The 138,219-nt window shown below is 50.6% G+C and overlaps 7 protein-coding genes and 1 non-coding gene across 10 annotated transcripts in view; 4 read left to right on the forward strand and 4 right to left on the reverse strand.

The window, feature by feature from the left end:
* Positions 1-9,912: 9,912 nt before the first annotated feature.
* TRNAR-UCG (transfer RNA arginine (anticodon UCG)) lies at positions 9,913-9,985 on the reverse strand. Its single transcript has one exon. It is a non-coding gene; the product is annotated as a tRNA-Arg (tRNA).
* Positions 9,986-10,088: 103 nt separating this feature from the next.
* Positions 10,089-22,664, forward strand: POLG (DNA polymerase gamma, catalytic subunit). Its single transcript, XM_063169854.1, has 23 exons — positions 10,089-10,156; positions 11,134-11,742; positions 12,545-12,740; positions 13,103-13,270; positions 13,512-13,658; positions 14,156-14,235; positions 14,432-14,614; positions 14,699-14,865; positions 15,067-15,190; positions 15,265-15,489; positions 15,614-15,728; positions 15,912-15,983; positions 16,076-16,195; positions 16,376-16,536; positions 16,638-16,691; positions 16,778-16,895; positions 17,645-17,780; positions 17,868-18,114; positions 18,585-18,707; positions 19,001-19,172; positions 19,427-19,635; positions 20,647-20,804; positions 21,879-22,664. The coding sequence occupies exons 2-23, from the start codon at positions 11,162-11,164 to the stop codon at positions 21,938-21,940; spliced, it is 3,618 nt and encodes a 1,205-aa protein (XP_063025924.1). The 5' UTR covers positions 10,089-10,156; positions 11,134-11,161; the 3' UTR covers positions 21,941-22,664.
* Positions 21,454-45,639, reverse strand: FANCI (FA complementation group I). Its single transcript, XM_063169853.1, has 37 exons — positions 45,556-45,639; positions 45,402-45,474; positions 44,728-44,858; positions 44,171-44,327; positions 44,035-44,092; positions 43,564-43,605; positions 43,187-43,310; positions 42,181-42,266; positions 41,883-42,015; positions 41,579-41,671; positions 40,947-41,083; positions 39,985-40,165; positions 39,315-39,402; positions 38,042-38,172; positions 37,321-37,391; positions 36,309-36,423; positions 35,799-35,921; positions 34,640-34,708; positions 33,487-33,588; positions 32,494-32,676; positions 32,278-32,399; positions 31,722-31,886; positions 31,292-31,471; positions 29,862-30,025; positions 29,386-29,462; positions 28,831-28,947; positions 28,085-28,136; positions 27,405-27,532; positions 27,212-27,280; positions 26,999-27,086; positions 26,509-26,693; positions 25,827-25,883; positions 25,684-25,743; positions 24,845-24,931; positions 23,704-23,799; positions 23,070-23,195; positions 21,454-22,360 (listed from the first exon to the last, which is right to left on the reverse strand). Exons 1-37 carry the CDS (start codon positions 45,637-45,639, stop codon positions 22,295-22,297), a joined length of 4,020 nt encoding a protein of 1,339 aa, XP_063025923.1. The 3' UTR covers positions 21,454-22,294.
* Positions 45,640-48,115: 2,476 nt separating this feature from the next.
* Positions 48,116-54,615, forward strand: RLBP1 (retinaldehyde binding protein 1). The gene is made up of 8 exons (XM_063169220.1): positions 48,116-48,242; positions 49,043-49,086; positions 49,311-49,439; positions 50,289-50,490; positions 51,998-52,176; positions 53,150-53,308; positions 53,928-54,038; positions 54,148-54,615. Exons 2-8 carry the CDS (start codon positions 49,075-49,077, stop codon positions 54,304-54,306), a joined length of 951 nt encoding a protein of 316 aa, XP_063025290.1. The 5' UTR covers positions 48,116-48,242; positions 49,043-49,074; the 3' UTR covers positions 54,307-54,615.
* Positions 54,616-56,541: 1,926 nt separating this feature from the next.
* ABHD2 (abhydrolase domain containing 2, acylglycerol lipase) lies at positions 56,542-93,326 on the reverse strand. Its single transcript, XM_063169855.1, has 11 exons — positions 93,254-93,326; positions 83,564-83,644; positions 82,585-82,785; positions 74,274-74,449; positions 73,197-73,364; positions 70,224-70,407; positions 66,637-66,729; positions 64,874-64,984; positions 63,603-63,672; positions 62,799-62,883; positions 56,542-61,904 (listed from the first exon to the last, which is right to left on the reverse strand). Exons 3-11 carry the CDS (start codon positions 82,776-82,778, stop codon positions 61,708-61,710), a joined length of 1,278 nt encoding a protein of 425 aa, XP_063025925.1. The 5' UTR covers positions 82,779-82,785; positions 83,564-83,644; positions 93,254-93,326; the 3' UTR covers positions 56,542-61,707.
* Positions 93,327-106,419: 13,093 nt separating this feature from the next.
* On the forward strand, positions 106,420-117,750 carry MFGE8 (milk fat globule EGF and factor V/VIII domain containing). 2 transcript variants are annotated; one of them, XM_063169857.1, is made up of 10 exons: positions 106,420-106,566; positions 109,990-110,115; positions 110,339-110,464; positions 110,971-111,084; positions 111,495-111,676; positions 112,064-112,219; positions 113,091-113,235; positions 114,064-114,266; positions 115,543-115,698; positions 116,367-117,750. In XM_063169857.1, exons 1-10 carry the CDS (start codon positions 106,494-106,496, stop codon positions 116,508-116,510), a joined length of 1,425 nt encoding a protein of 474 aa, XP_063025927.1. In that variant the 5' UTR covers positions 106,420-106,493; the 3' UTR covers positions 116,511-117,750. The 2 variants fall into 2 exon arrangements, with proteins under 2 accessions (XP_063025927.1, XP_063025928.1); XM_063169858.1 differs by having other exon boundaries at positions 114,082-114,266.
* Positions 117,751-121,817: 4,067 nt separating this feature from the next.
* On the forward strand, positions 121,818-126,919 carry HAPLN3 (hyaluronan and proteoglycan link protein 3). Of its 2 annotated transcripts, none has more exons than XM_063169860.1 (5): positions 121,818-121,889; positions 123,374-123,520; positions 123,758-124,138; positions 125,226-125,528; positions 125,958-126,919. In XM_063169860.1, exons 2-5 carry the CDS (start codon positions 123,394-123,396, stop codon positions 126,236-126,238), a joined length of 1,092 nt encoding a protein of 363 aa, XP_063025930.1. In that variant the 5' UTR covers positions 121,818-121,889; positions 123,374-123,393; the 3' UTR covers positions 126,239-126,919. The 2 variants fall into 2 exon arrangements, with proteins under 2 accessions (XP_063025930.1, XP_063025929.1); XM_063169859.1 differs by lacking the exon at positions 121,818-121,889 and adding an exon at positions 122,313-122,509.
* Positions 126,920-128,118: 1,199 nt separating this feature from the next.
* Positions 128,119-138,219, reverse strand: part of ACAN (aggrecan) — a 28,034-nt gene continuing 17,933 nt past the window's right edge. Inside the window, exons 12-17 of the mRNA XM_063169221.1 lie at positions 134,433-134,546; positions 131,646-131,804; positions 131,242-131,324; positions 130,799-130,943; positions 129,609-129,791; positions 128,119-128,204 (exon numbers count right to left, since the gene is read on the reverse strand). Coding sequence (XP_063025291.1) covers positions 128,119-128,204; positions 129,609-129,791; positions 130,799-130,943; positions 131,242-131,324; positions 131,646-131,804; positions 134,433-134,546 — 770 coding nt within the window. The remainder of the gene's footprint in view (positions 128,205-129,608; positions 129,792-130,798; positions 130,944-131,241; positions 131,325-131,645; positions 131,805-134,432; positions 134,547-138,219) is intronic.

Raw genomic sequence — 138,219 nt, forward strand, 5'->3', positions numbered from 1 at the left:
CCCTTTCCCCTCTCTTCCTTTTCCCTCTCCCCATCCTCTCTGCTCTTCACTCTCTCCCTTTCCCTGGCCTTTCCTTTCTCCCCACCTTTTCCCTTTCCATCCATTTTCTTTTCGTATTCCCTACTCCTTCTCCCATTTTTCCCTCTCCTCAGTGTTCCATGCGCCCCCCCATGCAGCGAACCTCTCTCGCACCTTCTCCTCCCCCGGCAATGCCCTTCCCGTCCGGCCTCCGCACCTGGGGGCAGCCCGAAAGGCAGAACCCTTTCTCTACAGCCAGACTCGGAGCCCCCCGTCCCGAAACGTTCCCCGGGACGCACCCGTGATCCCCCACAGATCCTCTCTGCTCCCCATTTCCCCGCACTTTTTATTATTTCCCCTCCAGATTCTGCTATTTCCTGCACAGATTCTGAACGCGATGTGCGTGTAGCGGCGAATCCGGCACATACAAATAATAATAGCAACAATAATCAGACTAAAATGCCAGGAGATAAATATGATTATCTGGGGTGCTTAACTGACCTACTCTTTACTAAAAAACATATTTAAAAATAAAAAAATAAAAATTGTAATCCCTCGCCGCTTCTGAACATCGCCTTTCTTTAAATCCCAGACGAGGGTAAATGTGACCTGCTACAAAACGAAGCGATCTCGGCGGGAGCAGCCGCGGCAGAGCGCTGCCTGCCGGTCCCGCCGCCTCCGGCTCCCGGCGAGCTCCGCTCGGATTATTTATTTCTCCCTCTCTTCGCCCTCCCCCTCTCCGCCATCCCCTTAAAAAAAAAATTTAAAAATTAAATAAATAAAATCTACGAGCTCAATCAGGCTAAAAGCTAAAGGACGAGGGCTGCCAGCCCTTTGCGAGCCGGCGCTGCTCCCGGCGCCCAGGCGAGCCCGGCCAGCGCTGCTTGGCTCCCGGGAGCTGCCCGTTCCCTCCCGCCTCCTGCCTAACGAGAAACGGGCCCGCCTGGGCTCTGGCCGCCCCGACGGGGCTGGGCAAGATGGGGAGAAATATTTTCTCCGTCCCCAGCCCCTCGGTGCCTTCCCCGCGGCCCGGAGCCGCTCGGGAGGGGACTTGCCCGGCGTTTATTTCAATCTATCCTAGAGGCATGGGGGAAAAAAATTGCCATGAATAGGATCTCCTTAATTTTACGGCCTTGGATTTTCTCCTAATTTATGGGTTTCGCTGTTAGGGTGGTCGCTGCCAGAATGCTGGCGGCTGGGGCGGGGGATGTCGCCCACCCGCCCCGCTGCCTCGGAGGGCAGCCCGGGCTTGCGGGGACAGTGGCACCGAGCGGGCACCACCAAGGGCTCTCCTGGCCCGGGCACCGGCCTCGCTGTACCCGCTTTAACGGGGGAGGCCTCGTTACTCACCGCGGGGAGAAGCTTGGGGCGCCGCCGGCAGCTTCCCCCGCTCCCGGGGCCGTTTCGGCGGCGATGCGGCCCCGCTCCGGCCCCGCTGTCCCTGCGGCAGCGGCGAGGGGGCCCAGGCGGGCACAGCCAGCCCAGCTAAGGCTCAGCTGTGCCCGGCTGTGCCGCCGTGCGAGATGTGCAGCCCGCCGTGCCGAGCCCCCGGGCCGCCGTGCCGCTCAGCCGAGGATGCTGCGGGTAAAACGCCGCACCTCGCCGGGCTTCCCGGGGCTGGAGACGAGATCCCCTCTCTCTGTGCCGGTCAAAGGAGGTGATTTTCTTGGCAGGAATATATGTGATATTATTTGTCTTCCCTGCTCCTTTTCGGCAGTGTTTTGCTCTGGTCGGAGCTCTCGCCTTGACCCTCTCTCTCCGTGTAGGCAGAGCCCCAGTACGTGGGAGAGAATACCATGCGCTCGGGGTATTTTTGTTTGGTTTTAGGCTTGGATATTGTGGGATTTTTTTTTTTTTTAATTCTGGTTATTTTGGAGGGTTATTTTTGTGGCGGGCAGGGGTGGTTTGGGCTCTCTTTTTGGCGCAATTTGAGCAGGATGCGTACAAAATGGCTCCTTGGCACGGCGCAAAGCACCGCCGAGAAGCCTGGGGACGGACCGGCGGGGCTGCTCTGGCTCCGATGGCATCACCCGGAGCCAGCTCGCGTCCTCCTGCCCTGCCCACGGGGCTCTCCTCCATGTGCACCAGAGAAAAGCCCCCACGGCGGCGGGCGGCCCGACGGGACGGGGAGGTGCCGGGCTCTGGCCATGGTGCTGCACCGGCCCCGGCCCTGCGGACAGGACGGCCCCGCCGGCCGCTCCCTCCTCGGCTGACCCCGGCGCCAGGCCAGGCGGCCCCGCTGGCCGCACCTCGGAAGAGCCCGGTCAGCAGGCCGGCCCTGAATTATTTAACGTGATCGCCCGGGAACGAGTCCGCTGCCTTCCCCTCTTCTACGTCCTGCACGTCTGACGTCACTTTTCTTTAATTAGGAGAAGTTATTTTTAGCCAACCTGGAGTAACCCCCCCACGCCTCTCAGCCTCGAGCTGCAACTCCTAATTGGTTTTTTTTGGGGGTGGTTTTTCTTTTCTTTTTTTTTTTTTCTCTTTCTTTCTTTTGGGGCGGGGGGGGGGGTTGGGTTTGATTCTCCCCTCACCATCGGGGCTTGGCAAAGAAGCGGCAGCTCCCGACGGGCGTGAAGGAAACGCGTGGCTTTGTTTAGTAATTAAAAGCCGCCTCTGAGCAAACCCCGGCGCCGAAAAGGGAAAGCGGCTGCGTCTCACCCCCGGCTCCTCTTTTCTCTCCGGCCGTCGGGGCCGGGACCCAGGTGGGGACCGGTCCGGAGCCTCCTCGCTCGGCGGGGCGAGGTGCTGCCCGTCCGGGGCCGGGGGTGGAGGCACGTCGGAGGGATCCGGCCAGGTGCAGACTCTCAGGCCACCTGCACTGCTATGATTCGGGTTTCCTTAAGGCTGAGGCCTAAAATGCGTTTCACTTCCAGGATGATACAGGGGAAATAAAAAAAACGAAACAAAACAAAACACAAAAGCCAAACAACAATCCCCGAGGAATTAAGCAGTCGCGGGAAGGCAGGGAGCAGAAAGGAAGAATGAATGGGGGAAAAATAGAAAATTTAAAAATGGAAAATGATGGTAAAAAAGGAAAGAAAAATAAAATTATAATAAACAAGGATGAAATAAAATAAAAATGCTTTTTTCCCCTTTTCTTCTTTTTTTTCTGTTTTTTTTTTTTCTTTTTTTTTTCTTTTTTTTTTCTTTTTTTTTTCTTTTTTTTTTTTTTTTTTTTTTTTTTAGCAAAGGAAATGCATACAGCAAATGAAAAATGAAAAAAATCCACCAGCACCAGAAGCCGGTGGCAGATCAGGGCACAAGCAGCGGTAGCCCCGTTGCTGCTCCTCAGGGGTAAATCCGAGCAGGGGAGCGGGATGCCCTGACGTCCATCCCCTCATCCCTAAAATCAGGCCCTGCAGCAGCACCCGCTGCACCGGGAGGATGAACTTCCTCGGGAGCTCGGGATTTCTCCCGCGGCCTAAAGCCTGGCTGTCCCGGGAGGCTCGGCCTCATCCGGGCGTTTTGACTGGTGCCGCTTCTCCCACCGGCGAGAGCGGAGGTTTGGGGGAACCCCGGCACCCCCGGCAGCGCTCGGCCCCAGCTGCCCCCGTCCCGTCGGGGCTCAGCCCGCCCCGGGCCCCTCTCCCGAGCTGCAGCGTGCCGGGCATCCAAGGAGAAGCTGCCGGAGCGAACGGCTCCCCGGCAGCAGAAGGCGCGGGGTGTTTCCCACTCGTGCCCCGCCGAGGGTGAGCCGGGGCCGGGCAGCGGCGCGGGGCGGTCGCTGTCCCGCCTGGTGCCGGCACCTGCAGGAGCCCAACTTCCCGCCGGGGACCGGCCCGAGTTCGCATCCCCCCTTCCTCTCTCCCTGCCTCCCTCCTCCCCTCCGGCAGCCGCCGTGTGCCCCCGGAGGACGCTGTCCCCCCGCGCCTCCCGCCTCCCGGGGCCGCCCCGCCGAGGCGGCGATGCCCGGCCGCGACACTCACTCTGCTGCCGTGCGGAGGGCAGGACGGTGGTCCCGGGAGAAGCGGGCGGCGGGGCCATTCCCCTCCCCGGGGCGGGCGGAGGGGCGGGCAGGGCTGCCCCCGGCCGAGCGGCGGCTCCCGCAGCCCCCAGCCCCGGGCGCGGACCGGCGGGGGCGGCGGAGGCGGCTCTGCCCCGGCTCCGTGCGTCTTCCCGGCTGCTGCCGGTGCCGGCTCTGGTCGCTGGCCGGGAGCTGCCGCCGCCGGCAGGCTCTGCCCGCACTGACGTCAGCCCGGCAGCCGCCTATTCACTCCAACCATGGCGGAGAGGAGGAGGAGGAGGGAGAGGGGGAGGGGAGGAGGCGGTGGGAGGGAGGGAGGGGGAGAGGAGGAGGACGGGAGGAAGGCGGCGGTGGCGGCGGGGGCTGGTGGCTGGCAGGCTCCGCCGAGCAGAAAGCGCAGCCCCTCCGCCTCACCCCTTAATTACCCCCCGAGGATGGGGCTGCGCGGGGGAGGGGGGCCCGCACCCCCCTTTCCCCCCGGAGAGCCCCGCTGCCTCCCGTTCCCCCGGGGCCGCCGTCGCTCACCTGGCCGCCCCACCGGGCGCCCCGCTCTTCCCCCGGCCCCGGGGAGCGCTTCTCCGGGGAGACGGCGGGGCGAGCTCCCCCCGCACCCCGACACCCGAGCCCCCTCTTGGCGGTGCCCCCCAGCCCTTGAGCAACGGGCCCGGTGCCGGCGGGCAGCGAAAGGGCTCAGGCCGCCCCTAAACCTCCCCTGGCCCGGGCAGCTCCCACCGCCCCCCGGCCGCCTTCCCGGCCCCGCACCGCTGTCCAAATGCTGAAAGGACCCGAGACTGCTCGGTCCGGCTCGGCTTGGCACGGCACAGCGCGGCTCGGCACGGCACGGCAAGGCACGGCAAGGCACGGCAAGGCACGGCCCGCCTGCGGGGCACAGGCTGCCCCCGGGCCGAGTCCCCGGCCCTGGCAAAGGGTCCCTCCTGTAGCCGTGCCGTGCCGTGCCGTGCCCGGCCGTGCCTTCCCCGACGGACAGGCCGAGCCCGCAGCCCGGGTGGCCCCGACAGCCGCAGCGCGGGGCTCGGTGGGCACAGCGAGCTGGGATGGGGCGCGGGCACCGCGCTGCTCTCCCCTCGCTCTCTGCCTTCCCTCTCGCCTTTACAGCATCACACACATCCTGCACCGCCTGCAGCCTCTGCTGCAAGGCTCAAAAAGCCCTCCCCAAAAACCCACAACCCCCCCACACGCCCCAGTCCCTCCTGGCACACCTTTGCTCCGCTTTCGACCTCTCCTCTTCCTTCCTGCGTTTAACCTGGCTCCTAATTTTTATCTCCGATTCACTCCACCGATGCCCCGGAGCGGCTCTGGGGAGTCTCTCGCCGCCCCGATGAACACACAGGGATCCCCAGACAGGTTTTCTATGTAGGAAAAAATAAACCGATCGAGCCCGAGAGATCTGCAACAGCCGAACACGCCGCCTCGCCTTTACATTCGTGTTTTTAAATTCCCCCGTTATTTTCCTTTTTTGCATCTGCGAGTTGCCATGAAAGGAAATACAACCCCAAATGCCACCGCCAGCAGAAATCGGAGCTCGTTGCCAAATTCCGTAGTATTTTATTTTAAAAGCAATTAACACCATAAAAAAAAAAAAAAGAAAGAAAGAAAGAAAGAAAGAAATCGCGTCTTCTCCTCTTCCCGGGGAGTGTAAGAAATCCTTTTGCTCACCCAGAGTCGAAAACCTAATGGCATTGTCGTTAAACACGAAAAGGAGAATATTAAGAAATTGCAACACTCCCTCCCGAGCGCTCCCCCTCTCCCAGTTTATTTGCCCTAATAATTAATTCACAAGAGCTTAACTTCGGTGTAACCCCGGCGGTCTTTTCATTAAAAAATCCCCGCGTTTCCTATTGAATTAGCTCTGCTCCATTGTCGCTGAAATGAAGACGCCAAACCAACTTTTACCCTGAGCATTTTCTCACCAGCCCAAAGAAAAGTCTCTCTCCTTTTTCTTTTCTCTGTTTTTTTTTCTTTCTTTTTTTTTTTTTTTCCTCTTCTTCTTCTCTCTCTCTCTCTCTTTTTTTTTTTTTTTTTTTTTTTTTTTTTTTTTTTTTTTTTTTTTTTTAATTCAAGCACCCAGGCGATGGACGTGTCCTGCAATTTAACTACTTTCAAATTCTTTGTTCGGGTCCCACCGGGGCTCTATTGTCACCCTATTGAGAGAGCTTATTGCCAAGTCAAGCCTGAGCGAATTGAGACACGCACGGGAGGAGCCCCGGGGGCTGGGAGCGGGATCCGTGGGGCTGCTCGGCCCGGGGGGACCCCGGCCCAGCCCCGAGGGAGCGGGCACGGAGCGGGGCAGGCGCTGCCGCAGCCCCGGGCCGGGAACACCGGCACCGATTCCACGGGAGCCGCAGCTTCCAAAGCAGCCCCGGCCCCGCAGAGCGCGGTGCTCGTGGTGGGGCAGCCCCGGGAAGGGGCTCCCCCCGGGATCGGGCTGCTCTGAACCCTCAAAGCATCCCCGCAGCAGCGCCCTGGCTCAGGTACCACCGCTGCGGGCACGACAGGCACTTACCTCGGATGCCCGCGGTGCCGCCAGCTTCCCTCCTCCGCTGGTTCTCCCTTAATCCCGAAAAGGAGGGTCCTCCTCTGCTGTCATCCCACCCCCGACCCCTCCAGCTCGGAGCCGGCTCCCGCCTGTCTCCTGTCGCCCTCTTCAGCGCTCACTTTGGGAGCTCCGGGGCTCGCTTCCCGAGCAGGGAAAGAGCGGGATGTTGGGGTGCTTTGCTTTTCTCTTTTCCTTCCCTCTCCCCCGACTCCTCCCCAGCCTGAAAAAGGGGTTGCGAGCTGGAATAGGGGGGTACGAGCTTCACGGAAGGGTTATTTCAGGAGAAAAAGAAGCTGAAAGAGCAGTGCTGGGCACGGATTCCCACGTAAGCCCGTACGTCACCTATAAAAATTGCCCGTTTCTCCCGTTTCTTGGCTCCGGGGGGGCAGCTGAGACATCTCTACCTGTGGAGGGAGGGGGTGCAGCACCGTTTAAACCCGCACCCCGTTAAAAACCTCCTGCTCTACCCGGGAGGGGAAAGCAGAACCGCGGGATGCTGGAAAGCAGGGGCTGCCTCTCTGCATCATCACCCGCTGCCCCGTGGTGATGTTTGGCCTCCCCCTACTCCCCCAAAACACCCATCTGGAGCCCGTCTCAGCCTCTCGGTGCCGGGGAGAGAAGAGATTTAGGGGATCCCAGGGCGATGGCACGGGAGGGCCGCGGCGGGGACAGGGGGACACTGCGGCCATCGCTTCCCCTCCTCGCCGCCGTCCCCTCTTGTGACCAGCGGCGTCTCCGCCGTGTCCCGGGGGAAGAGGAAGCCCTTGACCCCTGGCCCCAGGGGCAACGGGGTTAAACAAAGTCCCACCGCCCCATTATCCGACAGACAGCTTTGAGCTCCCGGCGGGGAGCGGGGTCTCCGAGAAGCTGGCGAGAAGTCACAGCTCCCACCGCCGGTACCGGACCCCGACGGGGCGCACCTGGGATGGGGATGCTTCTCTGCATGACAGACAGACAGAAATAAAACCAAAAAACCTAGAGAATGAAAAAAATTATTAAAAAATAAAAAAGACGATGCACACCCCATTCCGAATTATGCATTGCAGCCAGCTCTGCTGAAACGGCGGATTTTTGAGGTTATTTCGGGTTGTTCACAGTGGTGATTTTTTTTTTTTTTTTTTTTTTTTTTTTTTTTTTTTTTAGTGGTGCCGTGCCTTGCCGAAGCTTCGTGCCCGCACTCAGGTGAGGCACAGGCAGCCCCGGCCCGGTCCTGCCTGCAGACAAGGCAGCGGAGCTCGTTGTCATCATCCCTCCCCAGAGCTCTGCCGCGAGAAACATTTAGAGAATTTATTTTTGCTATTTACGCTTTGGAGAGAGGAGAATTTTTTTTTTTTTTTTTAATGGGGCAGGTTTGGAATTTTTAGAATTTGATTTTTTGCGAACACTATGAAAAGAAGGAGATAAAAGATGCCAAATAAGAGAAATCGGCGTTAACACAATGCAGCGGAGGGGAGAACAAGTGCACCCAGGTCCTTTCCTAGAGCCATCCGGGAGCCGGGGGTTCCTAAACCGTTCTTCCCTTCACTCCAGGGCACTCATGGCTCCTCCATCCCGGCCAGAGCACCCGCAGTGTTGGAGCATCTCTCCGAGCATCTCCGCCGAGCTCCGGCAGAAGGAGCCGGGAGCCCGGAGCCGCTGCGGGGGTGGCCGGGGACAGGCAGCGCCTGTGGCTCCCGGCGGGCTCCGGCACAGCGGGTGCCTCAGGCAAAGCTGGGTGAAACCGCAGCACAACCCCACATCGAACCTCAGGCTGGGGGGCTGCAGGGACTTTGGGGGGCACCAAGGGGCTGTGGAACGCGTTCCGAGCCGCAGAGCCTGCACGGCGCCCTGAGTGCGGGTTCCTCACATCCCGCACCGCTCCCACGCTGGCTCTGCCTTCTCGGAGAGCGGAGGGCAGCGGGGGCTCCTCACCTGCATCCCCCCGAGCCTGCACCCCCCAGGGATGAGGAAGGCGATGAGGGGCTGGAGTGGGTGATGAGGAGCGCCCGGGCTGTGGAGTTCCGCAGGGGCCGGGAGGGCCGAACGGGAGTCCCGGTGCCCGCTGGCCCTGCCGGTGCCGCACGGGGACTGGGACGGGACCCGGGCGATGTCCGCGCCCCGACGGCCCCGGGGGGCTCGGCCCGGCCCGGCCCGGCCCGTCCCGCAGGAGCGGGGCCGCAGCGCCACCTGGCGGCTCGGCACGGCCCGGCCCGGCACGGCTCGGCACGGCTCGGCACGGCCCGGCCCGGCACGGCTCGGTACGGCACGGCACGGCTCGGTACGGCACGGCAATGTCAGCGCTCTCAGGGCTGTGCCGGGAGCCACCGTCCCGGCCACAACAGCTCCTGCGGCGTCCACGGAGCCTGCACACACCTGTCCGCACCGCGGCACCTCCTGTTTCCTTTCCTTGTGAATCCACATCCATCCCTTCCATCCCGTCCCTTCCATCCCATCCCATTCCTGGCACCCTGAATCCCCCACACCCTGCACCCACCTGTCCCGCAGCTGGCATCCCATTCGCTGCACCTGGGACCTTCCCCTGCACCCTGCATCCCATTCCTAGCACCCTACATCCACAGCTTGCACTTCACATCCTAGCGCCCTAATTCCCAGCACGCTGCATCCCCTGCACTGTGCTCCACATCCCATTCCCTGCACCTGTGGCCTTTCCCCTGCATCCTACATGTCCTCCCCTGCACCCCACATCCATATTCTGCACCCCACAGTCCATTCTTTGCGCCCTACATTTCATCCTGCGCCCTACATCCCATTCCTTGCACCCTGTATGCCCTGCCTTCCATTCCTGCATCTATGGCCTTTTCTCTCCCTGCATCCTATTCCTCGGACCCAACACCATTCCCAGCACCCTACATCTTACTCCTTCCACCTGCGTCCTTTTCCCTGCACCCTACATCCATTTCTTGCACTCTACATTCCATTCCCTGCACCTTACATCCATTCCTTGCGCCCCACATCCCATTCTCGTCCCCCGACATCCATTCCTTGCGCCCCACATCCCATTCTCATCCCCCTACATCTATTCCTTGCACTCAGCATCCCATTTCTTCCACCCTACACCTTCTTCCTGCTCCTCACAGCCCATTATCCCACACCCTGGGCTCATGTTCAGCTCTCCACCCACTGCTCCATCCCCAACCTATCTGTGGGATTTGGGGTTTTTAGGGTGTCAAGCGCGGTGCGCGCTGGCCCCGCCACCCTGTGTACCAACCTGCTCGCACTCAGCCGCTTCCCGCGCCCCGCCTCCTTCTTCCGGCCGGTTAAACTCACGCAAAAGGGGCACCGGGAGTGCGCTGAACCCAGTACCGGGACCGCGCAGCCCCGGCACGGGCAGGAGGAGCAAAACAATAAGCACTCTACAGTGCTGTCGGCGCGACCGCGGCAGGACTCGAACCTGCAATCTTCTGATCCGAAGTCAGACGCCTTATCCATTAGGCCACGCGGCCACCTCCACTCCCGCCTCCCCGCGTGCCTTACTCAGGGAATTCCGGCGGGCCGTACCACGCGCGGAGGGGGGCGGGACGGGACGGGACGTCACGGCGGCCGGAAGCTCCCCCGGGCGCCCCGGTTTGGATCTGCCCGGCGGCCCAGGCCCCGGTGGCGCTTGCGGGGAGCAGGTGGGGACGGGGGGGATTTGGGGGGGAAACAGCTGTATGGGGGGGAACAGCTGTATGGGGGGGAACAGCTGTATGGGGGGGAACAGCTGTATGGGGGGAGACAGCTGTATGGGGGGGAACAGCTGTATGGGGGGAGACAGCTGTATGGGGGCACGGCTCTATGGGGGAAATATCGGTATGAGCGAACATTTGTACGGCATGCACGGCTGGGTGGGGGAAACATCTGGATGGGGCACGGCTGTACGGGGCAAAACATCTGTATGGAGCACGGCTGTATGGGGGAAACTATCTGCATGGGGAAACGTCTGGTTGGGGGCACGGCTGTATGGTGGGCACAGCTTTATGGGGGAAAACACCTGTATGGGGTAAAACAGCTAAATGAGAGAAAACATCTGTATGGGGACACAGCGATGTGAGAGAAAATGTCTGTATGGGGGCACAGCGATGTAGGGGGAAAGGCTGTATAGGGGTACAGCTGTATAGGGGACATGGCTGTATGGGGGCGCAGTTCTATGGGGGACACGGCTGTAGGGGGCACAGCTATATGGGGGGAAGGCTGTATAGGGATGCAGCTATATAGGGGACATGGCTGTATGGGGGCACAGTTCTATGGGGCACACGGCCGTAGGGGGCACAGCTATATGGAACACGGCTGCATGGGAACACAGCTGTATGGGGGGAAGGCTGTATGGGGGCACAGCTATATAGGGGAAAGGCTGTATAGGGGTGCAGCTATATGGGGGACATGGCTGTATGGAGACACAGCTATATGGCAGACATGGCTCTGTGTGGGAGACACAGCTATGTGGGAGACACGGTTGTATGGGGGCACAGCTCTTTGGGGGACACGGCTGTATGGGGACACAGCTATATGGGGGGAAGGCTGTATGGGGGCGCAGCTGTACAGAGGAGCGTGTGACAGTGTGTGCACGGCAGTGATCAGTGCTGAGCTCACCGTTTGCCTTTCCCCCCTGCAGCTCCAGCTCCCCTCATCCCAGAGGGACGATGAGGCGCGTGTCCTGGGTGCGCTCGGTGCGGGGCTGCAGCCCCCAGCCCCGGCACTGCCCCTCCAGCTCCTCGGCCAGCCGCCCCCTGCCAGAGGAGCCCGGCCAGGAGCCATCCACGGGCCAGCGGCGCATGAACCCCCTCAACATCCAGATGCTGTCCAGGAGCCTCCACGAGCAGATCTTCCGCGGCGCCCGGGCGCGCTACTCGGCGGAGGAGGTGCGGCGCAGCGTGCGGCACCTGCAGCAGCACGGGCTGTGGGGCAGGGAGACCTCCACGCTGCCCGACGTGGAGCTGCGCCTGCCCCGCATGTACGGCCGCGACATCGACGAGCACTTCAGGCTGCTGGCGCAGAAGCAGAGCCTGCCCTACCTGGAGGCGGCCGAGGAGCTGCTGCGCTGCCAGCTGCCCCCGCTGCCCCAGCGCTGGGCCTGGCGCCTGGGCTGGACCCGCTACGGCCCCCAGGGCCAGGCGGAGCCCGTGGAGTTCCCCGAGGAGCGGGCGCTGGTGCTGGACGTGGAGGTGTGCGTGGCCGAGGGGCACTGCCCCACGCTGGCCGTGGCGGTGTCCCCGCACGCATGGTGAGATGCGGTGACAGCAGCGGGGCTGGGGACGCAGCAGGGCTGGAGGGGATGGTTGTGAGGGGATGGGGATGGTCCTGAGTGGAGCCTCTTCCTGCAGTCCGTGCTGGCTGGCAGGGAAGGCACAACAAAGCCCCAGAGAGTGGCTCTGGGATGTGGAGTGTGTGTCCTGCTTAGCTAGAACAGCTCTTGTGACAGTGTTTGCAGGGGTCTGAGGATGAGAGAAGAGATGAGGATCTGACTCCGTGTTTCAGAAGGATTGATTTATTATTTTATGATACATATTATATTAAAACTATACTAAAAGAAAAGAAGAAAGGGTTTCATCAGAAGGCTGGCTGAGAATAGAGAAGGAAAGAATGATAACAAAGTCTTGTGTGTCAGACAGAGAGTCCGAGCCAGCTGATTGTGATTGGCCATTAATTAGAAACAACCACATGAGACCAATCACAGATGCACCTGTTGCATTCCACAGCAGCAGATAATCATTGTTTACATTTTGTTCCTGAGGCCTCTCAGCTTCTCAGGAGGAAAAACCCTAAGGAAAGGGTTTTTCATAAAAGATGTCTGTGGCAGATGGGGATGGTCCTGAGTGGAGCCTCTTCCTGCATCCACTGCTGGCTTGCAGGGAAGACACAGCAAAGCCCCACAGCATGGCTCTGGGATGTGGGGTGTGTGTCCTGCTTAGCTAGAACAGCTCTCCCTTGGGTTGTCTCCTCCCTTGCGCAGGTGGGTCCTGCTCAGCCCCCCATGGCACTGTGGCTGCTCTGTGACAGCCACAGGTGCCACCTGTGCCCCGCAGGTACTCGTGGTGCAGCCGGCGGCTGCTGGAGCAGCGTTACTCCTGGTCCAGCCACCTCACCCTGGCCGACCTCATTCCCATGGAGAGCCCAGCAGGTGCCAGCTGTGCCAGCAAACAGGACTGGACGGAGAGAGTGGTGGTGGGGCACAACGTGGCCTTCGACCGGGCGTTCATCAAGGAGCAGTATCTCATCCAGGTAATCCACTGAGCCTTGCCTTTGTTCTGGCAGCTGCAATTTCTTACCGAGATGATACTTTGCTTTGGCTCTTGAGGGTTATTTTGGCAGATGCTGTTCTGCACAGGTACCTCAAGTTTGTGCTCACTTTGTCCTGCAGAACAGGTTTGGGGCTGGATCCCTTTAGAAGAAGATATTCTTGCACCCTATAGGGCTGCTGGAGGCTGCAGGGGCAGCAGCCTTTGAGGAACTGACAGCCTGCACCGGGGATGCTTTTGGCTCTCAAAAGGGGAGTGTGGGAGGCAAAAGCAGCTTAAGCAGAGGACTTGTAGCTCCTCCAGCATATCCCAAACCCTCTCTTTTGTCCCCCTGTGCTGTCCCAGGGCTCCAAGATGCGTTTCCTGGACACCATGAGCATGCACATGGCCATCTCGGGGCTGACGGGCTTCCAGCGCAGCCTCTGGATGGCTGCCAAGCAGGGCAAGAGGAGGGGGCTGCAGCAGGTCAAGGAGCACATGAAGAAAACACGCAGCAAGGCCGAGGGGCCGGCGGTGAGTGAGGGGAGCTGAGCTGCTGGCAGTGCTGTGGGTGCCAGGGGACCCTGTGCTCCTGTGCCAGGGCTGTGTGCTGCTGTTGTGGCAGAGAGGAGCAGCTCCGCTGAGTGAAGCTCTCCCAGCGCGTTTCAGATAAGGTGGCCTTGGTCATAGCTGGAGCAGAGGCTTCCTGTACTCCTCCTGATCTTGGCTGCAGCTGGCTGTCCTCCCACGCTGTGTGACCCCCCTGTTGTCACAGGTCACCTCGTGGGACTGGGTGCACGTGGGCAGCATCAACAACCTGGCGGACGTGCACGCGCTCTACGTCGGGGGGGAGCCCCTGGAGAAGGAGGCACGGGAGCTCTTTGTCAAGGGCACCATGGCTGACATCAGGAGCAACTTCCAGGTGCAGGAGGCCATCCTAATGACAGGCAGCAGGAGCTGCAGAGGGGAGCAGGGTGGTCGTGGCTGCTGGGGTAGTTTCCATTTTGTGGAGTAGTTTCCATATTGCTGGGGTAGTTTCCATTTTGCTGGGGTAGTTTCCATGCTGGGGTAGTTTCCATTTTGCTGGGGTAGTTTCCATGCTGGGGTAGTTTCCATGCTGGGATAGTTTCCATGCTGGTGTAGTTTCCATGCTGGGGTAGTTTCCATGCTGGTGTAGTTTCCATGCTGGGGTAGTTTCCATATTGCTGGGGCAGTTTCCATTTTGCTGGGGTAGTTTCCATTTTGCTGGGGCAGTTTCCATTTTGCTGGGGCAGTTTCCATTTTGCTGCCCTTCCTTGCTGCCCTGGGTGTGCGTGGGGCTGTGCCCTGCTCTGTGCTCCTGCAGCCCCCGTGCCTTGCCCTGTGCTGGCCCAGGGGTGGCTGCTTTGCGTGCCCTCACCTGCTGCTGTCCCTCCCCAGGACCTGGTGTCATACTGTGCCCGTGATGTCCAGGCCACCCATGAGGTGTTCCAAGAGCAGCTGCCGCTGTTTATGGAGAGGTGAGAGCTCCAGCTTCTGGCTGGTGTTGGCCAAGGGGCTGTGGGCTTGGTGGGCACTGGGGAGGGGAAGAGCATCGAGGGTTCTGTGAGGCTGGGAAGCTCTAGATGAAGACACATTCATGTCTGTTGTAGTCTGGTGCTTCCAGGGCCTGTCCCCTCTGGCAGATTTCTAATTCCTTGCTGCTTTGGGGTCCAGGTGCCCCCACCCTGTCACGTTTGCAGGGATGCTGGAGATGGGAGTGTCCTACCTGCCAATCAATGGGAACTGGAACAGGTACCTGGATGATGCTCAGGGTATTTATGAGGAGCTGCAGAAGGAGATGAAGAAGTCCCTGATGAACCTGGCCAACGATGCCTGTCAGCTGCTGCACGAGCACAGGTACCCTGGGCTGGTCCATGTGGGGCTGTGGGTGGCTGTGAGGGACAGGAGCAAGGCTGTGGTGTGACAATGGTGTGTCACCAGGTACAAGGATGACCCTTGGCTCTGGGATCTCGAGTGGGACACACAGGAGTTTAAGCAAAAGAAGAATCCAGGGAAGAAGAAGAAGAAGAAGAAAGGTCAGGATGGGAACAGCCAAGTCTCCCCAGCAGTGATGGAAGCAGAAGAGTCAGCCCAGGAGTGGCAGGAGGGTGAGCACAGGGGATACCTGGGCGTGAGGGATGCTCCAGGGCTGCCTTCCCAGGGGTGGACAAGGTTTGCTGCTGCAGGGTGAATCATTGCTGGCCTATTCCCATGCTGCTGCATGTGGTGGGGCATAGTTTGGTGTCCCTGTCCCCAGAAGGGTGGCACAGAGGGTGCCCTGTGCAAGCCAGTTCTCCTTGCCCCAGCAGACCCTGGTCCCCCCAGTGAGGAAGAGGAGCTGAAAGTCTCTGCCAGCCAGCTCTGCCTGGAGCGCCTGAAGGAGACGGTCACACTGCAGCCCAAGAGACTCCAGCACCTGCCAGGCCACCCGGGGTGAGTTGGGCACCCTGTGTGTCCCCAGGGCTGTCCCTGCGCTTTCTGACCCGCCCTGCTGCTCCCGTGCCCAGCTGGTACCGCAAGCTGTGCCCGCGGCTGGAGGAGGAGGGCTGGGTGCCTGGGCCCAGCCTCATCAGCCTGCAGATGAGGGTCACCCCGAAGCTGATGCGCCTGGCCTGGGATGGATTCCCCCTCCACTACTCAGAGAAGCATGGCTGGGGATACCTGGTGCCAGGACGGCAGGACAATTTGCCAGCAGCCCCTGGAGAGAGCGAGGGCCCCTCCTGCCCACACAGGTGAGAGGGATGGGATGGAGTGCTGGGCTGGGAGCTGCCCCAAAGGGGCATCTGGGATCTCCCTGGCACTCTGCCCAGGTGCTGCCCTTTGTGGGTGCATCAGCCCTGCCCTCTCCTCTGCCAGGGTGATTGAGAGCCTGTACAGGCAGCACTGCCTGGAGAAGGGCAAGGAGCAGCCCCCGGGGCTGGAGGCGGCTGTGGAGGATGAGGTGATGGACAGCAGCACGATCTGGCAGAAGGTGAAGGAAGGGATGGAGGGTTCCTGGTGGGAGGGAGGTGTGGGGCTGTGCTTCCTCCTGTGTGCATGCAGAAAGCAGCCCTGTGTGCAGCTCCAGGGGCTGCAAGTAAGAAATTCCCTTTAATAAGGGTTGCTGGAGGATTGGTGTTTGATCTGGCTCCCCCACGGTCCCTCTCTGCTGCAGATGGAGGAGCTGAGCCGGATTGAGGTGGATCCAGAGGAGAAAATGAGCAAAGCAGACCAGAGCCTGGTGCTGGTAAGGGAGGTTTCCTGTGGAATGGGGTGGTGGATTGGTCTCTCTTTCCTTGGTTTCCCCCTCCTGGCATTGCCTGACTTTGCTGGTCGCAGGAGGAGATGGAAGAGCTGAGGTGTGCAGAGAAGAAGAGCAAACCCTCGTTCCACCATGGTAATGGTCCCTACAACGATGTCAACATCCCTGGGTGCTGGTTCTTCAAGCTGCCTCACAAGGCAAGTTGGGGCTCCTGAGGTTCTTCCTGTCCCCACCGTGCTGCTGGGACCCACATGATCTCATCCCATGGGATTGGGTGGGGGAAATCCGTCTCTGTAGCTGGGACAGGGGGATGCACAGAGCTTTGCTGATGGGGAGTGGAGGCTTGCTGAGCCCTGACACCTCTTTTGCTGCTAAAGGATGGGAATGATAACAACGTGGGAAGCCCTTTTGCCAAGGATTTCCTGCCCCAGATGGAGGACGGCACCCTGCGGGCTGCTGTGGGCCGCACCCACGGGACAAGAGCCCTCGAGATTAACAAAATGATCTCATTTTGGAGGAATGCTCACAAGAGGATCAGGTGAGCAGCTGCTTTCATGGTCACACCGCTGTGGGTGGAGGCAGGGGTGTTTGTGTGGATGCACAGGGGCTCAGCTTCTCACCTGCCATGTGTCCCCTCAGTTCCCAGATGGTGGTGTGGCTGAAGAAGGGGGAGCTGCCTCGTGTGGTGACCAGGTACAGTACCCAAATCTGGACTGTTCCCTTTACCCTGAACCAGGAGGGCTCTTGCAGGGTGATGCTCATCCTTACCTCTGTCCCAGGCATCCTGACTACAACGAGGAGGAGAGTTATGGGGCCATCCTGCCGCAGGTGGTGACTGCAGGCACTGTCACCCGCCGGGCCGTGGAGCCCACCTGGCTGACAGCCAGCAACGCCCGGGTATGGCCATGCTTGGATCCTTGTGGGGGTGATTTGGGGCCCCCTCTGTGTTTTGGACTGATGGGAGGTGCTTGGGTTGGATATGGATGCTGGGATTTGGGGTAGCAGGGCCAGAGCACATCTTCTTGCTGATGTGTTTTCATGTGGGAGAAGGGAAGGAGTTGGCAGGGGCTCTGGAGCTTCAGGATGTGGTGAAAGTGGAACAAAACACCAGCATACCAATTTCTGTCTTTTCTCAAGCTCCCCTTCTTCTCTGCTGGGGTAATCAAATGGGTGATACTCCACATGAGTTAAACCTGGTTTTTACATTGAGAGCGAAACTTAGGGGTGTAGGGGAATAGAATATAAGGAAATAAAGATAGTGTAGAACGTAATCTTACCCCTAAGGAGCTGCAGCTGGGCCAGTTATCAAAGATTAGGAACAGGCCTGACTTTAACAGGCCACAGCTGTAACCAATGAGAAGAAGATGCTATCAAAGAGTGGGTTGGCTAGTTGAGAGGGGAACTGGAGTCAGTTGGCTGCTTTGTGAAGAAGAAAGTCAGTGCTCTGAGGAGCTGCCCACAAGAAACAACAAGAAGGTGTGAAACTTTTGTGATAAGGAGACAGCAGTATGGAACCCCTGCAATAAAGATGACAATATAGGAGCACAGGGAGTGCTGTGCCAGCACTCTGTGGCTGTGGGAGGAAGGCTGCTCTTGTGCCACGGAGAAGGAGAGGGGCTTGCTGACCTGGCCGTCGTGTCCTGCAGGCCGACAGGGTGGGCAGTGAGCTGAAGGCCATGGTGCAGGTGCCCCCTGGCTACGCGCTGGTGGGAGCAGACGTGGATTCCCAGGAGCTGTGGATCGCGGCGGTGCTGGGCGAGGCGCAGTTCGCCGGCATGCACGGTGAGCCGGGGCTCTGCCGGGCAGGGGCTGATCCCTGATCCTCATCCTGATCCCACTGGGCGTCCACCCTCTCCTCCCCTCCCTCAGGCTGCACAGCCTTCGGCTGGATGACCCTGCAGGGCAAGAAGAGCGACGGCACAGACCTGCACAGCAAAACAGCCGCCACGGTGGGCATCAGCCGGGAGCACGCCAAGGTCTTCAACTACGGGCGCATCTACGGGGCGGGGCAGCCCTTCGCCGAGCGGCTGCTGATGCAGTTCAACCACCGGCTCACGCCGCAGCAGGCGCGGGACAAGGCCCAGCAGATGTACGCCGTCACCAAGGGCATCCGCAGGTGGGTGCAGCCTGGGCAGGGCTGGGGGTGCTGCTCCAGCCAGAGGAGCTGGGTTACTCGCTCTCCCCTGCAGGTTTCTGTCACAGACATCTTTTTTGAAAAATCCTTTCCTTGGGATTTTGCCTCCTGGGAAGCTGAGAGGCCTCAGGAACAAAATGTAAACATTGATTATCTGCTGCTGTGGAATGCAACAGGTGGATCTTTGATTGGCCCATGTTGGCTGTTTCTAATTAATGGCCAATCACAGTCAGCTGGCTTGGACAGAGAGCCGGAGCCACAAGCCTTTGTTATTCATTCCTTCTTTCTCTATTCTTAGCTAGCCTTCTGATGAAATCCTTTCTTCTATTCCTTTAGTATAGTTTTAATATAATATATGTCATAAAATAATAAATCAAGCCTTCTGCAACATGGAGTCAGATCCTCCCTCAGTCTCTTCCCTCATCCAAAACCCCCTGTGAATGCCATCACAGGTTTCATCTCTCTGAGGAGGGGGAGTGGCTGGTGACCAAGCTGGACCTGGCTGTGGACAGGGCAGAGGATGGATCGGTGTCGGCCCAGGATGTCCAGCGGCTCCAGAGAGAAGCCATGAAAGGGTGAGATGGTCTGACCCTGCATGGCTCTGTGGCATCAGGATGTGAGGGGGAGAGGGCTGCAGCCTGATGGGCAGAGAGGAGACGTGGGGCTGGATTGTCCTGGTCCACCCTTCATGCTCCTCCACGGCCAAGGAGGTTTGATTTGAGGGCTGTCAGCCTCACCCACTTTCCCATTGAACAGTTAGCAGAGTCTCATCCTGCTGCCCCAAACCAGGAGGGAGTGTTTGAGGGTCTCAAATGGGGACCTGCAGCCCCCTCCCACTCTTCCAGCAAACCTCCCCTCTGCCCCACAGGTCCCGGTGGGAGAAGAAGTGGAATGTGGTGGAGCAAAGAGTGTGGGCTGGAGGCACTGAGTCGGAGATGTTCAACAAGCTGGAAAGCATTGCCTTATCCCCCTCCCCACAGACCCCAGTGCTGGGCTGCCACATCAGCAGGGCCCTGGAGCCTGCCATGGTCAAGGGGGAGGTAAGGATGCAGCTCTGGGATGCTGAGATTTTGGCTTTGCTTATATATTCTGAAATAGGTGGCTGTTGTTAAGCCCCTCTCAGATTGCTGGAGGCCCAGTAGGCTCTTGTAGCCATTCAGGAAACCCATTGTGCCTTTATCTCCGTGCCACCAAGAAAACCCAGCCACCCTGAGTTTAACAGATTTCTCCCGTGTACAGGTGCCATGCCCTTGACTGCAGTGCTCTCTTACTGTGCATCTCTTTCCTTCCCCAGTTTGTGACCAGCAGGGTGAACTGGGTGGTGCAGAGCTCAGCTGTGGACTACCTGCACCTCATGCTGGTTGCCATGAAGTGGCTGTTTGAGGAGTTTGACATCAACGGGCGCTTCTGCATCAGCATCCACGACGAGGTGCGGTACCTGGTGCAGCACCAGGATCGCTACCGGGCCGCCCTGGCGCTGCAGATCACCAACCTCCTCACAAGGTGAGCTCTGATGGCTCTGCTGCCTCCTGGGCAGCAGCAGCTGTGACTCCAGAGTGGGACAGGCAAGCCCCAGGGGCTGGGCTTGGCTTTGCCTGCAGCAAGCTGGTGCAGAGCAGTTTTTTCCTGCTCAGGGCAAGCTAGCAGCACTGGAGGCTGCAGTTCCTTCATGCTATAAATGGACCTCAGCTTTGATTTTCAGGGATAATGTGCTGACAAAAGGGTTTTTTTATCATGAGCTTTTGGCCCTGCAGGGATGGGGCCAGTCACTGGCTGTGCTGGGATGCAAGTGCATCACTTCATACTCCCTTTGGGTCTGCAGCTGTCACATGGCAGCAGCCTTTGGGCTTGGTTGAGGAGCTGGGAGCCTGAAACTGTCCCATCCCTCATCTCCTGCTGCCTTCAGGGGACAGCAAGGGGCATGGCTCATCTCTGCTGTGAGCACCAGTGCTGTCCCTCCTCCCACAACATGGGGTGTTCCTGCTGCTTCCCTGCCCCACACAGAACTAAGCTCAGCCTAGAAACTCCTGACCTCCAAGGGCTCCTATTGATCCAGCTCTGTCCCAACCAGCTTTGCCAAATCCCCCTCCCAGCACCGTGGGGTGTTTGGTTACACAGGAGCTGGCCAAGGTGAGCTGTTGCTCCTGTGTGGAGGCAGGAATGACACAAACAGCCTTTCTGCAGCCACAGCAGGGCAGGCACCCTGACGTTCCTGCCTTTGTGCTGGCTCCTGTGAGCACAGGGCTTCCTGCTGGGAAAATCCTGCATCTGCTCTGCCTGCCAGGGAGGATTAGCCAGCAGTGAGGGGCTAGATTCTTCCCTTTTCTTGAGGAGGCTCCATTCCTTCCAAGGAGGCACCATTGCTGTTCCTCCCTTGCTCACTATAGCAATTCCTGACCCTCCTGCTATCCAGGGCTTGGAAAGCTCCTTGTCCCCCCCATGCTGAGTGAGAATACCCTGTGAGGGGTGGCTGGCCAGGTTGGTAAATGTGGCTGATGCTTTCTTGCTCTGCAGGTGCATGTTTGCCTACAAACTGGGCCTCCAGGACCTGCCACAGTCAGTGGCTTTCTTCAGTGCAGTGGACATTGACCAGTGCTTAAGGAAAGAGGTGACCATGAACTGTGTGACACCATCAAATCCCATGGGGATGGAGAAGTATGGCATCCCTCAAGGTGAGCAATGGTCCCTGGAATCTCCTCTCCACCTGCAAGCTGCCCCATGGAATCTCCTCTGCATGAGCCTTCCCAGCTTAAGCAGAGCACTTGGCCTGAGCAGTCATTCCCTGAGGCACCTCATGAGCCCCTTGGTTCCTGGCACATCCTCTGACCTACAGGGCAGCCACTGTGCTGGAACCTGCCCCTCCTTCCTCAGTTCTCAAGTGGTCATGCTGCTGCTTTCCAAATATTTGTGAGTGATGAGCCAGGCCTGGCTCTGTTCTCCCACACTTTGTTTGCTTTGTGCCCCTTGGAGGAGCCCTCCTGGCACTTTTAACACAAACCAAATTTAATTTCTTCTTCTCTGAAAGGAAGCACCTCAGCAACCTTGTTTTATCAATTTTGCCCTGCAGACCCAAAATCTTTCATTCCTTTCCCTCCTTCCCTGCTTTGCCAAGCACTATTCTGGTGTTGCTGGGTGCTTCCTCAGCAGGCCCAAGGCCTCAAGCCACCCCTGTCTGCTCTCAGTGTAGCCCTCCAATTGCTGCAAGCAAACATTTAACTCGTGGTTGGGAAAGCAGCTCCTCCTCACTGTGCAGCAGCTCTTCCCCACATAAGGGAAGAACCTGCCCTCACGTTTGTTCTCTCAGTCACTGCACACATCAGATGCTCTGCCCTTAAATAACCTTTAATAGGACTCTTACAGGCAAAGGGTGCTTTCAGAAACAGGATTTGTGCTCTGTAGGCAAAATGGGGACTTTTCACCAAGAACAAGGCAAATTCAACAAGTGCATCACAATCAGGGTCAGCAAAAACATAACAGCAACACCAGCCTGGGCAGAGGAAGCTGTGGCCTCTGGCTGCTCAGGAGATGCACACAGCAGCTTCAGCTCCAAGGCACAACAGCTCATGTTCCCAGCTCCCTACTGGTGCTGGTTTCTGCATTCTCACCACCACCCAAAACATAAGTTTGAGTAAATTTAGGGCGTTCTGTGCTAGGTGCTCTGAACTAAAGCAGATCCCAACCATTGCTCTCTTGCATTGCACAGTCTGAGTGTACTGCAGGGAACTGACTGTCCCCTTGTCTTCCAGGGGAAGCACTGGATATATATCAGATAATTGAAATAACCAAAGGTTCGCTGGAGAAGCAGTGATGACTCCAGAGGGCCAGGACAATTGTCCAGACTGCGTGCCAAAGCCTCCCTGTCCTTTCAGAAGCAGATCTCTTGGCAGGGACTGACTGATCCCAGCTGCTCCCTTTCCCTTTTGCTGTAAGAAGGGATATTCCTGGGGAAGATTCAAATAGCAGAGGCACTTCTGATGGCAGCAGCCAGCTGTGAAACCTGAGACAGGGGCCAGAGTTGCTCCTGTGGACACAAAGGAAGAAGGCAGAAGCATCTGGCAAGAGAAGCAATAAGCCATCATCTCCATATCTGCAGCCTCTGAGACCAAGGAGAGTCCACCATGGAATGGGCACTGTGAGTGGAGGCAGTGGCAGCAACTCCAGTTTATTTTTTTCTCTGTCTCTTCTTTTTGGGTTCCTGGTTCTCATCTGTCTGCTCTGCTGTGCTGCTCTGGAGAGGGGAGGGAGAGAGCAGAAGTAGAGTGTGGTTGTTTTTGTGTGAATAGTCTAAGGAATGGTTACCTAGAGCAAGAAGCCAGCTGTGCAGAACAGGATTTAACTTTTTTTTCTCACTAGCAAAATGACCTGAATATGGGATTCCTGTCAGCCACTGAGACTTTCCCCATGGGCCACCCCCTCCTAACTTCATGCTGGAACTTAGACCACGGGCTACCAGTGGCACAGGACTGGGTTTTGGCTTGTTGAAACACTCAGGAAAATATGGACAGAAGCACCAATAAAAACCTGGACAATCAGCAGAGTAACCTGTTTATTTTTCTTAGCCAGCATGTTGCACTGCCTTCACCAGCACTACGTTGTAGAGGTGGGTCTGAGGAGGATGATGCCTTGTAGAATCTGCCCTGACAGGTCTTAATATACAAAACCAGTTTGCATTGTGCTGCAAAGGTCTGATTCTGGCTAACAGTTGCACTTCCCCTAGACCAGGAACACAGAGCTGGTGCATGAAAATAAAGGCTGCTAGAGGCAGCGGGCTGGGCTGTAGTGGGTGTTCTGAGAGAAGCTGTTCGCTCCTTCCTATCAGCTTAGTATTAGAGTGAGATCTAACCCAGGGAAGACAAGCTGTTCTGCACAACTCACAAATACAGCTGGCTTCTAAAGAGGAGGAAACTCTCAGTAAAAGCAGCTGGATGAACTCTGACCTGCTCGTTGTGGGGCTCGTTCTCAGCGTCCTCGGAGTTGCGCTCCTGCAGGGCGCTGTCCAGCACGGAGGCGTTGATGCGGAAATCCCGGGAGGTGCTCAGCTTCATGTACTGCATCAGGTTCACCTGCAGCAACCATGGGGAAGCATTCAGCCAGGAGCCTCTGAAGTTTAGTTTCCTACCCTGCCTAGTCCTTTGCACAGCACTGGGACAGAGTCCATCACAGAGTCCATAATAATGCAGGATTGAAGCACAAGGAGGGTGCAAAAGCTCCTGCCCCTGTGCAGTCCAGGGGCCCATTTACATTCTCCTAAAAGCCAAGTGATTGCCAGCTACTCTCACTCTCGTGTAGGGCCTTGTGGTACATTTCATGACAAAGACTAGGGGAGACTGGCATGAGTTGTGCATGGTTCTGCTCCACCTGGAACCACAGATGTGGGCTGATGGTGGCACGGGCTGGTATCAATGTGTCAACAATTCAGCAGTGTTGGGCCAGGAGCATGGGCAAAGGCTGAAAGGTTCCTACACCTTCCTAATTTGAGCATTAACAGAGACTTTAACAACAGCCTTCCACCATGCCATTGATCCCACTGTTCACCAGGTTCAGGTTGCAGATGTCTCTGCTTTACTTTACCTTTGACTTCTTGGAGAGATGGATAAGGAACTTCTCATATTGCTCAATTGCAAAAATCAGGTTTGGGATTGGCTTGGTCTCCCGAAGCACCTTGGCCTGAAAGGTGAGAGGAGTGAGATGGGTCAGATTTGGAAGGGCACAATGGCACTGTAGCATGACATGAACACCAGAACATTCTCAATTTAGAAAAGAGTCTTCAGTAGCCTTGCTCTGTACCAGTCCTGCCCCACCCTGCAAGCCTTGCCAGCTTTGTCACTAGCTTTAAATTGACTCCCAGGATGGTTCTGCAGTGAGGCTCTCCTGTGCATTGTTTTGTGCTCTGCCTGCAGTCCACAGCCCTGACATCCCTGTCAGCACCTCCTCTGCTCCAGCTCTCCCAAGGCACCACAAGCATGAGCCATCCAAGCAAGGAGGACCCTGATGTTTCACCACATTGTTATCCTGCTTATTCACCAGCACTGGTGTTTGTTCCCCATGGTGACAGAGTGGTGAAGGACATGCAGCATTTCTGCCCATTTCCATACACTCAGGGAAATGCTAGGAAGATCATACTTGTGGCTTTTTTAAACCCTTAACATCACAGGAATGTCTGGGACAGCTGACGAGACGGAGGAAATGCTGTCTGGGAGCACAAACAAAGGACATCAAGGACCAGGAACCTGCCAGCCTGCTCACTTGCTCCCAAACAAATAATCCAGTCATTTTCAACTGCTTTACTTTAGTGGAATCCATGCCTTCCTTCATCTTTAAATGTACTGATAAAATTAAGAAACACTTAAAGAGGATGCAACATCAGTTCCAATAAATTAGCCCATATCTCTAATTTCATAGCTTACCCCAAATGGTGAAAATACCAGACAAGGCAGACTATCCAGATTGACCTTTGTTTCATGTCTATGGGATTTAAGCTGCATTTAGTGAAGATGGCTTTTTTGTTGTGGTTTTTGTTTTGTTTTGTTTTTGTTGTTGTTGTATTTTGTTTGTTTGTGCTTTTTTAGACTTTTCTCTAAATTACAGTATATTAAATTTCATTTTACTTAAAGGTCCAAATGACAAATTGTCTGGTGATCTGTAAGAAGTCACCAGGTACCACAAACCTCGAGGATCCTGCCTATGTTCTCATGGAGTGAGTCAGTCTTACCATTACTGTGGAGACTGCAGCAGCTTCATCCTCTTTCTTCTTCCTTTTCTTCTCTTCTACAAAGCTTAAGCTCTCACTGTGGATGTTCTGAAGGAGAATGCCAAAAGATGTGTCATTAGAGGGTAAGCAGGAAAGAAAGGCTAGCCAAGAAAGGCCAGAGAAGTCCTTGCTCTAGCCAGCTAATAGCATTACCAGCTAGGTAACAGAAAGGTAGCAATATAAGGGTAGAATTAGGTGTGATCTCAAAAAAAACCAAAAAAACAACAAAAAAAAAAACCCCCAAAAAAAAAACCTCACCCCAAAACCAAGAAAGAAACTTATTTTGTAATTTATACAATCAGAAATATGCATGCATGAGAAATCTCCAGCAGTGATAGCTCTGCACACCATGACACCTTCCCCAATATGTTGTAAAATTCCTGTGGTCCTCACATAAGTACCCAGGTCCTCTCCAGGCAGATAAATCCCAGCTCCAGCACTGCAGTCTTTGGCACCCACATTACTTCACACCGTGATGACTGCAGTGTTGTTGACCTTTATTTGCCATTGTGGTTAACAGCAGTATTAATCTCATCCAAAAAGCCCCACATGAACAGAGGGGGAAAAAAAACCCAGCTAAAGCCCAGCTCCTTCCCCGCTCAAGCAGAAATCAGCATGTTCAGTCCCAATGGTGCTGAAATGTCTTCTGCTATATTTGACAAAGTAAAGCTTGAACTGTAAGAAACTCAGGTCATGTCAAGAAGATTAATAATCCCCAAGAGTGCCTGTGTACTGAAGCTGATACACCACTCAGCATCAGACAGACTGCCTGTGATTCTGCCAGTTAATTCAGGCCTCACCTGTACGTAAGTAATGAATGAGTAACACTGTGGGGTCAGATGGGAGCCTGAGAGCTTCACCTGCAAAGGAGCAGACAGAGAGGCTGCTGTTACTCCTAACTCAAGGCAATGAGCCATTTCCCCAGGAATTTGCTCACACTCACCAGCTTTTCCAGTCTTCCTGGGATGGTAGTTGAGCTGCTGCGGCAAGCCTGGATATACTGCAAGGAAAAGAGGAGTTTCTTCTACGTGTGCTGTTCCCATCCTGTGTCCAGCTGCAGCTCAAAGCAGCTCACACAATGGCACAGTGGGGAGGGCAGGATTTGCACAGATATCCTCCCCAGTGGCTGGTTATATCCCAAATGGCATGTCTGCATTCCAGAGCTGTGAGAGGAGAGCTCTGGGGCAGACACCACCTCATGGAGCTCAAAGGAGCTCCACAGGCCTGTGGAGTTTCATGGCCCAGTTCTCCCAGGTCCTGCTTCAGGGAATGGGAATGAGAGGCAAGGGCAGGGCTGGTGAGCACTGTGAAAACACTGAGTGCCCTTCATTGTGCACAGTTGTGCAGAGGAACCCACACTGGAAACAGCAACTCCAAGCCATGCAAAGCCAAATTCAGCTGGAGAGAAGCTTTCCTTTTATCTCCACTGGTACAACTATCACTGCTCAGAAAGGGCATGAAATTGAGGGCATGAAAGCCAGCAGAACAAGGGCTCAACTCCTTCAAGAGATCAACAGGCCAGTCCTGAGCACAGCTGCTGCCAGGGGTCACTGTGAGCTTGCTGCAGCAGATGGGGAGAAGGATTTTAGCTCAGAGGCAGCCCACTGTCAGCAGAGCACACTCACATGTTTGATGAGGGAGGTGAGAATTGTGTATGTCTTGCTGAGGCTTCTCAGCAGTGTGTCCACACAGCTCCCTGCTGGGAGTGCAGTCTGCACCAGCTCATGATAGACTGTCAGAAGAGTTCCCAGCTGCAGAATTACACCTTTCTCCAGAGCCTGAGTTTGGTTTGATGCCTGAGAGGGGTCTTCTACAAGAAAGAGATCAATATCTGGTGAATATATATCCAATGAATCCAGTTGTGCAGGTGGGAGGCACAAAAGTCCATCTTTGGGTCTGATGCATAAAGCCCCAGTGGGGCAAGGGGAAAATAAGCACTGGAGACATTTTATGACAACACCCTTTTCTTACTTTGTTCATGTGGAACCAGCTCAAGGCAGACTTTAACCTGACCTCAGATGATGCTATCTCAAAATCCTCAAATATCTTTTTGCTCTCTGTCTTTACCTGTTTTTGACAAAGCTGTAACAGTAAGAACTGGACCACTTTCATTACCTGATGTGTCTGACCCCAGACTGGTGAGTTTCTTGATAAGCCAATCCACCTCTTCAAGGACCTTATCCACCTGACCCAGAACCAGCAGCTGAGACAGAAACCAATAACAAAACAGATTTTTGGAGGAGTTTGGCGCAACAGGAACCTGCAAGCTGCTCCAAGCACAGTAGCCCTGGACTCTGCAGGTGTCACACACAGGCTGTTCTGACTCACACAGACAGTGGGGGCTGCAGTCTTGGCATTCACTACGGCAAAATGGCACCGACCCTCCACTTCTATGTCCTGGGCAGAGGAGAGAAAACAAATCCTGGTAAGATTTCAACTGCTGTCACACAGTTTGCACCAGAGATGCAGTCAGTTCTGACAGCACTATGTGAGGAAGAGCTCAGCTGCTCCTGCATCATACCTGATCTATATCTCCCAGGCAGGCGTGGATGTCTTGTGCAAGCTCCCGCAGGAGACCAACCGGGCTCTTGTAGAGAACATGGACACTGAAGAGCAGAGACAGCAAACCCTTGCAGCAGGAAATATCCTCTGTGGGGAAGAGAAAGTGACACAGTGCCAGGTGCAGAGCTTGCCTAGCTACTTAGGAACATCAGACACCCAGTGAGGGAAAGTCTTAGATTCAGTATGGATTCAGCAGTAGGTGAAAATCCTACCAAATAACCTCAGCTACAAAAGCAAGGTTTAAAACATCAGGCATCCCTTGCAATAGTGCAAGGTGAACTATGGCCCACTGGAGCTGTTGAGTGATAGGAAAATGGTGACCAAAAGCACTGAGGAAGTGCAATACAAACCCTGGCAAGAGTAATGTCTTTCCAGAGTATAAATCCCAATTTAAGCCTAAATAACAAGGCAGAAAAGTCAAGTATGTGAGTCGTTTCCTTTCCTTCAGAAATGCTAATAGTTTTAGAGATAGAGCTCCCTCTCTAAAACTTGTACTTATATCACAATGTTGTGGCAATCTGCCACAGAATGGGACCTGAATGTATCTTGACAAAGAGGTAAAACCAGGACAGAGCATGTAAGGGTCTAATGTCAGACCTGACACATCACATCTAAACATGCTCCTCAAAGCTTACTTACCAAGAGCATTTTCTTTGCAAACTTTGACTGTCCAAGTCAGGAACTGAAGGAACTAAGGAGGAGAAAAGATACCATGACTTTGAAACAGAATTCAAAACTAGTACTAGTAAAACAAATCCAAGACAATGAATCATAGCAGAGGAAGATGAGTAGGGAACCCAGCTGTGCCCTGTGAAGTTCCGCAAGGGACACTTAGCCCACTAACAAGTCAAAAACTGAGACCCAGGACAGGGTAATGGCTATACATCCCCTTGGACAGAGTAACAGCTCCATTTAATTTAAGGTAAATGATGACTCCAGACTTCTGGCACACTTAGTGCAGTTCCTAGCTTGTAAAATTGGGGCACTTTAGAAAATGACTCCTTGCATGGAAGGAATTAGGCACTCAGCCAGTTTGGACTGGACACAAGTCTGCTGGCCTTTTTTGCCTCTACTCCCATGTGGAGGCCACACCACAACTAGGCTATGTTAGGAGTCCCTGCTCAGGCAAACAAATCATTCAGGTGCCCAAAGGCAGGATCAGAATGTGCAGGAGTGGGATGGCAAAACAACTTCCTCTGAAGTGTCCTTGGGTGTGTGACAGGAGAGCCCTTCACAGTGTAACAGGACTGTCCCTTTGACCTGGTGTGGTCTGTGGGAGGAGGCAGGGACACATGCCAGAGCCCACAGATGCCAACCCCATCTGATAATCTCTTCCCACACCCCTGGCTATGACACCCAGCCACCAAGTGAAGGCTGAGGAGTACCTGCTGTGAGGCTGGGTCCAGCAGTTTGGACAGTGTGGAGAGAACAGTGATGAGTGACTGTGTTTCCTTGGCATTGAAGTCATCTTCAGCACTGCTGAGCTGGTTCACCAGGGACCTCTGGTTAGGGGAAGGAAAACACTCCCTGAGTGTGAATATGTGTTGCATAAGCAAATAACCAGAAGCTGCAAGCAGATAAAGGGATCAGCAGCAAGGAGAATGACAAAGAGTACAAAAACAGGACTCTTCTCAAGAACAAGTGCTGATTTTTGATAGGAGTGCTTACATACAGCCTGCAGATGGTCAGTGTGACTTTTAGAATACTCAGGTAAGTTTATGCTGCACTGAAGAACCCAGAGTTCTGTAAACACACATGCACATCCACCCACCCTAAAGAAGCTTTCCTCAGGGATCAGAAACTTCTCTGAACTGCTAGTGAGTCAGTGCCACAGTTGCTATCACAAACTCAACCCTGTGGTCAAGCAACAGAGAGCTAGCAGTGTTTCCTGCCAGAATCCCAAATGCTTTGGAACACTTGCAGCACACAGTGGTACTCACCTGAAACTGTCGGATCTGGAAGGCAGCTTTCTCTGTGACATTAATATCCGCTTCTTCTGCGTCACCATCAGTAATATCTGGCAGAGACAGAAAGGTGCAGAAAAAGAGCTAAATGCCAAGAGCAGAATACAGGATTTATTTCCAAAAGTGGGAAAGACTGCTCACAGCTAGAGGAGGAATACAGACTGCAGAACCACGGTGAGCTGAAAAACATGTTAAAGGCAAACTTCAAATAGATGAATGCTGTGTCAGACCCCAGCTATCCTCTGCTGACAGACTGAGAGCTCTATAAAGGCAGGTAGAATATATCTCTAGAACCTGTCTCTGGTGTGAAAATCTATGCTACTAAGCCCACCTTGTTGCTGAGAAACAAGAACCAGACCCATCTCTTCCTGGTTATGGATAAAGGGACCTGCCCACACATGGGCTGGAACCTGGAGGGTAGAAAGCAGAGCAGAATGGTGCCATGTGCCTACCCAGGGCTTGCAGGAACTGGGGGATCTTGGCAGAGTACAGCTGCTGCACCGTGTTGAAGATCCGCAGCAAACCTTCCAAGCACAGAAGTGAGATGCTTTTCCCTTTCTTCTTCCCTGATTCCTCAACAACGGTGGGAATTGAAGTGTACCTCCAAAGCAGAACCCTGTGGGATGGCAGATGAGATTTACTGCAGTAAAGCTGGCTGCATAGGTCAAGAACTAGATCTACTCTTAGGATCCCATTTTTAATATAACTGGAAGGTCTTTTACCTACAGAAAATGGTGGGGAAGAGATCTTTTTAAAAAAGATTTTTATTTCAATGTCAGCAAAACAGCTACTGCATTTTTCCTGTACAGCTAAATAATTTAATTCTTTCCAGGAGCCAAGGGACCTTCCAATCCCATTTCAAGTCCATCTTTTTACACTCATTTCTTCCACCCTGTTTTCTTTTTTTCTCAGACTACCCTGACCACTGGTGTCAAATCCACCAGTGACAAAAAGAGCTTTATTTATGGCAGTTTAGTTCTGTGAAATGTCAGAATTCACTACGGGGCTCTCTATAAATAAAATCAGAAAGGTAAAGGCAGGCAAAGCAAAGTAAAAATCTGTGAGGAAAGCAAAATTGTTTGGCCCAAAGAAGACTTTTCTATTTGTAGGCAAACATCATTTTCCTGCTTCCCTAGCCCCACTTCTTCCCTTTTTTGTTCCCTCTCCTTTCTTCTCATTAGTTCTGTTGCCTGCACAGATGATCTTATTCTGTTTCAATGTCCAATCACGCAAAACATGTAGCTCACATGTAGTCCTAATGACTGCAACAAAAATAGCCTCTATTATTTGGGGTGAGACACAAAACCGGCATTATGCATGGCAGGGGTAATTTGCATTTTGTGCTCTCTGCTGACTGGGCTCTGAAAAGACCCCATGCAGATATGACCTAGATTCCAAAAGACATTTACATGGTTCACATTCTTGGATTTCCAAAGGATTAGATGCATGAATGTCTTCAAGCATCTTGCAGAAGTCCTAAACAAATGATTTCTAAAGGTTGTGTCCCTCACACATCTGTTTTGTTCTGTAGCTTGAAGTGAATTTTAACTTTGCTGCATTCCAGAGGCCTCAAGAATCCAGCCTGTAATCATCTTACCTTCTCTGTGACAAAGAGTGATGAACAAGAAGTCCGAAAGAAGCTGAAAATGTTTGATGGCATTTGGTTCTTCCAGGCCAAGTTATTAAAGCTGTATCACTCACTATGGCACAGAAACTGTAATGCCTCTACTTGATTTTTCAGGAGCACAGAAAGGCACTGACCCCAACCCAGCAACAGCAACAGCATGAAACAGTTATGGACTGCATTCTTCTTCCAAAGAAGAATGAGAATAAAAATTCCCCAAATGCATTGCTGATGTCTCCACGTGCCACACTGACTCACTGCGTGATTTTGCAGAGGTTCTGGAACATCTTCTCAGGATTCTGTCCGTCTGGTCCATCCGTCTGTCCCGTCTCCTCCAGCTGCTGCACCTTCTGCAGAGCGACGCTGACGGCGTAGCGCAGGAACTCCGTGCTGGAGCGCAGCACAGCCAGGCTCTCCTCGTGGCTCTGGGCATTGTCCCTGCAGGACCACAACTCTCAGACAACTGGGGATGCACTCAGGAAGCTCAGGAATTCCCTGAAATCCCAAACTTAATATGCATTTGCAAATAAAAGCTCTGGCTGAACTGAGGGTGGAAAAGACCCGTTGTTTTGGTAGCTTGTAGTGAACACTCAGAGGATAAGAGGTGCACCAGCCTTTCCAAGCACACTAACACATGGTTTGAATTGATGTCTGGCTCTGCTCCACAGAGGACTGGACAGCTTCTCACCTGAACAGAGCTGTGAGCAGAGTAGATACAAAACCCATGGACAGGAAGCTCCGTGCTGTTTTGTTGCTCAAGGCAGATTTGTTCTTTCCAGCTTTCTCCTTCAGGATTTCAGAGAGTTTGTTGTAACATGTAAACAGGCCTAGGACATCCTCAAACTTGTTCTTACTGCAATAAAATAGTATTGTAGAAAGTATTAATGGAGAAAATACATTCTTGGAGTTTCTCATTTGAAGCTTCAGCTGCCAAATTACACAATGATGCTGCCTAAATGATGAAACCTGTTACATCTCCCTGCCTCCATAACAGTGTATACCTCACCCAATCCTCCTCAGCCTGCAATTCTACAAAATGTCAGATCCCATCTCCCACAGCACATGACATTCCAAAGGAAAACACTCCCCAAGGCTCTGTGAGTGGCTGTGCCACGAGGCACTCACACTCAGATCACTGATTCTGTGTTGGCACTACCATCCTGTGCCTGCAATGGGGCTGTCCTCCAAAGAGCTGGGCAAATAATAGCACAGCTACTGCTATAGGGCAACATTTAATGTTTTACCTGAAATTCCCAATGTTGAAATTGTATTCAATCAGAACCTCACAAATTCCCATCACCTGAATGGCATAGATGTTGTTTTTCACACCGACACCAGAAGACAGCGAAAAATCTGCTGATTTATCCTGAGAGGTAAAAGAAACAAGTGAAAAATCTTTTCAAAAACTGACAAGAACTCGGCATCTTCTCCCACTGAGTCAAACTGAAAATCTGATTTACCAGTTCAAAGTCTTCCAACTCGCTCTTGATCATTCGTCGTGTGACAGATTCTAACATCTCTTCAAAGTTTTGCTCAAATCCCACACCCTCCTCCTCCTCCTCGTCATCTTCAGCTCCTTGGCACAGATGCACAGTGCTCTTGTACCAGGCAAGGCAGTGCTGGATGCAGCAGAGCAGGTGGGCCTGCAGGAAGCAGCCACACAGTCACACTCAGCCTCTGAGGTGGAGGTCACTGGCAGCAGGGGCCACACTGTTCTGGTGGGATGTAAGGAGCTGTGGCTGCCTTTGCAACTGCCTTGAGCCTTGAGGATATGCCTGATTCCCAAACTGAGGGGATCAGTAATCTCACACAAAGCTGCTCAGTTCCAGCTTCAGACAGTGCTCTGTGCCTGAGCTTTTCTAGCTGGGACGTAAAGAATTAACTCCCACTGCTCTCTCCACCCAGCCACCACAGGCACTGAAGGAGAAGGGAAGGGAATTTCCAAAGGGACTCTCACTCTAGCTGAAGTGTCTGTGCCCTTCCTGGGTGTGCTACTGCACACAAGTTTCCTTAGGGGAAAACAAAATGATTAATTTGAATTTGTTCCCTTGGAAATCCAACAAATCATTGAGGTTTCATCTCCAACAATTTCAAAGGAGCAAAACCAAAGGACAAATTCTTTCCCCTGCTACACACACATACACACTGCACAACTATTTTATGTGGAATTAAGTTAAAGGGGGGAAAAAACCCCGTAGGGTGAACTCAGTGGAGGATAACAGAAGAACACTATTCCTAGAGCATTTTTCACACAGGTCCCCACAACCACTATGCTTGGGGAGCTCAAATAAATAGCCTGAGGCAGGGGTGAGATGCCCAGCTCTGTTGCTATTAAAAGAATTGCTCCAGGCTAGAAGAGGCTGAAGAAGCACAAGGTATTCAGCTCATGTAGGACAACTAAAATGCTAGTAACAGATGAGCTTGCAGCTGTGGCCAACCAATACAGCTCTTACCAGTGGTTCTTGCAGAAAGATTTGATCTCCCTGAGCCATAATACATCCCTCCAGTTTGAGTGGAGGCAGGAGGTCTGGCTGGGGCAGGTAATATTGCTTTATCTGTCACAGAAAACAAGAAATAAAAATAACCAGTTACTTGGTAACTGAGCCTCTTAAGATGTTTGAAAACAGAGCACAATCATCTTTGTACCCCATTATAGAGAGCAAAACCTGGCACTGTGATAAGGGGACTGTACAAGTACATGAGCCATGTCATCTCCTCTACTGGTGATTAAAATCCCTTCTTAAGTTGCTCCTGTAGCTCAGCCAGGACACGTCAGTGCCCTAAAACAAGATTAGCTGACCACTTGCTGTTCTGTTGCCTCAACAAGTGACATCACTTGCACCCCACCTGCAGTGTTATCCCTCCTTTAAACAGTGAGGATCAATAGCTGCTGCTGCTATAGAAAGTTATAGATACAGAATGATGCTATGAAATTTTACACCTTTACACCAACTTACTATTAAGTGCCCTCTGTTACCCAAAAGCTATCTTGGCTCCGTTCATGTTCTTTTCCCAGACCCTATACTGTCATGGGAAAGCTGGAATTAGTCAGCATGAACTCTTTGGATGATTAAAGGGAAGAAAATTACTTGTCTCAAAGAAAGCACAGCCTGTCCAATGGATTGAGGAAATGTGATTGTCTTGTTGCCATGAGCAACACTGCTGGGGGATGAGTTAATCCTCCCAGATCCTACATGGACTTGGGTATTCTCCCGATGCGAAGACAGCAACAATAATTACTGTGTCAGCACATATCCTTGGGGAACTATGGGAGGGTAACTGCTGTGCACTGCTAAGGAACAGGGAGAGCACAAAGAACTTCTCTGGGCTCACATTTTCCACAGCACCTAAGAACTGAAGGGTTGGAAAGAGCTCCAAGATATCCTTCCTCTTCCAACCCGATGGCAGGAAATTTGTCTCCAGATGTTTACCCAGTCTGCTCTCTCAGTGTAGCAGGGGTTTGAACACCTCCTTAGGGAAATGTCACAGCACCCAAACATGCTTCCAGTGTGAGGAAAAACAATTTCCCCAATATTTAACCTGAATTGTTTGCCATTTTGGTCGAAGTGCAGAATTCTGCAGCCTCACCACGGAGCAGGACTTTACCTGGGACAAAAGTGTTTCCATTATAGAGCTGGCCAGCTGGGAGTTCCTGCGAAGGACATCATAAAAACCCTGGAGACAGGAAGGAAGGACAAGTTGGCTGACACAGCAGAGAAAATGAACCACAGGCATAAGAAGCTGGCGTCATCAGACTGCCACGACACTCTGGCACCGCAAGGAACCATGAGGAAGTAACAATGTGCTCAGTGCAAAACTCCATACCTGGCAAAGCAAAGGCACCACAGAAAGAAGGTATGAATCAGAAAAAGTATGAATTTCCTCACAGGGGCCCTCTCACAAGCTGTATCTCCCTAGCAGCGGTGGCATCAAGCCCAGAGTGACTTTCACTGCTATTTAACACGAGCACAAGATCCAACTTCAAACTGTGAAACCCTGCTTCAAAGGCAAAACAAGCCAGTGGGGAAACTGTAGGAGGCAACAGATCCTGCAGACTGAGAAAACTCAGTGGATGGATAAAGCAAGCACAAGTTTTCTAGCAACAGTGATGAATACACCCAGAACTTGCAGCTCATCAAAGGTCAATCCAACCCAAGATAAGAAGAAAACAAAACCTCTCTGACTGGTACAGGGTTTTTTTCCTCAAGGTGATACCCCATGGTTATAACACAACCCAAGATATCCACCCAAAAATGGCCCTTTATAACAGGCCTATCACAACAGACCTAAGGACAGCCAAGTTTCTATAAAAACTTGGAAAGGAAAAGGAGAAAAGACACATCCCTGCTGCAGTCTCTAAGGAAGTTTCTCCATACTCTCCAGACAGGGTTTTCTTTGGAGCCCATAATTTACTCTCAACAGCTCCACATCTACCCAGCGCCTGTTATACCACTCCTCCTCACAGGGCATCAAACATCCTTCCCATTCCCTAGGCCCTACCACAGCAAGACAGACTTTGACATATTTTTGCTCTTAAACAATGCATGAGCTGAAGAAGATACATCAACGTGTCTTTGGGTGCATAACGGTCAAAAAAACAGCAACAGAAGGAGTGAAAACATGTTACACATGTCCCATGAAGAACAAAACTGAGCTGAAAGCCTGTTTTTCACAGTAACATGGCTGCTATTTACCTGAGGCTAGAGAAGAATCAGACCACAGAAGAGCTTGTGGCTGTTTAAGAGACAGAAGAAACCATGTTTACCTCATATAACATGAGTCGAACGTCTGCTTGCTGGCTCAAACATCGCCTCAGGCTGCCCAGGATTTCTAGGCAGAAGGCCTCATTAGCTGCAGAATTATAGCAGGCATGAACATCTGCCTGGACCTGAGAAGGAACATTAGTCACGTTATACTGGTTACAGTATCACAACACAGGAGCAAGGTGATAAGGGTCTGGCCCCTGAACAATCACTGAGATAGTCCTTGTGCTGCCAGGCTCCTCATCACTGCCATAGAGCAGTGGGAATGCTCCCCAGAGCACTGGTGCTGTGAGAGAGAATGGCTCTGAAAAGCAACATCTCTAGGCCAGCTTCTCTTTGCACATTGCACTTCCTAAAGCTTTCCTTACAGGAAGGAAATCCTTGCTGGATTTCCAGCAGTAATCCTCACTAAAGCTGTATTTCCATTCTGGGGCAACACTTCCCTTTTGAGTTGTTTCAAACAGTGGCTATTAGACAGACTGTCTCACATGGGACTGCAGAACAGCACTCACCTGAGAGGCACCAATGGCCTGGCTGCACTGGGAAGAGGACAAGCTGCCCAGAACCTTAAAATTTCTTAACAGGAGCAAAAAACCAGCGACTGCAGCTTTACGAGCATCGAGCTGCCTGGGAATTGGGACAGGAAAGAGGGTTATGTAAGGAAATGTGGAAGCAAGAAGCTCAGAAGCACATAAAATATCAACTCAGCAATGAAAAAAAGGCCACAAATACTGGGTGTGTGTGTGACTGGGCCCCGTACAACTGTATTTCCCAAAAGAGCAGTGCAGTCCCAAACAGTCAAAGCTGGGCAGTTTGCTGAAAACTCCCTCTGCTCTACACTCTCAAAATATTCAAACTCCTTTCTGTCTTACAATGCTAACATTCATGAAAAGCCCAGGCCAAGACCCAAGTATTAAATATCCCTTGAAAGCTGGGAGAGTATCACAGACCTCAGAGTTGGAAAATTCCTAATAAAAACCTGGTGGTTTGCTTTACTCACAGAAACACCAAGTCTTTCCCAAGACCAAGTCCCTTGCTTTGAAAAATAATCCTGAATTTTGAATTCTACATTCATAACCAGGCAGACAGTGGCCAACAAAATCCAGTCTATAGCCACAGCAGGAGGGTTTGCTCCAAGCATGACCAAGACAACACCTTGTAAGAGATCAGAGGGAAGGTGGCAGCTCAGCATTTTGATCAGTGGCTCCTCCCAGACCCTCCCTGGATGTATTTAGCTGTGTTACACACATGTTGGAATTGGTTTTAATTTTGCCTATGTATTTGGAGTTCCCAACAGCTTTCTGAACTTGCAGAGCCCATTCATTCAGATGGGGATTGGGATTTTTGTTACCATTCAGTGGAGCTGTGACTGTACCACAATTTCAGGCTAAAGGGACAGGAGATGTCACTATCCAGTTATGGGAAGAACATTATAAGAAGACAGCTCAAAATAAAAAATACTTCTGCTCCAAAACCATAAATGAATTGTAGAATTTTTTTCAAAGAATTCTCTCCCCAGCTTACCTGGAAAAGATAGCTTTTTGGAGAACAAGGATCAGGGAGTCCCTCACTGACATGCTGACTTTGAGCAGAGGCTGGAAAGGAAAATAACCTTTGGAGAGAAAAGCACTAAGGCATGCCAAGTCCTTGGGGCATATGAGCTCATCTTCCTCAGGCCCATCTGGCCCTGCATTTCCAGTACTGTCATCAGTACAGTAGGAAGACCAAAACATTTTAAAATAGACAAGAAAACCCATAGAGCCGTGGCAGTGAGACACCTTAGCAGGTCAGTGAGGACACAGTGCAAGGGCTTAGGAAAATAACTGTTATTCCCAGGTTGGACAAAACAGGTGAAAGCTAAAACACCAGGGCAGTACCTCAGCCCAGGCAAAGAGGAACACTGACATGGAGCTTGGAAGGAGAAAAAATCAATGTGACAGCTACAGCTGTTCAGCTACACACTGTGGACTTAGTTTTCTACAGGGTGCAGCATCTGGGCATCTTCCAGATGAAAGGTCAGCACAGAGCAGTTTTGGTCCTGTGCCAGACCACACCATATGCTTTTTGCTAGAGGGCACATGCAAATCCATGCTTGAAGAACAGTTCCATGCTACACCAAACAACCCACAGCAGAGAATGAAGGCTGATTTCATGAGGGTTATCAGATCATGCATGTAATTGTGGCCCAGAGCTGTCACTGGAACTGAATGAGCAAGGAGATCCATGGAGAAATGCAAAGTTTTACCTGTACTGCCCGGAGAAGGCCTTGCACTGTGTCAATGGGCAGAAAGGACAAATTGTCAAAGGTCTCTGTGACTTTGGAGGATGAAGTCTGAAGCACGAGAGGAGCAGACACAACAATGTTGGACAGCAAGTCTGAAAAATAAAAGGACAAAAAGAACAGCTGATGCCAAGGGGCCAGAAAAGCCTGAGCAGAAGATGTCTGTAGAGCTAACAATTACAGACTAATCAAAGACCTTCCATGGCACACAGAGGTCACTGACAAACCGAGTCTGCTGCAGACACCAAGCACTAAAAACGCTCCCAGCCCAGCTGAAGGGCCTCACCCACCAGAGGGCACTGAGATGCAAGGGAAGAGGCTGCAGCACTGACATCCCAGCAGCCCAGTGGCTCCCAAGCCCAAGGACGAGGAGAAGGCAAGGCTGGGAACGTGGAACAGGCAACTGACTGATGATTCTGATTTTTTGTGCGTCAGCTGTTCCATGGCAACTGCCTGCAAACATATTTTTCACCTGTGATGAATACAAGGCAATCTGATGCAGCTGATACCTCAGTCAGAGGAGTAGGAACAACTGATTTTCTTGGCTTCAGGTCACTTCAGCAGGTGCTTCAGAAACCAAATCACATCCTGGGCTGCATCAAAAGCAGCTTGGCCAGCAGGCTGAGGGAGGGAATTGTCCCCCCTATTCCACTTTGGTGAGAGCCCCCTTGGAGCACAGCTCTGGGGTTCTCAGCACAAGCAGGACAGAGACCTGCTGGAGCAGGTCCAGAGGGGCACAAAAATGCTCAGAGGGCTGAAGCACCTCTGCTATTGAGATGGGCTGAGAATTGGGGTTGGTCAGCCTGGATAAGCCAACTTTGGGGAGACCTTGTTGTAGCCTTTTGGTATACAAATGGGCTTTATAAGATGGGGACAGACTTTTTATGAGTAACTTTGTGATAAGAATAGAGATAATAGTTTTAAACTAAAAGAAGGTAGATTCAAAGTGGATATAAATAAGAAATTTTTTACAGTGAAGGTGGTGAAACATTAGCACAGGTTGCCCAGAGAGGTGGTAGATGTCCCATCCCTGGAAACATTCAAGGTTAGGTTGGGTGAGGCTCTGAGTAACCTGGTCTAGTGGAAGATCTCCATGCTCATTACAAGGCAGTGGACTAGATGACCTTCAAAGGTCCCATCCAACCCAAACCCAGTTCTGTGATTCTATAATGAGTTTTGAGGAGCTGTGTTGTGACTGTCCACAGAGCAGAGCACATTTCTCTCTCTTTTCTGTTACCTATGAAGTGGCTGACAGGAGATGCTGCTTTTGTGAGGACTCTGTTCAGGACCTGCTCAAGAATATCACTTCTGATGGGCTCATGAACCTGAATGAAGAAGAACAATAAATAAAAATCAAAACCTTAAGATATTCCTCTACTTCACATCACAGGCATTGCACAGTACAAAGCAAATCCAGATCTGAGAGGTAAGCAAGGATGGTCACCAGAAGTCCCCTTTCAGCTAAATTCACACAGATTGATTAAGATTTCATCCCAGGACAATCAGAACCAGCACATCAAGGCACACACAGTACACTCAGAACATAATGGTTCCAATCATCTATGGGATCAAAATTCACCAGTTTGGTCAAGATGAATGGATTTCAATCCCACCTTGTCAGATTTTATTTGTACCTCTGAATTTCTCTACCTCTGCAATTTCTTGGAAAGTGTAATGCAGTTTATAATAATAGGGATTACACAAGTATCATGACAGCTGGAACAGATTAGAATTAGGTCTTCATGAGGATGGCTGGAAAGGGTCAAATAGGAGACAAAATCTAGTATTGTTTGCAAAACACTCACAATGGATATAGCAGGCAAGGTTTTGACACCATTTACCAGGACAGCATAAGAACAGAGTTGTTTTCCTCCCACCAAAAAAACCTTCTCCAAAACCTACATTACCTTAAACGTTTCCAGCAGGATACTTGCTCCCAGTCTGCAAGCCTGCTGGGCTGGCATTTTTGAAAGGCCATAACTGTTATCAGCAGCTTTTCCTCCAAAGGGCTTTTTGGGTTCATAGGATTCCATTAGGCTGAAGCCAAGATCCACCAGGCCTTGAGTAACATGGTCCCAACCAAATGCACTGAGGAAAACATGAAATGCATGAGGAAAGAAACAACTTAGTCATAGAAAGTTTGGATTAGAGCTGAGGTAAAATCTTCTGCAGTCATTCCAGGGTCCAAAGCAGCAGTGAGAGACACTTGATGACAGCAGGGAAGATGACAGCCTTCACAAGCCTGTGAGTGTCCTTAGGCTGAGGAACAGGTACTCAGCACATCTCTACAGTCTTGGTTCTCCATCAGAATTCCTTTCCAGCCCAAAGGCTTCCTCACCCTTGGGAATGATGTGCCCTCAGGTCTGACCTGAACATAACAGCAGGCTACAGGTGGGATGCACAGGTACCCTACTGATGTCAAGAAGTTGGAGAAAAAGAGAAGAGGAATGCCTCCCATCAAACTAAAGGACAAGTGGTGACAGACCAGAGCGATCCCACAGGATGTTTAAAGGACTAACCAGTAAACCAGATTAAACAGTGAACCTACTCCTCATCCCTTGATCAGAACACAAACTACAGCCAGCAGCATGACTCACACTGCAGATTAGGCCCTGATCAGTTTAGTCCTTTGTACCACCAGAGCCTGAGATTTGAGGTAGAAGGAGCAGATTTATACAGGCCTCACGTTGTTGTTGTTTTTTTTAATTTGCTAATATAAAACTGGGATAAAACCTTTGGATTTTGACACTGATCCCTACCAGCACATGGTCAGAAGTATTTAGCACCCCAGAGTGTTTTAACAAAGCTGAAACTCTCCCCACTTCTAAAGCCCATTGAATGTTCTGCAGCACGTGGCAGCACAACTCACCTATTTTTCACCACTTCCAGAATGACAGCAGTTATATCATATTGTTGAGGAAACAAATCCTGCAGAAACTTGGAGGCCTGAAGGAACTGCAGGTCCTTGCAGCTTCTTGTGATTGATGCTTTCAAGAAATCAAATATCTGGAACATAAAATCATTACGTGTGAGGAAATGATCTTTGAAATGGGACCTGTATAGTCTTGGGTATGTTCCAGTAAGAGCACCAGCCAGACACAAGTTCCCCTACAGCCTGCCAAAAATCTTAACTCATTTCTTTGTCAGGACAAATACACCAGTCTCATTAAGTGCCTCAAGGAGGGTGACTTGCTGCCAGATGCTCTTCATGTGGCCACCACAGAGCCAAAACATTAGAAAAATAAACTGCTTTTCTTCTCATCCTACAATACCAACCCACAGGAATCACTGCTCTGGAAAATTATGATATTGCTCTGGGGTCTTTTACAGTGTTCAGTAAAGTACAGCATACCAGTGATCTAACTGCCTACCCATGAGCATCCTGAAACCATTTTAAGCCTAATTCTGATGGGACTCTGACCTAACCATGCTTCCTTTCCTTGACAGGGAGTGCAGAGTGCATCCCCATGGAAGCCCTCTGCAAGCTTATCAAGCACATACCTGCTCTTGCAGTCTGTGTTTTACAGCAACTGACAGCAGAAGAGCCACACTGAAGGGACACAGGGCTCTACCAGGGTCCTTCTGTTGCTCAGTCTGGGAAACAGCAAGGAGCAGTGAGAAAACTTGTTATCTTTACTGAAACACCCTGGAAATTCAGGCAGCCATCAGGCACACGTCTCTTCAAAGATATCACAGCACTCGCTAAAGAGAACATGACTGCAATCATAAAAATTATTAAATCCCTTGTCCAGATAATAAATTAAGTTTTTAAACCAGAACAGTGGCTGCTCCATCTTTGCCATACCTTCAGATGTTTAATTAGCTCCTCACCCAGGTCCTGGTCCAGGTTGATGACAGAAACAATGTGGAGGATAACGGTGCCTTCCACGTGGCGGAGCTGGTCCAGGGGCGTTGTGGCCACCTCAAGGTCCACTGACCTGTAAGTTTTACCAGAAAATAAAAGACAGAAATCATTCCTTGTGGATCAAGAAGGATGTTCTGGTACAAGGTTTAAGTGTTCAAATTCAAGGAGCCCTGGGCAGGAGCAGTGTGACTACAAATACCCAGGCAGTAAAGAGAGGGGTGACAGAGCAAGAACTTACTCTGGAACTCTCTGTTCTTCCTTCTGTCTCTTATCCAGCTGATTGAAAAAACTGATGATTCCTTCCAAAACAGTCTTCTTACTGCCCTGCAAGCCAGGACACTACAATAAGCCATTGCAGGGCCTGCAGTACCCCAGAGAACAATACTCAATTCCCACACCTATCACAAATCTCAGGGTATCCTTCATTTCCCTCCATAAATTGCTAAGGCAGGTGAGCACTCCTCTATGGCTCATTTCCAGATTTCCAGTTTTCATATTTCTTTTGACTGCACTTATTTCTTTTGACTGCATTATAGAATAGCTGGAAGAAACTCAAGCTCTCAGGCATTCTGATTGTCTTTTTTTCTTTTTTTTTTTTTAAGTTGTTATTAATTAGAAAGGATCCTTTATGCTTTAATCAATTGGGAAGGCTTTCAAATTCCTAACTTTAAATCTAACAATACATTTTGGCCAGTGGACCCAAATGACCCTCTATAACATACATAAAATTTGTCTTTGGATCATTTTGGCATTGACTTGGTCACAAATAAAGCAAGGCAAAGAGCCATATCACCCTGTCAAAGGGCAGAGATGTCCCTGGCAGTCTCTGCTCTGGAGAAGAGCACAGGAGATGACACATTCCCAGTACAAGTCAGACTACAGCCCAGCAGACAATCACAGTGCATGAGCTATTACTGTATCATGCAGATCACAGAGACTGAGCAAAACTACACTAAAAACAAACCAATCCTCTCTGCTGTCTGCTAGCTCTGTGCTCATCCCCTATTTCCCAAAGGTTTGCTTCTTTTCCCACAAAGAAGACCAAGATCCCATCTTTCTCTGAGCAGTCAATTTCTTCAGGCTAGAGGGAGTTAGAGGAAACAAAACCTAACTGATGTTCTGTAGTGTCCCTACAGCATGGGAACAATCAGAATCCCTGCCAAAATCCAGACTACAGATCACTCTGGACATTTTCTTTCTGTTAGACTAAACCTGAGGGAAATCCAGCTCCCATGAGCTTTTACCTTTGCAGAAAGCAGCAGCAGCTGATAAACCAGAGGGGGAATTTCCTGCAGGTCTAATTTGGAGAACATCCTAAGGACCTTTTCCACCACAAACTGCAGCTCCTCTCCTGATAGTGGAATATCCCTGTTGAATCAAAGATTATTTTTTTTTCATAAATTTATTTGCCAAGACTCACACACACATGGAATAAAAACCACGATGCCATGCCCAGATGTGTTTTGCATCCAAATGAGGTGTGGATGCTCACTGACCAACCATCCATGGTGCTTTTCCTGGCATGGTCAGAGCTCCTATTTGTACTTGCCCCAAACTGCTTATGAAATAGGACACAGACAGAACCATGGCACAAGTTGATGTTGAAGAGAAAAAGAATTACCTGAACATGTTGGCAAGATGTATTACACACCGAGGATCCCACCTGGCAAAACAAAGATATGTTGGAAGATTGAGAACAAACTGGATTATCATTTAGCTCTCCCCTCCTACACAATTATTCAATGGCACCACTTCCCTGTTACATTCTAATACAAAAATTAGAAGGCAGATTTCCACCAGGAATCATCAGCACCAATCCAACAACCCACATTTCCAGAGTTCTGAACTGCCCCAGCCCCCTTAATAACAGAAAAGGAATAAAAACAAGCACTTCCTGAGACCAGTTCATGCAGCAGTCTCACAAGCTCTGGGAACAGGCTGCTCCCTTGCTTTCCCAGCTGGAGAAGACACTGTCACAGAGGGCACAGATTCAAGGATGACAGGACACACAGCCCATGGTGATGCCTTTTTCCAAGCACAATGTGAAACACAACATTTTGCCATGAAATCAAGACCTGCCAGACATACATACTTGCTGGAGCAGAGGGTATTTATCAGCTGTTTCTTAAACTCTTCCCCATTCAGTTCACCTGAAAAAGCACAAGTCTTAGGAGCTGATTGCAGAGGAAGGGAGGACAAGCTGCAGAGAAGGAGCTGATAGGGGTTACCTTTCCCATAAGCCAAGTTCTCCTTTGAACTGGCCAGGGCTGTGAGAACAGTGGAAAACAGCTCCAAGGATTTCCCATTGGTCAGGCTGCCCCCTTTAATGACATCCACAAACAGGCTGGCAAGCTCTGCTAATGCATGGCCTGGCAGCTGGCGGGCCTGGCAGAACATACAACAGGAGAGAGCCTGAGGCAGTACACAGAATTCCACATACACATCCAAACTGTCACCAAAACCCAGCAGAAGACAGAATTTCTTATAGGGAAATGCTCCCTTTAAAGAAATATTCAGCCCTGAGATCTCTGGTTTGTACTGTTCTTTACAGAACAGAGCAATAAATCAAGATTATGTGATTATAGGTTTAGAGTTTTGAGCCTAGGATTAAATATCCAAAGATAATCAAGTTCACTGAGCCAATTGCAATACAAGCTAATTTAGTCCAGGGAAGATCCATGGAAAGGATACAACTAACTTTCCTCAGTGGCTTAGTGAAGTATCTCAATTTACATATTAAATTATACAAGCAGAGCCCGGGAAAGCCAGCCCAAAGGAGTTTTACCTCCAGCATCAGCAGTCCTATGATTTCAGACACCTTGCCCAGATGCAGGTCCCCTGACTCCACTAGTGGGATGCAGTGCTTGTAAACCTGGAGTCTCCTGAGGACACCACTTCTCTGGGAACAGGGGGAGCCTTACAGCGAGCAAAAAAGGGACAAAAGAGTGGGGAGAAAAGTTATGCAAGTAACATGTTGTGAAACGACAGGAAATCAGCAGGGATAAACTGTCACCTGGCTGCAACTTCCTATTTTACCTATCTGGCAAAATAAACAAAAAATCCCAGAGAACAGGAAACAAGATACTTGGATAAAAGAGTCGGCCACCCTATTACCACATCCTGTGGTTCACTCAGCCTGCAGCCAGAGATTAGGAAATGTCAAAACTTTGAGAAGAGCCAGCTGGGCAATTAGTTCTCCCCTGGCCAGCTCAGTGCTACTGCAAGGGCTCTCAAAAGCAAACCGCACTTACCACGGGGTCTTCACAACTCCAGCCCAGTTTGCGATCTCTATGCATGTATTTTGGATGTCGTGCTTCCCTGTGACAGCCCTGACCAGCGGGTTTCTTACCAGAAGTGACAATTCCCTGTGCTGCTGAGCACTTTCCCGTGTGCTGCACCCACCGGCCCCCAGCGGGGCTGGGCCCGCAGCCCCCCGAGCTCAGCCCACACATCACCCACCTTTGAAGATCCCTCTGAGCAGAGCCGCCGTCTCCCTGCCCTTCAGGGCCTGCCTGGTCACCATGTCGCCCAGCTGCAAGGCAAGGGGACGCTGTGAGCCCCCGCTTGGGGAGCACCCCCGCTCCCGCCCGGCCCGCGGGCACCGCGCACCCACCTCGCCCTCCGCCAGGCTCTGCAGGGCCTCCTGCAGCCGCTCGGGGCCCTCCTCGGCCGCCAGCGACAGGATGCGCTGCGCCATGGGCTCGGGAAACACCGGGACCGCCGGGCCGCGGCTCCGGGCCCCGAAATTCCCGCCCGGAAGTGGCCGCGCGTCACCCGGGGAACAGCGCCCGCCCCCGGCGCGCTGCCCGCCCGAGGGGCCGCGGGTTCGAGTCCAGCGGGGGGAGTGTCGCTGTGTCACCGCGCGGGTCCGCCCTGCCTCGCCTGGTCCGGCCTCCCTGCCCAAGCAGGCTCGTCCTAGGTGTGAAAAATGCATATTTTATGATTGGCTTTTCGCCAAATATTAAAATTAATATTATATATATTGTGTTAGAAAGTAATGCTGTGTTAATTCTCTTAAGCGGTGTGTTAAATATAGTTTTGAGTTATAAAACCAATATGTTAAAATAGACACTATGCTGTGTAAGATACTTTTAAAGAAAGGACTTGCAGCGAAATGGCGGCCACAGGACACCTGAATCTTTCAGAGAAAAAGAATTTATTGCCGTCTTATCAGAAGAAAGGAACATCTTCCCGCCTAGAAGGCACTGTCAGCATTCAGAGGAAGAAGTTGACCAGACAGAATCCTGTATTTTAATGGAATTTATGCATCGTGTATGAGGTGTATGAATATGTAACAGGCTGTTGCTTTTAAGGGTTAATCCTCTGTTAACGAGTGTCATTTTGAGGCTTGTGCTGCCCAGAAAAAGGTACCCGGACTGACCCTAACTCTTTGTTTCTATTGTCTCATATTGTCCTAATTCAAATTGTCCTAGTTATTATTACTCTAATTGTATTGCTATTTTTATAACCATTTAATTACCATTAAACTTTTAAAACTTTAAAAACAAGTGATTGGCATTTTTCACACACCCACGTGGGGTTCGGATACGTTTGAGTAAACCCCTTAATTCCGGGGGACATGCGGGGTGGCCTTGAGCGTACCAGGAGGTGTAGCCTGCCTCTAAGCAGCAGGATTTGGCCAAAGGATCCCAAGCCAGCACAGTGTGGGATATTTCACAAGCCCTGTGCTCACGTGGAGCAGGAGTTGATGTGCTGAGGGTTTGACATGGGGCTGTGGGCAGGGGGATAACCAGACCTGGAAGGGAGATGTGCACTTAGGGCTCTGTCACAGCACATCAGGGTGGGTCCCCCTTGAGACCCCTTTACCCAGGACAAAACGCTCGCTTTGTGATGCCAGAGGTTGTACATGTGTCTGCAAAACTATTTCACCTGTGATGACCATGCTGGCCGGGATGCCCAGGTGCCCCAGAGATCACAGGTTCTCTCTGGCACCCCAACAGAGGATTATTTGGTATATTTGGGATGATGTACCCCTGTTATGCACTATTTTGCACTGAGCTGCACACAAAGGTCCAATGAACTGTAGGAGGAAGCTGAGCCTTGCACCAGGGCTGTGGGAAGGGGATGGGAGGCTTGGGGGTCTCCTCTGAAGAGCAGCGCACGCTGCCTCAGGCTGCAGTGGCATTGCTCAGGGGTTTGGCACAGGTCCGAATTTTCCCTCAGCAGCACCCCAGCCTTTCATCTGGAGTCTCGTGCCTTCCTCCTCCTCCCTCCCTCACATTGGGGTCTCAGCTCTGCTTGCAGGACAGCCCTGTGTGGAAACCAAATCCCTAAATCCCAGGGGCATTACAAAACATGCCTTGTGTAAGCCCTTTCAGCCCTGCTCTGGTGCTTAGCCCGGCCCTGCCACCTCCCCAAAATCCCCACCATGGTAAGAGCCTGGCCAAGCTCCTCTCCTGGGCTTGAGCACCGCTCCATCCTCTCCACATCTTCTCACAGATCCCACAACCCTTGACCCAAAGAATTAAGGCTGCAAGGGCTCTCCTGCCCTGTGTAGCTTCAGCATGCTGGGGCATCCCAGAAAAGCCATTTTGCCATCCTGCTGCACCCACATGTGGGCTGAACTTCGTTTCTCCCACATCCTGGGGCTCCCCTCCCTTATGGGTCTGTGGCATCTCCAGCTCCCAGAGCTCCGAGCAGTCAATCACTTGAGGGCATTGTAGAGATTTTATCTGTGCCTTTTTTTTATAAAAGCTGAAAGGGGCCTTGTATGGATGCTGGTTTGGGAGGCCCCATAGGGGAGGAACTGGAGAGCCTCAGGAGCATCCTCTGCCACAGACCCATCCCCGCAGCCAGACCCTGCCCGCACAGCCGAACTCACAGAAGGGCCTTGCCAGGGTTTGTGGGGCAGGAGCTGGGGAACAGACCTGTCCTGCTCACCCCGGGGAGCGGCCGGGATGGCAGGCTGCCCACCCCCTGCCTCTGCCCCTGCCCCGTGCTAATGAGCGAGTTACACAACAAGGAGCTTTTATACTTTGTTAATCGGGCCCGGCATCCAGCCCGCCTCCCCACGCACGCTCCCGCTGGCCGTGGAGCCCCGGCTCCCTCCTTCTCTCTCCTCAGCTGCCTTTTGTAATGTTTTAATGGGGTTTCTTTCCTGGGCTGGGCTGACTTAATTGCAAAGCTGCAGTGAGTTGATGCCTTGTGACGGTCTAATCCCAACCCGGTGACTCTACAAAGCTTTCGCCCGGCTCCCTCCTGCTCCACTCCGGCCTCGCCACCCCTGCTCCCACCTCAGCTCTGTGCACTCACCTGCTCAGGACACTTCTGCTCCTCCTGGTGAGTACCCAGGACATTTTTCAACTGGAAGAACAGCGTTGAAGACCATCAACCTCACTCAACCTGGCATGTCCAGAGCTTGAATTGGTTTTGATGCCTGTCCCTTCCCCAGGAGGTTGAGGGAAAGAGGATGGCCCTGGGAAATGGGTGAGCTGGAGCCAAGCATCGCTCACACAGCCTGGGCTTGGAGCTGGGGCTACAGCCAGGCAGGGGTAGGTGCTGGAGGCAGGATGAAGGCAGCCCTCCTCCTCCTCGTGGATGGGAACAAGGTGTTTCACCCAGACTGCATTGGAAAGATGCTGAGAGGTTTGCAGTCCAGCCTTGCAGCTGGTGGAGCAGTGAGACTTGAGAGTTTGGGAAATACTTTGAGGATGAGTATTTATTTTGATAATATTATTTATTTTGGTAGTAGAAATAAAAGGATGAGCTGGCTGCCTGGCCAAATTTGGATGCTTGTCTCTGCCAATGGGAAGGTGGTCTGAGACTACCTGGGTGAGGGCAGGCTGAGATACCCCCAGCCAAAAGAGGAAAGGCAGACTGAGAAAAACATATGAAGTATCAGATGATCAACACACAGATTTTTAAGCTGCTTTTGCAAACATCCCTGGTGTTTCTTCAGGCTGCTTGGCCTCCTCAGGTAGGCAGAAATGCAGGCAGTAGGTGATGGAGATGAGGAAGGTTGGGGGTCTCCTCTGGACCCCCACTTCTGCCCCCATTTGTGCAATATGTCAGGAAATGGGGCATAAGGGAGGCTGTGGAGACCATTTGGATCCATGCTGATTCCTCCTTCCCTCTGCCAGTGTCCTGCTGCCGACAGAAGACAGAGGACAGCATGTCTGCAGTTGTGAGTACCATCCCCACGCTGCCCCATCCTCTGTGCCCTGACCATGCCCTCCCTGCAGCGCTGGCATGGGGTGCACAGGGTGCACCTCGGTCCAAGCAGCACACAGCCCATCCCTAACCCACTGCACCCCCTTGTGTGGAGCCTCTCCCCTTGCCCAGAGCTCCCAGGTGGGGCAGGGGGCTGGGGGCTGTCTGGGGAGCCCCCACAGCCTCTCCTCCCCGCAGACGGGCACGTTCCGCATCGTGTCGGAGGAGGAGCAGGCGCTGCGCTCCAAGCTGGAGCGCCTCACCACCAAGGACCACGGGCCCGTCTTCGGGAAGTGCGAGAAGATCCCCCCACACACCCTGCAGAAGGTGAGGCAGCTGTGGGGAACGGGGGGAAGGTGCAGCTCCTGCTCCTCAGGGGACAGAGGAGACTTTCTGCTGTCTCTTGCACTCACCAAAATGTCTCCAGGCTGGGGATGGAGTGAACCTGCCCTCCCTGTGCTGGGATGCTGCAAGGAGCTTTACTGTCCTCCCCCAGTTTTCGGGTGCCTCCACGACCCCCGGGGTGTTTCAGCATGTGTGCCCATCACTGGTTCCCCTCTCTGCTCCTCCCAGGCAAAGGACAAGCTGAATGAGACAGAGGAGAAGAGGGAGGTGGCAGTGAAGGGGAGATGCACTTACCAAAATATCTCCAGGTTGGGGATTCAGTGACCTTGCCCTCCCTGTGCTGGGATGCTGCAAGGAGCTTGACTGTCCTCCCCCAGTTTTTGAGTACCTTCAGGACCCCCATGTGACAGTGTTCACAGGGGTCTGAGGATGAGGGAAGAGATGAAGATCTGACTCTAAGTTTTAGAAGGCTTGATTTATTATTTTATGATATATTAAAATTATACTAAAAGAATAGAAGAAAGGATTTCATCAGAAGGCTAGCTAAGAATAGAAAAAAAAGGAATTATAACAAAGGCTTGTCACTTGGACTGAGAGTCTGAGTTAGCTGACTGTGATTGGTTATTAATTAGAAACAACTGCATGAGATTAATTACAGATTTACTTGTTGCATTCTACATCAGCAGATAATCATCGTTTACATTTTGTTTTTTGAGGTTTCTCAGGAGGAAAAATTCTAAGGAAAGGATTTTTCATAAAAGATGTCTGTGACACCCCCGGGGTGTTTCAGCACGCGTGCCCATCACTGGGTGCCCTCTCTGCTCCCCCCAGGCAAAGGACGAGCTGAACGAGACGGAGGAGAAGCGGGAGGTGGCGGTGAAGGCGCTGCGGGAGCTGGTGCAGGAGCGGGCGGGCGGTGAGGATGTTTGCCAGAAGGTGGCCGAGAAGGTGCAGGAGAGGGACGACTCCTTCCTGCTCCGCTTCATCCGCGCCCGCAAGTTCGACGTGCACAGAGCCTATGACCTGCTGAAAGGTGGGGAGGGCACAGAGCCTGTGACCTGCTGAAAGGTGGGGAGGGCACAGAGCCCATGACCTGCTGAAAGGTGGGGAGGGAACAGAGCCTGTGACCTGCTGAAAGGTGGGGAGGGAACAGAGCCTATGACCTGCTGAAAGGTGGGGAGGGAACAGAGCCTGTGACCTGCTGAAAGGTGGGGAGGGCACAGAGCCTGTGACCTGCTGAAAGGTGGGGAGGGCACAGAGCCTGTGACCTGCTGAAAGGTGGGGAGGGCACAGAGCCTGTGACCTGCTGAAAGGTGGGGAGGGAACAGAGCCTGTGACCTGCTGAAAGGTGGGGAGGGAACAGAGCCTGTGACCTGCTGAAAGGTGGGGAGGGCTCCTGGGCTTTGATGCTGGGTGAGAATGAGGGTACACATCCCCCAGCAGCTCACAGTCCTGTGCTGGTGCCTCCTAGCCCAGACTGGGCTGTGCTGGCCGAGCAGGACCCTGATATGGGAAGGGAATTAAGAGAGGGGGTAAATAGAAAAAGTCAGGGTTTGAAGAGAGGGGATGAATAGAAAACGTCAGGTTGAGGGGCTTGGAAGGAGTTGGGATGGGGGAGGAAATAAATGAGGGTGACACCAGGCATCCTGCAGCACCAGGACAGTCCCATTCCTTGCAAATTTACCCAAACAAAACAGAAAAAAACTCTCACATTTGGTGATGGTTTTGCTCACGCAGCAAACCCAGCTGGCTTGAGCTGCATCCCCTTGAGAGACCCATGCCCTGTACATGCCCTACACTCCTCCCTCTGCACCCCTGTAAGGAGCCAGCTCTGCACCCTCCTGATGCTCCTGCGCACGGTGCCTGGGGATCTTTTCACCCCATGGGCACCCCCAGGTCTGGGGACAGGCTGGGGTGCTTGTGGCACCCTCTCCTCACCCTGGGAGTGACCCAGAGGGGTGGAGGGGGAGCAGAAGGGCAGCCCAGAGGCTGGCTGCTGGCTGGAACCTGCCTGGCTCCAGCTCTGCTCTTCTTTGTGTCAGCTTAGGGGATAATGAGTTGTAATTATCAGCGCTGGCTCTCCGACGAGCTGTTTTGTTTGCCTGCATTTTCCCAGGATTAAATTCCTTGTGTTGTGCCTGCAGGGTGCCAAGAGAGGGTAGATGGGGGTTTTCACCCAAACAGGGAGGAAAAGGAGAAGGGAAATGAGGGGGAAATTACTTTATCTGCTTTTTAAGGTGTTGGAGAGAAAGCGGGTGTGGGAAGCTCCTGGCAAGGGGAGGGATTGCACCAAGCATGCTGGGGCTGGTCTGCTGCTGAGTTTCTCTTTCCCCCTTTGCTTTCCCTCTTCGCTTTCCCTCTCTGCTTTCCCTCTTTCCCCCTTTGCTGGAGGAGACCTGACCCACGTGTGCCACAGGCAGAGCTTTCCACAGCTCTGGGCTCTGACATCTCACCATCACCAGCCCATCCCATCTCTGGCAGCTCCCCCAGCTTCCCGAGGCTGGGCAAGCAGCCAGTGCTCCCAATTTTTGCCTCTGCAGGCTACGTGAATTTCCGGCAGCAGTACCCCGAGCTGTTTGACAACCTGAGCCCCGAGGCGGTGCGCAGCACCATCGAGGCGGGCTACCCCGGCATCCTGGCCAGCAGGGACAAGTACGGCCGCGTGGTGATGCTCTTCAACATCGAGAACTGGGACTACGAGGAGATCACCTTCGATGAGGTGAGCCCAGATCGGAGGCTGCTCCCACAGCTGCGGTGCTGCTTTTGGGCTTTTCCTGCTGGGACCTGTGAGCACAACATCCTTACACACACACACAGAGCATCCTTACACACACACAGAGCATCCTTACACACACACTGAGCATCCTTACACACACACACACACACACAGAGCATCCTTACACACACTGTGAGCACAGCATCCTTACACACACAGAGCATCCTTACACACACACACACTGAGCATCCTTAAACACACACAGAGCATCCTTAAACACACACAGAGCATCCTTACACACACGCACATTGAGCATCCTTACATACACACTGAGCACAGCCTCCTTACACACACACACTGAGCATCCTTACACACACACTGTGAGCACAGCATCCTTACACACACAGAGCATCCTTACACACACACACAGAGCATCCTTACACACACTCACTGTGAGCACAGCATCCTTACACATACATGTGCATCTGTCCAGCCATACAGGTGGAAGTAAATCTGCAGCCCTTTGCATTTATCCCTTGAGGGAGCCTGGGAGAGCATGGTCCACCCCAAAGGATGCAGTGCAAGATACCAAATTAATGGGTGCATCCCCCAGCCTCTGTAACATGGGCAGAAGAAAGGCACCACACCATTAAATCAGGGCCAGAGGAGGAAACTGAGGCACAGGGCATGGGAAGGGCTTCTTGGCAAAGAGGTCTTCAAATCTTCTCCCAGTTTCCTTTCCTGCTCAGCTCTGAAACTGGTCTCAGTGTATCACTGATCCAGATCTGATGCTCGTGACTTGAAAAGAGAATGTGTTCACCCTGTCCCTGCTCTGAAATCTGGGGGCTGGCTGTGACAAGCAGGCTGGAGTCCAACAGACCCTGGATAACCCTCCATGGGACTCCTCCTGAGTACCCCCTAGGTCTATGGCAGGTGAGACCTCATACAAGACCCTGCTGTCTCTCCTCTCCATTAGATCCTTCGTGCCTATTGTATTATCTTGGAGAAGCTGCTGGAGAATGAAGAGACCCAGATCAATGGGTTCTGCATCATTGAGAACTTCAAGGGCTTCACCATGCAGCAGGCATCAGGGATCAAACCCTCTGAGCTCAAGAAGATGGTGGACATGCTGCAGGTGAGGTGGCAAAGTCTGCACCCAGCAGTGGCAGAGGGGACCCTGGGCAAGCAGGGAGCTCAGAGGCAGGGCTAGCAGGGTTTGGGATTGCCACCGTGCTGGAACAATGTGAAAACATTGTGGAGAGGCTGTTCCCCACCACCCTTTCCCTGCCTTGCCAGCTAATTGGCTTAACCCTGCAAAAATTTCCCCACTCCATCTCCCTGCCTTCTCAAATGCCTGACCAGAAGCAGTGCTCCCACTCCTTGCAGCATCCTAGGGCATGGCCTGGAGGGCTTTCCTCATGAGCCTCTCAGCCCAGCCTGCTGCAGGCTGAGTGGAGACACAGGCACTCCAGCATTTCTGCCCGTGGACCAAATGCCAAAGACACTTGGCTCTTCCCAGGGAAGGTCCTTCTCATGAGGTGGGAGCAGTCTGGGAGGTTCTTCAGCTCCCTGGTGCTCCTGAGGTGGGGGTGGTTGATCCTCTGGGTCAGAACAGAGAAGGGGATATGGTGCCAGTGCTGGTGTATCCATTGCTGCCTGCTCAGATCGGGGTTAGGGTTAGGGTTAGGGTTAGGGTTACCCTCCTGAGCAAGGGTAAGATCTGTAACCATCTGTGTCTGGGTTTGGGATCCCAGGACTCCTTCCCAGCGCGGTTCAAGGCCGTCCACTTCATCCACCAGCCTTGGTACTTCACCACCACCTACAACGTGGTGAAACCCTTCCTGAAGAGCAAACTGCTGGAGAGGGTGAGTGTGGGAAAGGGACCTGCAGGCAAAGGCACCTCCTTGGGTGGAACAGAGCAGCTGGGAAGAGCTGTCCTGGTCCTCTGCTGAGGGTCACTCCCATCTCCCCCAGGTCTTTGTGCACGGCGAGGAGCTGGAATCCTTCTACCAGGAGATCGATGCTGACATCTTGCCAGCAGACTTTGGTGGCAACCTGCCCAAGTACGATGGCAAAGCAACTGCAGAGAAGCTCTTTGGGCCTCGCATCGAGTCTGAGGACACAGCTCTCTAAAGCAGGAGCCTGCTGCCTCCCCTGTCCCACAGCACCAGAGGTGGCCCTCTAACCCCACCACCTCCCTCCTGTAGCGTTGCTCGAGTGACTGTTCGTGCTGCAGCAGCCTGGGTGTGCTGCTCCATGCCCGTCCCTCCTGTCCCCACTCCAGGCACAGGGCTGTGCCTCCCAGGCACAGCATCCTTCCCTCTGGAGCTACTGGAGAAAGGAGGCCACCAGCCCTCTCCCACAGCCTTTCCTGGAGCTGCAAGGGGAGGACAGGAGAGTGTCTGCTCTGGGAAGGGAGGGCTACAGTGAGGGAGAAATAAAGTGTTTAAAGCAGAGCTCTGGTGCCTCATGGTGAGGAGCAGGGGCACAGCTTTCTGGGTGCTGGCTGTGTTGGTGGTTCTAAGGAGACCAGTGTTTGGCAGGAGACCCCAGTGCCCTCATCACTGACTGCACTTTGGCACCAGGACCAAGGCACTGCCCATCTCCATCCTCCCTGCATTCCAGATCAAGTCCTTTTCTTGCCTGAGAAAGGGCCCCCAGTTCTTCCTTATCTGTTCTAACCAGGGAAGAGAAAACAGATGCAAACAAAAACCCAAGCAGGGTCCCAGGTGGAGCTGTCTCTGCCCAATTCCTGCTTGGGCAGGGAGGAGAACAGAACCTGCAGGAGCCATTGGGACTAGGAGATTATTTCAATCACAAAACAATTGAAAGACAAGAATATACCCTCCTAAATCCTTCAAAAGCCTCAGCACAGCTGTTTCTCCCAGCACTGCACTGTGAAAGGGAGCTCATTCAGGGAAGCCCTGCCAAAAGTCACCATGGAGGGCAGAGGATGGTACCTGTGCAGCAAACCAGCTGCACCTGACACTAATTACAGCTTGCTCAGGTGGGGAGGAGGGAGGCATGGGTAGCTGTCCCTGTCCAGAGTCTGTTCTGGTTCATGAACCAGGCATCTCCTCCAAAGAGTAAATTGGACACCCATTCCCAGACCATCTCCTCCCTTGGCCAGCAGCAGGGCTCAGAGAGGAACAAGCTCCTGGTCTCTGTCAAGGTTACATTCTCCCTGAGCCTGCTCCCACAGTGGGTCCTGTCCCCCCTCCCAGTCCCATGTGAGTCCTTTTCATCATCCAGATCAGCCCCCCTACCCAGGGCTGGCTGAGGTGGAGGGGCTGACAAGAGCCACATTCAGCAGGGCACTGGCTCAGGCTCAAACCAAACAGGACAGGGCCTGCCTGGGGTTAGATGTTTGCTCCAGCCTCAGCTGCTTGCTGAGTCCATGCACGGAGAGTCCTGAAGCCTGAGGCTGTGCAGGAGACAGAGCAAAAGGCACTTCTCCACCTCCTTTGGCTCCTTTCTGTACCTGGAGCCATCCCAGGGAAAGCACGTGTGACAACCCTGCAAGCATCAGGCCAGTGCAAACACAACAGCACAGCTTGCCTGGGAGGCAGAGCAACTGCAGCTTGTGGAAACAGAACAAGGGGGAAAAAAAACCTCACCCACAGAGACAGGAGTATCACATTGCTGCCTCTGGGGTTTGCACTGGGACAGTCACAGCTCTTGGGAGGTGCCTGTGGCTGCTCAGCACTCCTGTGACAAATTGTCAGCCAGGAGCTTGCTGTGATGGGGAGACACAGAGCAGCACAGCAGAGCTGGCAGCTGAGTGACTGAGCAAGGCAGGAAGGAGCTCTGAAGTGGATCTAACAGCTAATTCACAATGGCCAATAAATTACAGATGAGGGCCATTGTGTCCCACAGAGCACCCAGTCCAGCTGCCCCAGCATGGCACCAGTCCCAGTCACCCTGCACAGTCCCTCCCTTGGGCTGTAGGCAATAAATCACACAGTGGAGAGCTGTGAGGTCAGGTGAGCAGTGCTTTTGTACACTCAAGGCTCACAGATGTCACTGTCCTGGCCACAGGAGCTGATTTGTGTTTCTTCTGCCAGCAGCTGAAAGATCAGGCACTGCGCTTGCTCTCACATAGGGAAAAATAGCAGCTTGTTCTATTCCAGCAGCAAAAATAACTCTTTTTCAGTAGTTTCATGGCAGATGTGCCCTTTTTAAGCTGATGCTATACCCATTCTCCACCAGAGTGGCATCAAAGACCTCTTCTTGGGCAGAAGACAAAAAGCAACCAGGGAAAGGCTTGAGCACCACTTGTATCACCTTCCCCCAGCCAGCTCCCCAAGCTGAGCCTCAGGGAACACAGAGCCTCTGCCAACATATGGAACTTCACACACAGGCACTAGCTGGAGCACTGACTTCAATAAGTCCTTTATTTTTAAATAAAGAAACCCCACTGAATCAAAGATAACAAAATTACATTTTGTTTTGCAATGACTTCCATTTTACACCACACAAGAACAAAAATTAAAGAAAAAAAATCAAAGACAGTTTTATATATATTTATATATAATTTTAAAGGTAAACATCAGCAGATATAGAAAAATTGCATTGCTAGTTGCAAATCATCTCCCCTGCAGCTCTCAGCTCCAGAGAATCTGACTCAGAACATGGCAGCAGGGAGGGTGTCTCAATATACAGGCTTCTTCAGGGCAGCATTTAGATAGTTAGAGAATATAATTTTGCCAAATTGAAAATATTTCCATAGTCAACTGCTCACCAAGACCACTGGAAGTCACTCTGCCTGTTCTAACACAGCTGCATGAGAGAAACAAGGGCACAGGTCTCCTCTTCCCAAGCTCTTTACACACCTTTTTGGCTAGGAACTTTCAGAGAAAGAGGTTATGCTTTCTCAAGAAGAATGGCTAGAGATCTGTCACTGGGAATTACAGTCAAGTATCATGTAACAATGAGACAAAATGCCCCTTTGGAAAGCTGTTGACTTGGGCAAAGCAGTGGGATTCAGTTATAACAAATACAAATGGGTTTTATTTGGCTTTTTAAAAATTTTAAAATAAAGACTTTTTAGTTGGCAGAGACCATGAGATGGGTCAACATCCCAGCAGAACTACAGTGGAGATCCAAGAAGAAAATTCTGTATCTCCTCTCTGGTCATACAAAAACTTTGATTACAATGGGAGCTTGTCAGTCAGACCAAAGCAAAGGGGCTTTGTGCCACCTCGTACAGATGTTCAGGGTAACTCCAGAAACCTTTCCAGCACAGCATGGAAAGCTGGCAACTGCTTTGACTCATCGATGGCACTTGTGCCTAAGCTGCCCTGACAGCTGAGGAAGCCCAGGCCAGTGTCACTGTCACTGAGAGGAGGGTACAGGAACAGGGCACCCTCCCTCGGGCTGGTGCTGCTCTGAGGCATTCTAAGCTTGGAGAAAAATCCTAAAGCCCTCACAAAGAAGGGCTGTTTGCTTTTCACCCAGAAGCCATGGAAGAGACACTGCTTTGAGTCACTGTGGCTCCAGCATCTTCCCAAATGAGCCAACCCACAGAAGGGATACAGACATGGAGTATGACTCAAACCAGAAACAAGATGTTCTTTACAACAAGTGACTTACACAGGCAGCACAAGGCTCAGGCCTTCTCTGGTCTCACAAAAAAAGACTGAAGAATTTCATTAAGCTCCAGACAAGCACAGCATTTCCAGAAAAACCTGGAAGCAATCCAGGTGACTAAACTGGCAATTAAGTCCTGAAGATGGTACTCTCTGCTCTTTCCTTTGAGATGCAGCCACTTGAGCAATTTACCTCCAGCTATGCTGCTGGAGGGTTAGCAGACAAAAACTTTGGGATTGCAGGATAACAAGTCACACGTTAAGCAAAGCAAATCCTGCTTCTATGACTCAATTCCTACTGCTAAAGGAGCAGAGAGTTGAAAGTGATGCACTGCTTATATACATTGTTATTTTCAGCCTTGAAACTGACTGCAGCCAGTGGTGGGCTGCCCACAAAGGTCCTTTAAGTCAGCACTCAATTGTGCCATGTGCATCACTGGTGTGCCTCAGTGTCTGAAAATTCATTCACCAAAAAGCAAAGCCCCAAAAGCTCTGACAGAGCTGTTACTGAAGTCTCTAGATATGCTGATGTCAGGGGAGGAGGAGGAAAAGGGCAAGGCACCACGTGTCAAAGGGCTGTGGTCTAGGAACTTGTGACAGGCCCAGGACAGATGACACACAGGTAGCTTGGCTAAATTCAGTACTGGAGTTAATAGTTCCCAACATTTTTACTTAATGCCCTGTCTTTGTAACCCATACCTTCATAAACAGGAACTGCAGAAAAACACTCAGGAAAAGGATTGCAAGGAAGTTCACTGTTTGCCTTTACAGTGCAACTACAACACTGCCAGACCCACCTGAAAACACCTTGATTTAGAACAAAGGGACAATTAAAAATGCTGGCAGAGCTCATGTAGTGGAAGCTGAAGTTCCTTGTGCTCAGTCAGAGCAAGTCTGAGCTGCTTATTTACCATCTTCAGATACCTCCAGAAAAATGGCAAAGGTGATGGCTGGACCAGCCTAACCATCAAAGAGTAATTGTTCTGCAACTTGCTGTCTGATTGAGAGGGTCCTCAGGGTTCATGTTCAAGTGCTACTTACATTCAGTGATGGGGAAGGTGTGTTTACCATGAGACTACCCATGGAAGAGCTCTCCTAATGATTTTTCTAATCCCAGTTTGAAACTAAGCAGAGCACATGTCAGATTCACCAAGCTGCAATCTTGAACTGCTCTATCACACCACACTGCAATGATCTACAAGTGCACACTTCAGCAGCCTCATGTGTTTGGACAAGAGATGAAAGACTTCACCTCTAAGACTGAAAAATTCAGACTGCATTTAAGGCTGGGTTCACTGGGCAAATAAAGACCACCTGCCCACACAACAAGAGTAGTATTGCCTTATTTTAGGAGATAAGAGCATTTCATATGAGACTGGACAAAGTCTGACTACTGCTGCAAGTCTGACTACAAGTTTTGCTTTGAAAGAAGCATCAAATTTGTTGAGATGGAGAGAACAGCTTTTTTTTTTTTTTTTACACTGCTTCCACCTACAGGCTTCAGCTGAAGCTCAAGCTCCAGAAACCTTGCACAAAAAAGCCACAACAAAAGCTGTCCTTCCCCAAATAAGCCAGACTCAGTCAAGTCACAAGTGATTTGAGCAGTTTTAGATTCAAGTGCAAAACCAGGGCAAGGGAGCAAGACAGAGACCCATGGTACTTCTGTAGTGGAGAGTTTCAGAAAGTCCACAGCACTGGCACTTCTGAAGGCTGGGGTTGTGGGGTAGGAAGGAGTACTCCTCAGAAAGGCTCTCCAAGTTTAAAGAAAAATCTCTACTTGATTAGACAAAGGTACTGCTCCTGCTGCTTTGAGAACTGTCCAGTTGCTCACCTCATTTTGGGAGACTTAGACCCCTAAATTTATACTGTAGCTATTTGATGTGTACATGTGTTGTTTACACTCCACTTCTGCTGAAGTGAGGAGATATTTAAGTCATACCAAATGAATATTACATGAACACTACTTAAGCAAAAAAGCTGAAATGTCTTTTATGACATACTTTAGTGATGCAGTATAAGAACATAACACAGAGACAAGATATCCATCAGCTAAGAATATCCTTGTTAACTGATGCCCTAAAATAGTTCTTAAGGAACAGCCACAAGCACAGCCAAATCTTGCTGTAGCTTTACTTAGTTTCATCTTCTCTTTGAAGAAAAAAAGCCCAGATTTACTGACTAGGAGAATGTGCAGACATCCACAGTTCACCATGGATCACAGGCCAAGGTGTTTGGCCTAAGGCAAATGAAAGGAATGTCTTGATATGACAATGCATCTTTGCTACAATAGTTAATTATTGCTTTATTAAAATGAAACCCCACCTACTCAACCTACTGAAGTTCAGGGACAGGGCAGTCCAGGAGGCTTGTTCCCCAGGTTTGTTGTTACCAGCCTGAAGACTTGCAGCTTGTTTCACCCTTAAGCTATAAATTAAAGTGCCTGAACACAGACCAAGGCTGAAGCAATAAAGTGCTGATGAGGGAAGTTGTGACAGGAAAAGAACTTCACTGACACGGTGATAAAGAAACTCTATGGATGGATTAATGACTCTACAACACTGAGAGAACAAACAGTAAGGGGAAAAAAAAAAGATTTTTACCACTAGTTTCAGTCTCCAGATTGTCATGGGACAACTTTCCTTTAATAACTATTTTGGCACAGACCATAGCTGCCACTTGAGGGAAAAGCACAGGTGAGTAGCCAGCGTTCCTGCAAACAGCTTTCACACTTCACTTTGCACATTAAGACTAGAAGGGGATGTCTGGTTGTGGAAAAAAAATTCTGGTGAGAAAGAGCCCAGTGTCTTACCAGAGCCAGTAATCCTACAGATTACACAGATCTGGAAGTAGTCAGCCATGCAAAGATGTCATTTCAGCTGCACAGGGCTGGGGACACCAGTTCCACATCAACTGTAAGGCAAGTCACATGTCTCAAACCCACCTGATGCTCTGAAAGCTAATGGGAGGAATTTTGGTATTATTTACCCTGACATAAGGGGAGTAAATCTAAACAGATACACCCTACCCCCCACCAATTAATCCCTAAGAGAGTACAATAGCTCTCCATAAAATAGTCTTTCAAGCAAATTGAGCTCACAGAAAAAAGTCCTGCAGATTCTTAATCATGGGTTTCCATTTGGAAGCTAGAGCCAGCTTTAAAAAGACCCAGGTCAAACAAAGAATCCAGTACTGAAAAGAAAACAGTATTTCAAAAGAGGCAAAGGTGACAAGAAGGTGACTGATCAGGTCCTGAAGTGAGAACATGTTTACACAGAAACATTAACTGGCATTACCAGGCTGCAGCTTTTCTCTTCTTGGAGATGCAGCATAAAGCCACCCCAATCCACTCACAGCTCAAGCATGGAAAAGTTGAATATTTTTAAAGTGATTCACTTGTGCAAGTGCATTCCTAGGTACTAAAAGGTTTCCCTTGAGATGGTGCAAAGCTGACACTACACTTGCAGTCAAGCACCTGTTTTTCCAAGCCACACTATAGTGGCTTACAGGCTGAATCACTCACTGGCTTGTGGCTTGGTACAGGGATTTTCCAGCACCCAGAGAGAGAAGAGAGCCACAGTTATCCCATCATCTACACCTAAACAAATGCTGCAGATCAAGTTTTTGACCAGCAGGTAAAGAGATTTTGACATGTGAAACTTCTGCTATATTAAAGCAAGCAGTCTTTAGCTCAGTAGCCCTGGAACAAGCTACAGACAGCAACCCAATTCTTCAAGCAGAGCAGTAAATTACAAATCCACGTGACTGGATATCCAAAGAGGCTCTGACCAGTTGTTAACCTCTGCTTTAACTCAATTTTGGAAAAACACATGGTGATCAAACCCCAGCCATAGGATATCAAGGAGAATGGAGACCTGAAGCAGCAGGTGAGGGAACAAGATGCTCCCAAATAGAGATTTACTGAAGTGATCCAGAGTCTTTGGGTCGATTACTCCTGGCCAGACACATCCTGCTCAGCATCTGAGCAGTGAGGCTTTGTCTTCTCCCACTGGCAGATGGCATTGGCATACTGCACCACGAGCTTATCCATCCAGGTAAGGGGCTCTGGGAACAGCACAGATCCCTCAAAAAATCCCAGGTGGCCTCCATGAAGGGGCAGCACATGCATGACATTCTCCTTTTTCTCTGTAAAAGAAAAAGAGGCAGAAAATTCCAGGATAACATCTTAAGATGACAATGAAAGCATCTTGAGTTGCCAGGACAATGGCTGCCCAAGAGATGCTGCTGACTGGGCCCTAACAGTAATAATAATAGAAACAATAATAAAAAAATACTGCTGTAAGAACTGTCATTCTTTAACAAATGAACACCTTTAACTCACATTCCCTGGAACTAGGACTGTTTGCATCATGTCAAACTGCACTAAGCTCTGACAGTGCATCAACCATCTTGTTGCATGGACAGTGAAAAACTCTGTGCTTGCTTCTCTCTGAAAGCAGCTGGGAATAAATTCTCTGCTCACAGCCTCTGACCAGGAAAAGAAAGAACCCTGCTTCCCTCCCTGTGCACCCACTCTTTGTGTGATGAAGCAGCAGCAGCTCCCTCTTCTGAGCTTCTAAGGATAATTTACCTTTTGCCTTGTTTGAAGACAGACAGCTCAACTCCTTTCAAGGGAGAGATCCCAGTTCAGTGCCAAGTGACAGAGCCATGCATGCACTGTCCCCATTTCATCAGCAAAGGGGGAGTTTATCTGTGCTTCATCCAGACTGTCACCACCACCCATCTTCCTACTAAATCCCAGTGAGCAATGGAGATGTGAGGAAATCTTTTTTCATCCAGGAATGTAACCTGCTGCTATCAACACAAGCAAGAGGTGCCTGAAAGGACTGAAATTCCTCCTGCTCACAATTAGCCTTGTTAGTTCTAGCAATTGGTGACTTAAAGAGGCTTAGCACACCTCCCACAGCATTACACATGTAAGGAGGCAAGTCAAGCTGCTTTGAAATCAGGAATTATGATGTGGTAAGCAAGCTGTAGGTACACAAACATGCCCAGCTGGAGGAGACTGATTCAGCATACCTGAAAGAGCTCTTGGAATTGATAGAAGACTCTCATGAACAAGAGGGTCATCAGCAGCATTAACCAACAGAAGAGGAACATTGATCTGCATCAGGAAACATGACATAAAATGAAGAAACCAAACCAGAAAGGGGTTAGTATTTAAATGTCAATCTACCAACTGTAAAAGTATCTTAGCATAACTCAATTAAGATCTTATTTCAGAGTTAATTTTGCCTCAAAGAAAGAGGCAGAGAGCAAACAGACTGAGTCCTCACTCTTAGAATTGAAAGAACTACACCCTGTTTTCACTCTGCATTGCTTTGCACATCAGGCAGCTATTGCCAGCTCTGTTATGGACACCTTGGTTAAAGTCCAGGAAACTCCCTTGGAACATCTCCATTCTCTGGTTCAGTAGAGAAAGGAAGAACTGATCTCAATTACACTTTGGCAAAACTTTGCTCAAGCATCTGCCTGTCAGTGTCCTGAGTCTCCTCCATAGAATCCAGTAAGCCTTTCTTCCTTGGAGGTGCAGGCTCCATGCAGACACCCATTTCCCACTTTATCCTCACACTCTCAGAGCAGTTCAGCTGAATGTGGGGCTTTGTCTCCATCTCTTGGGTGCTATCACCTGCCAGAGTTATACACACTGAAGAACCCAAATAATTTAGCCCCAATGTTAGAGGCAGCAAGATCTGAAATTCTACTCCAATATACTGTGGGTGATTATTTCTGAAAATCCCAGCTAAGTCATCTGCAGGTATCACAAAAGGAAACACAGAGTATTTTCCCTTAATGCAAGAACTGCCTGCTGCAAGAGCTTACCCTATGCAAGTAATGCAGGCAACTTTCCTCTTCATAGTATTCCTTCAGTGAGCTGTAGCCATGGAATTTCCTGAAATAGAGCAGATTGTCATTAATATCACCTGTTCCAGCCATGTCACTATTACTTTTAAGTGAGGACACATGCAGAAACAGAAATAATGGCTCAATTTCCATAGACAATATTTTAACACCCAGTCTCTTTGCAATACCCTTTGGCAGCACATGCCTTGATGGTTTCTGTGCCTTCTCAAACATTCTGAGAACATGGGCAAGTCAAACATGCAAACTGAAGACCAGCAGCCCTCAGGGTGTTTCTTTTAAAACACCCCACTTCACTTAATTGTACATGTGAATGAAAGGAAGTTAGGATCTTGTTCATCTTTCCCTAAAAGTCTTTTCAAATACAAACCCAGCATAGCTTATAAACCTCAAATTTACTGAACAAGTTCCCCAGAATTCACTGTGGTTCTACTTGATCTTTTCACACCAAACCAAGAATTCAGTAAGCCTATATTCAAGTGCCTTTTTTTTTTTTTTTAATATAAGGGACAAAATAGCTGTTGGTCCAAACTAGAAAGGTCTCAGTGATGGGGGACAAGCAGGGAGATTTCCCCAAGGAATGGTTTTTTTATAAGCACCCAACCACACTCCCAGTTTGCCAAAAGTGTCATAGCTTTTTAGCTAACACTTTGCAGCTTTATTTTGGAAAGGGGTCAATGCCTGATACAAACATGCCATGGTATGAACACGGCCACTTAAAGTGCTATGATGTTGTCAAAGACACAGGCAATAACAGGCTACTGTTTATTAAGCAGAGCACTTAATTAGGTGTTAGTATGACAAATAAAGGTTGCATTATCTCAGCCTGCCCTATTGTGTATTGAGAAAGCAGAAGTGTTTTATGGGGAGAAGATTTTTCAAACAGAGTTAAGGAAATCCATAAGCAGTTCTGAGCTTCTTTCCACATTCCCCTTTTTTTGTTGCTAGACCTTGGCCTCTTCCTACCTTAGTGAAGGCTGCAGGTTCAGGTATTACCAATAAATAAATAAATGCCTCCTGGATGATTCTAAAGAAGCTGTGACTGTAAACAGTAAGTTTGTCTTTTTCCTCTTTTCTAAGTTTTCTTTAATGTGGAGGCAAGTAAGAATTTGAAGTTGTGTTCACTGTACTTCAGTAGAGTCCCACAGGCACAGCAAGGGGCATACAAGAGCAACACTGGGAAGAGAAGGTACCTGGAGTTCTACAGGGGAGCAGGGAATTGCCCTTCATACCTCATAACATTATCATCAATCTGCATAAGTGATGTTGCTGTATAGAGCTTGCCCAGATCAGCTTCTGACAGGCTATGTGGCTTCTTCATGTTATCTCCAAAAAGAGCTTGCCTGGAAGAGTGACATCAAGAATTACATCCAAATAACACAAGGACAGCAAAACCATGACCTGTTCAAGGACAACTGAGTTTACCAAATCTGACAAGATAAGATCAGAAGTGGGTTATATAAACACGAGGCTTCCTTGGGAGCAAGAGCAGTTGTTTGTCCACTTACCTTAGCAGCAAGACATAACAAACCCCAGAAGCCTCTTTGTAGGAAAAAAATGTTTTCCTTATCTACTGAAAAATTGCATGAGGGGGCCCTCTTAAAAGAAACTTCCCAGAACAGAGGGCACTAAGGGTATTTGGACTTGAGGCTACATGTTAGAGAGAGGGATTTTTGGCTTCAGATGAAACCTGTGGGTGGTTTGGGTGAGGGCACCAGCAATGCTGGGCACAGCATTTCCTGCATCATCTGGTTCTAAAGCCCCCAGCACAGACTTCAGGCTACCACACACAGAAATTACTCAGGGTATTCCCTTAGCAGAAAGCTTTTACTATGGACACTTGTCATAGCTGGCTATTGCCCTCAGGGGAGGACATGTTTCTTTACCAGAACAAACTTCTTCCCAAACTAACAGAACAAAGGGCACAAGTTGGAAAGGGATTTTTATTCCCTTTGAGAGGCAGCTGCAGGGCAGGCTAGGTTTGATTTGGGCAAGGTAGAGCACAAGTGATTATGGAAAAAGTTTGCTCAACACACTTCCTTTCAAATCAGCACCAATCTTTTGTGGGTTAAGAATTGAAGCACCCTTTAATGGGAGCTTACCTAACTTCACTTGTCAAATTTGTTCAAGTTGTCTAAATATTTGTAAACCTGGAATGAATTACGTGGATCATCCTACATTGGCCACCCTCTTTCTACAAGTGTTTCATACTGCACAGGAGTGTAAACAAAGAACCAGAAGTCTGAAGTGACACATGCTCCTTCAATGAAATAGGCTTTAAGATATTCCCCTCCTTTCTCTTCAGTCAGGCAAATTCCAATACAGATGAGGTATTTTCTTGTCTACAAAGTACCACCCAGAGAACTTTTTATGGGGAAAACACCAACATGAGCATGTCACCTGTTTAGCACACAAATTTCTTTTGTTATGCAAGAGCAATGGATCAGCAAGAGCAGCACAAGGATCCTACAGCACTCCAGGAACAGCAATGTTAAGTGTTTTGCTGGCTACATGCTCTTTCTAGAGGAACAGCTAGAAGCCAGAACTACAGGTTTGACTATTTGCTTATTTGATATGCAGCAACTCCATACAGCAGATCTGGAAGATTAGTCCTACCTCAGGTAGGTGGCAGAACAAGAGGCTCCTTCAATAGGGAATTCTTTGGCTAGAAGTAAAACAGATGCAGAACACTCCACTTTGAAGTCTAATTGCAATGTTTTCCTGTGCATGTCTTGTTTATTCATTAAGCAAGTTCCCACAAAACACAAGAAGACAACAATGTCTTCCTTCTAACAAAATGGCCAAAGCTTGTTTGTCTATTTTACAGTATAATGAGATTGACAGGGGCTCACCTTCCCTGTTGGTTCATCTAAAGATCTACCAAGGAACTTGTGCTAAACCTGTCAGGAGTCCTATTTTAAAGGACCAGGCAGACAAATCCAATACAGCAATTGACCCAATCAATACTGTCAGTGTGAGTGATGTACTGCAGTACCTGTGAGAAAGGATGATCTTCTTCATGTTGTCTGCCATGAGGAAGTTATAAAATCTTCTGCAATGATCCCACTGCATGAAGGTTTCCTGTGCCCTAGAAAAAACACAGCAGAACAAACAAAGCTGTTAATGGAGCCCTTGAAAGATCAGATTAATACACTGTTAACATCTTATGGCAGCCTGGGGGCTGTGTAAACAAACTTCCAGGCCTTCTCTGCCACAGCTTAACCTTTTCCAGGAAATGACTTCCACTTTGATGAAGTTCGTTAGTATCAGAAAACAGATCTGCAGTCTCATCTTGCACAATACAATTAGCAGTTTTGATCAGAGCATTTAAGAGCCATCAATCAAGATCCATAACACTGACAAGAGGATTTTAGTATCCCTTTGCAGAAGTTGAATGTAATTTACATAATGGGACTTTCAAGGAAAGGGCTAAAACCTGTTGCTCAACAGTGTTGTCTATTGTGTAATACAGCTCTGCAGAGGAAACAATTTGTGCAGATGTTTCCAATATATACAGATACTATTATTGTTTCAGTTCATTGGCAGGAACAGTAGGAATAAATACTAGCTGCAGCTGCAAGTGGCATCTGAGTTGAAGTCTTTACCTATTCTCAAAGCAGAAGAGCACTTCACAGCTTATCTGTTGTTAAAACAGAATTTAAGCCATCCAGAGTTGTGTGAGCTCTGGCAGACACCAGCACTGCTTTGCTATGCAGGGTCATGGGCAGGTTAGAGCTTTACTCCTAGCAGGGCTTGCTGTTGCTGAGGGAACACACTATCATTTACTGAGAGACTGAAGAATGCTGGGAGCAGCTTCAGCTACTGAAGCTCTCCTACCACTTAAACATTAACATACCACGAGAACTATTGTAGATTTAGCATGACCTTCCAAGCTACAGCTTGCAAATCCCCTACCAGGCAGGAACAAACTGTTTTCTTGTAATTAGCCATGTTGGAGAGTATGGATTTAAAAAAAAAAAAAAGAAAAATCCATTATCTTTTTGTCTAGCCAGGTTATACCTACCAAGAAGACTGGAAAATGCACATTTCTTTCTTCACAAAAGGTTTTCCAAGCGAATCTATTAAGTTATCACAAGATGTTTGAAGTTGAAGCTACTACATTTCCCTGCAGTTCCTGTGGTGTACAGCAGTTCTCCTAATATGAAGAGCTGCAAGCATTAAAAAAAAAACCCCACAGGCAGCTTCTAGTATTGTGAGGACTGCCCAGGTTTCAGAGCTGAGGTCTCTCCCCACAGCCTGGAGCTATGATGAAGATGCATTCCACAAGATCAAGAAGCAGAATCAAGCCTATGCAGGCAGAGATTAAGGAATAAGGAGACCTGTCCCTGTTTAGCCTCAGGGAACACATTCCCTAGACTGTTAATTCATTAAAGATCTCATTGTTCTGGCAGATCCTAGTATTGCTGCTGCTCTGCAAAGGCTTTCCTATTTGAAATCTTTGGTTCACCTTGCTCACTAATTTTTTTTCCTTTGCTTATGAAAGTTATTCGGGGAATAAATGCTGGACAAGCTAATATTTTAAAAAATGGAACTGTAAATTAAACTGGTTATGTTACCAGGGTAATTCACTTCCATGTAGCCCTGAAGGCTGAAGCCAGCTATTTTCATGTACCAGACCAAGCCCAGGAAGGCAGTGGCTTCACCGTTCTACCTGGAGGTGCTTTACACCACCTCCTCCTCCCACTTCCATAACCAGGGCACAAGGCCCTCCCTCCTCCTGCCCTTTGCCCAGTAGATGTTGCTTCCCTCTGGTTCTTCAGCTAATTAGCACTTACAGCAGATGTGGGCATTAGGAAGGGAGACAAGACCTGAAATCCTTCCTGCTGGCTGTCCAGTAATACAGAGCAGATGTTTTGTGGCAGGAGCTTTGCTAGGAGATGTTTACCCAGCAGGTGGAGGCAAGAGCTCAATAATCCACACAGCCCACACCATGGGGTGCATTAAACTCAGGGGGGAAAAAACCCAGTGAGTTGTTTTTCCACACAAATATCCAAGTGGAGAATTGTTAATCAGGTTGTCCTTGCCATGCAAGCATAATAGCATTACTCACAACAGCATTTTGGAGATCAGGAATACAATATTGCATAATTGTAGAAGATGAACCAAGTGGACCACAGCCAGATATCCCTGCAAACGCTCTCTGATGGTTGCAATTAAGGAGCTGGCTTCAAAAGGATGCTCTGTGCTCTATGCCAGAATCCCAGGACAGCTAAGAACATTTTACTTGAAACAAAACAGAACAGCTGTTCCTGTAGCATCTGTTCAGATTTTAAGGGTGTAAACTAGCAGCAGATTATACACTTTTTTAGCAGTAGTCACATCTGACCTCAAAAGGGATTAGATAGCAAGAATATTACAAGCATATCAAGCTTTTACTGACATCTCAGTGCTTCCAGAAAAGCTTTTTGCTTTTACCTCTTCTGCTTTGAGAATAGGTAAAGAGCCTGACTTATAAAAGGTGTCTTCAGGCTGCTGAATAACAAACTGGCCCCTACACAGACAGGGCAGCATCAGCACCAAGAGTTCCAGCTACCCTGACCAGGCTTTGAGGCTGAATTCCATAGCAAGCCCCTCACAGACCTGCTACAGTTTCACCATTCCTATCAGCCCAAGGGATTATGACTCAAATACCTGAGTTCTAACAGTACCTACAAGCCAAAAGGGAGTCTCACAGCTCAAAATTGCAGGTAAATTACTGCAGAGTCAGCTGCACCTTAGTAATTGTCCATATGTACAGACAGTAAAAACTGAAAACAGCAGCTTAGCCAGTTACAGTGCTTTAATCTCAATTACCTGTGCATATATGGAAAGGTTAAAGTGCATTAGTTGAGTTCAGTTTTCAAGCAGCACTGCTGTACCCTCCATCAGGACATGCAAGTGAAGCCATCACAGCTCCTAAAGTGCCACAACCTTGTCTTCCAGGTGGGGAAACATCAATATTTTCAGGCTTAAGGGCTGTAATACCTTTCCACCCCACCTTCCCCACTCCTATAAGACAGCTGTGAGCACCTCTCCATCCCTTGATCACCCAGCACTGTTTCAGGGACACTAAGAGAGGAGCACAGACTGACAGAGTCTGTGCTGTGCCTTTCCAGTCTCCCTGGGTAAGAGCTGCCAGATGAAACTGCACACTGAGGCCAAACAAGCTATTACAAACCATGGGATATTTCTCAGAGTGATGAGACAGTGTAAACTATTGCTTGCAGACCTGGCATCAGCTCAGCAGCTGCTCAAGCTGCCCAGCTTGCCTGGTTAATTACACCAGGACTGCACAGGGAATGCCTCCTCTTCACTCTAGCCATGAGACAGCATCACATGCACAGCCCAGAAGCTGCCAGCATGTACCTGGACAGGTACACAAAACCTGTTTGCACTGCTGACCAAGTTTACTTGTGCTTGCAAATCAGCAGAGCTTCTGGTGTTCCTTCAGGAGGGTTTTATCCTACAGTCTGTCAGATCAGTTCATGCAAGAGAAACACCCATCTTCACCTTGCCCTTCCAGAGATCTGCTCCCTCCTGCACTCCCAGAAGAGAGCAGCACAGAGAAAGCTCCAGACCCACCTGAGTGCACTGTACCCCTGGCACAAGCTGACACAGCACAGCACTCGCTCCTGGTTGGCCTGGCTCTCTCCCAGGTATTTGCACACTATGTTTCCACCCAGGCTGAAGCCCACAACAATCAGCTGGGTCTGAGGGTAGGTCTTCTTGATGTAATTCACCATGGCACCAAATTCCCAGGTGCAACCTAAAAAGAAGAACAAAGTTTAAAAAAATTATCTAATATATTTAAATTCTCATTTGAAGCCTCAGTTGCTTTGAATTCAGCTTCTTACCCTTTCTGACTTTTCAATAGCCTTAAGATTTTAACAGCTCTGATTCACATGTGTTCATACATCTGTGAGTCCTGTGGAGCTTAGCTCATGCTTAGTTCTGACAGAGTGCCAAAGCAAGATGAAATTTAGTTGCTTAAAAATCACGGTGACAGTTAACATGACAATCAAAACGCTTTGTTTCTAAAACAGCTTTAAAAAGCAGAGTCCAGCAACTATGGGCTTGACATTACCATGCAAGAGCAGCACACATCATTGCTTTCCTGAGGCAGTTTGCCACTTCTAAAGTGAAGTGAGGTATTTGGCATGCAGTTTGCTCCTTTGTTTTTAAGCAAGATGATATGGATCCCTAAATCCACGCTGCTGTGGGGAGGGGAAAGGAGTGGCTTGTCAGGAAGAGCTCCCAGCAGACTGCTGCAGAGCCTGACTAAGCAGGTGATTTCTGGAATCAGGGAGAAGGGTTTAAGCACAGATATTCAACCCTTTGTAGCCAGCGAAAAGGTAAAGATGCTGCAGCTCCCTGAAAGACACATGGGTATCCCCACACCAAGAGAATGGTTAAGTGTCTCAATAGAGATCTGTTCCACTGTCAGCAAACACCCACTTGCATCCCACAGGCACTGAGGGATCCAGTTTCTGGCAGTGCTGGCATCCTCCAACTGTTCAACAGACTTGAAGACCTCCACACATACAACAATGTGAGTACCTACAAGTATTTCTCCTGCTTGTGAGTATGGGAAAAGGAGATATGGAGCAGCAGCTGCAATAGTGTGATGGTGTTAGTACACTGGTTTCAAGTGTTTATGCAGCTTGTTAACCTTCCCTTTGGATTTAAGGCTGCAAACCACAGGAGGCATCACATGGACAACAGAAATAGAACTCCAGATGTTTCTTCTTGTCCAGCGTCAGAAACTCAGCTCTATTCTGTGGAACTTGTCCAGAGAGATAAGTCCTAGGATTCCAGCATTCCACCCTGTACTAACCTAACACTGCTCCACTGCATCCCCACCCCATCTGTAGCATCCTCAGTGGACAGACTCCAACTTAACCTAGCTCTGGAGTAAACCCTGAGCACCAGAGCTTGTTGCTTCAGTGGAACAGCAAGCTCCTGAGTGTTTCAGCAGGGCTTGGGCACTTCCTTGTGAACATTTTTAATGAACAATCTTCAAGATAACAAATTCTGCACTGCTCTGGTTTCCTCTAGAAGAAGCCAGCGGTCAATGTACTTTAGTGTTTGACCTTCATGATTTCAGGGCAGCTCAAAAATCCAAAGCAATAAAATCAACAGGTCAAGCTTGATATAGAGGCTGGGATTCAGCAAATCCCAAATTTAGGCTACTTGTTCCTCAGCAAGTATGCCTGGAACAGAGCAAAGCTGAAAGGGCACTGAGTTATTTGGGTAGGAGGCAGAGTAAAGTCTACTGAACTTGTTGGCACTTTACTTAAGAAGCAACTCTGCCAAGTGATTTACTGTCTTACTCAAAGGAAGTGCTAGTCATTCTTCGCCCTTTCCAGGGCTATAAAAGACTCAGAAAGGTAGGTCCCAAGAGATGCACTACAGAATAACATCCTAAGGCCTAAAGCAAAGCTTCATGAAAGCAAACTCTTAACTTCTATCAAAACAGCAATTGCTTTAACATTAAAATTTAGTTTTCAAGACATGGTAGTGTTGCAGCCATAACAGCCCAGGGCCTCACTACAAATGAGGGTATTTGGTATTCCTGAAGTGTTTCCCAAAGAGGAATATATTTAACAATTCTAAAACAAGCAACAAAGCATTATTATTTGCCTGCCAGACCTTGGCATCTCAAAGCACAGTATTTCTGTTTTGACAGTTTAACTGTTCAAGATAACTATTCAGTTAATCCAAAATCTAAGCAGTAGTGCAGCTAACTTTAAAAAATAAAGCCTAAAGTCTGCTAAACACAGAATTGACCTATAGATACTTGCAGCAAAGAGGGAGATGAGGGCTCAAGAGAGCTCAGGAACAAGCAGATTAGGTCACGGGCAAAGAGGCCCCATTCTACAAGGATCACATTACTCACCAAAAGGGCAATTAAGGCTGGAGTCACCCTTCACACAGTTTCAGATCATTTATTCCTTTTAATTTCTAGGTTAAGAAAGACTTCCTTATACTCAAGGTGAGAGCCATAGTAATGGCAGTTAAACACTACCCACTTCTGTAGTTTCATTGTCACACTCCTGAACTCTTGCTGTTGTTGACTTGTGTAACATCCAAGAGCAAATCCTCACATGAATCCCCTAAGATATAAATGTACTTTCTGGATAGGCTGGTACAAACTCCTCTCAGGCTGTATTTTACAAAGCCTCAGAAGTGGCATTTATCCTTCAGAGATGTGCTTGTTTCACATTCCATCAAATTGGCAAATTCAGTATTGCTAAAATCATTTGAACAGGCTCTGGGTAGGCACAAAAGGGCTTTTTCCCCCAAAATTTTTCTTACAAAAAACTGCCTCCTTGATGAGAACACATGTGTAAGAGCTTGCAGAATATACAAAAGTGAATTTAGTATTAGCCTCCTCTCTTCCTACCATGTAAATTCAGTTTAGTTCTTCAGAAACAGTACAAAACTGTTTTACCCCCACTGAGGTACAGCGGTTCTGTTATTCTGGAGGAGGCTGATCAATCCCTAGAAGTTCCATGAGCCTGAAAATAAATTCCCCAGGTGCCATGAAGTACCTACCATAGGTAAACATCCGTGGTGAAGTGAGCTCAATGTTTGGCAGGGCTCCCAGGTGATTGAGCACAGCACATCTGTAGCCATTTTTCTGGGCATAGTCCACAAAGGTGCGGATGTACTGCTTCTCACTGTGGTTGGCAATCCCTGGGCAGATCACCATCGTGACATCCTCTGTGCTCAGAGAGAGAGGGAAGTTGAGCAAATGTCACTTCATGCAAATTAAGAGAGTCAGAAGGTTTCCATTTCAGATCCGTGGGAAACCACCCACCACAAGCAAGCTAGAATTCCTACCAGTCTGCCAAAAATCCCGGATGGGACAGGAGACCAGCAGCTCTAGTGCTTCAGATGGGAAAAAGTCATTCATGCTATGGGAGATGAACTGTTTTTAGCTTCAGGGAAAGCTGTGCAAACAGTTCTCCAGGCACTGCTTAGAGACCCAGAGTACATTCTTCTGTCTGAAGGACATTTTTGATGCTACACATGTTCTGCCTTCTGACAGCCTGTTGTGACTGCAACGTGCATGGAAGCTGTGGAGCCCAGCACTCCAAGGAGATTTGGTTTATGCTATTTCCCCCTCATTTCCCCTCTAGAGCTGGGTGTAATGCAGATTTTCCAAATGCAGCTCTGCTAAGCACAGACATTCTGATCAGCTGACATTAACCATCATCTACTTTGTGGCTAATCTAATGATATTTGATCTGCTGACACTGTTCACTAGTTTAACAAGATATCATTTCATCAACCAAGAAAGTAATTGCTGTAATTCAAGTAAGCACAGTAAATTACATTCAGGATTATCATATGCACTTAAAATTAACTGTAACGCTCTTGTGCAAAGCTCCAACATTACCAGCTCTAGCCACTGAATTTTTATCTCATTAGAAAAGCACTGCTCACAGCAATAAAGATAACAGTAACTGTCCTAGTGCAGCACTGTACCATGAAGATCTCAACACTGACAGTTTAAAAAGAGAAATCTGCTTTTTCTGAGGGCCAAATGGGAGCCATGGGGATCTGCAGATGAGGGACAGAGCGCACAATCAAGGTTAGCTAGATGCAGGCAGCAGCTGTTGGACTGACCTCCAGTGCAGTGCTCAGAGCGTGGCTCAAAGAGATCAAAGGTGGCTGTTGCTCCATCTGGCATGGTCAGGTACTTTCGGTGTCCATTTGGATGTGGTGATCTCACTCTCCCCATTTTTCCATAAAGAGCTGTCTGGATATGTCCACTCTTCCCCCAGATGAGGGGTGGAACGTACCTGAAAGGCAGTAATTAATTGCTTACCCCTGCTGTGTTAACAAGCCCTTGAGAATCAGCACTCCCATAACAAATCTCGCTAGCTCCCAAATAGAGCAACAAATATGGAATTGTTTTTGCTCTGACTCAACTGGCAGCAGTGATCTTTGCAGCCTTACACAAGGGGAGAGACTAAAACACTCTCAAAACTGAAAACTCAGCACTGATAGCAGCAGCAGGAGCCAAACCCCCGACATTCCCTATATTGAGATGTTAGAGGAACAAATGCTTCTCACTAAATACACAGAGGCCTTGTGCCTGGGTGAGATTGAGAGTGCCTGTTGCCAACCAACCACAGTGACCTCCAGAACTGTACAGTGCTGTAAATCTGTTTTAATTGAAACACTGAAGCCTCCTGGGCTGAGCCACATGAACTTGTGTAAGCACTTGTACAAGCCAGTGGCAGAAACAACAGGATTCACATCAAGTTCCAGAAAATGGAAAGCCCCAAGACTTGATAGCTGGGACCATTTTACACAGAACTGTTTTACTAAGCAAAGAGCACAGTACAGGTTGATTTGCCTTTCAGAATTAAGTAAAAGTTTGGACGGTGTTAAGAGAATCAGTCAGAACTTGATCAAACTGAGTAACAAATCCCTTTCAGTAAGAGGGGTGAGTCTACCAATTACTTATGCTTATCAAGGGTATATTTAAAGCTATGTGACAAAGCAGATTGTCTCTCTTTTCCTGGCTTACAGGGCCTCAAAAAAGATATGTGAGAAACACAGCTATGAGCTGGAAAGCATTAAAGGCTTAGTTATCAGATTTTTTTAGCACAAGCAGAACTGCAAGTGGTTTAACAGGAAACATACTGTGCCCTAGCACCAACACCATGTGGGCAAGTCACCTGGTCACTCTAAGGAGACTGAGCCAATGCCTTGAAAAAGAGTTACATCAGCTCTGAACAGGAAAGCATGAATGATTTATTGTTGAGAACAACAGCAGTCCCAAGGAACACACTTCCAATTAAAGAACTTGTGGTCTCTGGGGCACAGACCAGGGTACCCAGAGGAAGCTTGAGAGCTTCTGACTTCACCTTGGATCCTGAGGGATTAGCAACGCCCTCCCTGTTGTGTTTTGGGCTTCCTGCAATTATTCCTTTTCACTTTGAGAGAGCTTATGAAGCAGAGATCGTGTTCTTCCCTGTTCACAAAAAACCTAGGCAGCTCAGCACACAAATTTACTGCTTAAGCCCATAATCCACTAGAATGTGACAGAAACCCTACCTCTGTGCTCTGACACTCCCTCTTCATACAGCTGGACCTTTCCCCATGCCAGTGCTTATGTGTCATATCCGCAACTCCCTCCTCCCCTACACGCCATAAAAATGCTTCCTATGAAATAAAAACCACTTGGGGTTGTTTAGCAAGACAAAAGCAGCAGTATGGCCTCTTTCTCCCCAGTCTTTTCCCTCATCTAGGAGGGGGACTTCTTACAGTCAAAGCCACATTTAAGGGCCAAGCTTCAGCATGAGTAATGTACTAGTACTCTGATGCAGAGATTTGTAACTGCTACTAAGGCATTAGACATATTTCTAGTTTGCACTAGAAATAAGTTTTAAAGCAGCTGAAGCTCTGAAATACATGCAAGTGTTCAGGCAGAAGCTTTTTATCTCACCAGTCTTTTTGTTTAGGCCCATCAGCCTTTAAGCAACAGACTTGTGAAGCAAAATACATTCCTTAATCCAGGCTCAGGACACTGAGCACAATGACACTTTAACAGCAAAAGGGAAGAAAGCTGCCCAGATAGCACAGATCTTGTATTATCAGTGGAAAAACTAAGACATTAGAATTTACCTTACCAGATTGATACAAAACAAGGCAGCTAATAAAAATACTACTTCTGTTTACCAAGACAAGTTGCCAATCTAACCTACTACAAAACCCTGTAAAGCCTTTACAGTAAGAGTGATTCCTCTCTTTTACTGAATTCAGGTAAAATCTGTTCTCAGCTGAGGACAAGGTATCCTTATAATCTATAGCAGAATCAGACATATGATCTGCCTGTCACACTATTTCTGTTGACCCTCCATTTTGCCAATGGGCAAATCTATTTTTGAAATCTTCATGTGACTTTTATGTCTCTTGCTGAGACAAAATCTACAAGAACTTCCAAGAGCAAGTACTGAGCCTAATGGTGCAAGACTGCACAAGGCTGAAGGATGGCTCATCTTTTTACACAGGGTTTGTGTGGACTTTCAGCTTTCTTTTACTAAACCCACTCAAAGAAGAGAGCATGGAAAGAACTCTGCAGTCCCTGAAGGTGCATGATACCACACTGGTGAGGGAGAAAATGTGCCAGGAATTGTACAAAATGCCTTTACCCTCTGAAAGGACAGATCAGATCAATTTTATTTAAGCCTATTATGTGAAAAGCAGCTCCAGAGACATTCCTATCCTCAACTCAGCTGAAAAAACCTAACTACCCAGTGCTGATAGCAAGAGCTAGAACAGATTGTTTTGTAGTGAAGTCAACATTCCTCCTGGCAAACAGCTGAAAAAAGATGCTTCTCCAAAACAACCGTCCTGCAGACAGAAGAGCATGTACTCAGGGCATTGTTCTTGTGGTTTACCTTAAGAAAACAAGCTCAGCAGGATGCAACACAACCATGCAGACTGAGCAACTGAGTATTCAGTCTAAGGGGCATTTGAATACTGCCCTTCACATTTTATGCTAAAACTATAATTACTGCTAAATTTAACCATATCTTCCAAACAAGGGCCCTTCACTCAAAAGCAGGTAGCTTTCCTCCAGCATTGATAACAAGCAGAACCAAGGAAAGCACTCAAGGACACAGCAGATTTTCAACTCCTTCCTCTCTGTCTGCTGTAAAATGAAATGAAAAGCAGTGTACTGCAGAGATTACTCCAGCAGAGCACAAAGATGGTTCAGTACATATCCCTCAGTGTCCTGTTCCAGAGAAGCTGCTCCCAGATGTACAAAAGCCCAGGAACAAACACCATGTCCATAAGCAGCATTTCCACTGTTATGCAATAGTGGCTGATGGTGACAGGAGCTGAGCAGTGAACACCAGCCAGGAGGACCTCTTGCCAAGGCCTCCACATGAGGACAAGGACAGCATAACACAACAACCCAGACAAGCACGTGCTGATAAAAAAATTCCAAGGGAAAAGTTGTGTTGTACCAAAAATGGAGATTTTTATTTCTGTGAACCAAAAATGGCTTCCTAGCTTTCTCCAGATACAAAGGCCTTTTAACTGATTCATGTCCCTGTTTTGGTTAGTTGCAATAGATAGCAGGCACCCTGAATCATGATAAATATTTGGAGCAGTTATGTCTTCCAGTAAGCAGCCCTGTAGCTTCCAGTAACTCTGTAACAGAAGGCAGAGAAAACAGGCCTGGGGATGGCATTTACTCTTTATGGAAGGTCACTTACATGGCCCAGCAAGTACAGAGTTCACTACCCTTAAGTGGCTAAGTGAATTCACAGCCAGTTACATAAATCTGCTCACCAGTGTTAGTGTTTGAGCTCCAAACCTGCATTCCAGCTGTGCAGCACAGCCTCACATCTTGATAGGTGGCTGCCCACAGTGTTGGAGAACAAGACAACTCTTAGGTTTTCCCAAAAAATTTCTCCTGGCATTTTTATATTTAAAACAATTCCAGCATGTGATTGTAGATTAAATTTAGTGGCTCTCAGGCAGTGGATTATCATTTTAAAGCACATACATAATCCAGTATGCAGGAATTTAGGAAAGCAGCAGCTGTATAAGCAGCTCACACAAAGCACATAAAAACTGTGCTATTTTTATTAGCAGGCATCAGCATTCAGGTCCTCAAAGATGTGAAGTGGAAGTTCAGCAACAGGCTTATTTCTGGTGCATTGCTTCATTTCATCTGAGGAGATTAACACTTTAAACATTAACTCTTACATGGCCTTTATGTGCACACTGGATACTGATGGTGAGAAAAGTCTACAAATTGCCAATGTCAGGATTCTAAGAATTTTTGCCTGCATTACAACAGGTAAGATTATTTTCCCCTTTACAGAGCAGTTTGGAGGTATTTAAAGAATGTTTCACAAAATCAAACTTTGAGCCTTGTCCTTTATTTGATGCTAGGCAAAGCAAATTAAATTCCAATAAAGGAAACTCATATAGAAGTCTGCATGGTTCAGCCCTCAACCCCAAATATGTAGAAAGCAGCTTTTTCTGCATCAGGTCAGCTAGACTGCTCAATGTGATGAGGACACAGCAAAAAAAAATTGTAACAAAAATATTTAAGCAAGTTATGGAGCTTCTACATTCCCCGAGTCTCAAAAAAGAAACAAATGGAGCAGAAGTGTTTGTCTGCTGCCCACAGTACCTGTGTGAAGTCAGAACTATTTAAAAGTACTGACTGGCCCCTTGGCTAAACCACCTTCTTCACCATTTAAGAAGCTTTTATTTAGCAAAGAGCCCATCACACCCCTCCTCCCCCACTAAAACACAAGAAGTATTTTAGTCAAAACAAGGCATGAGGATTTACAGCACTTCAAATCTCCCTTGCTGATAAGAGCTGGAGAACACAAGGCTGCTGCCAATGCCACAGCACCCAGCAAAAACTCAGACCCCCGAGGCTGCTTCCTCTGCAAGGTCAAAGCTTCAACTTACCAACAGGGAGCTGCCATTCTCCTCTACCTCTCAGCATGTTCACTTGCCAAAGCTTCAGGGGTAACACTGCTCTTCTAGTTTATTATTCTCCTGGAAGTGTTCCTCCCAGAGTAAAACACCTAGGAGTTGACAGGGATCAAACACTGCTTTGCTATTAGGGGGAAGAAAAGAGCACTGAAAAGCTTGAAGACCGCTTTTCTGACTACTCATCTCCTTGCATCTAAGAGAAAAGCAGTGACAGTGTAAAAGAGTCTTCTGGTACCAGGCAGCCTGCTCACCCAGCACAGGTTGGTGTGCAAACAAAGGATAAGAAGGATGTAGACTGGATCTTTGACAGTGTTTACTAACAGGCTTGACAGTCATTTGCCTCAATCTTTGAGGAGCTTGCCTTTACTGATGATAAAAAGTGTGCAGACAGCAAGGATAATTATTTTCGATATGGATGGCACGTGCTACATCTCTACAGAAATAAAGATACCCACACTTTGTTAGAATAAACTGTAAACAGCCAAAAATGTCTAACCTAGCACAGCAAGCACTGGCCAAATTTACCCTCATGAATCAAAGAGCCAGCACTGCATTTCTACAGGAATAAGAGCAGATGAAGGACTTTCTGTACCCTTTTGAAAGGCAGGAAAAGGACACAGCTGCCACCAGCAGTCAGGCCCAAGTGCTCAAGGGCACCAATAGCTGTGCTGAATTGCAAGAGCTTCCATATAAGAAGCAGCAATTTGAATGGAAAAGCCTGATTATGCTACTCCACTTGGTAAGCCAAAGTACAGAGCTGGACAGGGTCAGAGCAATGGAAAAAGGGGTAAGAGAATATGAGCTCTAGGAAGACAGATTCTCTTGCTTCCCAATGTTTGGCAGATATGTAGAAGGTTTCTGGCAGTTTACAGAACGGTAAAAACCAGTACTAACATCTACAAGTACAAGGTACCTGGCACACAGCCATCTCAAGCAGTTTTACAATTCAAAGTTCTTAAATTATTCATCCACCACCACTTGGCTTACTGAATGACACCACAGTTACAATGCACTGAATTAGACCAGAGGTTAGGATTGTGCCATAAAGGGAAAATAAAGTCCAAAAGCGTTTACTCTAAGGATTTTTAAACACCTGCATAGATAGCAGAAATAAAGTTATTCTTTCTCCCTGCCAGCCTGTTTTTCATAGCAGTGGCCTCACCCCTTCCTCCCTTAAGCAAGAGCTGAACAGACCAGGCCTGAAAGTCAGCTCATAGCTATGAACATTCCTCTGCACAGAAGAATTGGTCTTAAAACAGATTTGACAACAAACTCAGTACTAATATAACAGAAGGGATTACTGGGCTACTTATTTTGCTTTCATGGTAGAATCTGAAAAGAGCTGCTTAATCAGCTTTCCTAACACTCTGAATAATTAGCAAGTAATCAAAGCCTTGCAAGATTTTTGGTGGAGTACTGCACAAGCTGTTTTCACATAGCTTTTCCCTAATTATCCTACAAACAGTTTCATGCATAATTGCAGGAATTTAAATACATTTGTTTCCCTGTAGTCTCCAGGTGACTTTTATGCCTAAAGACAGGATTTCTTTGATTTTTAAAAAACTTCTATATTGAAAAAAAAGTTTGTGATAACATCACTAGAATAGTAAAAAGAAATAATCACATATACATCTTAGAGCTGTCTTTCCTGTAAATCCTTTTAGCACCCAACAGCAATTATATTCCTAACAGTGCTGTCTTCCTTAACAGAGATATAGAGGTAAGAGGACTGAACAGTTATTTATTGATACATCTTGTTCTGGTTTGTTTCAGCTGAGTTTGCTTCCTTTTGTCATGGAAGTCTTTCAGACAATATTTTGCCCAAGGACCAGGTACTGGAGAGGACTGCTATAGTTTTCAGGGAAGCTGGCAAGCTTGAGCTCAGCTGATCCAGAGAAAGCAAACAAATCAAACTTGCACACGACCAACACAACACCAGGGTTCTGCAAGCAGCTCATCACTCCTGCAATTAATGCACAACAGATGCCTCAATACTGCTGGACATGTTTTGCATTTTCACTCTTTTGGGAGTGCTTTGTTCTCCAACTCAAAGTCAATAATACAGCAGTGCTAGGAGCATGTGCTGTGAGAACAGAGCTGAAATAGCAGGGAAATGGACTCTAAATTAGCTTACAATCCATTTCCAAAGACTAGCCTGATACCAATATGCCTTCAAGGCAGGTAATCAGCTTCATGCTTGCTCTTTCAGTGACTAGGGACATGTCATACTGGAGTGCAACACTGGGATGGCAACTACCTGAAGTACCAAGTTACTCAAACCTCCTCAAGGTATTTTTTAGAAAAGGAATTGCTTTGCAGTTAAAGCAGTACACATAATCAAGAATCCAAACACATTTGTTATCACTAACCTGGAGTACATCACAGAAACCTCTCTGGGTTCCAATTTCAACAGATAATGCTTTGTTTCCTCTAAAAGTTTACAGAGCCCATGGCCTAACATCTTAAACCTTATGTAATCAAGGCACTGAACACAGCACTGCTAAAAGCCTCTCATCTCCCCTAAAATGACTATCCTTAAGTCAGCTTGACTTTTGAGATCCAAAAGGAAAGTTCATGCAGCTGCACTCAGCACTTACTATATAATTGATGTACTTAGAGCTTCTAAATAGGACTTGCAAGTTTTCAAAGTGATTGCAGAAGAGAAATACTGTAATCAAAGTCCTTGTCCCTCCAAAGCCTCATGAAATTGTACTAAATGCTTGCTATTATTGGAGAATGTTCTTGGTGAAGCTGAGGGCAGCTGCACTGATTCTGGAGGTCTTGGAATGGAAGATCAGGGATCAGCCTGCTCAAATACACAGCTGACACAAGGTCAATTTGAAAGTGCATTCAACAGGCTTGGAGCTGGCCTCTATGTCATTACTTTATTAAACTAGTTAGGATGTGCTCTACCAGTAATAAATTTCATTAGTTTTCAATCAACTTGAAGTACTTCTGATAAGAGCAGGCACTTTAAAACTAATAGCCAACCCTGTATTCATTATAAGGGCACTGACACACCATGAAAATGCTTCCCAACAGACTCCTTTCCTAATAAAAAGGAGTACAAGATCATGAACAAGTGCTAACTGCATCCATCCCTCCCCCATTTGCACAGTGAGCTGCTGGTGCTGGTATAGTACAACATCAGCATACAGATAACATTCTGTATCTTCTTCTATAAAGATGGACAGTGATGACTTTTTCTATGTCTGTGGAATACACCTAGGAGTTGACAGGGATCAAACACTGCTTTGCTATTAGGGGGAAGAAAAGAGCACAAGGCTTGGTCAAATCCAGGTACCTGAGACAAAGAAATGCTAAAAAGATTTATTTTAGTAAGAGTATACCCTGACATTCATTTGAACCCAAGTCTCTGAAACACATGAGGAAGAATGGATAAGTGCAGGTCTTCTTCCTATAATACAGGTCAGCATGGAAAAAATGTACCACTTACTCTTTGGTCAGAAGTGGGCAGGATTTGAGTAGAAAGCGAGCCAAAGCAGAGTCCTGGTAAATGAGTTCAGGAGGGGCAGTGGGGCTTTTTAAATTCAAGCAGCGAACGATAACATACAGAACAGCAGCAACTGCAGCTAGCTTCACCCCATCAAACACTGCTGGCAGCTCAGAGGTTTCCAATATTGTACTCATTTTCAGCCTGCAGATAAAAAACAACATTACAGCTTCTAGAAATATAGCATTGGATATGAATATCAACTGTCATGTTAAATACACAAGTAGATTTGTCAGCCAACACTGCCAGGAAATCCTAGCATACCAACATTTGAGTTGGAAGAAAATTTAGTTAGTATTGTTCTAAACACCCAGACCAACAGAAGGAAAACTGGATGATCAGCTGTGAAGGAGATTTTTTCCTAATCAGTGCTGTCCTAGAACTGCACCAGTGTCTCAGGTATCAGCAGTCAGTCAACAGATGCAGGATCTTGGCCAAGACTAGTCAGGTCAAACAGGAGCTGGGTGAAAAGACAGGCTATAAAGGCACCTCAGCAGCTTTGGACAGGTGTTCCTTCACAGGTGTCCAAGCCAGACTTGAAAAGGAGCACCTGAAAGAACTACTGTGTCAGCTCCTCAGCCTGAGTTTTGCAGTTCCACGAGAACACTGGTACTAAATCCTGCCTGCACTTAAGATGGCCACTTTATGTACTGGCATTTTCAGCATTTCTTTTTATTCACTGCAATTCTGCAGCTGAAGGACTAGATGAATATCTGGTCTTCAGAGTAAAGGAACAGAAGCAAAGCAGTATAAAAATATATCCTTCCAGCTTGAAATCAAATTCTTAAACTGATCCAGCTTATTTTGAATATACAGTTCAAACAGCTGGCTGCATTTACTGTTGAAAGCACAGGTTTTTCCCTGGGTCTTTCCTAAGTAACATGGGTAACCCAAATAAGCTAAGTGACAAGCCAAGTCTTACCTATTTCAATTTTCTTCAAGCTAGAAAAAGTTGCCAGTCCTCAGCAGACTTGGCACCGATCCACGTGCTGCCTGAGCTACCCTGTGGGGGGAAAGCAAATTGATTATTAATGATCAAGCTGCATTCCTCAGCCAGAAAGGATGAACACAAATTTATACAAAGGTCCCATCACAGACATGGCAAGCTATTTGTGTAGTTAGTCATCACCAACTCTGATTCATCTGCACCTGAAATTCATTGCCAGTGGACAGACTCCAGACAAGCTCACTTGCCTACAGTGTTAACTCATCTGCACCGTGCAAATGCAACTTCATGAGCAGAGAGACTCCATCCCTGCAAGACAGCGAGACATTGTACTCAGAAAACCTACCCAAATCTCTTCCTATTTAAAGCACTAGGATTAGCAGGATAGTCTTCTCAACTTTGCAGTATCTACAATGTTACTGAAGTGTGAAGCCAGTCTGAAAGAAGTTTCTGCTACTTTTATTCAGGCTTAGCAAGGCAGCTCACTCCTACAGATGGAAGCTTGTAAACAGTCTCTGCCTGTTCCCACACTTGCTTTTTGAGATGTTACAATATATCACACTTCACCACGGCGGGAGCCACAGGAGGCTCAGACACAGCCACCTAATTAACACCAGTGCACATGCAAGAAGGCTTGTTACAAGAATTTGATGCTGCCAATAAAAGAGAAAGCTTTCAGCCTGTGCCCACACCAGGGTAAGCAATACTCGCCATTAGAGCTGCCTTCCCACAGGCACAACAAATCGATGCCGACTCGGGGCTTCCAGGAAAAGCTCCAGAACTGTCTGCTCCCTACCACAGCTGCTGCTTCCAAATGGAAAAACACTACCAGGACAGACCATACCAAAGCCTAACTCTCCTTTACAGCAGGAGTAAAGAGCCTCAGAAGTACTTTCTGTACTCAGTGCAGCTACATCAAAACCCCTTGGAAGAAAACACGTGTGACATCAGCTATTGACTAACAGCATGCTGGAAAGCTTCAAGTTTCTGCCACCACAACCATCTGCACAGCAAAACAGATTGAGGGAAGCAGAGACACTTAATCTTGGACAACTCTTTAGCTTTTCTTTTCCAGTTCTGAGCAGTACAGCAGAAGTGAGAAGATGGGCCATAAAAAGCCTTCTATTCTTCTGCGTGAGCATCATGAGAGGAGTTCCAGTACAATGTTTAGCTGCAGGATGTTATCTCACATCTCTGCTTGGTAATATTTCACCAACACTACCATCAGTTCTGTAGGAGACAACAGGCAAAATACAGCAATGGTTTCACCAGGGAAGGTACAACTGGCTGAAGAGCAGACCAGGTTCCTGAACTCAAGGACAATCAGGTGCTCAAGCAAATCTCTCTCATACCAAAATCCCCAAAGTTCTGTTGACATCTTCCTATCATTGTTTTATTCAGAAAATTAAAAGGCACTAATACCTGAGACCATCCTGACACCTGGATTTTAAGCTAGTTTGCTGTTTACAACTTTCACCTAAGTGAATTTTTAAAAATAAAACTGAGCACAATTAGTCATTAGGATTTTGTAATAGTGACTCAGTCTAATTAATCCAACTAAATCTTACCTCCCTTAAAATGTTCTCTCCCATATGATCTTCAGATTACAAACACACCACATCTTTTCTCATACTTTTATATCTCATGTTAGCCTGTCACTCCCTTAAAACAGCATACAAGCTTGCCATTACTTTCAGAAAAATCAGCTGTTGGTAGGCAGGATTATGTTTGACACTTATGAACTAGTATTTTCCATTTTAGACAGTCTAAAGCACACATTCACAGAACCTACGCCACAAACGTGTGCTAGAGGTTTATGTATTTGTCAGAATCTTTACCCAAAAGCTCAGATCAGCCTGTAGATGTAACACAAAGCTGGCACTGCTTCAATGGCACAGCTTTCTGCAGTGATTATTTGAGCAGTGGATGCAGCCCATGAAGACTCCATGCTCTGTGGATTCAGCTGTGTCACTTGAGGCACTTGCTCCAAAGCCTGGTGTTTCTGAAGACCCCAACACACCTGTCTCAGCCAGGGCAGATGTGCAAGGCCTGAGTCAAGCTTTAAAATTTTAAGGCTTTAGCTTACTAAAATGGATTTGAGCTTTGCCTCTAATCACCTAGGACAAATGTCTCCCTCTTTAACCAGCTGGGATGAGGTCACCTTGCTTCTGTTTTGTTAAACCCTTTTTGCATTGACCCAATAAATTTGTCTGTTTAAACAAAAAAGATAGATAACCACAGGGTTGAGCCAGACAAATTTTAATCTAGAATCTCCCCTATCTGGGTCACCATTAATCTAAATGGACAAACATTTGGCTTTTTCCATATACAAAACACTGGATTCACTGCTGGCAGGCTAGGCAAAATTACCAAAAAGCACACCACTGGAAGCAATCTAGCCTGTCCATCCATCAAAGCATTTGAAATTAAGGAACCCAAGGAAGTTGAAGCTCTTGGCCTCAAGCATGTTATTTTGAAGCATCTTAATTGCAGAATTCTTTTTTTTTTTTAATCACTTACAGGCATGACAGCCCCAAAGACCTGCAGGCCTCTCAAGCAATGTTGTTAAATCCCAATTTTAACTGAGGGATAACTTTAAAATTAATCACTGGACAGTGAGTGCTGGATTTGTGACCTTTTGATATGCCCTTTCATCACAAAAAGCTGAAAATCATGTTACAGGAAACATTTCAGCATTACTGTTAACAGAGTGCACATCATCTGTACAAGTATAATGAGAAAAAATCCCAAGTCTCACCCTTTCCAGACAGAAACAGACACAAGAACAACAAAAGCCAGTAGAGCTACAGCAAATTCTTTATATGGCCTTTCAAAAACACTGTTTTTGGGAAATCTATCATCAAAATATTTACTTGTTCAGTAAGTGAACTCATAACTATCAACAAATCAAAGACCTGTACACATTTCAGTTTCTGGTTTCCTGTGGAGAGGAAACTTCCAGAGACAGAAGCCACTGTGACTCAACAGGGCACACACAGGATTTGGTAGCTACCAAGCTTTACAGCTCCTCCACCCACGAAAGCAGAGTCTGACTCTTCATACTGGAAAAGCACCACTAAAAAAGCAAAGATATTAAAGGGAGCCATTCCCACAGGATCCTCCCTCCTTTTAACAAGCCATTGAAAGCCTGGCAGACTCATTTATTTCACTGAGGCATTAGAAATGCTTTGGGCTAATGCAAGGATGCAGCTTTATGGAACACAAAGAGCAAAGGGGCTGCACTAACGAGATCTCCTGCTCTCCATTACATGGCCTGAAGAATCTGGAAGGAATGCCATTTCCAGGAAGGGCAGCTTGGTACAAAAGCCTCATGGATGCCTCCCCACCCTCAGCATTTGGGCTGACTGATGCTCTCAGAGCTCAGCTGGACACCACAACACTGGAAACATGCATGGCCAACAGTGAGGCTTTAACAATTCCCTTTCCCATTCAGTTACAGCTTACCAAGCACAGTAATACTCTTACCCACTAGGACTCACAAGAGCCAGAGAGGCCATTTCTGACAGATATAAGCAGGCAGACTTTGTTAACTAACATATCAGACATTTCTCAGACTGGCTCCATACATTTTAGTTTGGGAATAAAACCCTGAAAACAAGTATATCAGACAAGAGGAAAGCAAACCCACCCTACTTTAGAGTTGTGCCTAGGCAGACTGGGATCAGAAATAGGGCGTGTTTTTTTTCCCACCTTTTTAAGGAGGAAGGCTGAAGTTAGTTCTTTATGGAATGTTTCCAGGAAATTAACACCTTTAACATCAGCCAAAGCTAATGACCTTTCTGAAAGATACACTGCAAAACCAGAAGGTACAGGCTTGTCACTACCAGGTAAGATATTTAGAACCACATTATGGGGAAAGGAACTTCATTAAGGAAAGGGTAAAAAGTAGAGCCCTGCATAGTTTTTGAAACAAAGGCAAGTTTCATGCCTCCATATTACTCAAATGTCACTCCAGGAAGTGCATGGAAGTGTCACACTGCTGAGCTTTCAGCAGTTTAAATGCAGAGGATGATGTTTAGGGACCATGCAGATGAAGATGAAAACACTTGAGAAGGGCTCTGAAGCATGTGTCCTGATAGGAAAGGCTGCCAGACTAAGCACTGGAGGACAAGTACAGAACCTGTGTAAGAGGACTCATGAGGAAAGCCTCAAGTTTTATTGCACAGTTCCAGATCCTTTTACCCAGCAGGGTAAAAGGAATCCTTTTGCCTTTGTTTTCATGGGAAAATGTTAAATCTAAACGGCTTTGTTCTCTGAAAACTACAGGCACAAGTACTTTAGGGCCACACCAATACTATGCCTCATCAGCTTATGCATAAAAAGCAAGTCATAACACCATTTATCTTGAGACTAGCATCTACCCAGCCCAAGCTCACCCAGTGCAGAACCTCCCATTACCTTCAGTGTGGCTCAGAGAACACGTCAGAGGCAAATGCTGACATCTCGATGCATCACTCAGTACTTCTGGCCATTTAAAAGAGCCAGCCAAGTCTCAGACCTCAGAGGGTATGATTAAGAATTAGCTGAGCTCATAAGGCACTTAAGTTTAGGGTTAGATGTGGCCATGAGAGATAAAGTGCAGTCCTCAGGAGTTTGGCAAAGCCCACCACAGGTTTGTTGTCTAACATCTGACAGCTTTTATCTCCAAAATAAAGAGGGCACACTGACATGCCCCATCATAAGGATGTTTAAAGAACACTATTTGGACAGCCTTTTGAAGTCCTCAGTGCAAATCCCTCCCTGGGCCAGGGCCATACCCAGGTCAGGATTTGACTGGTTGGCAAGTACAGAAACCAACAAGTATTGTTTACACCCTGTCCAGAAAAAAATTCTTGGCTGGTGCCTTCATTGGAACTTGACCTTTTCATCAGCTACAAACTTGGCTCACACTAAATTCAGAGGTACTGTGAGGTTACAGGGATAAAGTTCACAGCACAAGGAACAGCACAGCAGCACAGTCAGAAAGACAGGTGCCTTGAACTAGAGCTTTTTACCTTGCCCTTGAGGAGTTCTACACCTTCAGAGCAGGAATCAAGCATCTCAGAGGGCTGGGTGTACAGCCCAAGGCAGGTTGCTTAAAAATGCACCCAAGAATAAATGTATAGCCAAGAGGGGCAAAGGCTCTTCAGCACTTTCACTTCTCCAAGAATGTTAATTTGCAGTCAAATGAGCCTTGATATTCATTTCCTTCTAACTACAGGAACTGCCATTGTTTCCCCACAATATCATCTTAACTAAATCAGAAATAGTTCTATTTCAGGACAGGCAGCTTTTAGACATTAGTTAAGGTTGCTATGTAGAGTCCTTGTTACATCACCTTATCCTGGTTCCTGTTTGTGTCAAATGGATTGAAAACCTCTGCATTACCTTTTATTGCACACACCTCATGAACATGATTAAACCAAGACAGGAGCAGACGCTGACTTCACTGAAATCTATTAATTGCAGTAGTCAAATAATTATGTTTGCTCAAATAACATGAGCCTTTCCTACAAGATAAGGTGCAGAGACTTGGGACTGTCTCTCCAACCACTACCTTATGTAACTATAGGCCGTGAAGAGGTCAAGATAACTTCCAGGTACAGAGAGGAATGTTGGATAACACCTTTGCACAGTCCTAAAGCATTAGCAGGTGTCCCTTGCCCACCACATAACTGTGCCAGCATTAAGCTCCAGGGAAGAAATGGAGTAAGCAGACTGTAGAGAACCCAACAAACCACGCTCAGTAGCTGAGGGAATGCTGCTGGAACCAAGCCACAGAGAGCTAAGTGAGCTAATAAAAACTGCATTATAGACCATCTCTTCTCAAGGAAGTCTGCTCTATTCCTTCATTATATTTTGAAGCATCACATTGTTAAAGCCTCATTTATCCTCTGACTGCAACTCCTCCATTCCCACACTGCCACAGGGCTCAGCTGAACATACTGGAGGAATAGCTCAAAGTCCAAATACATCACAGCTGTTTGCTCAGCCAGAGGGCTGAGCAAGTGGGGAACATGCTCCACACACAGCAGGGAGAGCCCACCTACAACAAATCACAGGTAAGAGAACTTTATTTGAGAACAGTCCAGTTCAAGCAGCCTGAAAACAAAATATTGAACAGTATGAAAAGCTGAGGTGCTGCTTCACTGCGGTCTTTAATAACAAACACCTTGCTTACTTTGTTCCCCTGAAGAGCAGCTCCTCTCCACAGGGGAGCAGGAGATTTGCAGAGTCATTCTCTCACAGCCTGCCCATGACAGATAGAAGGCTTGCACTGGAGGAGTAACATAATTCACACAAGAAACCTCGAAATTGAAGCAAAAACGTTTCAGGACAGAAGAACTACACACAAAGAGACAGGGGTGGACCAACACACAGCCACCACCACTGCTGAATATTTAAGTTCTCCCACACTGCAAGTAAAAGAGAGGTTTTGGAGCACTACAGCAGTCACCAGCAATTCAACGTGCAAAGAGCTGCACTGCCCTCTCTCCTGCTGAATCAGTGACAGGCTAGGGGTATTACAGGCTCGTGTTTTAGGACATTTTGTCCTTACCTCTTACAAGGAGGGTCACTGTAAATGACTGTGCATGTGCTTATTTCACTTAGTACAACCCTTCATATTCACATATGCTCAACCAACACTTCATAGAACTGGTTGTTCCAGATAAGAGAGCCAGGCTTGAATCCCCTCTGCACAAGCTTTTTGGAACCTGCAGCTCTATACAAAAGCATCTTTGAGGATGCTTTGAGGTAAGTTTAGAAGCAGGACAAGCTACTCTCAGCAGCAGTCAGTCACTTGTCCCTTCCTGTGAGGAATCTGTACTATACTTTTTGAGTACTTGATGCCCTGAATAGGACTGCAGCTCAGTTACCTGCAAGTAAGACATGAGACATTTCAGAAAAGTTCAGCATTTCCAAGAGCTCAACTCATTTTAAGTTGTCAGTGTAATTTGCTTTAGTCAGACTGAACCCATGATAAGAAGAAATGAAAACATTACTCAACAGCAGAGAGAGTAATAGGCAAATGTACTGGTTGGTCAGTCTGGAGATACAGATAAAAATCTTTTCTCTGCCAAGCCTGGCACAGCCTCCCACTGCCATTACCTCTAAGAACTCAATGACGTTTCAAGCACCTGGTTTGTACTGAACTGCTTTGCAAAGCATTTTCAATTACTGCTGCCTGACACTGGCTGGGTAAGGCTGGCAGTCAGAGACAATCTTTATTATTAAGTCAGCTGAAGAAGCTAAATGAAAGGCAAGCCCTTGGGTGCAGAAGCCTTGCTAGAGCCAGAAAATGCTGACAGCTGCCCCACAGGGCACCATCACTGCCCCCCACCCATGTATGCTGGGCAAGGGGGACTCTGCTTCTGCACAAGAAGGACAGTGTGCCCTTGCACACTGAAATGAAATCAACTGAAATTCAATCAATCAGCTGAGTTTGATCAGATGTTTAACTGCATCTAAGTGTAAACTCTGCAAGGTATATAGGCAGAAGAAGGGTAAATACTTGCACAGAAGATCAACTGATCTACAGCACATTAACAACAGCAATTCAGAGTGTAACACATCACCAAACACTTTTCCAGAGAAACTCAGAAGTGTAGATGAAGACTCCAAAGCACTAACAAGCCACAATTGTTTAGGCTTTTGCTGCAAAGTCCAAGTGACCAGTTTCAGGCTGGTCTTGGCACCTTTCAGTAGGAATTACAAGCAGCCAAGCCCAGCACTTACACTCCTACCAGAAAAATCCTGTTCTTGGTTAGCTTAATCCAAGTTCTGGTACAGAGCTGGCAGTGTGGAAGTCTGGATGAAGAGGCAAGAGATATGGATGAAGAAAGGTAACAGGACACTGTAAAGCCAGTAGCACCCTGGCATTTCACTGCTCTAAAGCAATCATTTCCTATCCTACACCAAATCCCATCTGGAGTATAGCTGGAACTTAGAAAACCTCTTCATGTGCCTGTGTCAAGGTCAGTCTTATTTCACCACCTTTCCTTCCCAGTACAACTCTTTCAATGTGTTAATCTCTGAGTTTTCACATGACAGGTTTAATAAAGCAGCTTTATGAAACACTAAGAGTTTAAGCTGCTATTCACTCTCTGAATAGAGAAATACAGCTTTTAAAGGAAAATAAGAACAAGTTAATTTTTAAGTTTCTTCAGAAACAGTTCTGCAAGGTAGAAGATTTTATCCACAACCTCCACCTCTCTTCCACACCTAAAAAAGACTGTCTGGCACAATCTTAGGTCAGCCTCATCTTTTATGCAGCTAATTCACTCAGTAACACAGAGGACCTCCCATGCAAAAGCACTATTTTTAAGACTAAGACAGGAGAATGGAAGAACTTAAACATTAGCTTTTACTTCTCTTTTCATATCCTTCCTGTTCTTACTCTTGACTTTGAGACCAAAATAAGTGATGTCTAGAATAAGAAGAATGGTTGAATGTCCTCTGATCTAAGAAGAGGCAAGAGAAGCTATTGAAACTTCTCTTGTGATCTGAGAACTAAGCAAGAACCTCAGAGAGACGGTGACTCATGAAAGATAAGACGGCAACCCAAGACAAAACTCCCTGCACAGGAAATACATGTTATCAAAGAAAGTCTAAAAATGAGATATCACAAATACAAACAACTGAACTGAGTGCTCTATGGACACCACATCAGCAGGGACTTGAACATATCAACCTAAGCAATATTATGAACATGGCTGAGCATGATAATAATTGATAAATGAGGCATGAAAGATGAACACACTGTACCAGCTCGCTGACTAACAAGCCAGGAACACTTGTTACAGAAGGACACACCAGTGCTGTGAAAGCCAAAAAGCAATCTAAGAGGCTGACAGGAATCTTTATACTTGCCAGACCAGTGGCAATTGTTCATCAACAATAAGAGGAAGCTGCTAGGAATTCTCTGCGAGAACCTACATGAGACTGAAAGTACAGAATGCAATCCCTCCAGCCATAACTGCATGGATAAAGCTGCTCCTGACATACCTCTGCAAACAAGATAGCATCAGGTGAGACATCTCAGCAGCTGTAGCTCATCAATTGTGATAGACACATCCACATTTCCTGTGCTGGAGGAGATGCACAAATTACACCTGAAGGTGCGGGATGGGGCAGAGCCCCATCACACAGGGTAACAAACAGAAGGCACCAAAAGGGAGCCTGAGGCTGATACAAGATGCTGGTAGCAGGGTCAGGACCTTGGAGTGGGAGCACCAGGGAAGAGCCTGGTTTATCGGGAGCAGTACGGCCTGACAGGGGCACGATCCCCCGGCTCTCATTCACGCTCTCATTCTCCGCCCCGCTTCCAGCCCCGATCGCATCCCTCCCCCCAGTGCCGCCCCTGCCCCGCACAGCCCCGCACCGCAGGCAGCCACGGGGGAAGCTGTCACCGCACCGCCATCCCCAGAGCTCCCAGCGCCGGCAGAACCGCGAGGGGCCCAGGCCCAACCGCCACAGCCCCACCGAGCGACATCCCCATCGTCCCCCGGGCAACGAACACGCGGGGCCGAGCGTGCACACAGCGCACGGCTGGGCAGGGACCCGCCCGGCCGCGGGCAGCCCCCCAGGCGTGCCGAGAGGAACGGAAGGAGGCTCAGCCGTTCCCCGGGCCCTGCGGGAAGGCGCTGCCGGGCGCCCCCTCCTCACCTGCAGCCCCGGCCGGGCACAAGGGCCCCGCCAGCTCCTGCTGCCGCCGCTCCCGCCCGTCTGCCCCGGGCCCGCCGCCCGCTGCCCTTTACCGGCCGCCCTCTCCGTCCCATTGGCCACCGCCGCGCCGCTTCCGCCCAGATCCGCGCGCTGATTGGTCAGAAGGCGAGCTGGGGGCGGGCGCTCCATCACAGACGCGCGGGTGCCATTGGCTAGAGCAGAGCGGGGGGCGGGGCACTGCGGACCCAATGGCTCGGAAACCTGTCAGTCAGGCGGAGGACGGTGATGGGCAGCGGCCGTGGGCTCAGGGCGGGGCTATGGGCAGCGGCAGCGCCGGTGGTGCCACGGCCATGACAGAGCGGGGCCTGAGGGCACGGCGGGCTGGGAGGGGTGGGGGCGGCCTCAGCCTTCTCCTCAGCTGTATTTTCTGTATACTGCCACTTCCTGCCGTCACAGTCACCCCCCGTGGCATGGGGGACGCAGCCTGGGGAGCGGCTCCAGCTGCAGGACACGGTTGCTCCTCAGTGCCACGGAGCTGGGTGGTGTTGAGGAGCAAAGATCCCTCCAGGCTGCCGATAAGCCGTGTGATGTACCCGCTGCTGCTTACATAATACTGCGTCTTTTACAAACAGTACCTTCGAGCCTTAGGAATGGTGGCTGGGCCCTCAGCACGCTGGGATTGTTTATCGTGGGCCCAGCTCTGGGTGGCAAAGGCTGGGAGCAGCCTTGGCTCTGCCCTGGTCCCTCAGAGCAGCCTTGGGCTGTGCTGGCAGTGGTGAAGGGTCCCTCAGAGCTGGCAGCAGTGAAGGCTCTGCCCTGGTCCCTCAGAGTGCTCAGCACTGCCCCACCAAGTGGGGACAGCAAAATCCATTCAGAGGTAGATGGACCCTACCCTATCTCATTGGTACTGGGAGGAAAATAAATTATAAGTTTAAAAACTGTCCCTGATGTGATGTTTATAAACCTGTGTTTTTTATATTCTTCCAGAAGAGCCCTGCGTTACGTTGTTGGTAACATCAACCGTTCTGAGCTGTGTTAATGGTTGCTTTATATAACTGGATGGAAAAATCCTTCCTCTCATTTCAGATATTTTAAATGTTTCCTCTGTTTACCGGGTGTTGGAGCTTCCTACGTGGAGAAAACTCTCAAGGAGCAAGTCACATTTTCCAGGGCGCTGTGTACGTGGAGGGATGAGTAACTGCTGTAGCCTGAGTCACAGGGAAGGAGGGAGCTCTGGGTAAGGGCAGAGAGGGAAATTCTGGAATGAAGGTGGCAGAACAAACAGCATCCCCCTCTCTCCACGCTTGCTACAGGTGTGATCCCACACCAGTCAGTCAAACAGAGTTTTATTCCTTATCTTTTAATTAACCTTGTGAAAATACCCAGGGTTTATGGTTGCTAAATTTGTCAGTGGCTCAGCTGGGCTGAGGTTTGGTGTGTCTCAAGGCAGCTATGCTTGTGATCAAGTTAGCAGATAGGCTCAGCAGATAAACATCCGGTATCAGACTCAGCTTTAGGTATTTGAGGAATGTGTTTGAGTTTGATTGCAGAAAATTGCAGTCCAATTGATTCCAGGTGTACCTTAGCTCTTTCACCATCTGATCCGGGCAGGAAAAAACAGATCCAGGCAGGAAAACACGCCTCAAACCTGAGCTGAGCCTCCAGGCAAGGCTTTTATTTTAAGTCCTTGAGACTGTTGGAGTGAGAGAAGCTCAGCTGTTAGAAGACAGCATTGTTACAGACCTGTCACAAAACAAAGCAAACCAAACTTGCTGCTCACTTCTTGCTGAGGAGAGGTGAACACTGAAGAAGTGGCAGCATAAATTTACAGTGGGAGGCAGAATCCTGAGCAGTGTTCCCAAGGAGGGAAGTGATGGAAAAGGTGCTGTGTCTCCAGAAAGGGAGGGAAGAACCAGAACAGATTGTTGGTGTTTTACTCTGGGCAGTGTTGAGGGGTTCCAGCTACACCTTGTAGCGTGGGAGCAGGCATGTCTGGGGGGAAGCAGGCACATTTTGGGAATGCAAATCCGACTTTGGGCAGCTAAAACAGCTGGTGTGTGTGGGGAGTGGCTGTGGCCGATGGTGGGCTCTGCAGGGTTGGTGCTGCAGCAGCCCTGGGTGCCTGTGCCATGGGTGGAGCTCTCTGGCCCAGAGCCAGGGGCAAGGTTGTGCCACTCACAGTGAACAGCTCATACCCAGAAAATGCCATCTGAGCCTGAGCCATCCCAAAGGAACAGTGCTGGAAAGAGCTGAGCTTCATTTCCAGTCTTCTAGGGAAGGATTTAGCTGCTTCAGCCCAGCAGATATTTCTGCCTGCTGGTATTGCTGAGAGGTGGGATGGGAGTGTCCAGGAACACCCCAATGCTTTGGAGACAGGAGGATCCCTCTCTGAGCTGTGTGGCAAAAATGGACAATTGTACATGCTGGAAACTGCAAGCACAGGAAGAATGCAGCTCTGCCTTGTGCTTTGGGCAGGCAATTACCTCTGTACAGAGAGGCCAAAAAAAGCCTAATGAAAATCCCACCTTTTTAGCTGCAGCAGTTGGAAAGGTACCAGGCACAGAGAGCTCCACGTGCTGCTGAGCCAGCCTGAGACACCCCCGTGCAACACCATGGTGACAATCACCTTTTGTTCTTCACATCCCTCTCTCTTTTGGCTGTTGCTGCCACAACTCTGAACTGTTTTTCTGCTTCATTTCCCCTGGCCCAGCTTTTCTCCTGCTCAGCAAACGTGCTGTGCACTGCAGGACTCCTGCGGACTTTGCACCCCCGAGGAAACATTTTTGCCAGAGGAAACATCAGGGTGTTCATCTATGGCAGTGTGTGGCAGGAGCAAAAAGGAAAACACCTCTTAGGCAGGGTTTGATTGCCAGCTGAAAATAAGCAAAGTGCCTGTCAGTGACATGTGAGCACAAAAAAGGCTTTGCAGATGGAAATAAAGGCAATGCTTTTTCCTCTTCTCCTGCTCTGCCTTCCCTGCAGTGCCAGTGAGGCTTTGGCTTGTAGGCTGCAGAGCCATGCTGTTCCTGACCCTGCTGGATCTGGAGGCACTGTGCTCTTTGGACTCTTACATATTTTCTGAAAATGGTGTCTAAAAGAGTAATGGACACTTTGCAGAGCTCTAAATAGACCAGCCTCTGTCCTGAGGAGCTGGCAATGAACAGAGGCAAGTGCCAGGGATGGGAGAAAGGCTGCATCATACAAACCAGCTGGGGAGGTGGCACGTGGCCCACCTGATCTGTATTTTTCCATCACATTCTCATTCAGCTGCTCCTTGCCAACTTCCAGCTCTGTCACACTCCTCAAAAGCTTCTACTCTGGGTTTATTTAGCACGCTATTTATTTCCTAATTATAGAACTGCAGTGACTGACCTCAGCCCTTCTGGGTAGTGCTGTCCACCTTTTTGTCCCCTCTAGACCATAAACTCTGCTCTCCTCTAATGGCTGAAAGCCATTGCTAGAGACTTTATGACTATTTTTTTTTTTGTTTTTCTCCCAAACCCCAGAGGGCTCAGACTGCTTGTACAGAGAGCATCACTGATCATTTCAGAGCAGATGGGCTATTGCATTCCCAAATTCTTCAGGCCAAAAGAGAAATGCCACTGAGCTGAGCACTTTACCAGGCTGTGTTCTGCTGCTTCTGTCCACAATTTCCCAGCAGCCAGCTCACTGTTTTTATCCCACATCCAGCCACAGCTGCTGCCCAGAGGAAGAGGTTTTAAAAATCACTTCCTGGCATCAGCAGTGCTGCTGGTCCTGCTTTGGTTGCTCCATGGCACTTGAGCCCTGCCTGTCTCCACAAACAAACTCAGTGGTCTGGGAGAAGGATCCATCTGTATCTCTCTGAGAGGAACCTGTGCCACAACACTACTGAATTTTCCAGGGAGTCTGGTTAGGTGAAATTCCTACTTTCAGGATACCTTCTGCCCCAAAAGCTGCCAGGCTGAGCAGACTTGTTCTCTGCAGCCACCTCTAATGCCACCTCTTGATCAGTTAGAGCTGTTTCTGTCCCTTTCACACATTTTGAACTTAAGATACAGCTGCAGGTGCCAGGCAGTGCTTTGGTGTGGCACCTGTCCCTACAGCCACCTGCAGAAGCAGGGGGGTTCTGTGCAGTGAAGGTGGCACCAGAGCAGGAAGTGTTTAGCAGGCAGTGAGAGCAGGGAGAGGAGGCATCTCTGGGAGAAAGCAGGGTGGATTCAGAAAAATGAATGTACTACAGCCAGAAGGATGTATGAGCTTCTCCTGGAGAGTCTCCAAGATGTCTTGCTGAATAAAGGAAACCACTGGTCTTCTGTTTAATCCCAAGTGGTCTGTCTGACATTTGCCACTATTGCCTCAGTGTGTTGCTGAGGTTGGAGTCTGGAAAGGCTGTGATTGTCCCACCTCAGAAAGCTGGCAAAGGAGTCTGCTAAGGCCACAGTCTTGTGGAGTTTTTTTTCAGGGGCTGCTTGCAAAATGCTTTCTGTGGGAAAGTTTCCATAGAAGTAGTGGTGCCTGAGGAGAATGCAGGGTGGCAATCCTGCAAACTGAAATGCTCAGTGAACTGAACAATGGGATTAGCAGCCCCTTGTAAAAATCCAAATTTTAGTATTGCCTGAGGAATGGGCCTTTTCCTAGAGAGCAATATTCATGGAAATAAATTGAGTGGAGGCAGAAGATTGATTTTGTGCCAAAATAGAGGGAATTGGGATAGGTCTGGGAGGAAGGGAGGGAGAATACAACGGTGTTTGGATGATGGTGAGTACAAAAGAAATGGTTACAGTTGTGATTTGGGAGAATGAGTGATGGTGTTTGGGAGCAGAGAGCCAGAGCTCTGTTTCCTGGAGGTGTAGAAGGAAGGCAGGGGTGAGAGGAAACAGGCTTGATGCTGGTGCAGGGAGGAGGGTTGTAGCTGAGGCTGGTGGGGTCCATGGCAGTCAGAGTTTGGCAAGGAGGGTAGGTGAGCAGGAAGGGGCAAAGAGCTGTGGGATGGCTGGGATGAAAGGCTAATCCAGAGCATCTCCACCTGCCTGATTGCTTCCTGGAGATGCACTGGCAGTCACAGCCAAGCAGTGAAGAACTGCCACCATGGCCATGGTGAGCTGAGAGTGACCACCCTTTTCCATGCACAGGCACCTGGAAAGCTGCAGATCAGTGTCCCAAGGAAACAAAGCAGCTGCAGAGCTACTGCACTCCATTCCTCTGGCTGAACTTACCTGGCTTTGCAGGAGCAGCACTTCCCTTTGTACCATCTCTGAGTTAATGCATTGCATGGGCTGGAGGAAATAAACAGTGCTGCTGATGCTGTGTAATGACCCCATCTCCAGGCTGACCTCACCTTGGCTCATTGCGGCTCCACCTTGCAAAACTGATGTCTCAACTTTTGGGAAATGACGTCTGACACATCTCAGAGCAGACCAGCTTTGAATCCTGACCTCCGGATTCCCATGAAATCCATCCTGGAATTTGGCAGTAATGCTGCAGGAGGATTTTGTTATGCAGGAGTTATGCGGGGAGCAGGGCTGGATGTGTGGAGAGTGCGGCAGGATGGGAGGATGCGTGGCTGAGTGATGATGGTGAAGGTCCTTCCTTCCAGCTCAGGAAAGAGCTACCGCCCCGGCGGAGGCTAGAGGGTGCTGTGCTGCAGGGAATGGGTGTCCTCCTCCTTCCCCGCTCAGCATCCCTGCAGAGTCAGGTAGAAATTTGCAGGAAATGCTGCCTCTGAGCTGGGATGGAGACTAAGGTGCTGGCTGGAGTTAGGAACAATCTCCAGGGCTTTTTTTCAGACCAGAATAGTTCATTAGTTCATTATTCAGCACCCAGAAGGTGACATACAGAAAGGAAGGGTGGCTTTTCTCAGATGGATATAAAAAAAAAAGTGGATAAAAGGAGTGAGAAAATGAAGAACAGCTCAGAAGATAGGGAAGCTGAGTGGAATAAAAGCAGAGAATAGGAGGATGAAGAAAGAAAATAAAAGGATAAAGAAAGAAAATAGAAGATGAAGCCAATGCAGTTGATCACATCCACTGCTGTGTCTAATTAATGGCTTCAGATCTGCTGAATGATGAAAGGGATATTTACTTGGGAGAAAAATAAAGGAGCACTTCTTGCTTGCGGCAGCTGAGGCTGCAAAGCCCCTGGCTGATGGGGCAGGATCAGCTCCTGTTTACCCAGCTGAGGTGTGGCTAATCCTGAGCACCGCAAAGAGCCGGGCTGAGGAGCGAGGAGAGGCCGGGGGGAGATGGGAGACAGGGCTGTGTTTGTACAGCAGCTGACAGGCAGCTGCAAGCCCAGGCAAAAACACAACATGCTCCTGAACAAGCAGCTCTGTGAGCCGAAGGCTGCTCCCTGGAAAGCCTGCCAGGAACCACAGGCAGCAGGAGCAAACGTGCCTCCTGCGTGGGGCTGCACGTGCTCTGCAAAACACAGCCCTGCTGCTGGCCTGAGCCTGGGGTCACTGTCCTCACAGCTGGCAGGGCTGCTCTCCTCTCCCTGCCTGCCGCAGGCAGGGCAGATGTGCAGGTGTAGCTGGAGCAGGAGGAAGCACAGGTAGATGTGTTCTTATGTTCTCAGGTCTTGCAGAAAACAACCCACCTAAAGGGAGAAGACAACAGGCAGACAACAGAGGAGGGAGACAGTAAATAGGCCCCATTCACAGCTAAAGGGACTGAACCACCCTAGGGTGGGTGGGGAGGTTCTGGAGTTCTTTCAGGTGAGTGGTGTGTGCAGCACAGTGTCAAGAAGCCAGCCCTGCTCACAGAAATGAGCCACATCAGATCTTGAGGTGACCTCCATTCTGTTTTCTACCTCAGTCCTGAGGTGGGTTAGCAAGGAGTGGAAGAGAGCTTCCTAAATTGGACACAGATTACCACACAAGCCCCTAATAACTGCTCTGGTGCTAAAGGAGGTGCTGGAGCTGCATCCATAGGTCCCTGGAGGACATCTTAAAAAAGATACAAACCAACCTGGCCCAGAGCATGGACCAAAGGGAATGCTGTGGTAAGCTGCAAAGCCCTGTTAGGAGCTGAGGGCTGTTGAACCCAGATGTTTTCACTCTGTGTCTACTCTGGATGTCTGCAGCGAGAGTCACTGGTTTTACTGCTGGGGTTCGCAGGGCAGCAGCCCATTGCCAGCTGGGGATGTGTAGAGGGACTCAGCACTGGAGCTGCAGCTGCTTAGCTCTCCAAGAACACTGGATGGATGCAGAATAGGTGGGATCTATTATTATTAATTGATCTGTGGGATAGAACAGGGAGGTGAGAGGGAACAGTGAAATGTGAAAATGCCTGTAGGGGGAGTTGATGGCAGAAGGCAAATGGGTTCACGCTCTAATAAGGGCTCTGTTGGAGGCTGGACAAAATAGTTGGTGTGATGGGAAATCCCACTGAGAAGGAGGGGTGATTGCAGAGGACATATGGAGTATGACTAACAATGCCTGTAGTAAAAACATTTGGTATAAACCTCCTGTCAGGAATGGAGAAACACTTGGGAGTCTTCACAAGGGTCACACAACTAAGCGCTAGGAAAGAACCCTTGGAGGAAATTTGTGAAGCAGGAAAGGGGAGATGGATGGATACCCCTGCCCATCAGCCCACTCTTGTTTCTTCTAGGGAGCTCTTCACCGCTCCAAACAGTGGGTATGGGAACTGTATGGAGACATCTGTGCATGTGCAGAGCTATCAGCTGGCTCCTTGCCTGGAAGTTGTTGTCGCTGCTGAGAGAGGAGGTAGCACAGCCCCAGGCAGAGTGCTCAGAGAGGACACAGCTGCCTGGCCATCCCGTGGCACCCCCTGCTCCAGCCTCGTGTCCCCTTGGGTGCGTGCTGCCCCTGGACTGGCTACGTGCGCTTCTCCATGGCGAGGCTGGACACCCTCACCGGAGCCAGTGGGACCGTGGCGATGGCTCTGACAGATGGCTTTCACTGGGGACACACGGCTGCCTTGGAGCTTGTTTTTATTTCCTTCTGAGGGAAGGAGGAGCCATTGGAGAGGAGTAACTGAGTGGCTGAGCTGGCTGTCCTGGACACGGAGCGCGGTGCCAAACGAGCTCTTGCTGCGGTTTCCGCTGCGGCTCTGGAGGCTGCAGCCCAAGGGGCAGGAAGTGGTTGAGAAGGAGCTTCAGCTGGTGTGCCTGCAGTGCAGGATCAATCCTGGATGGGAGAGAGACAGAATCATCAGGGGAAGGCTCTGATGGGTCATGGGATGAGTGGGATGTTTGGCTCTGTGCCAGCACAGGAGCTCCTGCTGCAGCTCCAGCGGAAAGCACCGGTCACCAGGAACTTCCTTCCAGAGCTGAGGTCCGACAGGAGCCAACATCCTGCATCAGTGGTCACCAGCCTCTCCACCTAGGAGCACAAGTGGCTCCAGGTGGCCTCCAAGAGCTGCTTTGGCCTGGGGGGACCAAGGGAATAAGGAGCTGCTTTTGAGATGTGATCACCCTGGATTCCCTCACAGGGTCAGGTGTGTGTGTGAGAGAGAGGAAGGTGTGCAGGGACTGATGCTTTCCTGCTACATCAGCCATGGTTGTGGTTACTGAAGCGTGTTTTAGAAGGCCACAAATATGCTTCTCTCCAGGAAGAAGAGAATCCTAGAGCTGGGGCAGTTCTCCCCTTGCCTGCCAGGTTCTGGGGGATCACAGCAAGTGGGAGGTATGGAGAGGGTGGGACAGGCAGAGTTCAAACCTTCTCATTATGCTTCGAGATACAGAGATCAAAAGACAACTTTACAAATTATAATAAAGCCTCCACCTGGGCAGAGCCTCTCTCGGCATGGATGGGCGGGAGGGGAGCGCGCACTAATGAGCAAACTGCCTCTTCTCCACCAGCCGGTAGGACAGGTTCTGAGCTCCTGCAAACAAACCCTGTGGTCTAGCTCGTTAGAGTTCATTAGTGTTGTTCCATATTCATACAGCATTAGCGCCATCAGGCCCGTGTTTAATCAGACTGTGAGCTTGCCTTAAGCCCTGCAGGCGTTGGAGGACCTTCCATCAAGCATGTGCCAGAAGCACATGCACCAAATTGGTGCCTTGAGTAAGGAAGGGTCTTGTGAGCGTGGTAACAGGGTGAGGATCAGAAACCTGCCACAGAAACACAGGTTATCAGAGGGACCTGCATAATAAAGCTATCAAGTACACAATTTAGTGCTTTGTGTCAAGGCAGGAGCTTGCAAAGGTCTTCCTGAAAAAGAACAAAAGAGCCATGGTTTATCTTCCTGTGGTATCTGCTCAGTGCTCAGGCTGCTTGAAGCTTCTAATCCATCAGGGATCGTGGGCTTGTGTTACAGGTTGGTGCTCCCAAGCAACAGGCTACAGAGGGACTGGACTGTGCCCCATCTGTCCTGGGCAGTTCTCTGAGATGAGCACCACAGGGAGCCACCACCACAAAGGGCTTTAATCCTGGCCTGAGGTCGATGCTAATCCATCATCAGTGAGGAGACAGGTATTTCCCAGGGTAATTCCTGCTGCAGCATTTACAAATGACCTTAGGAAGTGGTGCTGTTACCACTGGCTGATGAGGCCATGTGTTAAGAGGCCAAGCCTGCATGTCTAGCTTTTGGATGGACAAAATAAAGGGAGATACGTCCTTCCCTCGAGCCCTTCCAGCCCTTGGTTTCCAATCTGCCAGATGAAGATGAAGGCAACACCTTTTCTGCTGGAGATAAGCATGGATAAATCCTTAAAGACTGCAAAGGATTCAGAGAGGGGGGTTATATAAAGGTGCTTATATTAAGTACCTTACACAGACACACCAGCTCTAAGCTGGGTGTAATCTTGTTTATTTAGGTTAGAGCAAAAGACTTGAAGTTAAACTGGCTGGAATCTCATCTGAGCTCCGACAAGATCAGCAGCGGGCAGCAGAGCGAAACCAGGGGATCGTGCTGCCCTTTGCCTTTTTCCTTTCAAATCAGAAAGTTTTAGATATCCTGAAGGGCTCTCAGTAACCTTATGGAGCTTTCCATGCCCCAAGGATATTCCGTATCTTGTTTTTTTGATTAGTCCTGAAGATTCCTAAACAGCAGAATCCTAAAGTGTACAGCCTGTGTTTAAAGAAGCTATTACCCTTTTGGTGGAGAGGGCAGAGAGTGTGGAAGGCTTTTGTTCCTCAAGAAACTAAACAGAGGAGTCTGGCTACATGCTAGGGCTGTCCCAGCTAGTGGATGTCTTGGGCAGCTGTTGGAAACCTCGTGCTGGTGGGCCAGTGACGCTGGCAGGGGCTGCAGGAGGTTGGAGGTGCTGGCACAAGCCCTTGGTTATCCTGTTAGAGGGATTAGGAGCAGACTGGGGCTTAATCCACTGCTGTGGTGCCACAGATCATTTCTCCTTCCCACTCAGAGTGGCTAACACGTGTGGCAGGATGGGAGGCCTGGTCCCACATGACAGGAAACTTTCCCAGGACCTGTGTTGTGGCCTGAACCACAACTTTGAACTCTTAAAGAGTGGTGTCTGTGAAGGATGAGGGCTACCTCTGTCAGGGATTATTTTGGGGGCTCTCTAAACTGGGGTGGGAGAGGAAAACCACATTTCAAGGAGTGTTGTGGGAGCATTTTGGGTGGAGAGTCCCTCTGGGGTGTAACAGCTGACTTTTGAGATAGACCTAAGCCAGTGAACTTGTTTACAGACCAGATAGTTGAAAGAATAGGAGCTGCTACCCAAAACACGATGCATTCAAGGGCTGAGTGGGGGGATGGAGGGGCATATTTGCTACCTGATTGCAGTGGGGTGAGGTCCTGTGAGTTTCTAAGAGGGAGTGGAGGGAAGGAACATGAAATTGTGTTGATATCAAAGCTGTCACTGCACATTCATCAGCCACGAGACGCGCCCTGGTCAGTTTTATGGCAGATGGGGGCTTTATGCTTGGGCAAGGGATCACCTGTGCATTGCTCACCTCTCTTGTTCACAGGAAAACACCTTTGTATAAGCTGGAAAATAGATAAGATAGCATCAGAGAAATGCAAGGCCCCCATCTTCACCTATTTTCCTCTTTATCACCCCAGCTACGGGAAGCAGGCTATCTGCTATCAGCACAGCTTGGAAAGGGTTACGCACAGCAGAATCTGGCAGATCTCTCTGCAGAAGAAACCAAACCCAGTGGTAAATACTGCAACAGCAAGGCCTAAGTAGTCCCTGCAGAAGGGAGTGAAATTATGCCTGACCTTCGACCTACCCAGCTCTTTCAAGTGGAGCCATCGCTTGCAAAAACTTGGCGGCCGTAGGAGCCCGGGCGTGGTGCTTGCCTGTGGAGGCTGTCTCTGTTCCTCCTTTGTTCCCTGTCCTTGACAGGTTGCTCCTCTCTCTTCTCTGCTGCCCATGTCCAGAGCTTCCCACTGGGACAGCGGAGACACTTCCCAAGTGTGGTTTCTCATAGAATGCCCCTCTCCACAGCATCATTCAAAGAGCCACTGGAACTTGCAAGCAGCGCTGTCCCTGTGGAGAGCATTGCTCCATCTGGCCTCCACAACTCGCTTCTTAATATCCTTTCCCATGCACGCTCCTAGGACATTGGCATTCATGCCTCTGGGGACAGAAAGAAAACATTTTGCTTTCTGTTTTTAGAGAGGCTGATGCTTTTTCTGCAGCTCCCTCTGGGTCTTGCGTTCTCTCTGAGACTAATCCAGGCTGTAGCCCCTCAAAAGGCCGAATAAACACCCTTGTCCTAGTTGCTTGTGCACGGCCCTGGGAACCTTGCCCTGAGCTCTCCTCCTCCTGACCTTGTTTTCCTCAGAACACCACAGCAGTAATTACCCTGAGGTTGAAGGGTTATTCGAAAGCAAGTCCTGTGTCTTGTGTGCTCCCTCCTTTCCAGCTGTTGTTTCTCCCTACACTGGAGTTAAACTCTACCTGGAGTTTTCCTTGTGTGGTTGCTAATTTAGGGAAACACCAGCAGCAAGGGCGGTGGGTGTGGGTGGGAATACGTGTCCAGTCCCATGTGTTTCTCATTCTCTGGTGCCCTGAGAAGTCACACCACAACAAGGCAGCTGGATCTGCTCTGGGTCTCTCCCCAGGGTGCTGCTCGTGCTCTGGGTGCTCTCATGGGCACTGCATCTGACAAAAGCATTAGCTGGGCACTGGAGTGGAGGTGGGAAGACTGGTCAAAGTGCGTGGCATGCAGCTGGACTGCCCAGCTCACAGATGACTGCGTGGCTGCATTGCCAAAGGCAGGAATGTAGCAACACTCTGCCAGAGTCAACACATAAATATGAGCAGCCCGAGTGTCTGAGGTGGGTTCGTTAATGCTGAAATGGAGGGTTTTGCAAGAAGAGATAAAATCAGCTTCACCTTTAGGAGGAGGAGGGTTTGGAGTGGATTTCCATGACAGGGTCAAATGATCCAGCATTCCTTTGCTGTGCAGTGCTCTTTTCCAAAGAATTTGCTGCTGAATATGGATTTAGCCTGAATATGCTTTAGTCTTCCAGGGCTAAATATGTTTTTGCCTTTCAGGCCAGAGCTCCCCACAGGGCACCAGCTCCTCTCAAGAGCGTGGCTAGGCTTTTCTAGCTCTTGGTGGCCGGGCACAGCTCAAAAAGGAGCTAGTTTGTGGCCAAACCAGTGGAGCTGTGGCGCAGTGCTTTGGGCAGAAAGCTGTTATGTCACTGCCAATCCCTTTCACATATTTGCTGGACCTGGCTGCAAGCTGATTTCCTTGATGCCAGTTAGGAGGAACTTGGGAAAACCCCAAGCATGCCACTGGCATGCTGGATGACACAGGGCACACACAGGGCACACACAGGGTACTTGTGTTCACTGTCCATCAGAGGGGAAGCCCTCTCCAGCTTTCATCCCACCCAGGGACACAAAAGCGGGGTTTATGCTGCAAAACAGCTCTCCCTTTGCCAAGTGCTGGCAGCCCCCAGCACATTCCGGTCCAGCTCTGCACCCTGTGCCTGCCAGCCAGGGCCAGGAGCCGTGGGCACTGCCAGGCTCGGCAAGTCCCTCCCGGCCACCCGAGGGACATGGGGTGAGCCAGCAGTGTCCCTCACCGAGCATCACCAGCGTGCCCGTGGTGGCTCTCACTTTGCAGAGACACTTTCGCTGCTTTATTGCCGTACTCTCCGTGCTGCTGCACGCCGGGGGCGCGGACCCTCGGCCGGGCTGTCCCGGGCCGGTCCCGCCCCGGGGGCGGGCGGCGGAGCACGTGGGGCCGCGCCGGGCCGGGCTGAGTCACTGCCCGCCCCGAGCCCGCGGCGGAGCCGAGCGGAGCCGAGCACAGCGGAGCGGCTCGGGGGGAGCGCACGGCACGGCACGGCACGGCTCGGGACGCAACATGAGCGCGGCGAGCTTGTTTCGGGCGCTGCTCGCCGTGGCGGTGGCGTTCCCGCTGCTGCTGGTCGTGTCCGGTGAGTGCCGGGGATCAGGAGCGCCGGGGAACCGGGGATCAGGAGCGCCGGGATCCCGGGGATCTGCGGTGCCGGGGAACCGGGGCTCAGGGGATGCGGGGTGCAGGGAAACCTGGGTGCCAGGCAGGCTGGAATGCTGTGGGTCCGCAGCAGTGGGGATTTGGAGTGCGGGGCTGTCCGGTGTGCAGGGATTCCGGGGTGCGGGGCAGGCAGAGTGCAGGGAATCTGGAGTGCAGGGTTGCCTGGTGTGCAGGGGATCCGCGGTGCAGGAGAGGATGAGTTTCGGGGGATCCAGAGTACAGGGGAGCCCGGAATGCCGGGGATGTGGAGGGCAAGGGATCCGGGGCGCAGGGGCTGTCCGGGTGTAGGGGGTGTGTGCAGGGAAACCCGAGATGCCCGGGATCGGCGGTGCCAGGGATCCGGGAGGTGCAGGGTGAGCGGGTCCCGGAGTGGGACAGCGTGCAGCCCCAGGGCCGCTGCTGCTGCCGGAGCGGGGATCGCGGGTCCCCGGCCCCGTCCCTTCTCCCAAGGCGGGAGTCTCTGAGCCGGGCTGTCCTGTGCTTTCAGGCTCAGATAACCGTGCTCGCAATGTAAACAGCGTCCCTGGGACCGCCTGGTACGCGCCCAGCTGGCCTGGCCAGGGCAGCCCCGGGGAGCAGCAGCTTCATCATAACCCCGTGGGTCATGCCTGGGGCGCTTGGCTCCCAAAGGGATGGATAAGACCAGGGAAAAGGGGAGCAAAGCCTAAGTGGAGGCTCCAGGTCAGGGACAAAGGGCAGCAGGAGGGGGTGAGAAAGGCCTTGTTTATGTTTGCTCTCCCTGCATGGTTGAGGTGCCCTTTTTGCCCTCTCAAGACATGACTTCCCCCAGCCCCGCTGGGATGAGCTGTCCCAGTATTTGCAGGATGTTATTTTTGCCTCCCAGCCAGCCTGTGGGTTCATATAAGCAAACATTTCCAAAAGTGGTGGTTGATCTTTGTTGCCTTGGTTCCTGAGTGTTCAGCCTGCGACAGCTCTGTCCTTGACTGGAGAAAAATGTATGTGTGGAGGATGGAGATGCTGAACAGCTCTGAAACCAGGTCTGAAACAGCCCAGAAACAGGAGCATCCAAAACTGTTTGCTACAATGGAAAAAGTGACCTGTGTGCCTCACTGCTAGGCAGGGGGCTGGCTACCAACACCCACTATGTAAAGGATTATTCCTGGGAGGGGATAAAAGGGAGTCCAGTTACTTGCAATAAGTGAAGTGTAAAACTTGGACCCCTCCTGCTGCAACCCTGGGAGGAGACCTTACTGCTTTGCTGCTGTGTCACACCCCAGACACTCCTGTCCTGGGGGCAGTGCTGATGCTGGGGAGCATCAGTGTGCCTGGGGAAGCAGCTGAGTCCCACTGTTAAACAAAAATAGCTCAGTCTGTGTGGCCTTGACGGGCTACTGGGAGAGATCCGTGGGATGGGGTGGATGGATGTGCCCAAGACCTGTGGAGGGGTGGAGGGGTGTGGAGTACAGGCATCCCCACTATCAGCAGGAGCCCTTTCCTCCCATGCTGTAGCTCATGGCAGCGCATTGATGGAGCATGAGGTCATGCAGAACAGGCTGGGCAGCACAGGCAGTGATTTGAACTGGTGCCCAAGTTTTTCTGCCTCCCGAGGCTGGGCAAAGGGAGCTGCAGCATCCTTATGGAAACCTCCACCTGATGCTGGAGGTTGCTGCCTGCCACCAGTGTGTACCCTACACATGTGGAGTGTCAGGAAGAGTAGGATTAACTTGAAGGAGTCCTGCTATTAAAGGACTAATGAGTAGGAGCTCACTGAGTAGTAGCTTAGGCAAATGAGACCTGTGTTGTTTGGTGTTCGTCTGGGCAGTGAGCCCACAGCTCATCAACTTCCACCTTCTCCAGGTCATGGAGGCAGTGAAGGGTTATTCCTAGGTCTCCACCTGGGTTCAGCCCTTGTTCTGGCTTCTGCAGGGTAGCAGAGAAATGCCTGGCATCAAGGGATGTGCTGTCCTGTTTGACGAGGAGTTACTGAGGCTTTCAACCAGTCCTGTGGAAATCTGGTCTAGGTTTGTGGAATGTTGCTGCCTTGCAGCTTTTAGGCAGAATAAATTGAGGGTGGGAGGAATTTCAGCCCAGCTTTTGCAATCTGATTCAGCCCAGCAATGGAGCGTAGAAGGTTGGAGGGTGCAGTGGGTTGACATCATTCACTTCCCTCCTCAACAGGACAGGGTGGGGAAAAAAAGGAAAATATCCAGAGTGGGTCCTTCCCATGGGCTGCAGTTATTCATTAACTGCTCTGGTGTGGGTCCTTTCCATGAGACACAGCCCTTGAGGAAGAGGCTGCTCCATCCTGGAGCTGTCTGTGGGCTGCAGTGTGGATATCTGCTCCCTGTGTCCTCCACAGGCTTCAGGGAGACAGGTCTCCTCCATGGGCTGCAGTAGAATCCCTGCTCCTGCTCCTGGATCCCTTCCTTTCCCTCCTCATTCTCTGCCGGGGGTGTTTGCAGGGCTGTTTCTCTCACATTTTTCTCACTCCTCTCCTACAGCTGCTGCACGGTATTTTTTACTTTATCTTGGATATATTATCACAGAAGCCATGCTGGTGATGGGCACCAGCTTTGAGCAGCAGAGGGTCTGTTTTGGCATTGGCTGGACTGGCTGTCTCCAGCATGGGAGCAGCTCCTGTTGTCCTCTTGCTGAGCCACCTTTGCAGCCCCCTGCCACCACCACCTTGCCACATAAACCCTGCACCGTGGCAGATGCTGGGGATGGATGAACAGGCAGGGAAGATGCTGCAGCCCCACCAGCTCCCTGGGGGAACCTTCCTGTGAGCCAGGGCAGCCTTGTGGGAGCTGCTTGGAGAATGATGGAGGTCTGGCAGGCGTCCTGCAGAGATGGACCTTGTGCTTCCTCCCTGCCTGACTCCGGCATCTGGGAACTGAGGAATGCGAGCTCCCCCTACAATGATTTTTCTTTTTGGTGTTCTTACAAGTACAAACTTACATTAGCAAACCCCAGCAACAGCACCAGCCCCATTCCCTTGAATCATTCTGTCCTTCTCATGCCTGAGCGAGCCCCAGCCTGGCCACTCACATTTTCCAGCCAAGTGTCAAAAGCATTTAATGCACCAAAACCTGGGTTTCCCCTGTTTTCACTTTGTCATATAGTGTCTGCTCAACCTCTTTTTCAATATGCCAGCACAAGGCAGGTCCTTGCTGCTGGTTATGCTCCCAGTCTCAACCATTGCATTTGAATGCCAACAGCCCTGTGCAAGGTCCAGCTGCTTGTCCCTGCCAGGCTCCCTTTCCCGTGGGGTTTGCAGCAGACCAGTTTCCTGCTGTTGGGCTGGGATGCCTTTGTGTGTGCGGGGCTCTGGTGGATGGCTGCCTTAGGGATGGCTTGCAGTGACACCTGGCTTTACTTCCAGGTGACTTCTGTGACGTGAACCACTGTCAGAATGGGGGCACCTGCCTGACTGGGATTAATGAGGCCCCCTTCTTCTGCATCTGCCCTGAGGGCTATGTTGGGATTGACTGCAATGAGACAGAGAAAGGTGAGGAGCTGACCCTTTCCCAGGTGCTCCCCTTGTCCTGGCCCTACACCACTGGGGTTCAGTCCTTCTGATGGCTGATGGACACACAGAGCACAGATCTGAGTAGGGATATGGTGACGGGATGAACTTGGGGGCAATGCAATGTCTCTGGGGAGTGGAAACACGCTGGATGCTCTTATTTTCCACCTGTGCCTATATTACAGTTGTTTTTCCCCTTCCCTAGGGCCCTGCCACCCCAATCCTTGCCACAACAATGGTGAGTGCCAGCTGGTCCCAAACCGGGGTGATGTCTTCACTGACTACATCTGCAAGTGCCCTGCGGGGTACGATGGGGTGCACTGCCAGAACAGTGAGTACAGCAGGGGGCACGAGGGGGAACCTTGTCCACCGAGAGCCTGGGGACTCCTGGGGTGACAGCTGGGGCCTGTGAGCAGCTGTGACTGCGTGGGGCACCAGGCTTACAGGGATCAGGGGCTGGTTTGGAGCTTGCAGGGTGGAGGGAAGGACCATGGTGTGGGGTGGGTTATGTCTGAACCTTGCTCTGCATCTCTGGAGGGACTTGGTGTCTCAAGTAATAACACAAGAGGTGCCTTAAGGCTCAGCCTGCTCCATGCAGGCTCCCAGCCTTGATGTGACTGTGTGTCCTGGTGCACCTGCATGGCTGCACTCTGTGGGAGCACAGCATAGAGAGATCCTTGGTTCAAGCTTCTACCTGTGCCACCCTCTCTTCAGGGACCCTGGCGTGGCCCTTGTTCAGGGGATGCCTCCCCCTGTTCTTGTTGCACTGAATGAGGGGTCTCCTCTCTGGGACTGGTTTTGTGATTGCCTCCTGAGCTGCTCCTCTCTCTCTCCCAGACAAGAACGAGTGCTCCTCCCAGCCTTGCAAAAATGGAGGCACCTGCCTGGACCTGGATGGTGACTACACCTGCAAGTGTCCTTCTCCATTCCTGGGCAAGACCTGCCACAGCCGTAAGTCTTTGGCACCAGCTGTACTGAATTCCCTTTCCCTCCTGTTCCCCACTGTCTGTCCCTCATGGTCAGGAAGGCTCTTACCAGCTGGTTTAGGGCATCTGGAGGGCATCTGTGGCTATCCTTGATGCCAGCAGGCCTGGTCCTAATGGAGGGAACATCCTCAGGAATTTCTCCTCTCTGGAGTGCCCCAGAAAGGTCCTTTCTCCTCCAGACCTCTGTGCTGGAGGGGGACTGATGGATGGTGTGATTTTGGCTGAGGGATGAGGAGGAGAGGCCACCTTGGGGACAGCCAGGCACTAGGGCTGGCCTCCTTCTCCTGTTCTGCCTCCAGAGAAGAAAAAAGTGACCTCTAGTTCTGCTCCCTGGTTACTGTCTCTCTCTGACCCTGATCTCCCCTCTGCCCCCAGGCTGTGCTGTTCTCCTGGGCATGGAAGGAGGAGCCATCTCTGACGCCCAGCTCTCAGCATCCTCTGTCTATTATGGCTTCCTCGGCCTCCAGCGCTGGGGGCCGGAGCTCGCCCGCCTCAACAACCACGGCATTGTCAACGCCTGGACCTCCAGCAACTATGACAAGAGCCCCTGGATCCAGGTACCTGTGGCAGGACTGGAATGACAGCACAGAGAGCAGCCCAGCAGCCATGGCTGGTCTTGCAGTGCTGCTGTTATGCCATTTCACTGCTCCTGGTGGCAAGTGTGGGGCTAAATTGCTGCATCAAGCTGCCACCCAGGGGTATCTTGGGATGTGCCTGGAGGAGGCAAGTCCATTGGAGGAAGGTGGGATGTGGGTTGATGATCCCCCTTGCTCTGCCCACCTTGGGATGCAAGGCTGGAGGGATGGAGTGCTTTTTCCCTAAGGGAGCAGCCCTTTCCTTGCCCCAGTTCCCACCCTCCCACCCAGACTTGGTGATCCTGGTGGGTGCAAGGGCTGTGCAAGCCATTGTCACTGCACCCCACTCATCCTCTTCTCCCCCTCCAGGCCAACCTGCTGCGGAAGATGCGGCTGAGCGGGATCATCACGCAGGGCGCGCGCCGCGTGGGGCAGCAGGAGTTTGTGCGCGCCTACAAAGTCGCCTACAGCCTCGACGGGAGGGAGTTCACCTTCTTCAAGGATGAGAAAAAGGATGTAGACAAGGTGGGCTGCGATGCTGTGTGCAGGGATGTCCCAGCTGCCCCCGTCCAGCGGTGCTGTGGGTGCTGGAGGGGCTGGGAGCTGCATCCCTGTGTGTGGGAAAGTGCTTCTGACCTGGGGCAGAGCTGCGTTGGGATGGGAACTCTGCTAGCAGGGAGATGGCACAGGCAGTTCCAGTGCCAAGCAATACTCCCTGCCTCTGTTTAATTGACCATAATGAGCATAACCAAAGAAGCAGCACTGCCTGATTTAGGTCATTCAGATAGTATCTTTATCACTGACACCCTGTGGGAACTGGGCTTGGTCTGGGAGTGCTACTGAGCAGCTTGGGTAGCTCGGTGATCTATCTGCAGCAAGCACCAGCTGACAGTGTGTCTCAGAGTGGGAATACTTGTAGATTGCCTACTCTCCACTTGCAGTTCTTTATGGCAAGTGTCTCCTGCTGGCTTTCTGAGCATCCAGGGAATGGTTGGAAGTATCTGGTTTGCTTTAAAAAAAATAGAAAAATTCCTCTTGTTTCTGCAGCAGTGGAAAAAGTGTGTGAAAGGCAATTTGATTCTATTTATTATGTTAAAAAGGAAGAAGTGAGCCACCTCTCTGCTTGTCATGATTTGAGGAGCATTGTGGTGGTGGGAGTGGGTGTTGCTGCATGTGTGGCTCTGTGGGGGTGAGGATGAAGCAGGGAATGTTGCAAATCTCTGTTAGGAGTGTTGGAGCTCCTCCAAGATCCTGCACTGTTCCAGGGCACAAAAACACAGCCCAGCTTCCCCCTCTTTTGCTATTGGCAGTGCCAAGATCTCTCTGTCTGCCCTGCAAGGGATTTGCTGCAGGGGACTGTGAGAGATGGAGCACTGAACCCTGCTTACTGTTGCAGGTTTTTGAGGGGAACGTTGACTATGGCACCATGAGGACCAACATGTTCAACCCTCCCATCACGGCCCAGTTCATCCGCATCTACCCCGTGATGTGCCGCCGCGCCTGCACACTGCGCTTCGAGCTCATCGGCTGCGAGATGAACGGTAAATGCCAGTGCTGTCCCCTCCCAGGGCTGCAGGGCAGGGGGTGACACAGGGCAGGGCAGCCCCCCTTGGCCTGCTTCTGGTCCCTCAGGACAGGGGGTTTGTCAGTGCTTGCTTTTCCTCATGCTGGTGCCTGGGAATACCCAGGGGTGCGTTTGGGGAGCGCAAGGCGTTAATCCCATCGGCTCAGCCAGCTCAAGCTGCATCCTCCCCCTGCTAACACCTTCCCAAGGCAGGAGTTTTTACTGTGCCCCCTCCCTGTCTGAGCTGTGAACTCGCTGCTTTTCCTGCTGGAGAGCTTGAAAATAAGCAGAGGATCAAAGTCCTCTGGGAAATGTAAGCGATCATCAGCCTGAGCCCTTTCCCTGTGCCTCCTGCATTCCTGCCCTGCAGCACATCCCTGGGAGCTGAGTGGGACTCGCCTGTTGGTGTGGGAGTGGGATCTTGTGGGGGCTTGGGTCCTGTCCCTCTGCTGCGTGGGTGTGGTGCCATCCGTGCTTTTGGCTAGGCATGTCTTTGCATTGCTCTTTCTACATCCTCCTCTGCTTCCTGCCAAAGCTTTCTGTATTCCAGGGCTGGGCTGGGCTGGGCTGTCGGGACATCTACTCATCCCTGCAGCAGGAGGCACTGTGAGCCAGGGAATAGCTGGGAGCTAAAAATCCTGGGAAAAGACCGCCCTGCTCATCTGCTGAGCATTTCCCTGCCCGGCCCTGGTGCCGCTCTGGGCAGTGGAATGAGAATGTGGGGATGGCTTCTGACAGATCTGCGGGGTTGTGCTTGCCCTTGTCTCTTTCCTTTTCACTGCCTGTGTAAACTGTTGTGTTACAGTGTATTTCAACACGGCAGGTTGCTCGGAGCCCCTGGGCATGAAATCCCGCCTCATCTCCGACCAGCAGATCACAGCCTCCAGTGCCTTCAAGACCTGGGGCATCGATGCCTTTACCTGGCACCCTCATTACGCTCGCCTGGACATGACAGGCAAAACCAACGCGTGGACAGCCCTGAACAACGACCAGTCCGAGTGGCTGCAGGTGGGTCTCTGGTCTCTGTAACTTGATATCTCCTCACCAGCTCCTCAGCTGTGCCCAGGGCCACCTCCTGTTTCAGGGGAGCTGAACAGCTGGGTTGGTGTGACCAGAGCCTTGTTGTGGGTCACAAAGTCCAGCAGTGCTCTCCCTGAGCGGGGATCACAGGGGCAGGTCAGGATGGGACCACAGCCACTGCTTCTAAGAGCAGTCCTGGAGCTCTGGGTCAGAATCAGTCCATAGGAACACGGTGGTGCCATATCTGTACCTTCTTGTGGGGTGCATCAAGCATGCAGCACCCCAGTTCTGTCTCACCCCCTGAGGAAATGCCATCCCAGCCTGGAGTGACCATCCCAACACACTCTGGCTGCCCAGAACACCATGTTTCTGTTTTGCAGGAAAAAATCAGGCTTGCTTTTCTCTTCTCAGTCTGGAATAGAAACAAATAGTTTTGAAATTTCCTTCTCAGTTTCCCTTGCTCCCCTGTTTTTGTACTTTTCACATGATTCCATGACATAATAGGACAAAGCAGTTTAGATATTTGTCCCGCTTTTTATTTGGGAAATGATTAAAAGCAGCTGTCTCAGAACTCTAAATAAACCAGCTTATCGAGACATTGGCTGATGACAGGGTCAGGATGACACGCTGAGCTGGGCTATTGCACCACAGGCTGCCTGTTTGTATATATGTGCATAGATTTACATGTGCACTCAGGATTTATGTGTGTTGTATCACTGGAATTGCCCTCCATGAGCATGAAAACAGAGCTAAATTAATGAGGCTTTCAGCTCCTTTGGTGGTTTACCCTGTACCATGCCAGCAGCAGTAAACACAGTGTGGCAGAGTAAAGAGAATAGAAACCGTCTTGCTTAGAACCCAAATGTCAGATTGTGTTCAGCTGCATATTTTCTCAGCCAGAATTACTTTCCAGTGGAAATGAATTTCCTCTGTGAATCCTGTATTTTTTTTGAGTTGAGATTTTTTGCTGTCCTTCCCACACTGGTGTTTCCGGCACAAAATGTGGAGGTGGCAGGAGTGGGCAAGGGAGCTGAGATGAGTTTGTGCCCGCTTCTGGTTGCTTTGAGTGACGCTGTGAGTGTTGAAGGATGAAATATTTCACAGTCATGTTTTATGATTTGTGTGGCATGGGGGTCAAGTGGCGTTTTCTCCATTCTTGACCCCTGGGGGCCAGCTCTTCCTGGCTGCCTCTGGAGCGTGAAGGGTGCTGTAGGGTGGGAGCACTGCTCCTGCAAGGAGCTGTGACAAGCCTTGTCTCTTCCAGATTGACCTCCGGGACCAGAAGAAGGTGACGGGCATCATCACACAGGGAGCCCGTGACTTTGGGCACATCCAGTATGTGGCAGCTTACAAGGTGGCCTACAGTGACAACGGCACGTCCTGGACCCTGTACCGGGATGCCCAGACAAACAGCACCAAGGTGGGTGTGAGGAGGGCAAAGGGATTTCCCAGGGCTCAGGCATGCCATGGTGGTGGTGCTCACAGGGGCCTTAGGATGAGGGAAGAGATGATTCTGACTCTATGTTTCAGAAGGCTTGATTTATTATTTTATAATATATATTATATTAAAACTATACTAAAAAAAATAAAAGAAAATATTTCATCAGAAAGCTAGCTAAGAATAAAAAAAGAAAAAAATGATAACAAAAGCTTGTATCTCGGACAAAGAGTCCAAAGTAGCTGATTTTGATTGGCTATTAATTAAAAACAACTACATAAGACCACAGATGCACCTGTTGCATTCCACAGCAGCAAATAATTGCTGTTTACATTTTGTTCTTGAGGCTTCTCAGCTTCTCAAGAGAAAAAATCCTAAAAAAAGAATTTTTCATAGAATGTGTCTGTGACATGCCGTGGTGGGGAGGGATGAGGGGTGGGGCTGAGGTCACAGAATCACAAAAATATGCTGAGTTGGAAGGTACCCACAAGGATCATTGAGTGCAACTCCTGGCCCTGCACAGGGCACCCCAAGAGTGCTCTCACTCTCACACCACGTGGCTGAGAAAGGCTTCTTGAACCCTGTCAGTCGATGCTGTCACCGCTGCCCTGTGGTCCTGGTAGCCCTGATAACCCACCTTTCTCCTCTAGATCTTCCATGGCAACAGTGACAACTACTCACACAAGAAGAACGTGTTCGACGTGCCCTTCTACGCCCGCTATGTGCGCATCCTGCCCGTGGCCTGGCACAACCGCATCACCCTGCGCGTGGAGCTGCTGGGCTGCGATGAGTAGGCACGGGGAACAAGGACGGGGCTGCTCTTCCCCGCTGCCCAGCCTGCACCCTGCCTGCCCTGCCCACTCCTGCTCTGCCCTCACACCCCCCTCTCCACGTCCCCACACTCAGGAGGCGGCCAGGAGGGCTGCCCTGCCCCGCGGTGGTGCTGGGGCTGCAGCACTGCACTTTACGGGGCCCTTGCAGGTGGGATGTGGGGATGGCTCCTGCCCTCTTGCTGCTCCAGCCAGGGCTGACCCCCTCCTGCAACTGGGGCTTTCTTGGGGACACCATCCTGCAAATGAGGCCTTGCTGGGGGACCCTGTCCTGCAACCAGGGCTTGGCTTTATCTTCTCAGCTAAGCCTGGGGACAAATTTTCTCCTTCTTGCTTCTGCTTCCAGCAGAGAGGCTACAGCCAGTGGCAGTCCCTTGCCTGAGCTGTGTCTTGGGGCCCAGCAGTTTTCAGGGTCTTAGGGCAGGCTCCCCTGGCTTGCAGCCTCCAATGTCCCTCCTGCTCCCTGCTTGTCTGCAAGCAGGGGCTGTGAAAATCCTCTGATAAATCTCAGCTGTTGTCCCCTGCCCATTTTGCCAGGCCCTGAGTCTCCTTGCCTGCGATGTCAGCACCACATAGTGCGAGTGGAGTGATGAGACAGCTCCTGTTGAGAGGCACCAGATCCCCACTGATGGTGGCTCTATCTGCTGGGCACTCTGGCAGGCACCACAGTGGGCATTTTGGTGGGCACTGCCTATTCCCCTTGCTGGGATGCCAGCTCCAGCATTGCCATCATCCCCAGCTTACTGCAGTTTGGCATGCCTGGCCATCCCTTGTCCTCAGAGCCCAGTGGTGACCAGGGGGACTGTGATCTGGTAGTGGGGAGAGTTGGTTTGTAGCCAGAAGGATGCAAGGAAAAGATGGGAAAGGTGGGTGATTAAACCACCCAAAAGCAGTGGGCAGAGGGCCGTGCCATGACCCTTTTTGTAACCTGATTTTTTTCCCTTTACATGGGGTGGAGGGGAGCCTCTTGCAATGCTCGAGCCCTGGGGATTAGCAGCAGGAGATGAGTGAGTCCCAGGTGGGAGCACGGGCAGGCTGTCCTGGGCTGGCAGCGATCCTTCCCCTGCCTGCTGGGATGTTCACAGCCGTGGGGCTGGGCTGGCAGTGGGTTTGCTTTGGCAAGGGCTGAGGGAGCCCGAGTGGGATGGCAGTGATGGCCCCACTCCGGGGTGTCTCTGACAGTATTAAAACCAGCTGAAACTTTTGGGGGTGTTGGCTTGTCTGATCTGTGCTTCCCCGAAGTCCATCTCCCAAAGCCTCCCTGGTCTAGTGATCCTCCAGGATTCCCTCTGAGCCCCTCCACTCCTCCACCCTGAGGGGGTGCCAGCTGCTGTGCTGGCCCTGCACCTCTCCTGCCTTCACAGACCCTCCTAGCTCCCTTCCCTGCCTGAAAAACAGGGTATCTCAGGGCTTTGTGTGCATCTTTCCCACCGTCTCCACCCTGTCACAGCTGCTGGAGTCTGCTCGCAGCTGGCCAGGCACGGCGGGATGGGACCTGGGGAGGGGAAGCCTCTATCAGCACCCACACCCTGTGTCTCCTCCTTTGGCTTTGATCCTGGAGCAAATCCCCCAGCTTGGAGCTAGATCGGCTCTTACACCCAGGCACGCTCCCAGGGCTGGAGGGAGCTGTGAATTTTGCAAGAGCTGCCTGTGGGGATGTTCCCAGCAGAGCCCTCTTGGGGAGGGCTGGGGCATGGATGCTGCTGGAGCAGGATCTGCCTGCACCGAGGGTGTGATCCCATGCAGGGAACATTGTGGGGAACAGGACAGAGGAGCTTTGCTCATGTCCAGAATCTGCCACACTGGGCAGGAACCCCTGAAATTGGCATGAATAGCCAAGTGTCATCTATATCTTACCACAGCTCTCTGTCCTTGCAGCTGTGGACAGTCTTCTGCACCTCCCTGTAGCCAGCAGTGCCTTGATCAGCCAGGCATCTCCTCCTTGGCCTTGCTTATGGGAGGTGGGCTCTTGCCTTGCCCTGGGAGTGCCAGCCGTGGGCATCAGAGGAGCTGGGGATCTGCTTGTGAAGACTGGGCTGACTTCATTGTGGCTGTGGCTGCAGCTGCTTGGTGACAAATAGCAGCCACAGATAGAGACAGGGACAGGGGGGACAGTCTGCCCAGTTCACCTCCAGACATGCCACCCTTATCATCGGGAAGCTGAGGCAGAGATAAGAGCAGTTCGCTTTGAGTCCAGCCAAGAGAGCCATGAGCCAGGGATATGGCAGGGGCTCCATGAGAAGGGTGATGGGAGCAGATGCTGCACACCAGGGCGGGGGATGCATCCTCAGCCCTCTGCTGCTGCTCCCCCTGCCCATTGCTACACCCCAGGCAAGCCCCTCTAATGGATACTGAGCCCCTTCCCAGCCTTGTGGCATTTCCTTCATCCACTGGAGCTGCAGGATGGGGGGATTGGGAGAGCCAGAGTGCCCTCCCCGCCATGCACAGCCCCTCGGGGCTTGTCCCTATCTCCCTGGATGCTCTTCCCGGACGTGGCTGGGTTGCTGGGACAGCAGGAAGGCCGGGATGGCCGGCAGACTGTGGCACCCTGCTGGCTGCTGCCAGCTGTTGGCAGCTGGATCCTCAGGAAGCAGCCCTCGGGGAGAGCATCCTCTCACACCACCCGGAAAGCCCAGCACAGATCACAAACTCCTCCATCCCACCAGGAATGTCAGTGTTCCTGCTGGAATCATCCTGTGCAAGCAGCATTTCATGGACAGATCTCTGGTGAGGCCACAGCAGAGCTGTCAGGTGCTGGCTTTGAGGTGGGGAAGATGGGGATGACACTTTTATGGCTCCCATTCAGCCAAATGTTCAGCCAGCTCTAGACACGTGCCCTAAACATGTGCTCCCAGGTCAGAGCTTCCCTGACCCTGCACAGCTTTGCTCAACCTGAAACCTGTGGTCACACCCAGGTACATCTCTGGGAATAGAAAACAAAAGGAGGATGAGAGGTGGGAAGGAATGAAGGAGATCCCTTCTTCCTCAGGGCTGCTGGTGGCCAGATCCTTCCTCATGCCTCTGCTCCCTAGGAGGAGATGAAGAAATCACTGCCCATGTCCAGAAAAGAGTGGCCTAAGGTGAGGCAGGAGCTGGTGCTGAGAAGAGGTGCCAGAAAGCGTCCCTGTCCCCTTCCCTGCTGCTGCTGCTCCCCTGCTCAGGCCGGGCAGAGGATGGCTGCTGGCAGGTATTGTGGTGCAGGCAGTGCAGGACACTGTGGGGCTTGTTCCTCGGCTCTGGAACAATGGCACAGCCATGCCAGGGAGCAGCGTGCCCCAACAGGGCTGTCTGTTCTCTGCACAGCCCGGAGGTTCAGGGAACCATCCCAACTGCTGGATCGCCAGAACACCTTGGGCAAGCAGCTGCAGCAGGGCCCTGACAGCCAGGATGCAGCTGGGACACCATCCCACCACCTCCTCCGGCCAAGTGGCAGGGCTGGGGGTCAGCAGCGACCCTCGGCCAGGATGCAGGCAGTGCATGGCCCCATGCCGGAAGGTGTAATTGTGCCTGCATTGTGGGCTGCGGGACAGGCTGCTCCGGGCAGCCGAGCGGGCGGCGCGCCCGGCCGTCACACTCCCGGGTCCGGGCAGCCCGGCTCCGCCGCGCCCCGCCTCGGGGAGCGCTGCCAGGGCTGCGGGGCTGCAGGGAAAGGAGAGCAAGGGAGAGCGGTGCCTCCAGACCCCGGGTAAAAGAGAACAAGGAGGAGCGGTGCCTCCAGACCCCGGGAAAAGAGAACGAGGAAGAGCAGTGCCTCCAGACCCTGGGTGCCGCATCCAGCCCTGGTCAGGGAGGGCTGGAAGGGCTGGGAGTGTGCGGGCAAAAGGAGAAGAAGGAAGAGCAGTGCCTCCAGATCCCGGGAAACAGATAACAAGGAAAAGCAGTGCCTCCAGACCCTGGGTCGTGCAGGGAGCATCCCTGGTCAGGGAGGGCTGGCAGGGCTGGGGGTGTGCAGGGAAAGGAGAGCAAGGGAGAGCGGTGCCTCCAGACCCCGGGTAAAAGAGAACAAGGAGGAGCGGTGCCTCCAGACCCCGGGAAAAGGAGAGCAAGGGAGAGCAGTGCCTCCAGACCCCGGGTGGTGCAGGGAGCATCCCTGGTCAGGGAGGGCTGGCAGGGATGAGGGTGTGCAGGCACAAGGAGAACAAGGAAGAGCAGTGCCTCCAAGGGTCGTGCAGCCATCCCTGCTCGGGGCTTCCCACGGGGCAGCTGCGGTGCCGGCGCTGGCGGCTGATAACGCCGTTTCCTTGCTGGCTGCTCGCTATCAGCGCGGCGGCGGCGGGCAGGCAGCATCGCACCCCGAGCGCTCCGGGCTGGGCTCCCGGCCCCCTTCACCCCCAGCCAGCCTCGGGCCGTTTGTTTTTACACGGCTTGTTTTCTTTCCGGCTTGAAGCCATCCTGCACGGCGGCAAGAGCTGGACCGGGGCCCCCGCGCCTCATTTCCTCGCTGTAAAACAACAAAGTGGGGGATGAAGCGGCGCGCTGGGCTGGGAGAGCGGGTCGATGGGTCAGGGCACACGCCGCGTCGTGGTTCCTCTGTTTGTCCCTTCTGTCTATCCCCTGACCGGCATCCCCTGGCGGTGCCGCCGCCGTGCTGCCCTGCCTGAGGACTCGATCCTCCTGGATGGAGCTGTGTCTGTGTGCCAGGGGGAGCTGGCATGGAGGGCATCACCCAAGTTTAGGGATGATGCCCCCACAGATGGGTGCAACTCGGCACCCCAGAGTTTTTGCCCTGGTTTCTGTACCTCTGCCTTGTCCCCGCAGCATCAAGCAGACCCTGAAGAGGCTGAACCCCGCAGCTCAGCTGTCTCTCCTGAATTCCAGAGCAGGCAGGCACTGGGCACAGATCACTCCGTGCCGCAGCCCACCTGTCCCGAGCTGCTTGTGCCTGCAGTGCTCCTGCCACATGTGTGTTGGACACCTCCTTTGTCTGGAGACAGTGGCCAGTCCCCTCCAGTGGGATGTGGCACAAGGGATGTCTCTTCTTCCCTGGCACTGGGGCTTTGCACGGGACATCACAGGATCCCACCAGCCTGAATAGGACAGGTTTCTCCCCACTGCTGCCCCTTCCAAGTCGGGGGCAGTGCAGGCAGCTGGCACACCGCAGACAAGGTGTGTGGGCAGCATGTGGGCAGTGTGAGGACACACGGTGAGGACATCACCCAGGCATGGTGGGCAGGCGGGGGCCGGGGGCACCCACCCCAGCTGCGGGCTGCGAGCAGGGGGTTGGGAAAGGCGTGTGTTTCCCTTTAAGAGGCAGGCCCTGGAGCTGCTTCCTCTCAGCCTTGCAAGAGCCCTAAACACAGTGCATCTGCCTGCAGCCTGCCTGCACGCCTGTCCGCAACCAGCGTGAGTAGGGCTTGGCCCCAGTGCCGGGACTGGGGAGGGCTGGCACCCGGGGCGATGGGCACCCTGCTTGCCGCGAAGGGCAGGGGGGATGGCATTGCCATCGAGGGAGCCGGGCATCCCTGCTGTAGGTGCCAGGCATCGCTGTGCTGAGCGCTGCAGCACGATGCTCACAGCTGAGAGCGCTGGGCACACTGCACATCCCTGGGTTCTGGGGGGGTCACCCGGCACTGGGGCGCAGGGGGAGCGGGGCTGTGCCCTGCACAGCGAGGTGTGAAGCTGCCGAGCCTCGAGCCCCCCCTGTGTCGCGTGGGCAGCACGTGTCCCCGCCGTGTCCCCGCCGTGTCCCCGCGGTGCCAGCAGCGCCGCGCCAGTGCCAGCTCCCGGGCTGTGCCCGCGCCCTGCGCCCTCGGGCACCGGCTCTGCTGGCACCAGCGGGTGGTGGCAAGTGCGGCTGCACCCCAGGGTGAGCAGAGGCACTGACTGCAGGGGAAAGTCAGGGATTGAGCAAGCTGCGGTGGGAGCAGCCGGTTTCACAGCCCGGACCCTGGAGAGCACCGCTGCACCCCGTATCGGAACCTTCCGGGTGGAGCATCTGCTCTCCCCCAGCCCCCTGCCCCGGGGTATGTTTGCAGGCACTGGTGAGCCTTGTCTAAACAGGGCACGGATGTCAGACACCCCCTCGGGGTGGGAAGGGGTCTGCCGGAGGCTTGCCGGGTGCCGGGCCCCCTCTGCCGGCTCCGGGAATGCTCACAAGCAGCCAGTTCTGCTGGTAGCGCCCTGGGTGAGCCCCGGGCAGGACACCCTTGAGTGTCCCGGCCCCCAGAACTCGGGACAGTGCACTTTTCTGGTGTCGTGGGGTAGCCAGGCTACCCCCACCGATGGGACGTGCTTTGGTAGCCAAATGTGTCGCGTGGGGTCGGTGCCAGCCATGCCTGTGATGCAGAGGGGCAGCCCTGGGTTGGAGCAGGGGGTCCTTGGCCAGGAAGGTGAATGCTGCTGGGCTTTGTCCCGAGCCGGGGCAGCGGAGGCAGCCCGAGCTCTCTCGCCCACTCCTCGGTCGGGCTGCACGCTCGGCTGCCTCTGTAAACCGAGCTTGCAGCTTTGCAGTGGGGCTCAGCCTCTTCTCTCCCCCTGCACCCCTGCGTGACCTTTTCCCAGTACTCCCTGCCCAAAGGACACCCTGGGATCCCATTCCTCCAGCTGCCCCGTCCCCGACTCGCTCTGGGGCCAGGTGTTCCCCGCAGTGGGCACCCCCATGATGGGCAGGGAATGTGGAGGTGTGAGCCAGGCGGGAGGATGAGGATGGAGGGGACTGGGGGCACGGCTCAGGTTGCCTGCACTCTCCCCTGCGGGCGGGCAAGCTGCTCTGCTGGCTCTTCCCACCCTCTCCTCACACCCCTGGTATGGTTAGCACCACTGCCAGGCTGTGCTGGCTTTCTCCTGGCTATTTGGGGGTGTCACAGCAGTCCTTTCCCCCTCTGCAGCCCGGATTTGCTTCCCAGCCATGCTGCTGCTCCCACTGCTCCTGAAGGCCACCCTGCTGCACCTGGCCAGTGGCTCCTACCACCCTTTCCACAATGGCTTCTACTACAACCACATCATGAATGACAATAGCGACGAGCAGGACAAAGGTATATCGGGGACACTGGGGCCTGGCAGGTTGTCACAGGAGGCTGAAGTACCCCCCTGACTCTGGTGGGGTGGAGACCCATCACTTGGTAGGATGTGGGGCTCAGAGCAGCGTGTGGGAACACTTCAGGGATATTTGGGGATTCTCATGGTAGAAGAGGTGGTGGCTGGAGGGAAGGTTTGGGGATGCCCAGCCCTGGATCCTGACATGCCCATCACACCTTCCTTCTTCCTCCCAGTGGATTACTTCAGTGGATCCAGGCTAGTGGTGGAAGCCTCCAGAGACCCTGTCTACAGCTACAATGGTGCCAACGCCACCCTGCCCTGCCGCTACCGCTACGAGCCTGACCAGGGCCCCAAGCACAAAATCCGCATCAAGTGGTCCAAGGTGCGGGACGACTACACCAAAGAGCAGGATGTGATGGTGGCGGTTGGCAAGACCTACGTGGCCTTTGGGGACTTCAAGGGCCGTGCCCACATCAGCCAGGCTGGTGAGGAGAGCTGGCACGGGGCCTCGCTGGTCATCAGCGACGTGCGCTTGAAGGACGATGGCAAATTCCGCTGCACGGTCATCGATGGGCTGGAGGACGAGAGCGACGTTGTGGAGCTTCGGCTGCAAGGTGGGGGCATGCTGGGGACCACACCACCCTCTGTGCCGAGCCAGTGAGCCTGGCCTTCCTGTGGTACCTTCTCCTTTGGGGACACAGCAAGGCAGGGGGGTTGGGGAGCTTGATCACGGCAGAAAGGGGCTGGAATGATTGGTGTGATGGGACGGTGGCTTGGGGCTGTTTGGCTCTGGCCTCAGGAGTGAGAGTGAGCCCAGAGCTGCCTGCCCAGCTGGGACACCAAGGGTGCTGTTGGAGTCAGAGTTGGGAGTGACCCCAGGGCCGCAGCATTTCCTGCCTTTACCCTCCCATCTTCCCACTATGCTGCATTACGTGGAGCTGTCCCCTCCCCTCCCAGCTCTGGATATCCCGATGCTGATCCTTGGTGACTGCTCCAGCCTCTCTTGCTCACTTGTCATGAGGGACCTGACTCAGCCCTGACATTGCTTTGGAGCTCAGAGCTGTGGAAATGTCCCCTTTGCTTGTCCCTGCCCCACCCCCTTGGTCCCTGGCCCTGCCTCCAAGGGTGACTCGTCCCTGCCAGTCCTTGTGACTGTGTCCAAAGTGGTGATGTCCGTGGCTCTGTTGTTCATCCATCCCCGACAGAGGTTCATTCATGCCCATACTGGTGGTCCATGTGCCCCCTGGGATCATGGGGATGCTGACCCTTGTATCCCTGTTCCTGAAGCCTGTGTATCTCCATGACAACGATCTCTCCATCCCCACAGGGGTGGTCCATGCCTCCCTGGGACCACTGTCTGTGCGTTCCCAGGACCGTAGTGGTGCTCCCTGCATCCCCATAATAGTCTGTGCATCCCTGTATATGCAGGTGCTGTCCCCGTGAGGGGGTCCTGGTGTCCCCAGGACCGAGCTCGTGTGTCCCTGTGCCACCAGATGTCGCTGGCAACTCGCTGCTGGCGCCTGCATGTCCAGAGCGTCCCCATCCCTGCATGCCTGAGCCTTGTCTCCGCCACACGGAGGTGGTCCCTGTCCCAGAGCCTGAATCTGACACGGCTCAGGGACCCCCGTGGCTCCTGCTGGGGCTGGGCTCGGGTTGGGTGGGCTGCCCGCGGAGCCAGCTGAGTGTCCCGTCTGCCTCCAGGCATCGTGTTCCCCTACCAGCCTCCCCGCGGGCAGTACAGGCTCAACTTCCACGAAGCCGAGCGAGCGTGCCAGGACCAGGGTGCCATCCTCGCCAACTTTAACCAGCTCTTCCAGGCGTGGAGCGAGGGGCTGGACTGGTGCAACGCGGGCTGGCTGGCCGATGGCACGGTGCAGTACCCCATCCGCCTGCCCCGCAAGCCCTGCGGGGGCGTGCACCTCGCCCCGGGCATCCGCAGCTACGGCCCGCGGCACCGCCACCTGCACCGCTTCGATGCCTTCTGCTTCTCCTCCGCGCTCAAAGGTGCGTTCTGGGCCGGGCAGGGGGCTGGGCTGCTCGGAAGGTGCTGTGTGTCCCTCCCTGTTAGGGCCTGGGTGGGGTCGTTCCAGGCGTTCCAGATGGGGATGCTCGGCATGGTGCTCCACTCTCACGCTCTGCTCTCCCTCCTAGGAGAGGTTTTCTACCTGGACCATCCTTCCCTTTTAGGGCACAGGACTTGGCCTGGATGGGGTTGTTCCAGGCATTCTGTTGCACTGTGATGTATTCCAGATGGGGATGCTCAGGATGATGCTCCCCTCTCACGCTCCGCTCTCCCTCCTAGGAGAGGTTTTCTACCTGGGCCATCCCTCCCTTTTAGGGCACAGGACTTTGTCTGGGTGGGGTTGTTCCTGGCATTCCAGACGGGGATGCTCGGGGTGATGCTCCCATCTCACGCTCCGCTCTCCCTCCTAGGAGAGGTTTTCTACCTGGACGGCCCTGCTGGGATGACGCTGGAGGAGGCCAAGCAGAGCTGCCAGGATGCCGGGGCCGAGATCGCCCGGGTGGGGCAGCTCTACTCGGCCTGGAAGTTGGCGGGGCTGGACCGCTGCAATGCCGGCTGGCTGGCAGATGGCAGTGTGCGCTACCCCATCGTCACACCCCGGGCCAACTGCGGCCCCGCCGAGCCCGGCGTCCGCAGCTTCGGCTTCCCCAGAAAGGGCAGGTTTGGAGTCTTCTGCTACCGAGAGAGATAAGGAGCCGGGAGGGATCCTTCTTGGATGAAGGACGTTTCCATCCCTCCAGCGCCCAGTGCTGGGCATTTCCAAGGGCTGTTCTGGGGGTGACTGGGGGAGGTGGGGTGGGGAGAGATTTCTTTTTGTTTTGTTTCTTTTTGTTTTGTTTTGTTTTGTTTTGTTTTGTTTCCTTCCTTTATATTTTCCACATGTTGCTCAGCAGCTGGCACTCACAGCTGCTTGGGGTGGCTGCCAGCTGGGCAGCGTGGGACAGTCCCTGTCGTGGGATGTGTGCAGGGATGGTCCCCATGGGCTACTGCTGCCACCCCACTTGGCCGTGCCACCCCATGGGTGGTGGCCCTTCCCTGCAGTGGCAGGTTGTCACTGACACCCACCTGCCCTTCCAGGCTGGTCCTGCCTCCCAGTCCGTGAGGCAAGGCCATGAGGGAGAGAGGCAAGGCTGGGTTTGGCCAGAGCAGAGAGCAGGGATCTCCATTGCATCCTGGCCCCTCTTCCAGCCCCATCCATGTCCTGCTGAAGGATGCCATTGTGCCTGTCCCTGCTGGAGCACAAGTGCCTTATCTTTATGTGCCCCTTGCCTGAACTCCATTTGAACTCTGGTGCCTTCTTCTCTGAGCATTGGCTATGAAAAGATGTGTTTTTCTGGACATCTTCTAATAAAATGGTGGAGAAAGCCCTGGAGTGACATGGCTGTGTCCCCATCTCTGTCCCAACACAAGGGTCTGCTGTGGAGAAAGGATTTGGGGGTCCCTGGCTGTCTCATCCTTGGCTGAGCATCGTCTCATTAGTGCTGGCTCAGCTCAGCTCCTGCAAGGGCCTCGTGTTCCCTCATTAGTGAGTGTTAATTAACCCCCTGGGTGGCAGGACTGAAAGCTGCAAGGTGTTCCTGCTGGTCATGGGTTGTAGATGGGTTTTAGGCATGTGGGTTAAACCCCTCCCAAACTGAGAGCTGAGCAGCAGTATCCTACTCCAGGGTCCTTCTTCAGTGAGGGTTTGGGACACCCCTCCCAGCTCTGAGGTCCCTTAGGTGCTGCCTGGGGCTGAGCCATTCCTGTGTACCTTGGAGCACCCTCTTTGGGTTCCCCTTCCTTCCTTTTTGCCTTGCCATGGGAGACCCCTCTCCTCCCAGCCCACCAGACATCCCTCTTCCCTATAAAAAAAAAAACCAACACTGACCAAGTGCCCGTTCCGATTTCGCTTTCTTTATTATTCATCATTCTTTCAAAATAGGATATGTTCAAAAATATAAATAGGTGCAGGGAACGCTGGTGCCCCGCACGGTCCCCTGGAAAGAGCACGTTGTCCCAGGACGAGTGCTGTGCTGCAGAGGGGGCAGTGGGGAAGCACAGAGGGGTCTCAGCACCTGGGTCTCAGCATCCCCTCACTTCCCTCCTCCCACAGCTCCTTCCACCACAGCCCCCCGGCCCTCCCCACCCGTCCTGACGTGCTGCAGCAGTAAAAGAATTCTGGAAAAAAAAAATAAAATAAAACCCCAAAAGGTGCTGTTCACCCCTGGAGATTAAATAACAGAAATAATTACATTGTTCGTGGATAAAATCAGGAAAAAATAATCATCTTTATTATTTAACTTAACCCCCTGCCCTTTGCAAACCCACCCCCCTCCCTGTCCCCAAAGGCACGAAGATAATTGGAACCGGACGGTTAGTAAAAATGCTGAGATCTAATTCGTTTTGCTTTGGTGCTTGGAAAAACAATTTTTTTTTTTGATATATATACACAAAGGTGGGTTTGTCTTTAATATAATTTTTTTTCCTTATATGACAAAAAAAAAAGCAACAAGAAGAAGAAGAAATCGACTCTGTTAATATAACTGTTCCGTTAAAAATCTCTCTTTCTCGCTTTCCCCCTCTCGCCCCGCTCTAATGGGTGCTGTGCGCGGCGCTGCCGCTGGGTTTCGACCGGCTCCTGGGGCTCCTCTTGTATAGCCTGCGCTGGGAGCTGGAGGCTGTGGAGGAGAAGAAAAGGCACCTTGTTGGCAGGAGAAGCCGGCACAGAGAAGCTGCTTGTCCCTCGCTGGCCGCCTCGGCCCCCGGCTGCCTGGAAAAACACGGGGGCGCCAGCCCGCCCGCACCGCACAATCGGCCCTTCTGTCACCCTGCCCCGGCTCTGCCTCACCCAGGGGACAAGGTGCCTGTGGCTCCGAGAGAGCCTGGGCAGCAGCATCATCTCCACGGCTGCTCGTCCCATCCTTCCCTGTGCCCGGCCAGGAGCGCAGCTCGTCCCCATCTCTGCCCTATCGATCCCTAAATCCCCAACCCCAATATGCCTTGGTATGCGATGTGCTCAGGGCACAGCAGGGGAAACAGCCCGGCTTGGCTGACAGGGACAAGGTTTCTGCCTGATCTTTGCTGTCACTCTCCCTGGAAGCTGGCATGCTCTGGTGTGATAATTGCAGGAGGGTTTTGGTGGAAGCAGCAAAAGCTGGCTGAGAGCAGACCAGGACTGCCAGCATTTCTTGATCTCTGGCAGTCCGTGCTGGGAACAGCCTGCAGCTCTCCAGACCCACGGCAGAGCCAAAGGAATCAGCGTCTTGGTCTGCACCAGGCAGCCGCCCTTGGACACCTCCTCCATCCCTCCTCCTTTCATCTCCTCCCTGGGCAGAGGTTTGTCCCTTAAGCCTGTATCAGCTTTCCCTGGCTGCGGGACCATTGCTTAATCTGCCTTATCTGGACTTGCCCAGCAGGACCTGGCAAGGAGGCTACTGGACAGATGTGATTTGTCTGAGGCCAACAAAATTCTTGGGAAGCTGCAGGCAATCAGGGTTGGGACAAGGGTGTAGGCAGGCCTGGGAGTGGCCACACCAGTGGAAGAAGGCTGACTGCCATCAGCTGGAGGCCTGACAGAAAGAGAGTCAGGAACCCAGCCCTGTGCCTTGGCTTGTATCTGCTGCAGGACTCCTGTCTGCTCCCAGGGCAGGGGGACACCAGGGAAGGGCTTGGGGATCCCATAGCTCTCCCATCCTCTTCTCTCTGTTGATGCAGGTTGTGCCAATACCTTTTAGAAGGTTTTGGCACAACCTGCATCACCCTTTCAGAAGCCATTTATTTTTCCTTCTCTGAGTAGCCTGGGCCATTGCTAAGCTCCTTGTTGTCCTTTCCTGACTCTGGAGCTGCCCCTACTCTGCCTTGGTGGGTCTCCAGGGCAGTCCTGCAAGCCAGGCTCCATGGTCCCCCCCCTGCCCCAGAAGATATCACCTCCCATGTCCCCATCCCAGGGGAAACTCCCAAAAAGTTAAGAGAACCACTGTGTCCCCTTCTGCCTGGCTCAGAGCTATCCTGCCCCACGACAATGCCCCACATTCCCAGCTCCTTCCAGCTGCAGGGAGGCACCAGCCCCAGCCCAGACGTACGGTTTAGGCAGGATATCCGTGGCTGCTCCCAGTGCCCGTCGGGCTGGCAGCGGATGGTGGGCACGTGCCTCTGGATGAAGCCTGGCTCGCACTGGTACCGCACCATGGCGTTGATCTCGTAGCGCTCCTTCTTCCTGCCGAAGGTCCTGGCGTTCTCCACGGCAGGGGGGTCCCCGCAGGCCACTGTGGGAGGTGGGCAGGTGATGCATTGCACTAAATGGTTTATTTTGTTTGTTGTTTTGCACTGGGTTATTAGAGATTTGCACTGAGTAGTCTTTATATTGCGCTGAATAGTTTATGTTGTACCACATGGTTTGTTCTTCCACCTCTCCTATCGCACGGCTTTTCCCTCACCCACCCCTGTCCCCATTACTCCCTGGTCATCTATTCCCTTGTCACTCCCTCCCCTTGCCCCTCCTTACTGGTATCCCATTGGCCCCCCATTCCCCTGGGATAAAAGTCTCCTGCCATGAGCCATGAGGTCTCTTCCCATGTGGGTTTTTCCATCTCAAGTCAATAAACAGAGGACATTTGTCCCTATGTGGAGAAGAGCGCTTCTCACCTTTTGCTTTTGTCTGTGTAAGATTTTGTGGGCTAGGGTCCATAGCTAGCTGGATTGGACCCAAACAGCCTGTCCAGACACAGGCAGAGACTGGAGAGTGACAGACAGAGCACCAGCCTTGCTGAGCAGGCAGCTCACACCCAGGGCAGGCTGGGTGGGCAAAGCCTTGTCACTCTTCCACAAATAAAACCTGAACTCCTTCTGAGATTGCCTCTGTCCACTAGGCTTATGGGCAGGGGGATATGGAAATTCTGTGATTTGAAATTAAGTAGGGGTTTCCCTCAGTGCTCCTCTCATGCCTCCTGGAGAGGCTGTGAGAGCTGGGCATCGCAACAGCTGCCTGTGTCTGTGGGAGGGCACAGAGCTGGTGTTTGTGGGAGTGATGCTGCAGCCAGGGTATGACTCTGCCTGGGGGTGTTGAATCTTAATGGCTTGTCCTATTCAGTTTCAAGTCCTTGAGAAACTTTCTCCTAGACCCTTGGCTAACTTCTGTTTCTAATTTCTTCTATCTCTTTGCTCACCCTTTGCAGTAACAAAACCCACATTCCTGGGCACTGGGCTCTCTGCTCCAGACCCACAGCCACCTACTGAGACCCCCATCCTTGCCAGTATGGCACAGGGTGCTGACCTGTTCCTTTCTTGCAGGTGAAAGGGAGGTGATAGTTGCAGGGAACGTCGTTCCATTCGCCTTTCTCGTGCCAGATCATCACAACGCAGTCCTCGCCCGCCGAAAAGAAGTTATCGGGTTGGTTGGGCCGCCAGTTCTCATATTGCTGCCAAGAGAGGACAGTCCTTCAGCTAAGATTGGGCCCTGGTGCCTCTTACTCCCTCCCTCATGCTCACCCCACCTCTCCCACACCTCTCCAGCAGATCCCACGGGTTGCCAGCACTGCCCCTGCACCAGTTATTTCTGTTGTGATGTCAACCAGCTTTTCTAGAGGCTTGGAAAAACCATGAGCCCTACAAAGTTTAGGGTTGCCTCCACTCAATGCCCAACCCATGGAGGCCACGGGGCCCTTCCCACCACCCCAAAAAGCTGGTGCCTGCTCGTGCTGTGGGCTCCAGGCTCACCAGGGAGTGCCCATCAGACCAGCGGAAGTCGTTCTCCACAGCTCTGTCACTGAGCCCGATCCACTGGTAGTCCTGTGCATGACCTGGAAGAGCAGGAGCAAGAGAAAAGAGTTGTGGTTGTCCTTAACATTGCTGGAAGCATTTCTTTGCCATCTCAGCTGTGCCTGGCCCTGGAGCCTCTGGCTCATTCAGCTGCCAACCAGTCAATATTCCCTGATGCCCTTTTTCCTTACATCATGTTTGCCCAGCTCCCTCCCCACTCAACTGCCACGAGCATGGGTGCACCCACACAAGGATGAGGCTTTGCCAGGATTCATGGTGATTTTTACACCATTTTACACACAGAAGAGTCAGAGTCCAGTGCTTGGACTCGTGCCCAGTCTTAGGCTGCCCTCAGCACTCACTGTTCACAAATTCTTGCTCCTCCGGGGTGATGATGCTGCTCAGGTGGGCTTGATGTTGTCGGCACCTGGTCTCTGCATCCATCCAGGTCTCCCTCTCTTCAAAGTGCCTGTAGCAGTGGCCCTGGAACTTGGTCCAGCCTTCCTCACAGTTTTCCAAGTCTGAAACACACAGAGGAGGGATGAAGAGGAGTTGGTGCACGTGTCTGAAAGCTTTCAACTCACCTCTTAGCAGCTCGTGCTCCCATGGCATGGGACAACACATGGTCATTTTCACTAAAAAACACACCCTGACCCCTTTGCCTGTAGGAATTCCCTGGGAAAGTTGTCAGAAGGCATCCAGGGCCCTGTGTCTGCAGTGACACAACCAGTGCTACTGGAAAGCTTGAATGATACAGACTGATTCCTGAGAAATACAATCCCTGTCTAATGTTCCTGAAGTCTGCTTTTGAGGAACTGACCAAGCAAGAACACTTCTCTTCCCACTTGTGCTGGCCTGCAGAGTTTTCTTGCTTTGGAAAAAACCCTCCAACCCCATACCCAGATGTCCAGAATCAATGCATATGTCTTGAAAATGAAAGAGGGGACCACCAGAGGTGGTTCCATCACTTGGTGTGATTCTGGAGCTCTGGAGGAGAAACAAACTGACCAAGATGGGTGAAAACAAATGGGGACAGAAATTTACCACAGAGGGGAGAGAGAACTAAATCTTAATGAAAAAGCTTGGAAGCTCTAAAGAAGTACAAACATTTCTCAGCTTTTCAGAACGTCTTTTACCATCTGAGAAATATTGAGGAACTGAACACACTCATTAAGAAAAATAAAACCACAGATGGGGGAAAGTAGAAACAAATCGAAAAACCACCAGAAAAGATCTTCAGCAGTTCCCACACAATGCAACACCACACATCTGTCTGCTACATGTGGCTAAAGGAAACAGAAAATGAAATGTGTTTGATCTCAGCCTGTCAGATGCCTGATCTACCATCCTTTCTCAGGCCCTTGCTGCTCTGAGAGTGGTGGGCTTCCAGGAGCCCTCATGCCTCCTCCCTTTTCAGTAAGGTTTCCTGTGCTCAGTTTCTTTCTTCTTTGTTAAACTTGGTAGGTCAAAGCACTTGTCACTTTCAGTAACTCTAATTCCTCCTAATCCACCTTTCTTCCAGCTGGAGATTGCAGGCACTCCATAGATGTTGGGGTAGTTGGTAGTTATTTGAGATATTAAAAGCATTTCTTGCCTTCTTCAACAGATCAGATGGGTTATCTGGAAGCAGGTGAAGCTCAGGGGATTTTTTGGTTTTGCAGGCAGATCTCTTGCAGAAAGGTAACGGGGAACTTGCTCTGTCTTTTGAGATTAAGACTTTTTCCCATTATCTTTAATGGCATCCCTTGTCATCACAAATTGGGGATGGGACAGCACATGATAAAGAATCTCAGCAGGCCATTTTCTAGGAGAAAGGCCATGCTTTCTTACTTAATTTTTTCTTACAGATAAATATGACAGAAATTTTCTCGGAAAAGAATGATGAAAATCTTGTTCCCTGGTGAGGACACTTTCATGGTCTGTGTGCATTTTTCACCTACAGTGTCCCATTGTTCTTGGACACCAGCAGCAAGGATGGTCAGTCTCAAGGGAATATGAAGATTTCCAACAAGTCTTGGGGCACTGGCTTCCTCTTGCATCTCCCAGGCACCAGAGCACATAAATCAGAGAAAAGAAGAAATTTAGTATGTCTTGGATGAAACAAGATCATAAGCAGTGACAGGGTGGAGAGTCTCTGGCTGGATTACAAGGATCTTCAGCAACAGGTATCATGGGTGAGTAAATAAAGAGCTGATGAGGTTGCATTGGAAAACTGATGTTAAGGCAGCACAATTCCTGCCCAGAAGGTCCAATAATCCTGAGCCTTCTCCTCATGGTCTACTCCATATGTTCATATTGGAAGCAGGAAGAGATGCGGAGAAAGGGAAGGAGAAAATCCAACATCTGTTATCATTACTCATGGCAAGGTGAAGAAGATACTGCAGCTTTATTTCTCTTTTGTTTGAGCAAGGCAGGAGAGCTTCCTCTCAGCTAAGCTGGTAAAAGTTTGGACTTTCATTAGCTTTAAGGAAAAAAATTATTTTTCTTTCCTTGTAGAAACAAAAAGAAGTATTAGTGCACTAATTTTGATGGAAATAGAGGTTGCTTCCTGTTTTTTCAAAGACACATTCCCTGCTGATTTTGCCAAAGGAAGCCACGTTGTGGAAATGACAAAAATGTCATGCTCTGTCAAATCAGTGGAGATTCCTGGAGTGAATGATGCCTCTCTCAGCTGCATCTTCCCCGAGAGAAACACAATCATTTTTCATGGCTCAGTTGAAGCATCCCTCCACGAAGTTCCAGTCTAGCAGAGAAAGTTTGCCTGGGGTGAAGATGTACTCAGAAAGTTCCCTATTGTTACAGAAGAACAGAATCACCCTTGACCCAAAGAGACAGCAATTTCCATGATCAACATTGTTCTGATCTGTGTGGAGCTTCACCAGAGACACTTGAAAAAGACAAAGATGAAGAAGACACCAGAAACTCCTGCTTAGGAATCTTAGAGGAATCATGGTGCTGTGAGGAGCAAACTTAACAAATTAGACACTCAAAAGCCTCAAAGCTTTTCCCTGGTGTGTTTTAAGCTGCTGTTAGAGGTTAGCTCGCGGAGATGAGGGCAGCACTGATGGGATCAGCTGTTTTTGGGGGGCAGAGAGGGAACAAGGAGGAGCAGCAGTTAGTGGGATTAGCTGAAGCCAGGGAGGCCGTACCGATCTCACACAGGTCCCCTCCGTAGCTGGGAAGGCAAAAGCATTTGAAAGAGTCGATGCCATCGACGCAGGTGGCTCCATTCACACAGGGGCTTGGGTGGCACACATCAGTGTCTGCAAGAAATCAAGGGCTTCCATTAGGGCTCTGGGAGGCAACTCCACCAACAGGAGAACTTGTTTCTTTGCTTGTGTAGGAGGCAATATCACAACCCTTGGGAGGGTTGTGTTTTATGACATAACTGCCACTGCTGCTGCTGGAAGAATGAAGGCAAGAGACCCAACCCACCCTACAAGGAGGACATTGGTTTTCTGGTGGTTGAACACCACTCTGAAGATATCAGAACAAAGCTCAGCAGGATGTATCCAACACACAGCACTGGCTGTGGTAATTCTTCCTTGTCTGCTGCATCCTCTGCCTGATGCATCAAACATGTAAACTTGTGTCTGTGTCTCCACCAGCTAAAGGTCTATGAGGAGGAATGTGGAATTCTTCCATAAGTCAGAAACATCCTCAATAGATCTCTATGTCCTAAGCAGCGTTCCTGGGTCCATTCTCACTAATAGTTTCTTCCTAACCATAACTTAGATGAAGTTCTGCATGAAGAAATCTCTTCTCAGTGAAGATGAAGAAAGTGCAGAGAAGAAAAAAAGTGGGTTCAAAGGTGGTTCAGAGCCCCTCAACTTTTTCTCTTTGAGGATCTCAGACCTGGCTATGGGTGCTTATTGCTTGGTGAGGGATACTGGAGTGCAGTGGCATTTTCTCCAGAACTGTCCCCACTATGTGCTCTTCTGCTTGTGCTGAGAATGGAAGAAGCTGGTACATCTTTTCCAGCTGTGGAGTCCATCTTGGTGGAGAGAGCTTTGGAATCAGAAGAAGAGTCATTCATAATGGAATGATTTCAGATACATTCAACTCAGAAACAAGGGGGAAGACTGAGGAAGGAAATGGGAACACATCCACGCAGGCTGGATTAAATGATGGCTGGTCAGATCCTCGTGTGAGACAGTGTTCCTTTCACATGCAGGGGAAATGTAAAGCTTTAAAAGTGATGACTCCATGCTCTTCTTGTGGATGACAGTCTTAGCAAGGAAAGAGTCAAAGATGATAAACATACTGGCTGTGGAAATAGCGGAGCAGAGGCTCCCCAAGATCTGTGTTCATCTTCTGACTGGGGTGTATTTGGTTGGGTATTGTTTTCTTGGAGCTGAGGCCCAGCTGCTCAATGTCCCCAGGCACAGGAGAACAGATGGGCGTTACACTCCCTGTGGCTGTCTAGTGACTCAGTGGCCAAGGTCTGGTACGTCATCTAAAAGCTGACATGTTCTGTAATGTGCCTAAGTGATGGAAAAAATCCTTTCTGACCTTGGATGGTGAATCTGTGTGTGCTTTGGAGCAAAGAGATTGTCATCTTTACTCTAGGCTGTATCACTGTGAGCAGTGAAATCATTCCTCAGATGGCTGATGAGCCTTTACTCCAGTTTTGCAGTTCTTCGAGAGAATGAATTTTTCACTCTGGATTGCCATTCTAAATCTCAGGGATTCTTTTTGGATTTCTTTGTTCACTGCAAAATGAAGATAATCCCTGTTTCCATGATGCTAGCAAATACTTTGAGACTTTACAGAACAAAATGGGAGTCACAAGCCTAGAGGAAGAATAGAGGAGCTGAACTTGGCTGAGTATTGCTTATTAGTCACACTTGGAGTTCCTAGAAGATAGAGAGCACAGAGAAAACGAGGCATCCTGAGGGGTGATTGCAACTCAAGAGGCCCTTTGGGCTTCTTCAACAGCAGTGGCAGCAGAAGTTCACGTTGATTCCAGTGGGCTCCAGCTGAACACGTAAGGAAAGGCTTTTCCTTCATTTGTCAGGCTCCATGAAGTGGAAAGAACACTGCAGAGGAGGGAGGGAAGCACTCACAAGAGCTCAAGCTGAATGTTTAGCAGTGGATAATGAGCCTTCAGCTGTCTTCGGCCATGTGGAATAAAACTTGGCGTGTCCAAGATCTCTTCTGAGATGCAGGAGACCTGCTGTGTGCTTCCCTGGCCTTGGAGGAGGGGGGAGCAGGCACACATGTGCAAAGTCATTGCCACAAATTTCCAGCTGGGAAATAAGTCTGGAACAGAGTTTCCTTTTACAGGCATCACATATAATATGGTTGTACATATTATATATGCAGTAAAGACAAATCTCTGATTATAATATATATGTTACATATCTCTCCATACATATACATATATATTTTTGTATATAACATGTAGAGAAAGGGTGTGTACTTGTAGGTAATGTTGGAGAAACAAACATCAAATACAAGCGAGACATAGACAGGTTGTTTTTCCCCAAAATTGTGTTTCAATGTTTTAAACACGTGATGATCATAAACACCAAACTGCCCTTCAGCCTGTTGGGCTGGTGAGGCAGTAACCCTCTCTCCTAGATGTAGAATCACCTCACCAAGCTGATATTGAAAAAACTCAAATGTATCTGTCAGGTTGGAGAAAGTGTTGCTTATTCTGATCCTCCCAGAAAATCTGAATCTCAGAGGTATTCAAAAAGGTCTAAATGGTAAATTTGGCAATGACATTGCCTCTGGAAGCGCTGGCAAATCGGTTTGTGGGTGTTTCTAAGATAAGGCACGTGAGCCACAAACACGATTTAGGAGGTGAGAACTCCATTAAAAAAAAAAAAAAATCCATCTATTACACAACACTTAGTATTTGTTTGTGGGTATTTTTTTCCCATAGCCTTTTATGTGCTATAAATGTGTCTAATTCCACTTTGTTCAGAGCTAGATGGGGTTAGCAAATCACTGCACGCCTCTTGAGGCAGCTGCAGAGCCTGCATCACGCTAGGACAGCACGGAGCTGCCTGCCAGGTACCCTGACACTCAGGGCTTAGACAACACGAGCTATTTATTATTTGCTTGGCTGAGCAGTCATCCAAAAAGTCAGCGCTGCTTCGCGATGCAGCTCAAGCGCTTATCAGCTGACAAGGAGACGAGAGCACTGCTGTTATTGCCCGAGCTGACAAAGGACAGCGATAGGCGATAGTCGAGGAATGCAGAGGGGAGGCAGCGCTCGCCTTCAAGAGCTGCCGCTGTAAAACAAAGACGGGGAGAAAATGCCTGGCGGTGCCAAGAACAGGAAACCCGGTTAGAGATGTGTTATTAACTCACTTCTTGAGGATAATGCAGAATTAGCAATTCTTCTAAAGAGGATTCATGCTGCACTTAATATTGCCCAGAAGTTGCAAAAATTCCCCCAATTCTACTGTCACAACAGTTTCTATTTTTTGCTACTAACAGGACCCAAGGTCTAACTTTTAGATCCTTTTCTTTTCTTTGTAATAAACCAATTACAACGAAATGGACAATGTAAACCAGGTCTTGCATCTGGAAAATGTAAACTGCTGGCTGGAGAAAGCAAGAGGAGTCACACAGCGGCAACGCAAAGTTTGAGTTTGTTCCACCATTTTCTTCCTAAGACTTCTTCTCCATTGCCAGATATACACTATATTTAGTCAGAATAATTTTCTTTTTGTGCAACTAAGAGCAAGAGAAGTATTCTTGTCATTGCTGCCCCTGGTAGGGGGAGGCTTGAGCTAGATCATCTTTCCAACCCTGACCATTTCATGACTCTATGATTCTCCCAATGCCTTTGAAAAAAAATTTTTGTACTAGATCATGGAAATTGGAAAGAGAAACATGGAAGAAATGAAAGAAAAATAGTTTGGCCCTGGTTTTGCTCAGAAGGCAATGTAAAAGTGAACATGCAGTGTCAGTGGTGAGAAG

This window comes from Melospiza melodia, chromosome 15 (assembly GCF_035770615.1).
Source record: "Melospiza melodia melodia isolate bMelMel2 chromosome 15, bMelMel2.pri, whole genome shotgun sequence".
NCBI classification, from domain to species: Eukaryota; Metazoa; Chordata; class Aves; order Passeriformes; family Passerellidae; genus Melospiza; species Melospiza melodia.

What these genes read in the sequence shown, in the direction of transcription:
- ABHD2 (XM_063169855.1), bottom strand. Translation starts at nt 82,778, where the DNA reads ATGAGTACAATATTGGAAACCTCTGAGCTGCCAGCAGTGTTTGATGGG. An exon ending in TGCCCACTTCTGACCAAAGA is followed by an intron (nt 74,450 to 82,584) that starts GTAAGTGGTACA and finishes ACTGCCTTTCAG; the next exon opens with GTACGTTCCACCCCTCATCT. An exon ending in CAGGGGTACAGTGCACTCAG is followed by an intron (nt 66,730 to 70,223) that starts GTGGGTCTGGAG and finishes TGTTTTTTCTAG; the next exon opens with GGCACAGGAAACCTTCATGC.
- RLBP1 (XM_063169220.1), top strand. An exon ending in AGATGGTGGACATGCTGCAG is followed by an intron (nt 53,309 to 53,927) that starts GTGAGGTGGCAA and finishes TTGGGATCCCAG; the next exon opens with GACTCCTTCCCAGCGCGGTT. An exon ending in AGAGCAAACTGCTGGAGAGG is followed by an intron (nt 54,039 to 54,147) that starts GTGAGTGTGGGA and finishes CATCTCCCCCAG; the next exon opens with GTCTTTGTGCACGGCGAGGA.
- FANCI (XM_063169853.1), bottom strand. Translation starts at nt 45,639, where the DNA reads ATGGCGCAGCGCATCCTGTCGCTGGCGGCCGAGGAGGGCCCCGAGCGG. An exon ending in AACACAGACTGCAAGAGCAG is followed by an intron (nt 41,084 to 41,578) that starts GTATGTGCTTGA and finishes TTTATGTTCCAG; the next exon opens with ATATTTGATTTCTTGAAAGC. An exon ending in CTGCTCACAGCTCTGTTCAG is followed by an intron (nt 31,472 to 31,721) that starts GTGAGAAGCTGT and finishes GTGGTCCTGCAG; the next exon opens with GGACAATGCCCAGAGCCACG.
- MFGE8 (XM_063169857.1), top strand. Translation starts at nt 106,494, where the DNA reads ATGAGCGCGGCGAGCTTGTTTCGGGCGCTGCTCGCCGTGGCGGTGGCG. An exon ending in AGAAAAAGGATGTAGACAAG is followed by an intron (nt 112,220 to 113,090) that starts GTGGGCTGCGAT and finishes TTACTGTTGCAG; the next exon opens with GTTTTTGAGGGGAACGTTGA. An exon ending in CATCGGCTGCGAGATGAACG is followed by an intron (nt 113,236 to 114,063) that starts GTAAATGCCAGT and finishes GTTGTGTTACAG; the next exon opens with TGTATTTCAACACGGCAGGT.
- POLG (XM_063169854.1), top strand. Translation starts at nt 11,162, where the DNA reads ATGAGGCGCGTGTCCTGGGTGCGCTCGGTGCGGGGCTGCAGCCCCCAG. An exon ending in CTGCCGCTGTTTATGGAGAG is followed by an intron (nt 14,236 to 14,431) that starts GTGAGAGCTCCA and finishes TTTGGGGTCCAG; the next exon opens with GTGCCCCCACCCTGTCACGT. An exon ending in ATCACCAACCTCCTCACAAG is followed by an intron (nt 19,636 to 20,646) that starts GTGAGCTCTGAT and finishes CTTGCTCTGCAG; the next exon opens with GTGCATGTTTGCCTACAAAC.
- HAPLN3 (XM_063169860.1), top strand. Translation starts at nt 123,394, where the DNA reads ATGCTGCTGCTCCCACTGCTCCTGAAGGCCACCCTGCTGCACCTGGCC. An exon ending in TAGCGACGAGCAGGACAAAG is followed by an intron (nt 123,521 to 123,757) that starts GTATATCGGGGA and finishes TCTTCCTCCCAG; the next exon opens with TGGATTACTTCAGTGGATCC. An exon ending in CTTCTCCTCCGCGCTCAAAG is followed by an intron (nt 125,529 to 125,957) that starts GTGCGTTCTGGG and finishes TCTCCCTCCTAG; the next exon opens with GAGAGGTTTTCTACCTGGAC.